The sequence below is a fragment of the Oncorhynchus nerka genome, linkage group LG28 (assembly GCF_034236695.1).
Source record: "Oncorhynchus nerka isolate Pitt River linkage group LG28, Oner_Uvic_2.0, whole genome shotgun sequence".
NCBI lineage: Eukaryota > Metazoa > Chordata > Actinopteri > Salmoniformes > Salmonidae > Oncorhynchus > Oncorhynchus nerka.
The window spans coordinates 83,905,480-84,034,315 of NC_088423.1; the positions used below are offsets into that span (position 1 = coordinate 83,905,480).

The 128,836-nt window shown below is 42.7% G+C and overlaps 1 protein-coding gene across 1 annotated transcript; it reads right to left on the reverse strand.

The window, feature by feature from the left end:
- Positions 1-23,663: 23,663 nt before the first annotated feature.
- Positions 23,664-92,856, reverse strand: LOC115126128 (sodium-dependent noradrenaline transporter-like). Its single transcript, XM_065013196.1, has 15 exons — positions 92,747-92,856; positions 91,777-92,195; positions 89,550-89,681; positions 86,419-86,656; positions 51,872-52,010; positions 50,032-50,166; positions 49,199-49,302; positions 39,225-39,349; positions 37,672-37,784; positions 36,688-36,816; positions 36,272-36,371; positions 34,168-34,268; positions 28,652-28,819; positions 26,377-26,451; positions 23,664-26,034 (listed from the first exon to the last, which is right to left on the reverse strand). Exons 2-15 carry the CDS (start codon positions 92,072-92,074, stop codon positions 26,011-26,013), a joined length of 1,881 nt encoding a protein of 626 aa, XP_064869268.1. The 5' UTR covers positions 92,075-92,195; positions 92,747-92,856; the 3' UTR covers positions 23,664-26,010.
- Positions 92,857-128,836: the final 35,980 nt, after the last annotated feature.

Here is a 128,836-nt window from a genome sequence, read left to right on the forward strand (position 1 = left end):
GTTAGATATAACTACTGTACTGTGTCAGTCATAACTACTGTACTGTGTCAGTCATAACTACTGTACTGTAGTCATGTACTGTGTTAGTCATAACTACTGTACTGTGTCAGTCATAACTACTGTACTGTGTTAGATATAACTACTGTACTGTGTTAGATATAACTACTGTACTGTGTCAGATATAACTACTGTACTGTGTTAGATATAACTACTGTACTGTGTTAGATATAACTACTGTACTGTGTATAACTACTGTACTGTGTTAGATATAACTACTACTGTACTGTGTCAGTAGTCATAACTACTGTACTACTAACTACTGTGTTAGATATAACTACTGTACTGTGTCAGTCATAACTACTGTACTGTATAGTCATAACTACTGTACTAAGTCTAACTACTGTACTGTGTCACTGTACTGTGTTAGATATAACTACTGTACTGTGTTAGATATAACTACTGTACTGTGTCAGTCATAACTACTGTACTGTGTTAGATATAACTACTGTACTGTGTCAGCCATAACTACTGTACTGTGTTAGATATAACTACTGTACTGTGTTAGATATAACTACTGTACTGTGTTAGATATAACTACTGTACATAGTATAACTACTGTACTGTGTTAGTATAACTAGTGTGTTATAAACTACTGTACTGTGTCAGTCATAACTACTGTACTGTGTTAGATATAACTACTGTACTGTGTTAGATATAACTACTGTACTGTGTTAGATATAACTACTGTACTGTGTCAGTCATAACTACTGTACTGTGTCAGTCATAACTACTGTAACTACTGTACTGTGTCAGTCATAACTACTGTACTGTGTCAGTCATAACTACTGTACTGTGTCAGTCATAACTACTGTACTGTGTTAGATATAACTACTGTACTGTGTTAGATATAACTACTGTACTGTGTCAGTCATAACTACTGTACTGTGTCAGTCATAACTACTGTACTGTGTCAGTCATAACTACTGTACTGTGTTAGATATAACTACTGTAATGTGTTAGATATAACTACTGTACTGTGTCAGTCATAACTACTGTACTGTGTTAGATATAACTACTGTACTGTGTTAGATATAACTACTGTACTGTGTTAGATATAACTACTGTACTGTGTTAGATATAACTACTGTACTGTGTCATATAACTACTGTACTGTGTCAGTATAACTACTGTACTGTGTGTGTTAGATATAACTACTGTACTGTACTGTGTTAGTCATAACTACTGTACTGTGTTAGTATAACTACTGTATATAACTACTGTACTGTGTTAGATATAACTACTGTAGTCATAACTACTGTACTGTGTCAGTCATAACTACTGTACTGTGTTAGATATAACTACTGTACTGTGTTAGATATAACTACTGTACTGTGTCAGTCATAACTACTGTACTGTGTCAGTCATAACTACTGTACTGTGTTAGTCATAACTACTGTACTGTGTCAGATATAACTACTGTACTGTGTTAGATATAACTACTGTACTGTGTTAGATATAACTACTGTACTGTTTCAGTCATAACTACTGTACTGTGTCAGTCATAACTACTGTACTGTGTCAGTCATAACTACTGTAATGTGTTAGATATAACTACTGTAATGTGTTAGATATAACTACTGTACTGTGTTAGATATAACTACTGTACTGTGTAGATATAACTACTGTACTGTGTTAAATATAACTACTGTACTGTGTCAGTCATAACTACTGTACTGTGTCAGTCATAACTACTGTACTGTGTTAGATATAACTACTGTACTGTGTTAGATATAACTACTGTACTGTGTCAGTCATAACTACTGTAATGTGTTAGATATAACTACTGTACTGTGTCAGTCATAACTACTGTACTGTGTTATGTACTGTACTGTTAGATATAACTACTGTACTGTGTCAGATATAACTACTGTACTGTGTGTCAGTCAGTATAACTACTGTACTGTGTCAGTCATAACTACTGTACTGTGTTAGTGTTAGATATAACTACTGTACTGTGTTAGATATAACACTGTACTGTGTCAGTCATAACTGTGTCAGTATAACTACTGTTGTACTGTGTAGATATAACTACTGTACTGTGTTAGATATAACTACTGTACTGTGTCAGTCATAACTACTGTACTGTGTCAGTCATAACTACTGTACTGTGTCAGTCATAACTACTGTACTGTGTTAGATATAACTACTGTACTGTGTTAGATATAACTACTGTACTGTGTTAGATATAACTACTGTACTGTGTCAGTCATAACTACTGTACTGTGTTAGATATAACTACTGTACTGTGTCAGCCATAACTACTGTACTGTGTTAGATATAACTACTGTACTGTGTTAGTCATAACTACTGTACTGTGTTAGTCATAACTACTGTACTGTGTCAGATATAATAACTACTGTACTGTGTCAGTGTGTGTTAGATATAACTACTGTACTGTGTTAGATATAACTACTGTACTGTGTTAGTATAACTACTGTACTGTGTCAGTCATAACTACTGTACTGTGTCAATTAACTACTGTAATATGTTAAATATAACTACTGTACTGTGTCAGTCATAACTACTGTACTGTGTAACAGTCATAACTACTGTACTGTGTATAACTACTGTATATAACTACTGTACTGTGTTAGTATAACTACTGTACTGTGTTAGATATAACTACTGTACTGTGTCAGTATAACTACTGTATGTGTTAGATATAACTACTGTACTGTGTTAGATATAACTACTGTACTGTGTTAGTCATAACTACTGTACTGTGTTAGATATAACTACTGTACTGTGTTACTACTGTACTGTGTTAGATATAACTACTGTACTGTGTTAGATATAACTACTGTACTGTGTTAGATATAACTACTGTACTGTGTTAGATATAACTACTGTACTGTGTTAGATATATAACTACTGTACTGTGTTAGTATAACTACTGTACTGTGTTAGATATAACTACTGTACTGTGTTAGATATAACTACTGTACTGTGTTAGATATAACTACTGTACTGTGTTAGATATAACTACTGTACTGTGTCAGTCATAACTACTGTACTGTGTCAGTCATAACTACTGTACTGTGTCAGTCATAACTACTGTACTGTGTCAGTCATAACTACTGTACTGTGTCAGTCATAACTACTGTACTGTGTCAGTCATAACTACTGTACTGTGTTAGATATAACTACTGTACTGTGTCAGTCATAACTACTGTACTGTGTTAGATATAACTACTGTACTGTGTTAGATATAACTACTGTACTGTTTCAGTCATAACTACTGTACTGTGTCAGTCATAACTACTGTACTGTGTCAGTCATAACTACTGTAATGTGTTAGATATAACTACTGTAATGTGTTAGATATAACTACTGTACTGTGTTAGATATAACTACTGTACTGTGTCTGTCATAACGACTGTACTGTGTCAATCATAACTACTGTACTGTGTTAGATATAACTACTGTACTGTGTCAGTCATAACTACTGTAATGTGTCAGTCATAACTACTGTACTGTGTCAGTCATAACTACTGTACTGTGTTAGATATAACTACTGTGTTAGATATAACTACTGTGTGTCAGTCATAACTACTGTAAACTGTGTCAGTCATAACTACTGTACTGTGTCAGTCATAACTACTGTACTGTGTTAGATATAACTACTGTACTGTGTTAGATATAACTACTGTACTGTGTTAGATATAACTACTGTACTGTGTTAGATATAACTACTGTACTGTGTTAGATGTACTGTGTCAGTATAACTACTGTACTGTGTCATAACTACTGTACTGTGTGTCAGATATAACTACTGTACTGTGTTAGATATAACTACTGTACTGTGTCAGTTATAACTACTGTACTGTGTCAGTCATAACTACTGTACTGTGTCAGTCATAACTACTGTACTGTGTCAGTCATAACTACTGTACTGTGTTAGATATAACTACTGTACTGTGTTAGATATAACTACTGTACTGTGTTAGATATAACTACTGTACTGTGTTAGATATAACTACTGTACTGTGTCAGTCATAACTACTGTAATGTGTTAGATATAACTACTGTACTGTGTCAGTCATAACTACTGTACTGTGTCAGTCATAACTACTGTACTGTGTTAGATATAACTACTGTACTGTGTTAGATATAACTACTGTACTGTGTCAGTCATAACTACTGTACTGTGTTAGATATAACTACTGTACTGTGTTAGATATAACTACTGTACTGTGTCAGTCATAACTACTGTACTGTGTCAGTCATAACTACTGTACTGTGTTAGATATAACTACTGTACTGTGTCAGTATAACTACTGTACTGTGTTAGTATAACTACTGTACTGTGTCAGATATAACTACTGTACTGTGTAGTATATAACTACTGTACTGTGTTAGATATAACTACTGTACTGTGTTATAACTACTGTACTGTGTTAGATATAACTACTGTACTGTGTTAGATATAACTACTGTACTGTGTCAGTCATAACTACTGTACTGTGTTAGATATAACTACTGTACTACTGTACTGTGTTAGATATAACTACTGTACTGTGTCTGTCATAACGACTGTACTGTGTCAATCATAACTACTGTAATGTGTTAAATATAACTACTGTACTGTGTCAGTCATAACTACTGTACTGTGTCAGTCATAACTACTGTAATGTGTTAGATATAACTACTGTACTGTGTTAGATATAACTACTGTGTTAGTAACTACTGTGTGTAGTCATAACTACTGTACTGTGTCAGTATAACTACTGTACTGTGTCAGTCATAACTACTGTACTGTGTCAGTCATAACTACTGTACTGTGTTAGATATAACTACTGTACTGTGTTAGATATAACTACTGTACTGTGTTAGATATAACTACTGTACTGTGTTAGATATAACTACTGTACTGTGTTAGATATAACTACTGTACTGTGTCAGTCATAACTACTGTACTGTGTTAGATATAACTACTGTACTGTGTCAGTCATAACTACTGTACTGTGTCAGTCATAACTACTGTACTGTGTCAGTAACTACTGTACTGTGTCAGTGTACTGTGTCAGTCATAACTACTGTAATGTGTTAGATATAACTACTGTAATGTGTTAGATATAACTACTGTACTGTGTTAGAAGTTAGTTAGATATAACTACTGTACTGTGTCAGTCATAACTACTGTACTGTGTCAATCATAACTACTGTACTGTGTGTAGATATAACTACTGTACTGTGTCAGTCATAACTACTGTACTGTGTCAGTATAACTACTGTACTGTGTCAGTATAACTACTGTAATGTGTTAGATATAACTACTGTACTGTGTTAGATATAACTACTGTACTGTGTCAGTCATAACTACTGTACTGTACTGTGTTAGTATAACTACTGTAAGATATAACTACTGTACTGTGTTAGATATAACTACTGTACTGTGTTAGATGTACTGTGTTAGTATAACTACTGTACTGTGTTAGATATAACTACTGTACTGTGTTAGATATAACTACTGTACTGTGTTAGATATAACTACTGTACTGTGTTAGATATAACTACTGTAACTTAGTACTGTGTTAGTATAACTACTGTAACTAACTGTAGTCATAACTGTACTGTGTTAGATATAACTACTGTACTGTGTCAGTCATAACTACTGTGCTGTGTTAGATATAACTGTGTTAGATATAACTACTGTACTGTGTTAGATATAACTACTGTACTGTGTCAGTCATAACTACTGTACTGTGTCAGTCATAACTACTGTACTGTGTTAGATATAACTACTGTACTGTGTCAGTCATAACTACTGTACTGTGTCAGTCATAACTACTGTACTGTGTTAGATATAACTACTGTACTGTGTCAGTCATAACTACTGTACTGTGTTAGATATAACTACTGTACTGTGTTAGATATAACTACTGTAGTCAGTATAACTACTGTACTGTGTCAGTCATAACTACTGTACTGTGTCAGTCATAACTACTGTAATGTGTTAGATATAACTACTGTAATGTGTTAGATATAACTACTGTACTGTGTTAGATATAACTACTGTACTGTGTCTGTCATAACGACTGTACTGTGTCAATCATAACTACTGTAATGTGTTAAATATAACTACTGTACTGTGTCAGTCATAACTACTGTACTGTGTCAGTCATAACTACTGTAATGTGTTAGATATAACTACTGTACTGTGTTAGATATAACTACTGTACTGTGTCAGTCATAACTACTGTAATGTGTCAGTCATAACTACTGTACTATGTCAGTCATAACTACTGTACTGTGTTAGATATAACTACTGTACTGTGTTAGATATAACTACTGTACTGTGTTAGATATAACTACTGTACTGTGTTAGATATAACTACTGTACTGTGTCAGTCATAACTACTGTACTGTGTTAGATATAACTACTGTACTGTGTCAGTCATAACTACTGTACTGTGTTAGATATAACTACTGTACTGTGTCAGTCATAACTACTGTACTGTGTTAGATATAACTACTGTACTGTGTTAGATATAACTACTGTACTGTGTCAGTCATAACTACTGTACTGTGTCAGTCATAACTACTGTACTGTGTCAGTCATAACTGTGTCAGTCATAACTACTGTACTGTGTCAGTCATAACTACTGTAATGTGTTAGATATAACTACTGTACTGTGTTAGATATAACTACTGTACTGTGTTAGATATAACTACTGTACTGTGTCAGTCATAACTACTGTACTGTGTCAGATATAACTACTGTACTGTGTCAGTCATAACTACTGTACTGTCAGTACTGTGTTAGATATAACTACTGTACTGTGTTAGTATAACTACTGTACTGTGTTAGATAACTACTGTACTGTGTTAGATATAACTACTGTACTGTGTTAGATATAACTACTGTACTGTGTGTTAGTATAACTACTGTACTGTGTCAGTATAACTACTGTACTGTGTCAGATATAACTACTGTACTGTGTTAGTATAACTACTGTACTGTGTCAGTATAACTACTGTACTGTGTTAGTATAACTACTGTACTGTGTTAGATATAACTACTGTACTGTGTTAGATATAACTACTGTACTGTTAGTATAACTACTGTACTGTGTTAGATATAACTACTGTACTGTTTCAGTCATAACTACTGTACTGTGTCAGTCATAACTACTGTACTGTGTCAGTCATAACTACTGTAATGTGTTAGATATAACTACTGTAATGTGTTAGATATAACTACTGTACTGTGTTAGATATAACTACTGTACTGTGTCTGTCATAACTACTGTACTGTGTCAGTCATAACTACTGTAATGTGTTAGATATAACTACTGTACTGTGTCAGTATAACTACTGTACTGTGTCAGTCATAACTACTGTACTGTGTTAGATATAACTACTGTACTGTGTCAGTCATAACTACTGTACTGTGTCAGTCATAACTACTGTACTGTGTCAGTCATAACTACTGTACTGTGTTAGATATAACTACTGTACTGTGTTAGATATAACTACTGTACTGTGTTAGATATAACTACTGTACTGTGTCAGTCATAACTACTGTACTGTGTTAGATATAACTATAACTACTACTGTACTGTGTTAGATATAACTACTGTACTGTGTTAGATATAACTACTGTACTGTGTCAGTCATAACTACTGTACTGTGTCAGTCATAACTACTGTACTGTGTCAGTCATAACTACTGTACTGTGTCAGTCATAACTACTGTAATGTGTTAGATATAACTACTGTACTGTGTTAGATATAACTACTGTACTGTGTTAGATATAACTACTGTACTGTGTCAGTCATAACTACTGTACTGTGTCAATATAACTACTGTACTGTGTCAGTCATAACTACTGTACTGTGTCAGTCATAACTACTGTACTGTGTCAGTCATAACTACTGTACTGTGTTAGTATAACTACTGTACTGTGTTAGATACTGTGTGTGTCAGTATAACTACTGTACTGTGTTAGATATAACTACTGTACTGTGTCAGTCATAACTACTGTACTGTGTTAGATATAACTACTGTACTGTGTTAGATATAACTACTGTACTGTGTTAGATATAACTACTGTACTGTGTCAGTCATAACTACTGTACTGTGTTAGATATAACTACTGTACTGTGTTAGATATAACTACTGTACTGTGTTAGATATAACTACTGTACTGTGTTAGATATAACTACTGTACTGTGTTAGATATAACTACTGTACTGTGTCAGTCATAACTACTGTACTGTGTTAGATATAACTACTGTACTGTGTCAGTCATAACTACTGTACTGTGTTAGATATAACTACTGTACTGTGTTAGATATAACTACTGTACTGTGTCAGTCATAACTACTGTACTGTGTCAGTCATAACTACTGTACTGTGTTAGATATAACTACTGTACTGTGTCAGTCATAACTACTGTACTGTGTCAGTCTGTACTAACTACTACTGTACTGTGTCAGATATAACTACTGTACTGTGTTAGATATAACTACTGTACTGTGTCAGTCATAACTACTGTACTGTGTTAGATATAACTACTGTACTGTGTCAGTCATAACTACTGTACTGTGTCAGTCATAACTACTGTAATGTGTTAGATATAACTACTGTAATGTGTTAGATATAACTACTGTACTGTGTTAGATATAACTACTGTACTGTGTCTGTCATAACGACTGTACTGTGTCAATCATAACTACTGTAATGTGTTAAATATAACTACTGTACTGTGTCAGTCATAACTACTGTACTGTCATAACTACTGTACTGTGTCAGTCATAACTACTGTACTGTGTTAGATATAACTACTGTACTGTGTTAGATATAACTACTGTACTGTGTCAGTCATAACTACTGTACTGTGTCAGTCATAACTACTGTACTGTGTCAGTCATAACTACTGTACTGTGTCAGTCATAACTACTGTACTGTGTTAGATAACTAACTACTGTACTGTGTTAGTATATAAACTACTGTACTAACTACTGTGTGTTAGATATAACTACTGTACTGTGTCAGATATAACTACTGTACTGTGTTAGATATAACTACTGTACTGTGTTAGATATAACTAACTGTAGATCATAACTACTGTACTGTGTCAGTCATAACTACTGTACTGTGTCAGTCATAACTACTGTACTGTGTCAGTCATAACTACTGTAATGTGTTAGATATAACTACTGTACTGTGTTAGATATAACTACTGTACTGTGTTAGATATAACTACTGTACTGTGTCAGTCATACTGTGTCACTGTACTTTGTCAGTCATAACTGTCAATATAACTACTGTACTGTGTTAAATATAACTACTGTACTGTGTCAGTCATAACTACTGTACTGTGTTAGATATAACTACTGTACTGTGTTAGATATAACTACTGTACTAACTACTGTACTGTGTTAGATATAACTACTGTACTGTGTGTCAGTCATAACTACTGTAATGTGTCAGTCATAACTATAACTACTGTACTGTGTCAGTCATAACTACTGTACTGTGTCAGTCATAACTACTGTACTGTGTTAGATATAACTACTGTACTGTGTTAGATATAACTACTGTACTGTGTCAGTCATAACTACTGTACTGTGTTAGATATAACTACTGTACTGTGTTAGATATAACTACTGTACTGTGTTAGATATAACTACTGTACTGTGTTAGATATAACTACTGTACTGTGTTAGATATAACTACTGTACTGTGTCAGTCATAACTACTGTACTGTGTCAGTCATAACTACTGTACTGTGTTAGATATAACTACTGTACTGTGTTAGATATAACTACTGTACTGTGTTAGATATAACTACTGTACTGTGTCAGTCATAACTACTGTACTGTGTTAGATATAACTACTGTACTGTGTCAGTCATAACTACTGTACTGTGTCAGTCATAACTACTGTACTGTGTCAGTCATAACTACTGTACTGTGTCAGTCATAACTACTGTACTGTGTTAGATATAACTACTGTACTGTGTCAGTCATAACTACTGTACTGTGTTAGATATAACTACTGTACTGTGTTAGATATAACTACTGTACTGTGTTAGATATAACTACTGTACTGTGTCAGTCATAACTACTGTACTGTGTTAGATATAACTACTGTACTGTGTCAGTCATAACTACTGTACTGTGTTAGATATAACTACTGTACTGTGTTAGATATAACTACTGTACTGTGTTAGATATAACTACTGTACTGTGTCAGTCATAACTACTGTACTAATAACTACTGTACTGTGTCAGTCATAACTACTGTAATGTGTTAGATATAACTACTGTACTGTGTTAGATATAACTACTGTACTGTGTTAGATATAACTACTGTACTGTGTCAGTCATAACTACTGTACTGTGTCAGTCATAACTACTGTACTGTGTTAGATATATAACTACTGTACTGTAGTCTGTGTCAGTGTGTCATAACTACTGTAATGTGTTAGATATAACTACTGTACTGTGTTAGTCATAACTAACTACTGTACTGTGTCAGTCATAACTACTGTACTGTGTGTTAGATATAACTACTGTACTGTGTTAGATATAACTACTGTACTGTGTTAGATATAACTACTGTACTGTGTCAGATATAACTACTGTACTGTGTTAGATATAACTACTGTACTGTGTAGATATAACTACTGTACTGTGTTAGATATAACTACTGTACTGTGTTAGATATAACTACTGTACTGTGTTAGATATAACTACTGTACTGTGTCAGTCATAACTACTGTACTGTGTTAGATATAACTACTGTACTGTGTCAGTCATAACTACTGTACTGTGTTAGATATAACTACTGTACTGTGTTAGATATAACTACTGTACTGTGTCAGTCATAACTACTGTACTGTGTCAGTCATAACTACTGTACTGTGTCAGTCATAACTACTGTACTGTGTCAGTCATAACTACTGTACTGTGTCAGTCATAACTACTGTACTGTGTTAGATATAACTACTGTACTGTGTTAGATATAACTACTGTACTGTGTTAGATATAACTACTGTACTGTGTTTAACTAGTCATATAACTACTGTACTGTGTCAGTCATAACTACTGTACTGTGTCAGTCATAACTGTGTCAGTCATAACTACTGTACTGTGTCAGTATAACTACTGTAATGTGTTAGATATAACTACTGTACTGTGTTAGATATAACTACTGTACTGTGTCAGTCATAACTACTGTACTGTGTCAGTCATAACTACTGTAATGTGTTAAATATAACTACTGTACTGTGTCAGTCATAACTACTGTACTGTGTCAGTCATAACTACTGTAATGTGTTAGATATAACTACTGTACTGTGTTAGATATAACTACTGTACTGTGTCAGTCATAACTACTGTAATGTGTCAGTCATAACTACTGTACTATGTCAGTCATAACTACTGTACTGTGTTAGATATAACTACTGTACTGTGTTAGATATAACTACTGTACTGTGTTAGATATAACTACTGTACTGTGTCAGTCATAACTACTGTACTGTGTTAGATATAACTACTGTACTGTGTTAGTATAACTACTGTACTGTGTCAGTCATAACTACTGTACTGTGTTAGATATAACTACTGTATAACTACTGTACTGTGTCAGTCATAACTACTGTACTGTGTCAGTATAACTACTGTACTGTGTCAGTCATAACTACTGTACTGTGTGTCATAACTACTGTACTGTGTTAGTATAACTACTGTACTGTGTTAGATATAACTACTGTACTGTGTCAGTCATAACTACTGTACTGTGTTAGATATAACTACTGTACTGTGTTAGATATAACTACTGTACTGTGTCAGTCATAACGACTGTAATGTGTTAAATATAACTACTGTACTGTGTCAGTCATAACTACTGTACTGTGTCAGTCATAACTACTGTACTGTGTCAGTCATAACTACTGTAATGTGTTAGATATAACTACTGTACTGTGTTAGATATAACTACTGTACTGTGTTAGATATAACTACTGTACTGTGTCAGTATAACTACTGTACTGTGTTAGATATAACTACTGTACTGTGTGTCAGATATAACTACTGTACTGTGTCAGTCATAACTACTGTACTGTGTGTTAGATATAACTACTGTACTGTGTCAGTAACTACTGTACTGTGTTAGATATAACTACTGTACTGTGTTAGATATAACTACTGTACTGTGTCAGTATAACTACTGTACTGTGTTAGATATAACTACTGTACTGTGTCAGTCTATAAGTCTAACTGTACTGTGTGTTAGATATAACTACTGTACTGTGTCAGTATAACTACTGTACTGTGTCAGTATAACTACTGTACTGTGTCAGTATAACTACTGTACTGTGTCAGTCATAACTACTGTACTGTGTTAGATATAACTACTGTACTGTGTTAGATATAACTACTGTACTGTGTCAGTCATAACTACTGTACTGTGTCAGTCATAACTACTGTACTGTGTTAGATATAACTACTGTACTGTGTTAGATATAACTACTGTACTGTGTCAGTCATAACTACTGTACTGTGTTAGATATAACTACTGTACTGTGTTAGATATAACTACTGTACTGTGTTAGATATAACTACTGTACTGTGTTAGATATAACTACTGTACTGTGTCAGTCATAACTACTGTACTGTGTTAGATATAACTACTGTACTGTGTTAGATATAACTACTGTCAGTATAACTGTGTACTGTGTCAGTCATAACTACTGTACTGTGTTAGATATAACTACTGTACTGTGTCAGTCATAACTACTGTACTGTGTTAGATATAACTACTGTACTGTGTTAGATATAACTACTGTACTGTGTTAGATATAACTACTGTACTGTGTTAGATCATAACTACTGTACTGTGTTAGATATAACTACTGTACTGTGTTAGATATAACTACTGTACTGTGTTAGATATAACTACTGTACTGTGTTAGATATAACTACTGTACTGTGTTAGAACTATAATAACTACTGTACTGTGTCAGTCATAACTACTGTACTGTGTTAGATATAACTACTGTACTGTGTTAGATATAACTACTGTACTGTGTTAGATATAACTACTGTACTGTGTCAGTCATAACTACTGTACTGTGTTAGATATAACTACTGTACTGTGTTAGATATAACTACTGTACTGTGTCAGTCATAACTACTGTACTGTGTTAGATATAACTACTGTACTGTGTTAGATATAACTACTGTACTGTGTCAGTCATAACTACTGTACTGTGTTAGATATAACTACTGTACTGTGTTAGATATAACTACTGTACTGTGTCAGTCATAACTACTGTACTGTGTTAGATATAACTACTGTACTGTGTCAGTCATAACTACTGTACTGTGTTAGATATAACTACTGTACTGTGTCAGTCATAACTACTGTACTGTGTCAGTCATAACTACTGTACTGTGTTAGATATAACTACTGTACTGTGTCAGATATAACTACTGTACTGTGTTAGTACTGTGTCATATAACTACTGTACTGTGTTAGATATAACTACTGTACTGTGTCAGTCATAACTACTGTACTGTGTCAGTATAACTACTGTACTGTGTTAGATATAACTACTGTACTAATAACTACTGTAATGTGTTAGATATAACTACTGTACTGTGTCAGTCATAACTACTGTACTGTGTTAGATATAACTACTGTACTGTGTTAGATAACTAACTACTGTACTGTGTACAGTCATATAACTACTGTAATGTGTTAGATATAACTATAACTACTGTACTGTGTCAGTCATAACTACTGTACTGTGTTAGATATAACTACTGTACTGTGTCATAGATATAACTACTGTACTGTGTTAGATATAACTACTGTACTGTGTTAGATATAACTACTGTACTGTGTCAGTCATAACTACTGTACTGTGTTAGATATAACTACTGTACTGTGTTAGATATAACTACTGTACTGTGTTAGATATAACTACTGTACTGTGTTAGATATAACTACTGTACTGTGTTAGATATAACTACTGTACTGTGTCAGTCATAACTACTGTACTGTGTTAGATATAACTACTGTACTGTGTTAGATATAACTACTGTACTGTGTTAGATATAACTACTGTACTGTGTCAGTCATAACTACTGTACTGTGTTAGATATAACTACTGTACTGTGTCAGTCATAACTACTGTACTGTGTTAGATATAACTACTGTACTGTGTTAGATATAACTGTACTGTGTCAGTCATAACTACTGTACTGTGTTAGTATAACTACTGTACTGTGTCAGTCATAACTACTGTACTGTGTTAGATATAACTACTGTACTGTGTCAGTCATAACTACTGTACTGTGTCAGTCATAACTACTGTACTGTGTTAGATATAACTACTGTACTGTGTCAGTCATAACTACTGTAATGTGTTAGATATAACTACTGTACTGTGTCATAACTACTGTACTGTGTTAGATAACTACTGTACTGTGTTAGATATAACTACTGTACTGTGTTAGATATAACTACTGTACTGTGTCAGTCATAACTACTGTACTGTGTTAGATATAACTACTGTACTGTGTCAGTCATAACTACTGTACTGTGTTAGATATAACTACTGTACTGTGTCAGTCATAACTACTGTACTGTGTTAGATATAACTACTGTACTGTGTTAGATATAACTACTGTACTGTGTTAGTATAACTACTGTACTGTGTCAGTCATAACTACTGTACTGTGTTAGATATAACTACTGTACTGTGTCAGATATAACTACTGTACTGTGTTAATATAACTACTGTACTGTGTTAGTCATAACTACTGTACTGTGTCAGTCATAACTACTGTACTGTGTTAGATATAACTACTGTACTGTGTTAGATATAAACTACTGTACTGTGTTAGATATAACTACTGTACTGTACTGTGTTAGATCATAACTACTGTACTGTGTTAGATATAACTATAACTAACTACTGTACTGTGTCAGTCATAACTACTGTACTGTGTTAGATATAACTACTGTACTGTGTCAGTCATAACTACTGTAATGTGTTAGATATAACTACTGTACTGTGTCAGTCATAACTACTGTACTGTGTTAGATATAACTACTGTACTGTGTTAGATATAACTACTGTACTGTGTCAGTCATAACTACTGTACTGTGTTAGATATAACTACTGTACTGTGTTAGATATAACTACTGTACTGTGTTAGATATAACTACTGTACTGTGTTAGATATAACTACTGTACTGTGTTAGATATAACTGTACTGTACTGTGTCAGTCATAACTACTGTACTGTGTTAGATATAACTACTGTACTGTGTTAGATATAACTACTGTACTGTGTTAGATATAACTACTGTACTGTGTTAGATATAACTACTGTACTGTGTCAGTCATAACTACTGTACTGTGTTAGATATAACTACTGTACTGTGTTAGCATATACACACCCATACATACGTACACCATTTTCCTCTCCCCCCGGTCTGTGCTTCTCTCACCCCATCACCATCATTGCGTCCCTCAATACATACATTTTAAACAAACTTACAAACAGAAATTAAACAAAAAGCTCAGTTTAAACCAAGAGGTTAGGTTCCACACATGGAACGTACAGTGTAGTTCTGAAATACATAGATCCCCGCCATTCTAAGAGAATCCTTGCAGCATAATAGCTGATACCTCAGGTTCTAGGTAATTTAGATAAGGTTCCCATACTTTGTAGAACTGGTCTGTTTTAGAATGCAATGTACATGTCAGATATTCCAGAGGCACCCATTCAAATAGTATCTTATGCCAGTCTTTAATAGAAGGAACCTTATCACTAATCCACTGTAAAAGGATGTTTTTCCTCGCTGCGAAGGTAAGGATGTTGTAAAGCCTTCTTTACAGACAGAAGTAACATGCCTACTAGGGAGACCTAACAGTAAAGAAACTGGGTCCAATTCTAGATCAACCCCTAGGATCTTTTCAATTTCTTGCAGGACACCAGACCAGTATCTTTGTATTTTGGTACATGACCATAAACAATGTGTTAGGGTGCCTGTATCAGTTTTGCATTTAAGACACTGAGGGGAAGAGGAAGTGGGGCTAAAAGCATGTCTGCGATTTGGGGATATATGCAATCTGTGTATTATTCTTAATTGGATTGCTCTAGTACGGTTACATATAGATATTGTTTTTGCATATCTCCAAATGTCCTCCCACATCTCTTCGTCAATAGTAACAGACAATTCTTTCTCCCACACTTGTTTCACCCTCTGTGTGTTGACAGCAGAAAAGGACCTTAAAGTGTCATAAAACAGACTTACAGACATTTTCCTTTGTGGGAAAAAAAGCATTCTTTCAATGACAGACATATCAGGGTTACCAATTAAGGTGGTGCTCTCCAGAATATTATGTCTTACTTGTAGGAAGCGGAAAAAGTCCTGCTTTGGGAGTCGATATTTCTCGACCATCTGCTCAAATGACAACAAAATCTTGTCAGCAAATAAGTCGTTTAGCCTGCGTATGCCCTTATTAAGCCATAAGTTAAAGCCAGCATCCAGCAATCCTGGACTGAAATCTGGGTTGTTAAGAATTGGGGTAAGAGCAGAGGTTAGTTTGGACCTTCCCAGGAAGCGTTGAACTGACCTCCATACTTTGAGTGTGTTAAGTGTAACTGGATTATTGCAGTGTTCTTCTACAGACTTGAAACTTCTGAAAATTAAAAGATCCTGTAAGGGGTATTTTGAAAGAGAAGTCTCAATGTCTAACCAAATAGAGGAGTCATCATTTGTGATCCAGTCAGAAATATAACAAAGGTGGGCACACCATTGATAGAACTTGATATTGGGCAGGTCCAAGCCGCCCATAGAACTTGGCAGCTGCAATATTGCCATCTTAAGTCTTGGCTTGCGTTTACTCCATATAAAGGAACTTAGCCATCCATTTACATCCTTTATTACCTTATTGGGGAGTAATACTGGGATCATTTGGATTGGGTAAAGTAGTCTAGGTAAAACGTTCATTTTCAGGAGGGATATTCTACCCAACCAAGAAATGGGGAGAGAGTTCCAGCGCTCCAGATCCTGTCTTATTGTATCAAACAAGGGAACAAAATTGGCTTTGTACATTAGCTGGAATTTAGGAGTTACAAATATACCCAGATACATGAAACCTGAGGGAGACCATTTAAAAGGGAAGGGGGGAGAAGTATTAGGTACAGAGTGTAGGCTACCAAGTGGCATAGCCTCTGACTTAGTTAGGTTAATCTTGTAGCCTGAGAATTCACTGAATAATTCAATTATATTAATAAGAGATGTAATTGAAGTCTCGGGACTAGAGATGAATATCAGGACATCATCAGCATACAAGCTTATTTTATGGTGAACATCACCAATGAGCAGCCCCTGTATAGCAGGCGTTACCCTGATGGCCTCGGCCAGTGGTTCCATAACGAGTGCAAAGAGGAGGGGGGATAAAGGACAGCCCTGTCTGGTACCTCTGTGTATAGAGAAGCTATTTGACCGTAGCCCATTAGTAAGGACAGCAGCCTGAGGATCATCATATAAAACGTTCACCCATTTTATAAAGTTGTCCCCCAGACCAAATTTATTTAGAGCAAATAATAGGTAAGACCACTCCACACGATCAAATGCTTTCAGCATCTAGGAGAGCACAAGACCATCTACAGCACTTTGTTGGTAGGCTTGAATTACATTAAGAAGCCGCCTGACGTTGTTGCATGACTTACGGCCCCTAATGAAGCCAGTTTGGTCTCCTTTCACAATTAGTGGCAATGAGTCCTCTAATCTTGTGGCTAGAATTTTAGAAAGCAATTTTCTATCCACATTCAGAAGGGAAATTGGTCTGTACGAGGAACAAGACTCTGGACATTTTCCCTTTTTGAGAATAAGTGAAATGTTGGCTTCTCTCAGCGTTTGAGGGAGTTGGTCATTTGAAAATGAGTGGTTAAACATATCACGCAATGGCTCAAGGATCAGGCCATGGAACTCTTTATAGAACTCACTACAAAACCCGTCTGGTCCTGGGGCCTTACCATTTTGCAGATTCTTAATTGCGAACATTATCTCTTCCTTGGTAATAGGGGCATTAAGGAGGGACCTCTGTTCTTCGGAGATAGTAGGAGCTCAATCTTACCAAAGAAGTTCTCCATTAATTTGGGTGCATCCTTTGGCAGTTCTGAGGCATAAAGGTTTGTATAAAATTTCTTAAATGAGTCACTTATCAATTTATTTTCATATAAATGATTACCATCAGAATCAGTAATAGTAGCAATTGACTGAGAGTCAGCCCTTTTAGCTAGGTATGCCAAGTACTTTCCTGGCTTATCGCCATGTTCATATAGCTTTTGCCTGACAAATCTCATTTTCTTTTCAGCGTCCTGTGTTAGGAGAGAGTCTAGCGTTGATCTAATGACTGATATTTCCTTTAATAGGGCAGGAGTGGGCATTTTAATGTAGTCCTTCTCTTTAGTTCCTAATTCACCCTCTAACATTTTTTGCTTTTCCCGCTTTTTCCGTCTCTTAGTAGCTGTGTATGACATAATCAGACCCCTGGCATACGCTTTACAGGTCTCCCAAAGGAGCGAGGGGTTATCTGTTGATTGAGAGTTAATAGAGAAAATGCTTTAAACTCTGTTATAAAGTATGATGTGAATGTATGGTCTTTAAGAATGGTTGTGTTCAACCTCCAATGTCTTGACCGATTGAATGCCCCGTTGAGTTTTATGTCCAGGATCACCTCAGCATGATCAGATATGACTATGCTTCCTATCCTAGCAGATAAAACAGACTGCAAAGACGTCTTGGGCATAAAAAAATAATCTATTCTAGTCTGACATCCATGAGGTGCAGAGAAAAAGTGAACTCTCTGTTGGAGGGATGGAAAGCTCTCCAGACATCCGCATACCCCAGATCATCACAAATAGCTTTAAGTGACTTAGCTTGAGGAGAGAGTGAAGCTATACCACTGGGAAACTTATCAATAAGGGGGTTCAACAAGCAGTTAAAATCTCCTCCAACCACTGCAGTGTCTGAGTTTAATTCTGAAAAGTCTAGAAATGCCTTAGTGAGGAAATCAGGGGGGTGAGCAGGGGGAAGTAAATGTTCATTATGGAAATGTTCTGCCCTTGTAAAGTACCATTAATTATAACAAAGCGACCAAATTTATCTTTCACACAATTCAAGACCTTAAGTGGTAAGTTCTTTTTCACCAGAATTGCTACACCTCTACTTCTGGATGTAAATGATGAGAAAACACTTGACCAAACCCTCCTTGTTGTAATTTCAGGTGCTCCTTATCATCCAAATGGGTTTCTTGCAACAGGGCAATATCAATATTTTCTTTTTTCAAAAAAGACAATACTTTCTTCCTCTTAATGGGGTTATGGCTCCCTCTAATGTTCCACGTACATACACGCAGTCTGTTATCTGCCATTGTATCTTGACCATTCAATATTCAGACTGGATCCTACTATAAAAGTGGGGTGGTACCTTTTTCCATGTGTTGAACTCTCCTCTATCTCACTGAGCATAAACAAAAAATATGAACCCTGAACTCGAACTATACTAAACCCAAAAATTAAACATGTAAAATTCCAAAAGGGGGTTTTCCCACTAGCTAACATGCAGGGGATTTCAACTCTCCAGTGTAGACTCTTAAGTCCGCATTGCCGCTCAATAGCCTCATCCTTTATATATATGGAAAAGAAAATCAATAGAAGAAGATTGAGGCTCTTCCACCTAAAACCAAGCCTGGGCACCAATATGGATTCACACATATCTCAACCTGAGCTATAGCGGCTATTACTTTAGCAAGAAAAATAATAAAGTTACGAATATTACTGAGCCGGAGTACGTGGGGACTCACACCACTGTTTCGTGATCAGATTCAACCACAAATAAGCAAAGTTATTCAATGCTGTGGAGGTGCAGCTTAAAGTTATTTACCCGAGAGAGTCAATAAACGCAGCAGCCTCTTCAGGTGTGTAGAGCTTTTTAGGTGATCCGTTGACCATAATCTTCAATGTGGCCGGGTACAACAGTGCGTAGTCCATCTTCATTCTCCTGAGTCGAGCCTTCGCCTCATCAAACGCTTTGCGTCTTCGTACAACCGCTGTGGAATAATCATTGAAGAATGAGACCTTTGGACCTTTATGTTGACTACCATCAGAGCCGATGTTTCTAGCCGCATCCATGACGCGCTGCTTGTCGGTGAAGTTGTGGAACTTTATAACCACCGGCCGTGGGCGTTGATTGGGGCCCGGTATCGGTGCTTGAGAGCGATGGGCTCTGTCCAGCTTCACACGACCAGCCTTAGTGTCCATTTGTAGGTAGCCAGGGATCCATTCCTCAAAGAATTTTACTGAACGTGTCCCTTCAGAATTTTCCGGGAGTCCCACAACACGAATATTGCATCTGCGTCCTCGATTATCCAAGTCGTCAATGTGCTCCGCCATTTCGCGCACCTGTTTCTCAGGTGCTTTTATCTTAGCTTCCATAGATGTAGTTGAAGTTTCCACTGCAGCAATTCTTCCTTCCGCCTCAACAACACGTTTCACAACGCTCTGTATTTCAGCTGAATGGCCTGCTATTGCTTCCAAGACCGTTCTTATCTTAGCATCGATCACTTTAGTAATGTTATCAGTCATCTTTTGAATCATCAGGTCCATTGTTCCCGGGTCCGCAATGGTGTTAGCTTCGCTAACGTTAGCTAGCTCCTCATGCACATCCACAGGGGTGGTGGTTTTGGTCGACTTCTTAGTAGTTCTATTGATTTTTGAGAAATAGTCGTCAAGACTCATTATATGGTAACTTATTTAGCCAATTCTACCACTTTTTCAAGCTAGGAGATTAATGTAAGAATATAAATTTACGAATGCCACGAGAGCTCGCTGAAACACCGTGTTCTCTCTACGGCGCCATTTTGTCCCCCCCCTACTGTACTGTGTTAGATATAACTACTGTAATGTGTTAGATATAACTACTGTACTGTGTTAGACAGAAGTACTCTACTGGCATGCAGATATACATTGAGCTTTGATGCAGAGGGAGACCCCCTAGGCTAAGACTCTAGATAGTGATATCTATGTAGCTACATATGGACTTGTTTTAACTTGGTCATAAGATGGACCATTTAGCTATTTAATTAGTAATTGTTGGACCCCTTTAGGTATACAAAACATTTTTACAAAAGGATTTGATGAAATATGGCTTTACTGCTATTAGCACATAGAAACACATTGAATAACACATTCATTCATGAAAAAATACATCCAAAAATGAATCAGGGACAGCTTTTGGGGATCCCTCCAGAAATGTGTTCATTAAAACCATAGATCAGTTTGGCAATAGGCATGCAGGAGAAACAGGCAGTGATTATGTACTGTTCTGGATCCCACACCTGCTGCTGATTAAAAACAATAGCAGCATAGCCGGCCACTCAGCCGACAGCAGAGCGAAGCTCAGGGACAGTGGCACAAAGCTTTGGTCATTGTGTGGTGTGGGGTATGACATGGGCACAGAGCAGCCGCACATGAAGAGGAAAGAGACACGACAGCAGAACACCACAGTTAGCTACAGTACTGCAATGAGAAATCCCCGCTCAGCAGAAACAGAGGAGAACACTGTCAAAATACTGTCAAAGAGCAGCATCAAACGTGTTGTTAAATTGCTATTTGGCTCACCACACACTAAGCATCTGTTGACTTCATATTATATGTGGAGAGTGCTAAAACTCTGTATCGTGTTAACTTCATATTATATGTGGAGAGTGCTAAAACTCTGTATCGTGTTGACTTCATATAATATGTGGAGAGTGCAAAACTCTGTATTGTGTTGACTTCATATTATATGTGGAGAGTGCTAAAACTCTATATCGTGTTAACTTCATATTATATGTGGAGAGTGCTAAAACTCTGTATCGTGTTAACTTCATATTATATGTGGAGAGTACTAAAACTCTGTATTGTGTTGACTTCATATTATATGTGGAGAGTGCTAAAACTCTGTATCGTGTTGACTTCATATTATATGTGGAGAGTACTAAAACTCTGTATCGTGTTGACTTCATATTATATGTGGAGAGTACTAAAACTCTGTATCGTGTTGACTTCATATTATATGTGGAGAGTGCTAAAACTCTGTATCGTGTTGACTTCATATTATATGTGGAGAGTACTAAAACTCTATATCGTGTTGACTTCATATTATATGTGGAGAGTACTAAAACTCTATATCGTGTTGACTTCATATTATATGTGGAGAGTACTAAAACTCTATATCGTGTTGACTTCATATTATATGTGGAGAGTACTAAAACTCTGTATCGTGTTGACTTCATATTATATGTGGAGAGTACTAAAACTCTATATCGTGTTGACTTCATATTATATGTGGAGAGTACTAAAACTCTGTATCGTGTTGACTTCATATTATATGTGGAGGGTACTAAAACTCTGTATCGTGTTGACTTCATATTATATGTGGAGAGTACTAAAACTCTATATCGTGTTGACTTCATATTATATGTGGAGAGTACTAAAACTCTGTATCGTGTTGACTTCATATTATATGTGGAGAGTACTAAAACTCTGTATCGTGTTGACTTCATATTATATGTGGAGGGTACTAAAACTCTGTATCGTGTCCAGTGATTCCGATGCCTTTGAATCATGGATACTAGATCTGATGGATGTGAGATGTGAGATTTGTTTGACTAACTCGTTATTGTTATTGTATTACTATTTTTCCTTTAGTTTATTTAGCAAATCTTTTTTTTTCAAAAATACTTTTTTTTTTTTTTTACTCCGCATTGTTGGTTAAGGTAAGCGCTTCACGGTATACAACACATTCGACGCATGTGACAAATAACATTTGATTTGATTTGCATCAGTCTGTGTTAGGTGAGAGAAATGAATAGGCTTTGTTGTTATAAATGATTCACCTCTGTATAAAGCTAGTGCCATTAGCTTCTCTTTGTACTGTATATCCTTCACTTGTTGCCGAGAATAAAATGGAAAAATACATTTCAGGAACCTGCATTCCTCTCTACTCTTGAGAATATACTATGTTCTTGCACCGGCAGAGACGCTTCGCTGTATCGGTGTCAGTCAACGCTGCAGAATATATATCCAGACGAAACATAAACAATACAATTCCCACACAGCTTTACTTCAAAGAAGAACTCTGAGAATAAACCCATGATGCAGGGAGCTGGAGCCTCCAGCAGTGAAAATGGAAGTTTATTTTTTTCCTTCTGTTGAAGTACAATAATGCAACACTTGCTGAATCAGTGGAGAAAGAGAGAGAGAGTGAGAGAGAGAGAGAGAGCGAGACAGAGGGAGAGAGCGAGAGACAGAGGGAGAGAGAGAGAGACAGAGGGAGAGAGAGTGAGATAGAGAAACTTATGTATCTGCTCCCTTCCAGAAAAATAATCCCCTTTCCCTCATCAGAGAGCTCCAAACATCCCCCTTTCTGGTTTCTCTATTATCTAAGCACCATGCATTCATCCTTTGGCTACTGTACAGTCTACCCTCTCTAACACAACACAATGGACCAGGAATTCAATTCCATTCACAGAAGCTTATTATCCCATTCCAACAATAAATCAATGCTTATACCCCCCTCTGTGTGTGTAGAATAACTCTTTATTATAATAGTGTGCATATTTTGACTTCTTCATAGATAGTTGTCACTCACGTTCAACAGGACTTTTGTATTGTACACAGTGTTCTGTAAACGTAGCTCAGGTAATGCCAGGGTTCTACATTCACGTTGCAAAGTTACCCCGGTTACACTGGAGAACACATCTGTAAATAGATTCATCTTACCTACATCAAACACAATGATATAACAGTAACAGTGGACAGTTACGTTTAAAATACTTTACATTCACGTTTCGTTTATAAACAATTTGATAAATACAAGATTAGATATATAACAAAAGAATATATTTATATATTTTTCCATGTCTTATACTCCACATACAATAATAATTGTTGTGTGTGGCTTGCTTCCTGCCATTAATGTTATTTCACAATAAGAAAAATTCAGTTACATTTCAACTCCATTTGAATAAATAAAGAAACAGAGAAGAGAAACAAAACGAAAGACAAAAACAGCAGACATCTCTAAAATAAAGGGGTGAACAGTTTGGCACTTCCTTGGTGGTGAATTTTCTTTAAGTCGAGTTTGACAAAAAATAGGCTTCAACAGATGACAAAGTAACATATAAAGACACCATAAACTATTTAACGTAACAATGAATGAGGCATTTCAAGCTTAAAATACACTAGCTATCCTTCCACATGCGCGGGCACACACACACACACACACACACACACACACACACACACACACACACACTCTTTGAAGGAGACGCTCCTGATTTCCCTCACCCATATGGACCACAAAACAATGCATTGGAAAGATGCAACATAACAAAGAGAACATTGTATAAAAAGTAAAGAAATCACTTGTTTTGTTGAGTCTACCTGTGTTAGTGCTGTAAGTCAGTTAAGCTTTTGATGAAACAGGGCATTTCTTGCATGCCTGAAAACGTTCCCTAAAACACTAAGAGTGCTTACCTCTCCATAGAAGACTGAAACAAGTACTTCTGTTAAAGACTTCTTTCAAGTGCTGGATTCAACTTCATTTAATCAAAGCCTCCCTTTACGTCTTCCCCACTGTTTAATACTACTGTTTATCCACCAGCACGGCGAAGGCAAATCATTGGATCAAGGGCACAAGCCTCTCTGAAGAGGATGCTAGTACTATGCAACACATTAAAGTTGGTACACACAGTACCATTAGTAACCATAGCAGGACAATGTAGACCTCTACTCTGTGTAAAGGCCACGTGTAAAGCATAAGGACGACCACTTGCAAGACAAAACACTTCTGAGTCTCAACATAAATTGTTCCCTTTTCTGTGAGACAGGTGACAAAAGCTTCAGATCTGTTTCAGGTAGGTTTCAAAAGATGGAGAAGGCAACTGGGAAAAACCTCTACTGCTGTAAGATGAATATCTAAAGGACATTGTCATTCAAACTGAATTAATAACGTATGTTGGTAACCATGAAGTGTATCTATCATCCACGAGCTCTGATCTGCAGGAGGATTCCTGAGTCGTCGGGCAAAACCTTTCTGTATGGACCAATGAAAACATTTACCTTTCTGTATGGACCAATGAAAACATTGACAGGTTGGGAAGTGTCTAGCTTGATAAGGCACTGACACAGTTGAGCTGCTGTTATCTAGAGTAGTGACTGGGGACCTACTCAGTCAGACATACAAAGAGGGCAATGAAACTAGATGTCTTCTCTTTCTCATTCACCTAAAAGCTTGAGGGGCCTCTTTGAAAAGAATCAAGAAGATAAAAAGCAATGTGAGTCATGTTTGTCTCCCCCTGCCTAGAGCATACATGATGACAGAAGTGGTCATTTGGTACTTTTTGACTTGGTTTAAGTGTCTAACCCATGTATAACTAATGAACACAGAACAGTCATCGTAAAAAAAAACAAATGATATGAAAAACAATAACTGTGTCCATGAACACAGAAAACAACTGTACATGCTCTGCATGGAAGGTCTCCATCTTATGAGTTGTATATACGTTTAAAAAATGACGACGATGACGATGTCACATGGTAAAAAGTTTTCAATAAAAAGATACTTCAAGCAAAAACATGGAGGATACTGAGTTGACTCTGTAGGCAGAGGTTGATGAGAGAATCTGTAGTCACTCGACAGAGAGAGAGAGGGAGATGAGGGGCCGAGTGGAAAAGAGGGGATGGCAGGTCGCAGGTTGGGTCAGAACCAACAGAACACAGAGAGGCAGAAAGGAGCATGGCGTTTTCCCTGTCCATCCTCCAGTAGCAGGAGGCTCAGCAGCAGGAACATCTGCCGTCGAAACACAATGACTCCAACACCCCGGAATTGTGAGTAGTGGGGAAGGTTGGGTGACATCAGGTTGTCAGATAGCCAACCAGTGCTTGAGCTGAAATAGAAAAGGTTGACTTTCACATCTGTTTCGGTAAGGTTTCAAAAGATGGAGAAGGCAACTGGAAAAAACCTCTACTGCTGTAAGATGAATATCTAAAGGACATTGTCATTCAAACTGAATTAATAACGTATGTTGGTAACCATAAAGTGTATCTATCATCCACGAGCAGAACCTTTAAAATGTCAGACTTAATATGCCATAATGAAAAATATATCAACCCCTACAAACATGTCCATTCATTATAATACACATAATAATTCAAATGTCCTGTTGCTGCAGGATTATTTTCCTGCTCTAGCACACTGGCTCAAATTAAGATCCAACATCTGTACTCACCGTGAACTGTCTGATGGTAGCTCCCTCCGCCACCAGATGATGTTCGTGTTCTGGTGTGATGCAGTAGGCGATCCTCTGAAAAATAAACCATTACAGTACATTATATTACATAACTTATACCTTACAATAAACATATAGTCTTACACTGAAAAAAACAGAATCCAAAGAGTTTAGATGCACATTGTCCCAAGCACAAGAGACATGATCTTGAAGCTTGTAATAAACTAGCGCTTTAATCTATGGTCACAGTCTATTCTATAGATACACCATTTCCTCTATAGATTAGGAACTTCGAGATAGCTCAAATATGTCAAACAGCATTCTGATTCTGATGTGATCAGGCTGGACTGGATGTACACTGTACATGTGTACTGCATGACCTCTGATGTCTCTTCCAGATTGCCCCCATCCTCATATCTGACTGAGTGCACTTGGTGTGATAACAGTATGATAGACTGTGATCTCAGCTGGAGGAAAAGCATGGCAGATAGTCATGGAAGGAGTCTAACCACTGCCAGGATATCAGAAGGAAATGCCACGAGGAGTGAGTAAGAAAACACAAGGTAACACTGTTTACTGCTCAGGAAGATAATCAAAGCTGTGGAATGTTGTTTTTATGATTGTACTGTACACTGTTCAGTCTTTGAACCCTCAAGATCTCTAACAAGCATCCCAAAAGTACTGACATCATCAACCATCAACCATTGAAAAGGAAAAACGTCTGTTTACTCCAAGCTAAATGCTTGCCATTGATCTAAGATTATCTTTGCATAAAATAAACACATACTAACCCAGGGGGGCAACCCTGGTTGAAATGACATGATAATCTGGTTATAAGGATGGCATTTAAACCAATATTGACGGCTGGGATACAGATAAGAGGTTGCTATTTACCACAGATTTCAAGCTACATGACTTCAAGCTACAGTACATACGGTACCTGCCAAAATTAACACTACATGTTAAAACCTCTTAAGGATTGGACTCTTTTTCACCTAAAATTACATACCCAAATCTAACTGCCTGTAGCTCAGAACCTGAAGCAAGGATATGCATATTCTTGATACCATTTTAATTTTTTTATTTTACCTTTATTTAACTGGGCAAGTCACTTAATTAAGAACAAATTTACAATAATGGCCTACCCCGGCCAAACCCAGACAATGCTGGGCCATTTGTGCACCGCCCTATGGGACTCCCAATCATGGCTGGCTGTGATATAGCCTGGAATCAAACCAGGGTATGTAGTGCTTTAGACCGCTGCGGAACTCGGGAGCCATTTGAAAGGAAACACTTTGAACTTTGTGGAAATGGGAAATTAATGTAGGAGAATATAACACATTAGATCTGGTAAAATATAATATAAACAAAAAACATGTGTTTTCTATTTATTTTTTGTTCCATAATCTAAATGCAAGAGAAAGGCCATACATTAAGATAGTAGCCTATGTGTAATTTAGATTGATTCCACAAGATGGCAGCAGTGTGTGTGCAAAGTTTCACAGGTCAACCCTTAAAGAGATTGGTGGGGCTACGGCTTAAGAGGGTGTGAACAATGTTGAATGGGTGTTGACAAAGAAGGGCTCTCCAATAGTAGTACCAAAACATTGAAAGATGGTTTTCTCAAAAGTCAGTTTACAAGTTGATCAACTTTCAAAGCACAATTACTTTTTCATTGTTTCCTCAAATGCAGTGTATGATATACCATTTTGTAGCTCTAAAGTCTCTACTTTTATCCCATGTAAAAAAAATCAAATGTTGCTACATAAGACAGAATCCAGATGGTGAGTCACATTTTGTCTCTGGGTCCTTCAGGGTGACAAATCAGAGCCAGATTACTGAATGTAAGTACATGATTTACCTTCAGAGGTGAATGTCTCAAACCAGTGTTGTTGTTGTTGTGCACTCTCCTCAAACAATAGAATGGTATTTTCTTCTGTAATAGCTACTGTAAATTGGACACTGCAGTTAGATTAACACGAATTGAAGCTTTCTGCCCATATAAGATGTGTCTATGGACCGGAAAGTTGCTGGTGTATACCACGTTTTCTAGTCACATTATCGCATACGAGCAACAGTGTTTTTTAAATGTATGTAAATTGTACAGTCGTTTGTCTGTCATGCCTTTTACGTTATATGTCGGACCCCAGTAAGACTAGCTGTCGCCATTGGGAATGGCTAATGGGCATCCTAATAAATCAAATCGATCTAAGGTTATCTTTACATTATATAAACAACAACTATGCAGATGAGAGGGATTTGTTTTTCCACTGACCTGTTTGAATGTCCCTGGCATACTGAGGAACTTGTAGATGGCGTAGATGGGCACAAACATCATGGAGGACAGAGCTACCCCCCAGCCAATCACATTGGACCATGAAGGAAAGACATAGTCATCATAACTCAGGCCCGTGGACGTCACGATGCTGGCTATCACCACGACCTGGTGAGAGGAGAGAAACAACAGAACAGATAGCTAGGTCACCATATAAACTGAGGACAGGTGAAACAACAGAACGGTTAGCTAGGTCACCATATAAACTGAGGACAGGTGAAACAACAGAACGGTTAGCTAGTTCACCATATAAACTGAGGACAGGTGAAACAACAGAACCGTTAGCTAGGTCACCATATAAACAGAGGACAGGTGAAACAACATCATGGTTAGCTAGGTCACCATATAAACTGAGGACAGGAGAAACAACATAATGGTTAGCTAGGTCACCATATAAACAGAGGACAGGAGAAACAACAGAACCGTTAACTAGGTCACAATATAAACTGAGGACAGGAGGAACAACAGAAGCGTTAGCTAGGTCACCATATAAACTGAGGACAGGAGGAACAACTGAACCGTTAGCTAGGTCACCATATAAACTGAGGACAGGTGAAACAACTGAACCGTTAGCTAGGTCACCATATAAACTGAGGACAGGTGAAACAACAGAACCGTTAGCTAGGTCACCATATAAACTGAGGACAGGAGGAACAACTGAACTGTTAGCTAGGTCACCATATAAACTGAGGACAGGAGAATCAACAGAACGGTTAGCTAGGTCACCATATAAACTGAGGACAGGAGAAACAACAGAACTGTTAGCTAGGTCACCATATAAACTGAGGACAGGTGAAACAACAGAACGGTTAGCTAGGTCACCATATAAACTGAGGACAGGTGAAACAACAGAACTGTTAGCTAGGTCACCATATAAACTGAGGACAGGTGAAACAACAGAACGATTAGCTAGGTCACCATATAAACTGAGGACAGGTGAAACAACAGAACTGTTAGCTAGGTCACCATATAAACTGAGGACAGGAGAATCAACAGAACTGTTAGCTAGGTCACCATATCAACAGAGGACAGGAGAAACAACAGAACGGTTAGCTAGGTCACCATATAAACTGAGGACAGGAGAAACAACAGAACGGTTAGCTAGGTCACCATATAAACTGAGGACAGGAGAAACAACAGAACGGTTAGCTAGGTCACCATATAAACAGAGGACAGGAGAATCAACAGAACCGTTAGCTAGGTCACCATATAAACTGAGGACAGGAGAATCAACAGAACGGTTAGCTAGGTCACCATATAAACTGAGGACAGGAGAAACAACAGAACTGTTAGCTAGGTCACCATATAAACTGAGGACAGGTGAAACAACAGAACGGTTAGCTAGGTCACCATATAAACTGAGGACAGGTGAAACAACAGAACTGTTAGCTAGGTCACCATATAAACTGAGGACAGGTGAAACAACAGAACGGTTAGCTAGGTCACCATATAAACAGAGGACAGGAGAAACAACATAATGGTTAGCTAGTTCACCATATAAACTGAGGACAGGTGAAACAACAGAACCATTAGCTAGGTCACCATATAAACTGAGGACAGGAGAAACAACAGAACGGTTAGCTAGGTCACCATATAAACTGAGGACAGGAGAAACAACAGAACGGTTAGCTAGGTCACCATATAAACAGAGGACAGGAGAATCAACAGAATGGTTAGCTAGGTCACCATATAAACTGAGGACAGGTGAAACAACAGAACTGTTAGCTAGGTCACCATATAAACTGAGGACAGGAGAATCAACAGAACTGTTAGCTAGGTCACCATATCAACAGAGGACAGGAGAAACAACAGAACGGTTAGCTAGGTCACCATATAAACTGAGGACAGGAGAAACAACAGAACGGTTAGCTAGGTCACCATATAAACAGAGGACAGGAGAATCAACAGAACCGTTAGCTAGGTCACCATATAAACAGAGGACAGGAGAATCAACAGAACCGTTAGCTAGGTCACCATATAAACTGAGGACAGGAGAAACAACATAATGGTTAGCTAGGTCACCATATAAACAGAGGACAGGAGAAACAACAGAATGGTTAGCTAGGTCACCATATAAACTGAGGACAGGAGAATCAACAGAACCGTTAGCTAGGTCACCATATAAACAGAGGACAGGAGAAACAACAGAATGGTTAGCTAGGTCACCATATAAACAGAGGACAGGAGAAACAACAGAATGGTTAGCTAGGTCACCATATAAACTGAGGACAGGAGAATCAACAGAACCGTTAGCTAGGTCACCATATAAACAGAGGACAGGAGAAACAACAGAATGGTTAGCTAGGTCACCATATCAACTGAGGACAGGAGAATCAACAGAACTGTTAGCTAGGTCACCATATAAACAGAGGACAGGAGAAACAACAGAATGGTTAGCTAGGTCACCATATCAACTGAGGACAGGAGAAACAACAGAACTGTTAGCTAGGTCACCATATAAACTGAGGACAGGAGAATTAACAGAACTGTTAGCTATGTCACCATATCAACAGAGGACAGGAGAAACAACAGAACTGTTAGCTATGTCACCATATCAACAGAGGACAGGAGAAACAACAGAACTGTTAGCTATGTCACCATATCAACAGAGCACAGGAGAAACAACAGATCCGCTAGGTCTTGATGCTGGCTATCACCACAAAGTATGAAGAGGAGAAAAAACAACAGGGTGGTTATAATATTCCCAACGAGACATCAAACAGAGCTTCTGTAGAAATAACGAATACTCCTCCTCCACTCCGCCACTGCTCATTTTGACATTGCAGAGATGAAATTGAGTTGAATAGAACAGACTAGGGCATGGTCGCTCCCTCTGGGGTTTGAACATACTGTAATAGACTTTCACTGTAGGTATTCTAGTTCACCAGGCTGCTGTAGACCAGAGACTGGAGGCCCATCACCACTGAACTGTAGCTCTGTAGCTTTGTAACTGTTGCCCCAGAGAGCAGCAAACATCACTAGTAGTTATAATACAACACTGGAAGGTCAGGGAAGTGTCTCTTCCTCGTCTCCAACTGAATATCAAAGGCCAACAACATTCTTCTATGTCCTTCTTCTACAAATGCCATCTATGCAACAGCCAAAGTTGCGTGCTATCTTCCTGATTTTTGCTGTTTCTGCCTTGCTTCTGGAGGTAAGGCTAGCAGAACCATGGTAGCATACACTACACATTAAAACTAAACAATGATTTCTCAGCTTTCCTCCTTAGGTTTAAAGATCATGGTGATATATTGGCTTACAATCTAATCTACCTCTTTTCCTGGCTTTCAATCTTCCTCTGCTCTTTTTATTTCCTATTTGCCATATAAAACATATACACTTCCCACATGGAAGGAAGAATATTGACTTATGACTGATCATAATCAATATAAAAGCATTAAGGGAATAACATAATTTCCCACCAAGACAGATAATGTGCTTTCGGTAATCCCTATCTATACAAACCCATACAGTATCTGTGCTTCAGTGACATAACATATTTCTAATATTATAAAATATAGAGAACAGAAAATAGTCGGTGGAGAATCCAGCTACGACCGGTCCATTTTGTTTAAAGTTTGTGACCTCATTGAGAGACAATACAGCTACATTACCATAACTCTGTTTATACAAGAGTCTCCGCTATGAGATTTGCATCTAATTATTGTATAAAATGAATGAGTAAAGATTAAACTATTTGTGAAATAATGTCATGCGATTTTAAACTGTTTAATGAAAGAGAATCAAACTCCCTTTAAAGTTAACTAAGTCATTGGCCCGCCCCATGAGCACAGACATTGATCTGGTGTCATTGGACAGCCTTTTTTGCTGATCCGAATAAAACCTCCACCTAGAGAAGCCCACTTTCGACCAAGCGTACCTCAATTACCGAGAGGGTTAAGGTTTGAGTGGAGACCATGCATTCCTCGGTTGCTGAATTCTGAGACTATCGATACCGACAGAATTAAGAGCAAATCTTCAATACTAATTACTAGTCTGCAGATAGGAATTATGTACCATTGAATGTGAAGACCGACAACCGCCGAAACATCTATCCTATAAGAACATTTCTGAATGTTACTCTGAAGTATCCATTCTAACCAGATTCCAGGGACGCAGAGAGAATCTCGGATAAACTTTCCAACAAAAAAGGACGATTCCAACAGAGATCACGACGACACACTGAGCGTAAATATATATATTGATTGCAATTATTCCCGAAAGAGTGAGCGTTGATGTGCAAAGGATGAACATTTCAAGTATTATAATTATCAACTGTGTAGTGTCTTTTGTCTTTCGCGCCCTTCTCAGTCCCTTTGTCTACCAAGCCGCCATACCGGTTTAGCCCACTAGGGCACATCCCCTGTCATTTCCGTGTAACCATATCTACTTTGTTTGTTATGCATTTCTGTGATTATTTAGTTAGTTAGTAAATAAATGATTAAGACAATTGATGTATGGATGATTCATAGCAAAGACTGGGTTTGTTTGGAATGAGACTAACGTGAGGTAAATAATAATTAATTAATTAAAAGACTAATTGATCAGATATTAAAATATCTGAAAAGTTATATTAGGAAAATTATAACTTTGTAATCTGAAGATTTTCCTTGGTGCCCTGACTTCCTAGTTTAATCATGTAATTATAATTACAATTACAATTACAATTATAATTACAGAGAATTGATTTGATAAAATAAGTCTTCACTTTAATGATGCCAAAGACACGACAACATCCCTAACTCACTCCTAGTTTACTAAACACTCTGTAAATCAATATGTTCAGTAAATTGTAGTTCAATCAATCAATCAAATGTATTTATAAAGCCCTTTTTACATCAGCCGATGTCACAAAGTGCTGTACAGAAACCCAGCCTAAAACCCCAAACAGCAAGCAATGCAGATGTAGAAGCACTGTGGCTAGAAAAAACTCCCTAGAAAGGCAGGAACCTAGGAAGAAACCTAGAGAGGAACCAGGTTCTGAGGGGGGGGCAGTCCTCTTCTGGCCGTGCAGGGTTGGCTGGGTATGACCAAGATGTTCAAACATAGTTATGTTGTAGTTTAATCCGTTTTCATGCAGAGTTCATGTGATGCTAATCTATTCTTGGAGATACAGCACTTCTAACATGGAGGCGAGCAACCTTTATAAAAACATAACAGGAAAACATATTTCCTGTGGCAAATTACGAAATGTTGGCACATAATAGGAGTTTAAAAAGACTATAGTACAGTATATAGCAGCCAGTAACAATTAAGAAACCTCTGTTGTGAATTTCCTCATTTCCTCCTTCAAGCACAATGACATACCATAGATCATGATTCCTACAATTTGTTTTATACCTTAGGCTTGTGTCAGGTACTTTGCCCTCCCATCCCTACTCTCAGCACCATGCCAAAGGCTTCCACCCCAACCCAGTCCCCCAACCAGCCCTTTCTTGCCCCCCCGGGGGTCTCACCAGTAGGAAGGTGGGGCTGACAAACTTCCAGCACAGCCTCCAGTAGAGACCTGGCTTGAAGCCCATCATGCGCTCGATATCCTCACTGAAGCGGTCTACGCCTGGAGAGGAAACACAGGGCAGAAGACCAGGGCTTGAACTCACGCACACAGAACCAGACCCATAAACCCACTGCAGACCTGGGTTCAAATAGTACTTGTTTCCTTACAAATACTGAAGCTGAGCTTGATTGAGCTTGCCCGGTGCAATACAACCAATAGTCCCGAAAGTATAAACCCTGCTCATCTGGCACTATGGGAAGGTTGAATCAAACACTCAACGTACTTTAAAGAAAACAAATACTATTTGCACCCACACTCAGCTTTGCTTCTGATGTCTCAAGTTCACAGGAGAACTAACACCCCCCATTATCAATTTCCATACATAACAGGTGGAGCTGGCTGAGAAAGAGCTTCATGGCACACAACTCCAATTTCTTGTATGATTATGAGTTCACACAGCAGTAAAAATGCAGCTCAATGATATCTGTTTCATAAAAGTCTCTGAGCCTTCCAAGTATGTTATATTATAATTTCACACAGGGTTAAGTCTGCCTATAAGGAGATGGACTGTGTCCCAAACTGCACTTTTGACCAAACGTAGTACACTATATAGGGAATGTGGTACACAACCATGATGTTTCTATAGCTTGGGCATAATGTTTCTTTATCAGGGCAGCTCAGGCCTAACCTAGAACAGCTCAGCATCTGGCGTGCTCTGTCTGTCTCACCTCCTCATGAGGTTCAGTTTCAACAGTTAATGCTGACTATAAATCATGGTGTACATTGATGGGCTGTAGTTTAAAGATAAAGCACAAGTCATCTTGTCGACGTACAGTATTATCTCTGTGCAATACATAAAACACTAAACAGACTGCATACGACTGTTCACACACCATATAATCATTAACTACTCTCTCTCACACAGAGGAGAGGAGTATTGGGAGAGATCTATTAGTGAAGAGAGGCAGTCTAGAAGATAAGAGGAGGGAGGGAGTGTATGGAGAAATGGAAAGAGGAGTATTGGGAGAGATGGAGATCTATTAGTGAGGAGAGGCAGTCTAGAAGATAAGAGGAGGGAGGGAGTGTATGGAGAAATGGAAAGAGGAGTATTGGGAGAGATGGAGACCTATTAGTGAAGAGAGGCAGTCTAGAAGATAAGAGGAGGGAGGGAGTGTATGGAGAAATGGAAAGAGGAGTATTGGGAGAGATGGAGATCTATTAGTGAAGAGAGGCAGTCTAGAAGATAAGAGGAGGGAGGGAGTGTATGGAGAAATGGAAAGAGGAGTACTGGGAGAGATGGAGATCTATTAGTGAAGAGAGGCAGTCTAGAAGATAAGAGGAGGGAGGGAGTGTATGGAGAAATGGAAAGAGGAGTATTGGGAGAGATGGAGATCTATTAGTGAAGAGAGGCAGTCTAGAAGATAAGAGGAGGGAGGGAGTGTATGGAGAAATGGAAAGAGGAGTACTGGGAGAGATGGAGATCTATTAGTGAAGAGAGGCAATCTAGAAGATTAGAGGAGGGAGGGAGTGTATGGAGAAATGGAAATAGGAGTATTGGGAGAGATGGAGATCTATGAGTGAAGAGAGGCAGTCTAGAAGATAAGAGGAGGGAGGGAGTGTATGGAGAAATGGAAAGAGGAGTATTGGGAGAGATGGAGAAATGGAAAGAGGAGTACTGGGAGAGATGGAGAAATGGAAAGAGGAGTACTGGGAGAGATGGAGAAAGGGGGTTAACAGTGGAGGTCTAAGGAAGGGAAGCACGGTGTCTCTACACTGCCAGTAAATGTCAGGTGTAGCTGCAGGGCCTGGGTAGTGAAGATGGCAGGGAGTTAGGGAGGTTGAGAAAGCCCAGCAGAGGAGAGGGCAGGCCAGGAGAGGGCAACTGTGGGCAGGGGGTGATGGAGGGTGGGGTGATGGAGGGATGGACAGAACAAAGGGCTGGGCTCTAATGAACAAGAGAAGAGGATGAGGAAAGGTACAGTAGATAAGCAGGTTCACCACAGTAAGAAGTCAGAATTAGTATGTGCCTCTGTACTAGGCTAAGGGGGACTGATTATACATACCATAGAACCAGGACACCCCAATGGCCTCAATCAGCACCCCAAACAAGATGGAGGTCCCCGCCGCGTAGTTATCCAACAAAGTCAGCACATATATACCTCCCTGACAGACAGAGAGAGAGAGACAGATACAGAGACACAATGACAAAAGCTTGTTGCAGATGTTACTGAGGGCAACCTGGCTGCAGTTAACTACTGTGAGCTGACAAGGATAAGCATGAAGCACAGAGCTTATCCAGTCAGTCAATAACAACACTTCACATGGTTGGACAGGGGTTTCCCTTTTCTGTCTTTCCTGTGACTGATCCACCTAAATCACAGAGGCACACTCTATCTTGTGTCTCTTTGGTTTGATTTATGCAATCATATGACAACTATGGAAATCATATGTGACTCAGAGGAACAGGAAGTGACCTCACATTAGTGATGCAGAAGAGCGCGACAAGGAAGGTTCCGAATGCCGTGGCGAAGGTGAACAGCTTCCTGTTCCTCTTCAGGATCTTGAAGTCGTCTGACAGTCCTGTGATGACTGCCTCCATACCGCCCATCTAGAAGACAGACAGACGGACACAGACAGACAGACAGACGGACACAGACAGACAGACAGACAGACAGACAGACAGACAGACAGACAGACAGACAGACAGACAGACAGACAGACAGACAGACAGACAGACAGACAGACAGACAGACAGACAGACAGACAGACAGACAGACAGACAGAGGATGATTCAGTGGCACAAACACATAAACCGTAGTGCCTACAGCAGCAATGTAACAGAATAACACAGTCTTCGCACCCAAACAGAATACCTTTGGCCTAGAATATAAATGATCAGACCTAGCTTTCTTAGTACAGTGCTACATTGGGCATGACTACTAAATGTAAAAGAAAATGTTCCCCTGCTGTGGAATTTCCTTTATCTCTTCATTTACAGTAAATTATCACCTTGTGTAACTGAGAAATTGAATGAGGAAAATTTTAAATCTCTGTGAACAAAGTTTTCCTGTGTTTCAGGTTGCGGTGCATGTGATTTTCCACCTCATGCTTCATGGTTAGTGGGTAACAGTCAAAACAACTGCTTTCCCACACTGCTGCTAGTCTAGACAATACCTAGAGCACTCACTGCAACCATGGGAAAGTAGAATAATGCAGAGAGAGACAGAGCGAGGGACAGCGAGGGGGACAGAGAGAGACAGAGAAAGAGAGAGAAGAGACAGAGAGACAGATATAGATAGAGTGGAGGAGATTATATAGTATTCTAATCTTCACATACTATAAATTCACTAGATAGATCAGATAAACCCACCATAAGATAGAACCAAAAGGTCAGTAGCCATATGTACCTTGTGGTGGGACATAGCATGCAGTCATTCAACCCTGAGGAGGGCCAGTAACTCACAGAGCTGTCGATGCCCAGAGTCAGCAGCATGATGAAGAATACTATGGCCCAGAAGGTAGATCCAGGCAGGGTGGAGATGGCCTCAGGATAGATGATGAACACCAGTCCTGCACCTGCACTCACACAGATAGAGACACTTGTGATAGGACATACCAGAGCCAACTGATTACCATCAGTCTATAAAACGGAGCCTTGTTTGGTGGGATGCTGAAATAAAACAGTATATTGTTGGGTGGGATGTTGATATATAACTTCCTTGTCCTGAGCTTGACCCTGTCCACAAGGTCGTTTTTAGAGGAAATAAGAGATGATTTAACAATGGTAAGGAAAGTGAAAGAAGGAGGAGCGGATGGAGAAAGACAGAAGTGAGGACACAAGATGACAAAGAAATGACAGACAGCTAGAGACAGTGGAAAGTAGAAAACAGAGCAAAGCAGATTTTTAACAGATTCCATTCTTTTTGTATGTCTGCCAACCCCTCTCCACAGCAGGCCAGTATTTATGTGACTTATTGGAAACTGTTTCCCTTAAAAAAAACACTTTGAAATGTTCTCTTGTATTTGAATTCCATCTGAACCCCATAGCCTCTCAGCTACTGTTGCAATCAATTATATTAAAAGCGTTTCACATTGCTGCTCATTCTTAAAAGGGATGATTCACCCATTTTGAATGTTATATCATTTTTGTGCATCACTGAGCGATGATCGATCGATTCCTGAGATCATTTCATGTTTTCATGTGTATCTGAGCTATTGCCGTACAAGCAGGCAGAAATACAGCCGGTATGGCGAGTTTTGCATCACTGGTCATACCGGCTGTATTTCTGCCTGCTTGAATGGCAGTAGCTCAGATATACATGAAAACATGAAATTGCTTATAGAGTAACAAAAACGGTATAACATTCAAAATGGGTGAATCTTTCCTTTAAGTTGTTTGATTTAGTGAGCAGTAACAGTAAGCTTGAGGAATGTTTAGTTCCATGATGAATTTATAGATGTTTTGACTGGGTTTGAAACTCTCTAAATGGTGTGTAGATGACTGACTGCAGAGTGTTGTCAAAATCCTGTCCTCCCTTAGAGCACTCCCCTCGCGAGGAGTGACTCCCCTCGCTCTACTCAGGGTCAGACAGGGACTGTTCATGTGTTGAGTCTATGCTAGCTGAATCATAGCCTGGGTGGATCCACCATACAAGCACAGCACTCTCTGTGGGCTGGCCAGGGAAAAGAGAATACTGTGGGTAGCCTGCAATATAGCCTCATACTGTATGTTTCCTAATAAGGCATGTCTATCTTCCTATCTTTTTCTTTGTGTTTTATGAGGTATCTATGCTGTGGACAGTTTGGTCATCAATCTGGGTCTAAATGAAGTTAGGTGTGTTGTTGGAGTGTGTGGGGTCTGGGTGTGTTATGTATGTCATCCTCCGCACCACTTACTGTGTGTGTGTTCTTGCCTGTGTGTGTGTGTGTGTGTGTGTGTGTGTGTGTGTGTGTGTGTGTGTGTGTGTGTGTGTGTGTGTGTGTGTGTGTGTGTATATCTAGTAGGGTTCCTTTCACCTTCGGTGGCCACGTCCTCTATCCTTACTCCGTGTTTGTAGGCCATATAGCCGAGCACAGAGAAGATGGCGAAACCTGAAAAGAAGCTGGTGACACAGTTCACTGTACTGGTCAGGATAGCATCCCTGTTGGGAAGAAAACACAGACACATAAAACATGTTTAGAAAAATAAAGCTACCATGATAGTACCAGGACAGGTTTTAGAACAATAATAACACTTTAACTATTGGACTTCCTGTTGTTTCCTTGAACCATAGTCAATCTAAACCAACATTTTTTATTGGAACCATATCTTGGGTCTTGTCTTGAGGGTCCTGTCAAGGTATTAGAAGACAGAAGAACGAAGGGGCCGTAACCCCCCACTCCACCACCAAGCCCTGGGTCCAACCTCACCACATCACAGCAAGCTTCTGCCAACATGGACCCAGCAGAGATCTCCCAGATCTGGAATGTGGTAGCCCACCAAGGAGCAGTGTTAGGACGGCAGCAAGAACAGCAGTCATGGACAATTACATCCGGGAGTTGCCGGAGGCAGGTTTCACTCGCCCCTCTACATCCCCAGCTGGTGGGGTGGAGGGGTGGAGACACTGGTTGGAGAGGGCACCTCATCCTTTCATGATCTGGACGGACCATAAGAACTTGGTCTCCATTCAAGAAGCCAAGAGGTTGAACACTACACCAGGCGGACTCTGTTTTTTAACATGTTTGATTTTACACTAGCCTATAGCCCGGGATCCAAGAATCAGAAGGCAGATGCCCTGTCGCTCCAACATGATGTCTCCAATGAGTTGAGGGATCCCGAGCCCATCATCCCTAGCTCACACATTGTGGCCCCTGTGATATGGAGTATTGAGACCACAGTCCGACAAGCCCAGACCCAAGAACCTGACCCCGGTAATCAGCCCGGGTCCCAAGTACTGCAATAGGGACTCTCCTCTAAATGAACTGGGCATCAAAGGGTTAATCGGACACTGGCGTTTCTGAGGCGGAAATTCTGGTGGCCCAACATAATGGAGGATGTGAGATCCTTTGTTGCGGCCTGTTCCATCTGTGCCCAAAGCAAGTCTTCACGTCAGCGACCGGCTGGGTTGCTCCAACCTCTACCCATCCCCAGCCGGCCCAAGTCTCATCTGTCTGTAGATTTTATCACAGGGTTAACTCCATCTCAAGGGCTTACCACTATCCTGGTGGTGGTCTATCGGTTCTCCAAGGCAGTCCATTTCATCGCCTTACCCAAGATGCCTTCAGTGAAGGAGACCGCTGATCTCGTGATTATCCATGTCTTTCGACTACACGGAGTTCCCCCGAACACTGTCTCAGATCATGGGCCTCAGTTTGTCGTATGTTATTGTAAGGCCTTCTGTTCCCCGTTGTAAGGCCTTCTGTTCCCCGAGTCTCTCATCGGGGTTCACCCTCAGTCGAATGGGCAAACTGAGCGGGCCAACCAGCAACTGGAGCAAGTTCCTCGTCTGGGAAGAGTATGCTCATAACACACTGCTGAACTCCATTTGAGTGTCAATTCGGGTTCGCTGTCCCCTATTTCCTGAACAAGAGGCCGAAGCGGAGGTGCCATCAGCGACGATGTCATCGCATCTGGATCAGAGCGCGATCCTCCTTGCTCCACTCCTCTGCCTGACACCAACATCAGGAAAACCGGCACTGAAGACCTCTTTGACTCCTCCGACCGGTATAACGGGTGTGGCTGTCCACCTGTGATCTTCCCTTAAAGTTGGAAGCTCGCTCCACGCTACATAGGACCATTCAATATCCTGAGGTCACATCAACCCAGTCACCTATCATCTCCAACTTCCCAGGTCCATGAGAGTCTGTCCGTCCTTTCATGTCTCCTGTCTCAAGCTGGTTAGGACCAGTCCATTGTCTCCCCCGACACCTGCTCCTCTGTACCCTCGACTTGTGGATGGCCGCCCGCCTTACACGGTCCGGCTTCCGTTGGAGGCTCGTTGAGTCCGAGGAACCCTGCAGCAGAGGTGTGGACTCGAGTTATATGACTTGGACTCGAGTCAGACTCGAGTCACAAATATGATGACTTGCAACTCAACTTTGACATTAACACTAATGTGACTTGACTTGGACTTGAGCCTTTAAAAAGAAAAATGTATTTGTTTTATTATATTATTTTTACCCCCTTTTCCTCCCCAATTTCATAGTATCCAATTGTTTAGTAGTTACTGTCTTGTCTCATCGCTACAACTCCCGTACGGGCTCGGGAGAGACGAAGGTCGAGAGCCATGCGTCCTCCGAAACACAACCCAACCAAGCCGCACTGCTTCTTAACACAACACGCATCCAACCCGGAAGCCAGCCGCACCAATGTGTCGGCGGAAACACAGTGCACCTAGCGACCTGGTCAGTGTGCACTGCGCCCGGCCCGCCACAGGAGTCGCTAGTGCGCGATAAGACAAGGATATCCCTGCCGGCCAAACCCTCCCTAACCCGGACGACGCTAGGCCAATTGTGCGTCGCCCCATGGACCTCCCGGTCGTGGCCGGCTGCGACAGAGCCTGGGCTCAAACCCAGAGTGTCTGGGGACACAGCTAGCACTGCGATGCAGTGCCTTAGACCACTGCGCCACCCAGGAGGCCGGGGACTTGAGCCTTTTGACTCGACCTGATTTGATATCCTCCCCAAGCCCAAATATAAAATATTATGCTATTAAAAGTGTGCAGCACTTTGCGCCAACTGAGAAAAGGTTGTGCGTGGCAGTGCAGAGGAACTTCAGCGGGTGAATTCAGATGGAGCCCTTGGAAAGATGATACTCAAAATTATTATTTTCGGATATAAAGACGACGCTGTATCAACAAAAAACGGATTGCAACTTGCAAAACATGCGGGAAGAAAATTACAGACGGAGGCACAACAATTTCCAACTTCGATTTTTGAAGCTGCAGAAAGAACGGTAAGTCATGGCTAATATAGCCGACAGCTATATAATTTAAAAGTTTACTAGTGTAGCATGTAGGCTAAAGTAACGTTAAATTAATGAGCCTCCACACAGTCAGTCGGTGCGGGAAAGTGATCATTTAAAATAAATAAATTATTCAACCTTTATTTAACCAGGAAGGGCTCATTGAGATTTAAAATCTCTTTTTCAAGAGCGTCCTCACCAAGATAGGCAGCACCAAGTCATTACAAAAATTACAGACAAATAACATGAAAAACTACAAGTAATCTAGTAAAAACCATAGAATTCACAAGAGTATAACAAAATCAAAAACAGCAAATTAAAAACATTGACAGGTCAGGGAATCAGTCTCAAGATCATTTATCAGTTATTTAAAAATACCAATCGGGACAAGTTCTTCCAGTTTAAAAGTATTTTGTAAGGCGTTCCAAGACGATGGCGCAGAGTACATAAAAGCCCTTTTACCAAATTCAGTTCAGACATTTGAAACAGTTAGCAGGATAAAGTCCAGCGAACGAAGAGAGTACCCACCACATTTCTGAACAATAAAAATGCCCAAATAAAAAGGTAGTAAACCCAAAATGGCTATGTAAATAAAAGTATACCAGTGCCTGAGCCTACCAGTGACTAGAGAAGGCCAGCCAACCCTGGTATACAAAGTGCAGTGGTGCGTAAGGGTTTTGCAGTTTAAAATAAATCTCAAAGTGCCATGGTAAAGGGTGTCAATTGATCTCAAACACTGAGCGGAAGCATTCATATATAAAATATCCCCATAGTCTAGTAAAGGAATAAATGTAGCTGATTACTAGCCTCCTTCTGGCTTCAAAAGAAAAACAGGCCTTATTCCTAAAATAAAATCCCAATTTCAGCTTCAATTTTTTTGTAAGTTGTTGAATATGCAATTCAAAAGAGTGGCCGTCATCAATTAAAATTCCAAGATATTGAGGTTAAAACCTCAATCTCCTTGCCCTGACAGGTAGTAATAGGTGAAAAGTTCAGAGGTCTATTTCTTGCTTTGGAAAACACCATTAGTTTAGTTTTGTCAGTAATGAGGATAAGCTTAATTGCACCCAAGATTGAGCTACAACTGGCTAGGCAGTTGATAGCCTAAATCTTGCCTGATGTTGCTGCTGTTCCTAAAAACCATTGACATACGTTAGCCTACTGTAACCACACAGAGAGAGTGTGTGTGTTTGTGTGTGTGTTAAGGTTGGGCAATTGTGTACAAGCCTACATCGCCTGCCCTCCAGGACACCTACACCACCCGATGTCACAGGAAGGCCATAAAGATCATCAAGGACAACAACCACCCGAGCCACTGCCGGTTCACCCTGCTTTCATCCAGAAGGCGAGGTCAGTACAGGTGCATCAAAGCTGGGACCGAGAGACTGAAAAACAGCTTCTATCTCAAGGCCATCAGACTGTTAAACAGCCACCACTAACATTGAGTGGCTGCTGCCAACACACTGACTCAACTCCAGCCACTTTAATAATGGGAATTGATGGGAAATTATGTCAAATATATCACTAGCCACTTTAAACAATGCTACCTAATATAATGTTTACATACCCTACATCATTCATCTCATATGTATACGTATATACTGTACTCTACATCATCTACTGCATCTTTATGTAATACATGTATCACTTGCCACTTTAACTATGCCACTTTGTTTACATACTCATCTCATATGTATATACTGTACTCGATACCATCTACTGTATCTTGCCTATGCCGCTCTGTACCATCACTCATTCATATATCGTTATGTACATATTCTTTATCCCCTTACACTTGTGTCTATAAGGTAGTAGTTTTGGAATTGTTAGCTAGATTACTTGTTGGTTATTACTGCATTGTCGGAACTAGAAGCACAAGCATTTCGCTCCACTCGCATTAACATCTGCTAACCATGTGTATGTGACAAATAAATTTGATTTGATTTGATTTTGATATGCCGTAAATGTAATATACTAACTATTACTCTTGTTAAACATATGAAATGGTATTACATTTGGTGAAGAGCACATTATGACTTGTTTAGGACTCGAAACTCAAAGTTTAGGACTTGACTTGATACTTGCCTGTCTTGACTTGGGACCTGACTTGCAACTTGAGTGCTAAGACTTGAGACTTACTTGTGACTTGTAAAATAATGACTTGGTCCCAACTCTGCCCTGTAGTACCTGGTGGACTGGGAGGGCTACGGTATCGAGGAGCGGGCGTTGGTGCCAGCCCGGGACATCCTGGATCCGGGTCTTGTTAGAGACTTCAAACAACTATGTGGTGGTCGTCATGGCTCCGCGGCTGGAGCCACTGCTAGAGGGAGGGTACTGTCATGGTTCCTCCTGGCACCAGAGGGCAGCAGAGACTGCTCTAGAGACTTTTATTGGACTCAGGTGTGTCTTATTATTTCATGATTGTGTCCCTATTAAAAGAGGTGTGTTTTCTGTGGTCCTTTGCAGAAGCTGGAATTGTTTACCGTGTGCGTTTGTTTCCTGAGTGAGTTTGAGACTTAGTGGCTGTTGGTTTTCTAGTGTACTGTGATCCTGCGGCTACTGTTTCTCAGTAAAGTATTTATGTTCATCCTTAACCCCTGATTCCTCGCCTGGTCTCTTCTCTGCACCTGGGTCCAACCTCACCACATCACAGAAACAATAACAAAGAGTCCCCCCCCCAACCCTGTTTTGGTAAGAAGCTGTGAGATGCGGCTGGAGAAATGTAACCTGTCTCAAATTCATAGACAGAGCTATGGATTCAAGGACTGACCATCCACAATATCAAATGTATAGTGTAAAACCATGCTTTGAGGCTATATAGTGTTCGTTTACATTTACTTTGTTTACAAACTTTGGAGCAAAACAAAGCTTATATCTTGGGTTCTGATGGGGTACGACAGTTGAACTAAGCTCATAAGGCATTTATAAGTTATATTCGTCAAGAATCAATGAGTGCATATCATTAATTAATATGTCCAAAAATGGATGCATCAACTGCTGATTGCCCCTTTTAAAGAGTTACATTTTGTATTGGTTTTAATGAATCTTTTTGATGCCTGAGGGACTGGATGTTGTTTGAGAGCCTTTGAGGCCCTCCCACCTGGAAATCAAACTAGGTGAAAGCCTGAAGACTGTTTGTGGACAGTAACCCTCGATCAGTCAGCAGACATCAACCCACGACAGTCAGCAGACATCAACCCACGTTCAGTCAGCAGACATCAACCCACGTTCAGTCAGCAGACATCAACCCACGATCAGTCAGCAGACATAAACCCACGTTCAGTCAGCAGACATAAACCCACGTTCAGTCAGCAGACATCAACCCTCGATCAGTCAGCAGACATCAACCCACGTTCAGTCAGCAGACATCAACCCACGATCAGTCAGCAGACATCAACCCACGATCAGTCAGCAGACATAAACCCACGATCAGTCAGCAGACATAAACCCACGTTCAGTCAGCAGACATCAACCCACGATCAGTCAGCAGACATAAACCCACGTTCAGTCAGCAGACATCAACCCACGTTCAGTCAGCAGACATCAACCCACGATCAGTCAGCAGACATAAACCCACGTTCAGTCAGCAGACATCAACCCTCGATCAGTCAGCAGACATCAACCCACGATCAGTCAGCAGACATCAACCCACGATCAGTCAGCAGACATCAACCCACGATCAGTCAGCAGACATCAACCCACGTTCAGTCAGCAGACATCAACCCTCGATCAGTCAGCAGACATCAACCCACGATCAGTCAGCAGACATCAACCCACGATCAGTCAGCAGACATCAACCCACGATCAGTCAGCAGACATAAACCCACGTTCAGTCAGCAGACATCAACCCACGATCAGTCAGCAGACATCAACCCACGTTCAGTCAGCAGACATCAACCCACGATCAGTCAGCAGACATAAACCCACGTTCAGTCAGCAGACATCAACCCTCGATCAGTCAGCAGACATCAACCCACGATCAGTCAGCAGACATCAACCCACGATCAGTCAGCAGACATCAACCCACGATCAGTCAGCAGACATCAACCCACGTTCAGTCAGCAGACATCAACCCTCGATCAGTCAGCAGATATCAACCCACGATCAGTCAGCAGACATCAACCCACGATCAGTCAGCAGACATCAACCCACGATCAGTCAGCAGACATAAACCCATGATCAGTCAGCAGACATAAACCCTCGATCAGTCAGCAGACATCAACCCACGATCAGTCAGCAGACATCATCCCAGGTTCAGTCAGCAAACATAAACCCTCGATCAGTCAGCAGACATCAACCCACGATCAGTCAGCAGACATCAACCCAGGTTCAGTCAGCAGACATCAACCCACGATCAGTCAGCAGACATCAACCCAGGTTCAGTCAGCAGACATAAACCCTCGATCAGTCAGCAGACATCAACCCATGTTCAGTCAGCAGACATCAACCCACGTTCAGTCAGCAGACATAAACCCTCGATCAGTCAGCAGACATCAACCCACGATCAGTCAGCAGACATCAACCCACGATCAGTCAGCAGACATCAAACCTCGATCAGTCAGCAGACATCAACCCTCGATCAGTCAGCAGACATAAACTCATGATCAGTCAGCAGACATCAACCCACGATCAGTCAGCAGACATCAACCCACGATCAGTCAGCAGACATCAACCCACGATCAGTCAGCAGACATAAACCCACGATCAGTCAGCAGACATAAACCCTCGATCAGTCGGCAGACATAAACCATCGATCAGTCAGCAGACATCAACCCACGATCAGTCAGCAGACATCAACCCAGGTTCAGTCAGCAGACATAAACCCTCGATCAGTCAGCAGACATCAACCCACGATCAGTCAGCAGACATCAACCCACGATCAGTCAGCAGACATCAACCCACGATCAGTCAGCAGACATCAACCCACGATCAGTCAGCAGACATAAACCCACGATCAGTCAGCAGACATAAACCCTCGATCAGTCAGCAGACATCAACCCACGATCAGTCAGCAGACATAAACCCTCGATCAGTCAGCAGACATCAACCCACGATCAGTCAGCAGACATCAACCCAGGTTCAGTCAACAGACCGACAGAGAGAACATGGACCACAGTCTGACCTCAACCGTCCCATCTGTGTACAATATGGAGAATAATACAACCAGCTGCTAGCCACTCAGATGTCCTTTGAGAATATCTACGGATGTAACAGCCAACTTTCACAAGTCCTCATTCAGCCTCTCAGCTCCCAAATATGGCCCAGCTGAACACACATGAGGCCTTCAGCTGTGTTGGGGGTGTTTAGATCAGAACAAGTAATCTATAAGAGTGGAAAATTCAATTGGCTGTACAGCGTCACACTACAATAACACTACCCAGTTAGCACATACTGTTCTGAGAACCATATGTTTCCTAGAGCTTGGTGAGAGCGTCGTAGTCCTATAGTAATTTTGCATACAACCTTCCACAATGTTCTGTGAATGATGCAGGACACCCAGTTAGCACATACTGTTCTGAGAACCATATGTTTCCTAGAGCTTGGTGAGAGCGTCGTAGTCCTATAGTAATTTTGCATACAACCTTCCACAATGTTCTGTGAATGATGCAGGACACCCAGTTAGCACATACTGTTCTGAGAACCATATGTTTCCTAGAGCTTGGTGAGAGCGTCGTAGTCCTATAGTAATTTTGCATACAACCTTCCACAATGTTCTGTGAATGATGCAGGACACCCAGTTTGCACATACTGTTCTGAGAACCATATGTTTTCCTAGAGCTTGGTGAGAGCGTCGTAGTCCTATAGTAATTTTGCATACAATCTTCCACAATGTTCTGTGAATGATGCAGGACACCCAGTTAGCACATACTGTTCTGAGAACCATATGTTTTCCTAGAGCTTGGTGAGAGCGTCGTAGTCCTATAGTAATTTTGCATACAACCTTCCACAATGTTCTGTGAATGATGCAGGACACCCAGTTAGCACATACTGTTCTGAGAACCATATGTTTTCCTAGAGCTTGGTGAGAGCGTCGTAGTCCTATAGTAATTTTGCATACAACCTTCCACAATGTTCTGTGAATGATGCAGGACACCCAGTTAGCACATACTGTTCTGAGAACCATATGTTTCTTAGGTGGGAAATTCAAAACGATTTGTAGCAGATAGCTATACACCTTGACAAACTTAGCAGTGAGTGAGTGATGACCATAAAAACACACATGACTGATGGCTATAGCTAATTAGCTGTGTTCAACAAGTATATTATTCTTCTCTTTATCTAGCTCTATTTGTGATATTTTACCTTGTCTTGCTGGCTTGCTAGTTTGCTAGGTAATCAATCCTCTGACGACATCTGGGATGTTGTAGATGATAACCATCTGAATACATGAGCTCCGTCTGAAGTTGGATGTGGTCATATTCACTTCAATGAAAACAAGCCCATTTTCTGGTGTGAACCTGCGCATGCAACTTTTCATGATGCGGCCAGGAAATTGGTCTACAGAATGGGTGGACAATGGTCCATGGACAAACATTACTGTACTGTTACCAATGCAGCCAGCGAGACACCTACTGACCTATACATACACAAACACAACTGGAATACAAAAGATATCTACACACATTTTTTTTTAAAGCAGAATGGGTCTGATAGCAGCACCCACCTCTCTACTTTCACAGGAACCTATTCGTGATGACAAGGATCAGCAGACCCCACAGTCTAATGTCTGTTTCTCTGTGAGGGGTTTAGAGGAAGACAGAATGGCAGGGAAGGTAACACTGCCTATGGCTATAGCCATCATCTGGCCTAGCATGGCCTGCACTTATCCTGTTAGCTCCCAGCCAGAAGGTCCACTGGCCTGATACACATCACCTTTCTGTCCAGTTAAAACAGGAAAGACAAACCTAAAGAGAACTAAACTAAGCACAGGATCTGTTCTATCTCGTTGCCTGGTTACAGGTTATAGAAGGTTATGTAAGCCTTGTAAGGTCATGATAGAGAAGCACTGAGGACAGTACGGTGATATCAACACAGTGATACGTCTTACCTGTAACAGTTGTTGTCAAATTTATTGTAGCTGGCAAATGCAATGAGCACTCCAAAGCCAGCTCCCAATGAGTAGAAGATCTGGGTAGCAGCATCAATCCACACCTACAGCAGGAGCATAGAAAGATATGTGTTTAATATGTGTTTATGTGTTGCTCTCAAAGATTTGTCCTCGTGGCCTGTGTGATCCAGAGGGGACAGCCTCTGACCCCGGCCCACTGGCCTTTGACTCACCCTTCCCCCCACCTTTCCAACACTTTACTATCTCTTCAATCAAGCGAAGAACTATTTGTCCTCAAAGAGCCCATGGCATTACAATACGATATAGAGAAGAGCACTACATTTGACAGAATCTCTCCTGAGTACTGACTATCTACTGACTATTGGCTCTAAATAATCTCGTCTCTGATATGAGTCCTTGGCCACGTTTTCAAAAAGAGCTCCTTACCATTACCATTCTATATTGAATATGGTATATTATGCAAAATCACGACCTCCCAGATTTTTTAATCCAATCTTTTTATCCCCAACTTTTTTTTACAAAAACAGCTAACACATGTTTTGGTTTCTAAATGAGTGAATTACATGTATTTCCATTTTGGACGTGACTATGGGAGCTCTAGCAGTAACACTGTCCTGCACTCTGAGGCTGTGTCTCTCAGTAAAATATATTTTCCAAAATTTCCAGGTTTTAAGAAATCTTGTTCGTTGGATCCCGAATTTCTAGTGAATTCTCTCTTGATTCCAGGAAACTGTGAATTTTTTAAGTAATTGGAAATATTGCATCCCTAATTTCAGTAACACACTGTATTGTACTCTAAAGACCTGTCTGACCTTGGGGTCGTTGAGTTGTTTAAAGTCGATGTGGAGGTAGGCCCGTATGCCGTCCATAGCCCCTGGCAGAGTGATGCCTCTGATCAGCAGGACGAACAGCACCACATAGGGCATGGTGGCCGTGATGTACACCACCTGGACACAACACAACACAACACAGAACATTAGATACATGACAAAGTAGTGTTCAATACACCACCTGGACACAACACAACACAGAACATTAGATACATGACAACAGTAGTGTTCAATACACCACCTGGACACAACACAACACAGAAGATTAGATACATGACTGCCTGCACCTGTCTTTTCCTACCATCACTGATTTTGCTGATAGCTACTTTACTGAGGGAAAATGTACAAGCTACGACTGTGATATGTGGTTGTCTCACCTAGCTATCTTAAGATGAAGGCACTAATTGTAAGCCACTCTGGATAAGAGCATAACATTACAGATGATTCATTATTGCTGTGAGATCATGTCCTATGACATGCAGACATCATGTGAATTGTTGTATTCTCCCTGGTCTGTCAGTTTTGGTCAATGTATAGATGTTCTTTTTCAGATGTGTGTAGACTCACGCACCAAGCCGTACTAAACAGGGCTTAGATCTGTCAACTCAGAGACGGGTTATTGTCACACTCAGGTTACTGTTTATAGATCTTATTTCTCAAGGTACTGTAGTGTAGCACAACCACAGGTCATTTTGTGTACAGTAGGAGTAAGTGCTATACTAGGGAAAGGGGACACCGAAATGTGTCTTCCGCATTTAACCCAACCCCTCTGAATCAGAGAGGTGCAGGGGGCTGCTTTAATCAATGTTGTCGGCGCCCAGGGAGCAGTTTTTGTTGGGGGTTAACTGCCTTGCTCAAGGGCAGAATGACAGATTTGTCCACCTCGTCGGCTCGGGATTCAAACCAGTGACCTTTCAGTTACTGGCCCAATGCTTTTAACCGCTCGCCTACCTGCCTACTACAGTAGGAGTGTGTGTTGCATTACAGTAGGAGTGTGTATTGTATTACAGTAGAAGTGTGTATTATATTACAGTAGCAGTGTGGTATTACAGTAGGAGTGTGTGTTGCATTACAGTAGGAGTGTGTATTGTATTACAGTAGAAGTGTGTATTATATTACAGTAGCAGTGTGGTATTACAGTAGGAGTGTGTGTTGTATTACAGTAGGAGTGTGTTGTATTACAGTAGGAGTGTGCATTGTATTACAGTAGAAGTGTGTATTATATTACAGTAGCAGTGTGGTATTACAGTAGGAGTGTGTGTTATATTACAGTAGGAGTGTGTGTTGTATTACAGTAGGAGTGTGCGTTGTATTACAGTAGGAGTGTGCATTGTATTACAGTAGGAGTGTGCATTGTATTACAGTAGCAGTGTGGTATTACAGTAGGAGTGTGTGTTATATTACAGTAGGAGTGTGTGTTGTATTACAGTAGGAGTGTGTGTTGTATTACAGTAGAAGTGTGTATTATATTACAGTAGCAGTGTGGTATTACAGTAGGAGTGTGTGTTATATTACAGTAGGAGTGTGTGTTGTATTACAGTAGGAGTGTGTGTTGTACTACAGTAGGAGTGTGTGTTGTACTACAGTAGGAGTGTGTATTGTATTACAGTAGAAGTGTGTATTATATTACAGTAGCAGTGTGGTATTACAGTAGGAGTGTGTGTTATATTACAGTAGGAGTGTGTGTTGTATTACAGTAGTTGTGTGTGTGTTGTATTACAGTAGGAGTGTGTGTTGTATTACAGTAGGAGTGTGTGTTGTATTACAGTAGGAGTGTGTGCTGTCCTATGTGGTACGGTACAGCACAGTTTGTCAACAGTACCTTGCCGGAGGACTTGACGCCCTTCCAGAGACTGAAGTAGAGAAGAAAGACCACAGCCACCAGACAGAGGACCAGCTCCCAGCGAGGCATGCCCAGGTCCTGGATCCCCCTGCTCTCATGGAGGTGGAGTACGCCACGCCTGGAGAACACACACACACTAAGGCTGAGTCCCGATTCTACAAGCTTCTACCATAGTGTCCTTTGCACACTTTCACAGGGCCAATGCTTACACCAACCCTATGCTTTTAAATCAATGACGGGAGTCTGAAAGTGTGTACTTCTGGAAAAGGGTGTAGAATCTGGAAGCATCCACATACTTAACAAGACAGTGGTGTGGAGGATGACATGTGTAACACACACAGACCACACACACTCCAACAACACACCCAACTTAATTTAGAACCAGATTTATGACCAAACTGTCCACAGCATAGATACCTCATAAAACACAAAGAAAAAGATAGGAAGATCGACATAACTTATTAGGAAACATACAGTTTGAGGCTATATTGCAGGCTGCCCACAGTATTCTCTTTTCCCTGGCCAGCCCACAGAGTGCTGTGTTTGTATGGTGCATCACCCAGGCTACGACTCAGCTAGGACAGACTCAACACATGAACAGTCCCTGTCTGACCCTGAGAAGAGTGAGGGGAGTCACTCTTCTCAGACAGGATTATGACAACACCCAGCAGTCAGTCATCTACACACCATTTACTCCAGTCTGAACTTAAACCACTTCAATCAGGTAGAAAGTGTGTAGAAATGATAATGAACTGAACTTTTTTAAATAATCTCAACAATTTTTCTTCAATCACAGTATTTTGGTTGATTTTGTGGTCTCGAGCCAGTGATATTATTAACATGAATTTGGGCAAAATTGAATTATTGACAATGAATGAGGTGGGAATGTTGTTCACTTGTCATATAATTGCCACATTTAATATCAATATAGCATTCAAAATATTTTTCCAGATTGTATTTTGGCGATTCTTTTTCACCATGTGAATATTGGGTCGCGACAGAGACAACCTGGTTCAATTTGGTTCCTGAGGCAAAACCAGTTGAGAACCACTGATTTAGAGGTGTTAAAACCCAGCCACGGCATCTATACATTCATCATTGAACTAACCATTCCACAAGCTTACTGTTACTGCTCACTAAATCAAACAACTTAAGAATGAGAAGCAAAGTTCAAAGCTTTTATCTCAACATATTATGATCCCCATTTGTTCTGTATCCATTCAATCACCTCGCTAACAGAATCCCCAGGGAAGAATGAAGGACTCAGGGTTTGAAGTACCTGAGAAAATATGTTCTACTCTTAACATGCACAAAAGCACGCACGCATGCATGCACACACACACACACACACACACACACTCTCACACTCCTTCAAAGACCTTGGCAGCTAGAGGTTTTAATAGCAGACTTTGTCAACCCTCTTGGGAGCCATTCCCCTCATAACACTCGCTCAAAGGTTCAAGTGCTTACCAGAACATATATAAAAGAGGGGAGATGGCAGGAAGACAAATGGTGTCTCGTCCTTCCCTACATAAATATTGTTTCCTGCTATCCATCTCCTCATTCCCAGATCATCCTCGGTTCTTCCCAGGACAGACATACTGAGCCACACCTGCTCTGAGTCCCACCGGACTGACCAGACTGACAGCGGATCTGGATCAACTTCCAGCTCAGCGATATTAGGGAGCATCCCGTTCCTGCTCTGTATCTCAAGTGGCACCCTATTCCCTTTATAGTGCACTACTTTTGTCCAGGGACCATAGGGATTTGGTCCAAAGCTGTGCACTATATAAAGGAATAGATTGTCATTTAAAGACACTGCCTTGTTCAAAGGGAAGCAGGGGTCAGAGGTCTTAGTGTTTAAATGATCAACGGTATTGACCAATATTGACCTCTAATGAGAACGGCCATGTGTTTTTTTCCCTCTTCTTCTAAACTGAGTAAGGAGGAAGGAGTAAACGTGAGTCATCACAAGTGGACAGTATTATGGGACATCTGATCTCATTCTAATCGCAGAGGGTGTCCTAAAACAATTTAAGTTTACATGGAGATGACAGATGGTTTGTTTCTGCTTTGAAAACACAGCGTTTAAAAACCAGGTAATCATAGCTCCCTGAGGAGCGGGTTGATGGCCGCTTGTTTCTTCATCTTCCAGTCTTAGAAACAGGCCTGAGGCTCAGTGTTACAGCCCAGCCGAGGGCTCACCACCATTGGGGAGAGAGATGTGGGACTCCGTAGGGCCGACAACAAAGAGCCAGGCCAGAATTATGCTCACCACGAAGCTCATATCCAAGACAACATGATCTTTAGGGTCTCCTCTGTCTCTCCAAGACCTGATGTTTTGTCTGCTGTCTCCTTCTGGAGCCCTCAAAGTTGTTGTCATGTGTTGCTGCCATGCTATGTTGTTGTCTTAGGTCTCTTCATGTAATGTTGTGGTGTCTCTCTTGTCGTGATGTGTGTTTTGTCCTATATTTGTATTTGTAATCCCAGCCCTGTCCCCGCAGGAGGCCTTCTGCCTTTTGGTAGGCCGCCATTGTAAATAAGAATTTGTTCTTAACTGACTAGGTATCCCCCTTTCCCTAATACTATGTTCACTTGCCTAGTTAAATAAAGGTCAAATAAAAATAAATAAAAATAACACCCATCCTATTCATCAGAGAAACAGCTGTCTAAGGGCTGCACATCAAAACAATCCATTCTTTAACTTCATTATCTGTTTCTGATTCCTCCTCTCTGTCTGTTTGACCGGTGGGCTAGCGAGGCGATTTCATCCGGCGGGCAGCCTCTCTCTGTGATTATGCTGATAAGTGTAGCTACGAAATTACATGTGGATCTGATGCCCCAGGATGGTTATACAACCCACCGCCTGGCAAGCCAGAAGAGAAGACACATAAACAAGCCAACTGTCTGTCCAGACTAGACATCAAGGACAAGGGGACTGTCAGATCAGACAGCCCAGTCCTAAATATGTCTAACCGACGTGATTTATATCCTGATGATAATACATTTAAAGCTGTTAGAACACACGTTTCAAAATCATTTTTCACTTCACCAGGTGAAGAGAGAACAAGAGATAGAGGAGAGGAGAGGAGAGGAGAGGAGAGGAGAGGAGAGGAGAGGAGAGAGAGGAGAGGAGAGGAGAGGAGAGGGGCTGTCTAAGAAGGACAGAACGGAACAAGAGATAGACACGTTGATATTTCTGACTAGTCATGTATAGGCAGGGGGTCTAGGGTTGTCGTGGTGCTTCCAGGCTGTCCAGTCCATCTGATATCACACTAACCATAAATGTTCTCAAACATCAATGCATGTTCTTTGGACCAGTTATTCTAAAAACAAACTCTTATCTGCTTTCCCTGAAATGGTCAACACATCAGTGATCTGAAGCTATTTGGCCAAAGTATATCAATCCCTAAGGCCTCTTTTACAAATTCTGGGCTAAAATGTTCTTTAAGAAGCATTTATACACAACAGAGACACACATTTAATATGGTAGTGATATGAACAATATTCCATTAAAAAAGAGAAGGAAAACAATGTCTTCCAGGAAAATGTCAAGCAATACTGTATGCTTTATCAAATATTATTGACTAGTATCCATCTCTTTGGGCCATTTCCCAGACATGTATAGCATGTTCTCCAGAATGAGGTAAACGTCTGACTTGACTTTGAGTAGACACACCAAGCAGGATCACTACTTACTACAAATACCCAGAACCATGCAAGTGGAACTGATGGAAAGTGAGATTGATTAAATAAAAGCTAATTATCTCGTATGTAATTGTTCAAGCAATTTCCTCAAAAAACTGTTCAATTGAGCACTTCATCAATCGAGTGACAGTGAAGTTAATCATCAAAAAATGCAAATAGGGCTATTTGGGCTATTTGACCCTATATGAGAACTCTTTTTGGTTCCAGGTAGAACCCTTCTTGGTTCCATGTAGAACCCTCTATAGAAAGGGTTCTACATGGAACCGAAAAGGGTTCTACCTGCAATTAAAAAGGGTTCTTCAAAGGGTAATCCTATGGGGACAGCCGAAGAAACCTTTAAGGTTCTAGATAGCACTTTTATTTCTAAGAGTGTATCAGGTTGCTGGATCAAATCCCTGAGCTGACATGGTAAAAAGCTGTCATTCTGCCCCTGAGCAAGGCAGTTAACCCACTGTTCCCCGGGCGCTGAAGAAGTGTATGTCGATAAAGGCAGCCCCCCGCACCTCTCTGATTCAGAGGGGTTGGGTTAAATGCGGAGGACACATTTCAGTTGAAGGCATTCAGTTGTACAACTGACTAGGTATCCACCTTATCCTTTCCTATCCCTTTCCATCAAGTCAAGCTATCCCTGACACTAAATCAAACGCAGCTATTTTAGCATGTAACAGAGGTAAAGAATCTATAGAAACCATCTGTTGTTGATGAAACGGTGTGATAATCTAACGTTCACACAGGATGTGTATAGCATGTCTGCTGATTTAAATACAGGTCATTGTTGAAATGACCAAGCAAGGACCACTGGGATATTCCTACTAAGACCAACGTCCAGCCTGAGGATATATCGGACTGTTGGACTAGATGTGCCAAGCTTCTATCACATACCTTTACCCTGGTCATACATCTACAAACATGACTGATTACTTCTCTCAGTGTCTAGGTAATTGGCCAATAGCTAGGTTAATGTGCTATATGGAGACATATTTGTGCTGGATTTAAGATTGAAGCATTTGACCTTGAGAACTATGGGCATCTCTGTGGTAGACAGGTCATAACCTAACAAGTGTTCATGTTGACCTGTGCCCTGACCACTGACTTGTAGGGATTAGCCTCTACCATGCAGAGCACCGAGTGAGCCACCCTGCCACGTGTTGAACTGCCATGGTTTACAAACACATGTTAACATAATACAACTAACTAGGTTATCTAACAAGAATAATACACACATAGCACTGTGTATCAAATACATGCTGTGTCAAGAGGAGTTTAAATCAATGGTCTATAAACAGTCTCCTCTGACCTTCCCAGAGAACATGATAATAAAATATTCCAATAAGGTTCAGCCAACCTCTGGTGGACTTGCAAAGGCTCTTGGATATATCCCACTGATATAGGGTGGGCTAGAGAGCCAGCTGGAGTCAAAGGGGGAGAAACATGTCTAAAGCAGGGAGACAGCTAGAGTCAGAGGGGGAGAAACATGTCTAAAGCAGGGAGACAGCTAGAGTCAAAGGGAGAGAAACATGTCTAAAGAAGGGAGACAGCTAGAGTCAGAGGGGGAGAAACATGTCTAAAGCAGGGAGACAGCTAGAGTCAGAGGGGGAGAAACATGTCTAAAGCAGGGAGACAGCTAGAGTCAGAGGGAGAGAAACATGTCTAAAGCAGGGAGACAGCTAGAGTCAGAGGGATAGAAACATGTCTAAAGCAGGGAGACAACTAGAGTCAGAGGGAGAGAAACATGTCTAAAGCAGGGAGACAGCTAGAGTCAGAGGGATAGAAACATGTCTAAAGCAGGGAGACAACTAGAGTCAGAGGGGGAGAAACATGTCTAAAGCAGGGAGACAGCTAGAGTCAGAGGGGGAGAAACATGTCTAAAGCAGGGAGACAGCTAGAGTCAGAGGGAGAGAAACATGTCTAAAGCAGGGAGACAGCTAGAGTCAGAGGGATAGAAACATGTCTAAAGCAGGGAGACAACTAGAGTCAGAGGGAGAGAAACATGTCTAAAGCAGGGAGACAGCTAGAGTCAGAGGGATAGAAACATGTCTAAAGCAGGGAGACAGATAGAGTCAGAGGGATAGAAACATGTCTAAAGCAGGGAGACAGCTAGAGTCAGAGGGATAGAAACATGTCTAAAGCAGGGAGACAGCTAGAGTCAGAGGGATAGAAACATGTCTAAAGCAGGGAGACAGCTAGAGTCAGAGGGATAGAAACATGTCTAAAGCAGGGAGACAACTAGAGTCAGAGGGATATAAACATGTCTAAAGAAGGGAGCCAGCTAGAGTCAGAGGGAGAGAAACATGTCTAAAGCAGGGAGACAGCTAGAGTCAGAGGGGGAGAAACATGTTTAAAGCAGGGAGACAGCTAGAGTCAGAGGGATAGAAACATGTCTAAAGCAGGGAGACAGCTAGAGTCAGAGGGATATAAACATGTCTAAAGCAGGGAGACAGCTAGAGTCAGAGGGATAGAAACATGTCTAAAGCAGGGAGACAGCTAGAGTCAGAGGGAGAGAAATATGTCTAAAGCAGGGAGACAGCTAGAGTCAGAGGGAGAGAAACATGTCTAAAGCAGGGAGACAGCTAGAGTCAGAGGGAGAGAAACATGTCTAAAGCAGGGAGACAGCTAGAGTCAGAGGGATAGAAACATGTCTAAAGCAGGGAGACAGCTAGAGTCAGAGGGAGAGAAACATGTCTAAAGCAGGGAGACAGCTAGAGTCAGAGGAGAGAAACATGTCTAAAGCAGGGAGACAGCTAGAGTCAGAGGGATATAAACATGTCTAAAGCAGGAGACAGCTAGAGTCAGAGGGAGAGAAACATGTCTAAAGCAGGGAGACAGCTAGAGTCAGAGGGAGAGAAACATGTCTAAAGCAGGGAGACAGCTAGAGTCAGAGGGAGAGAAACATGTCTAAAGCAGGGAGACAGCTAGAGTCAGAGGGGGAGAAACATGTTTAAAGCAGGGAGACAGCTAGAGTCAGAGGGATAGAAACATGTCTAAAGCAGGGAGACAGCTAGAGTCAGAGGGATATAAACATGTCTAAAGCAGGGAGACAGCTAGAGTCAGAGGGATAGAAACATGTCTAAAGCAGGGAGACAGCTAGAGTCAGAGGGAGAGAAATATGTCTAAAGCAGGGAGACAGCTAGAGTCAGAGGGAGAGAAACATGTCTAAAGCAGGGAGACAGCTAGAGTCAGAAGGAGAGAAACATGTCTAAAGCAGGGAGACAGCTAGAGTCAGAGGGATAGAAACATGTCTAAAGCAGGGAGACAGCTAGAGTCAGAGGGAGAGAAACATGTCTAAAGCAGGGAGACAGCTAGAGTCAGAGGGAGAGAAACATGTCTAAAGCAGGGAGACAGCTAGAGTCAGAGGGATATAAACATGTCTAAAGCAGGGAGACAGCTAGAGTCAGAGGGAGAGAAACATGTCTAAAGCAGGGAGACAGCTAGAGTCAGAGGGAGAGAAACATGTCTAAAGCAGGGAGACAGCTAGAGTCAGAGGGAGAGAAACATGTCTAAAGAAGGGAGACAGCTAGAGTCAGAGGGATAGAAACATGTCTAAAGAAGGGAGACAGCTAGAGTCAGAGGGAGAGAAACATGTCTAAAGCAGGGAGACAGCTAGAGTCAGAGGGATAGAAACATTTCTAAAGCAGGGAGACAACTAGAGTCAGAGGGATATAAACATGTCTAAAGAAGGGAGCCAGCTAGAGTCAGAGGGAGAGAAACATGTCTAAAGCAGGGAGACAGCTAGAGTCAGAGGGGGAGAAACATGTTTAAAGCAGGGAGACAGCTAGAGTCAGAGGGATAGAAACATGTCTAAAGCAGGGAGACAGCTAGAGTCAGAGGGAGAGAAACATGTCTAAAGCAGGGAGACAGCTAGAGTCAGAGGGATAGAAACATGTCTAAAGCAGGGAGACAGCTAGAGTCAGAGGGATATAAACATGTCTAAAGCAGGGAGACAGCTAGAGTCAGAGGGAGAGAAACATGTCTAAAGCAGGGAGACAGCTAGAGTCAGAGGGAGAGAAACATGTCTAAAGCAGGGAGACAGCTAGAGTCAGAGGGAGAGAAACATGTCTAAAGCAGGGAGACAGCTAGAGTCAGAGGGATAGAAACATGTCTAAAGAAGGGAGACAGCTAGAGTCAGAGGGAGAGAAACATGTCTAAAGCAGGGAGACAGCTAGAGTCAGAGGGATAGAAACATTTCTAAAGCAGGGAGACAACTAGAGTCAGAGGGATATAAACATGTCTAAAGAAGGGAGCCAGCTAGAGTCAGAGGGAGAGAAACATGTCTAAAGCAGGGAGACAGCTAGAGTCAGAGGGGAGAAACATGTTTAAAGCAGGGAGACAGCTAGAGTCAGAGGGATAGAAACATGTCTAAAGCAGGAGACAGCTAGAGTCAGAGGGAGAGAAACATGTCAAAGCAGGGAGTCAGCTAGAGTCAGAGGGAGATATAAACATGTCTAAAGCAGGGAGACAGCTAGAGTCAGAGGGATAGAAACATGTCTAAAGCAGGGAGACAGCTAGAGTCAGAGGGAGAGAAATATGTCTAAAGCAGGGAGACAGCTAGAGTCAGAGGGAGAGAAACATGTCTAAAGCAGGGAGACAGCTAGAGTCAGAGGGAGAGAAACATGTCTAAAGCAGGGAGACAGCTAGAGTCAGAGGGAGAGAAACATGTCTAAAGCAGGGAGACAGCTAGAGTCAGAGGGGGAGAAACATGTCTAAAGCAGGGAGACAGCTAGAGTCAGAGGGATAGAAACATGTCTAAAGCAGGGAGACAGCTAGAGTCAGAGGGGGAGAAACATGTCTAAAGAAGGGAGACAGCTAGAGTCAGAGGGATAGAAACATGTCTAAAGAAGGGAGACAGCTAGAGTCAGAGGGAGAGAAACATGTCTAAAGCAGGGAGACAGCTAGAGTCAGAGGAATAGAAACATGTCTAAAGAAGGGAGACAGCTAGATTCAGAGGGGGAGAAACATGTCTAAAGCAGGGAGACAGCTAGAGTCAGAGGGATAGAAACATGTCTAAAGCAGGGAGACAGCTAGAGTCAGAGGGAGAGAAACATGTCTAAAGAAGGGAGACAGCTAGAGTCAGAGGGATAGAAACATGTCTAAAGCAGGGAGACAGCTAGAGTCAGAGGGATAGAAACATGTCTAAAGAAGGGAGACAACTAGAGTCAGAGGGATAGAAACATGTCTAAAGCAGGGAGACAGCTAGAGTTAGAGGGGGAGAAACATGTCTAAAGCAGGGAGACAGCTAGAGTCAGAGGGATAGAAACATGTCCAAAGCAGGGAGACAGCTGGAGTCAGAGGGGGAGAAACATGTCTAAAGCAGGGAGACAACTAGAGTCAGAGGGGGAGAAACATGTCTAAAGCAGGGAGACAACTAGAGTCAGAGGGATATAAACATGTCTAAAGAAGGGAGCCAGCTAGAGTCAGAGGGAGAGAAACATGTCTAAAGCAGGGAGACAGCTAGAGTCAGAGGGGGAGAAACATGTTTAAAGCAGGGAGACAGCTAGAGTCAGAGGGATAGAAACATGTCTAAAGCAGGGAGACAGCTAGAGTCAGAGGGAGAGAAACATGTCTAAAGCAGGGAGTCAGCTAGAGTCAGAGGGATATAAACATGTCTAAAGCAGGGAGACAGCTAGAGTCAGAGGGATAGAAACATGTCTAAAGCAGGGAGACAGCTAGAGTCAGAGGGAGAGAAATATGTCTAAAGCAGGGAGACAGCTAGAGTCAGAGGGAGAGAAACATGTCTAAAGCAGGGAGACAGCTAGAGTCAGAGGGAGAGAAACATGTCTAAAGCAGGGAGACAGCTAGAGTCAGAGGGATAGAAACATGTCTAAAGCAGGGAGACAGCTAGAGTCAGAGGGATAGAAACATGTCTAAAGCAGGGAGACAGCTAGAGTCAGAGGGAGAGAAACATGTCTAAAGCAGGGAGTCAGCTAGAGTCAGAGGGATATAAACATGTCTAAAGCAGGGAGACAGCTAGAGTCAGAGGGAGAGAAACATGTCTAAAGCAGGGAGACAGCTAGAGTCAGAGGGAGAGAAACATGTCTAAAGCAGGGAGACAGCTAGAGTCAGAGGGAGAGAAACATGTCTAAAGCAGGAGACAGCTAGAGTCAGAGGGAGAGAAACATGTCTAAAGCAGGGAGACAGCTAGAGTCAGAGGAGAGAAACATGTCTAAAGCAGGGAGACAGCTAGAGTCAAGGGGATATAAACATGTCTAAAGCAGGGAGACAGCTAGAGTCAGAGGGAGAGAAACATGTCTAAAGCAGGGAGACAGCTAGAGTCAGAGGGAGAGAAACATGTCTAAAGCAGGGAGACAGCTAGAGTCAGAGGGAGAGAAACATGTCTAAAGCAGGGAGTCAGCTAGAGTCAGAGGGATATAAACATGTCTAAAGCAGGGAGACAACTAGAGTCAGAGGGAGAGAAACATGTCTAAAGCAGGGAGTCAGCTAGAGTCAGAGGGATATAAACATGTCTAAAGCAGGGAGACAGCTAGAGTCAGAGGGATAGAAACATGTCTAAAGCAGGGAGACAGCTAGAGTCAGAGGGAGAGAAACATGTCTAAAGCAGGGAGACAGCTAGAGTCAGAGGGAGAGAAACATGTCTAAAGCAGGGAGACAGCTAGAGTCAGAGGGAGAGAAACATGTCTAAAGCAGGGAGACAGCTAGAGTCAGAGGGATAGAAACATGTCTAAAGCAGGGAGACAGCTAGAGTCAGAGGGGGAGAAACATGTCTAAAGCAGGGAGACAGCTAGAGTCAGAGGGATATAAACATGTCTAAAGCAGGGAGACAGCTAGAGTCAGAGGGAGAGAAACATGTCTAAAGCAGGGAGTCAGCTAGAGTCAGAGGGAGAGAAACATGTCTAAAGCAGGGAGTCAGCTAGAGTCAGAGGGATATAAACATGTCTAAAGCAGGGAGCCAGCTAGAGTCAGAGGGATAGAAACATGTCTAAAGCAGGGAGACAGCTAGAGTCAGAGGGAGAGAAATATGTCTAAAGCAGGGAGACAGCTAGAGTCAGAGGGAGAGAAACATGTCTAAAGCAGGGAGACAGCTAGAGTCAGAGGGAGAGAAACATGTCTAAAGCAGGGAGACAGCTAGAGTCAGAGGGATAGAAACATGTCTAAAGCAGGGAGACAGCTAGAGTCAGAGGGAGAGAAACATGTCTAAAGCAGGGAGTCAGCTAGAGTCAGAGGGATATAAACATGTCTAAAGCAGGGAGACAGCTAGAGTCAGAGGGAGAGAAACATGTCTAAAGCAGGGAGACAGCTAGAGTCAGAGGGAGAGAAACATGTCTAAAGCAGGGAGACAGCTAGAGTCAGAGGGAGAGAAACATGTCTAAAGCAGGGAGACAGCTAGAGTCAGAGGGAGAGAAACATGTCTAAAGCAGGGAGACAGCTAGAGTCAGAGGGAGAGAAACATGTCTAAAGCAGGGAGTCAGCTAGAGTCAAAGGGATATAAACATGTCTAAAGCAGGGAGACAGCTAGAGTCAGAGGGAGAGAAACATGTCTAAAGCAGGGAGACAGCTAGAGTCAGAGGGAGAGAAACATGTCTAAAGCAGGGAGACAGCTAGAGTCAGAGGGAGAGAAACATGTCTAAAGCAGGGAGACAGCTAGAGTCAGAGGGATAGAAACATGTCTAAAGCAGGGAGACAGCTAGAGTCAGAGGGGGAGAAACATGTCTAAAGCAGGGAGACAGCTAGAGTCAGAGGGATAGAAACATGTCTAAAGCAGGGAGTCAGCTAGAGTCAGAGGGATATAAACATGTCTAAAGCAGGGAGACAGCTAGAGTCAGAGGGAGAGAAACATGTCTAAAGCAGGGAGTCAGCTAGAGTCAGAGGGATATAAACATGTCTAAAGCAGGGAGACAGCTAGAGTCAGAGGGATAGAAACATGTCTAAAGCAGGGAGACAGCTAGAGTCAGAGGGAGAGAAACATGTCTAAAGCAGGGAGACAGCTAGAGTCAGAGGGATAGAAACATGTCTAAAGCAGGGAGTCAGCTAGAGTCAGAGGGATATAAACATGTCTAAAGCAGGGAGACAGCTAGAGTCAGAGGGAGAGAAACATGTCTAAAGCAGGGAGTCAGCTAGAGTCAGAGGGATATAAACATGTCTAAAGCAGGGAGACAGCTAGAGTCAGAGGGATAGAAACATGTCTAAAGCAGGGAGACAGCTAGAGTCAGAGGGATAGAAACATGTCTAAAGCAGGGAGACAGCTAGAGTTAGAGGGGGAGAAACATGTCTAAAGCAGGGAGACAGCTAGAGTCAGAGGGATAGAAACATGTCCAAAGCAGGGAGACAGCTGGAGTCAGAGGGGGAGAAACATGTCTAAAGCAGGGAGACAACTAGAGTCAGAGGGGGAGAAACATGTCTAAAGCAGGGAGACAACTAGAGTCAGAGGGATATAAACATGTCTAAAGAAGGGAGCCAGCTAGAGTCAGAGGGAGAGAAACATGTCTAAAGCAGGGAGACAGCTAGAGTCAGAGGGGGAGAAACATGTTTAAAGCAGGGAGACAGCTAGAGTCAGAGGGATAGAAACATGTCTAAAGCAGGGAGACAGCTAGAGTCAGAGGGAGAGAAACATGTCTAAAGCAGGGAGACAGCTAGAGTCAGAGGGAGAGAAATATGTCTAAAGCAGGGAGACAGCTAGAGTCAGAGGGAGAGAAACATGTCTAAAGCAGGGAGACAGCTAGAGTCAGAGGGAGAGAAACATGTCTAAAGCAGGGAGACAGCTAGAGTCAGAGGGATAGAAACATGTCTAAAGCAGGGAGACAGCTAGAGTCAGAGGGAGAGAAACATGTCTAAAGCAGGGAGTCAGCTAGAGTCAGAGGGATATAAACATGTCTAAAGCAGGGAGACAGCTAGAGTCAGAGGGATAGAAACATGTCTAAAGCAGGAGACAGCTAGAGTCAGAGGGAGAGAAATATGTCTAAAGCAGGGAGACAGCTAGAGTCAGAGGGAGAGAAACATGTCTAAAGCAGGAGACAGCTAGAGGCAGAGGGAGAGAAACATGTCTAAAGCAGGGAATCAGCTAGAGTCAGAGGGATATAAACATGTCTAAAGCAGGGAGACAGCTAGAGTCAGAGGGAGAGAAACATGTCTAAAGCAGGGAGACAGCTAGAGTCAGAGGGAGAGAAACATGTCTAAAGCAGGGAGACAGCTAGAGTCAGAGGGAGAGAAACATGTCTAAAGCAGGGAGACAGCTAGAGTCAGAGGGAGAGAAACATGTCTAAAGCAGGGAGACAGCTAGAGTCAGAGGGAGAGAAACATGTCTAAAGCAGGGAGTCAGCTAGAGTCAGAGGGATATAAACATGTCTAAAGCAGGGAGACAGCTAGAGTCAGAGGGAGAGAAACATGTCTAAAGCAGGGAGACAGCTAGAGTCAGAGGGAGAGAAACATGTCTAAAGCAGGGAGACAGCTAGAGTCAGAGGGAGAGAAACATGTCTAAAGCAGGGAGTCAGCTAGAGTCAGAGGGATATAAACATGTCTAAAGCAGGGAGACAACTAGAGTCAGAGGGAGAGAAACATGTCTAAAGCAGGGAGTCAGCTAGAGTCAGAGGGATATAAACATGTCTAAAGCAGGGAGACAGCTAGAGTCAGAGGGATAGAAACATGTCTAAAGCAGGGAGACAGCTAGAGTCAGAGGGAGAGAAACATGTCTAAAGCAGGGAGACAGCTAGAGTCAGAGGGAGAGAAACATGTCTAAAGCAGGGAGACAGCTAGAGTCAGAGGGAGAGAAACATGTCTAAAGCAGGGAGACAGCTAGAGTCAGAGGGATAGAAACATGTCTAAAGCAGGGAGACAGCTAGAGTCAGAGGGGGAAACATGTCTAAAGCAGGGAGACAGCTAGAGTCAGAGGGATAGAAACATGTCTAAAGCAGGGAGACAGCTAGAGTCAGAGGGGGAGAAACATGTCTAAAGCAGGGAGACAGCTAGAGTCAGAGGGATAGAAACATGTCTAAAGCAGGGAGTCAGCTAGAGTCAGAGGGGGAGAAACATGTCTAAAGCAGGGAGACAGCTAGAGTCAGAGGGATAGAAACATGTCTAAAGCAGGGAGTCAGCTAGAGTCAGAGGGATATAAACATGTCTAAAGCAGGGAGACAGCTAGAGTCAGAGGGAGAGAAACATGTCTAAAGCAGGGAGTCAGCTAGAGTCAGAGGGATATAAACATGTCTAAAGCAGGAGACAGCTAGAGTCAGAGGGATAGAAACATGTCTAAAGCAGGGAGACAGCTAGAGTCAGAGGGAGAGAAACATGTCTAAAGCAGGGAGACAGCTAGAGTCAGAGGGATAGAAACATGTCTAAAGCAGGGAGTCAGCTAGAGTCAGAGGGATATAAACATGTCTAAAGCAGGAGACAGCTAGAGTCAGAGGGAGAGAAACATGTCTAAAGCAGGGAGTCAGCTAGAGTCAGAGGGATATAAACATGTCTAAAGCAGGGAGACAGCTAGAGTCAGAGGGATAGAAACATGTCTAAAGCAGGGAGACAGCTAGAGTCAGAGGGATAGAAACATGTCTAAAGCAGGGAGACAGCTAGAGTTAGAGGGGGAGAAACATGTCTAAAGCAGGGAGACAGCTAGAGTCAGAGGGATAGAAACATGTCCAAAGCAGGGAGACAGCTGGAGTCAGAGGGGAGAAACATGTCTAAAGCAGGGAGACAACTAGAGTCAGAGGGGGAGAAAACATGTCTAAAGCAGGGAGACAACTAGAGTCAGAGGGATATAAACATGTCTAAAGAAGGGAGCAGCTAGAGTCAGAGGGAGAGAAACATGTCTAAAGCAGGGAGACAGCTAGAGTCAGAGGGGGAGAAACATGTTTAAAGCAGGGAGACAGCTAGAGTCAGAGGGATAGAAACATGTCTAAAGCAGGGAGACAGCTAGAGTCAGAGGGAGAGAAACATGTCTAAAGCAGGGAGACAGCTAGAGTCAGAGGGAGAGAAACATGTCTAAAGCAGGGAGACAGCTAGAGTCAGAGGGAGAGAAACATGTCTAAAGCAGGGAGACAGCTAGAGTCAGAGGGAGAGAAACATGTCTAAAGCAGGGAGACAGCTAGAGTCAGAGGGATAGAAACATGTCTAAAGCAGGGAGACAGCTAGAGTCAGAGGGAGAGAAACATGTCTAAAGCAGGGAGACAGCTAGAGTCAGAGGGATATAAACATGTCTAAAGCAGGGAGACAGCTAGAGTCAGAGGGATAGAAACATGTCTAAAGCAGGGAGACAGCTAGAGTCAGAGGGAGAGAAACATGTCTAAAGCAGGAGACAGCTAGAGTCAGAGGGAGAGAAACATGTCTAAAGCAGGGAGACAGCTAGAGTCAGAGGGAGAGAAACATGTCTAAAGCAGGGAGACAGCTAGAGTCAGAGGGATATAAACATGTCTAAAGCAGGGAGACAGCTAGAGTCAGAGGGAGAGAAACATGTCTAAAGCAGGGAGACAGCTAGAGTCAGAGGGAGAGAAACATGTCTAAAGCAGGGAGACAGCTAGAGTCAGAGGGAGAGAAACATGTCTAAAGCAGGGAGACAGCTAGAGTCAGAGGGAGAGAAACATGTCTAAAGCAGGGAGACAGCTAGAGTCAGAGGGAGAGAAACATGTCTAAAGCAGGGAGTCAGCTAGAGTCAAAGGGATATAAACATGTCTAAAGCAGGGAGACAGCTAGAGTCAGAGGGAGAGAAACATGTCTAAAGCAGGGAGACAGCTAGAGTCAGAGGGAGAGAAACATGTCTAAAGCAGGGAGACAGCTAGAGTCAGAGGGAGAGAAACATGTCTAAAGCAGGGAGTCAGCTAGAGTCAGAGGGATATAAACATGTCTAAAGCAGGGAGACAACTAGAGTCAGAGGGAGAGAAACATGTCTAAAGCAGGGAGTCAGCTAGAGTCAGAGGGATATAAACATGTCTAAAGCAGGAGACAGCTAGAGTCAGAGGGATAGAAACATGTCTAAAGCAGGGAGACAGCTAGAGTCAGAGGGAGAGAAACATGTCTAAAGCAGGGAGACAGCTAGAGTCAGAGGGAGAGAAACATGTCTAAAGCAGGAGACAGCTAGAGTCAGAGGGAGAGAAACATGTCTAAAGCAGGGAGACAGCTAGAGTCAGAGGGATAGAAACATGTCTAAAGCAGGGAGACAGCTAGAGTCAGAGGGGAGAAAACATGTCTAAAGCAGGGAGACAGCTAGAGTCAGAGGGATAGAAACATGTCTAAAGCAGGGAGACAGCTAGAGTCAGAGGGATATAAACATGTCTAAAGCAGGGAGACAGCTAGAGTCAGAGGGAGAGAAACATGTCTAAAGCAGGGAGTCAGCTAGAGTCAGAGGGATATAAACATGTCTAAAGCAGGGAGACAGCTAGAGTCAGAGGGATAGAAACATGTCTAAAGCAGGAGACAGCTAGAGTCAGAGGGAGAGAAACATGTTTAAAGCAGGGAGACAGCTAGAGTCAGAGGGAGAGAAACATGTCTAAAGCAGGAGACAGCTAGAGTCAGAGGGAGAGAAACATGTCTAAAGCAGGAGACAGCTAGTCAGAGGGAGAGAAACATGTCTAAAGAGGGAGACAGCTAGAGTCAGAGGGGAAACATGTCTAAAGCAGGGAGACAGCTAGAGTCAGAGGGATAGAAACATGTCTAAAGCAGGGAGACAGCTAGAGTCAGAGGGATAGAAACATGTCTAAAGCAGGGAGACAGCTAGAGTCAGAGGGAGAGAAACATGTCTAAAGCAGGAGACAGCTAGAGTCAGAGGGAGAGAAACATGTCTAAAGCAGGGAGACAGCTAGAGTCAGAGGGATAGAAACATGTCTAAAGCAGGGAGACAGCTAGAGTCAGAGGGATATAAACATGTCAGAGGGATAAAGCAGGGAGACAGCTAGAGTCAGAGGGATAGAAACATGTCTAAAGCAGGGAGACAGCTAGAGTCAGAGGGAGAGAAACATGTCTAAAGCAGGGAGACAGCTAGAGTCAGAGGGAGAGAAACATGTCTAAAGCAGGGAGACAGCTAGAGTCAGAGGGAGAGAAACATGTCTAAAGCAGGAGACAGCTAGAGTCAGAGGGATAGAAACATGTCTAAAGCAGGGAGACAGCTAGAGTCAGAGGGGAGAAACATGTCTAAAGCAGGGAGACAGCTAGAGTCAGAGGGATAGAAACATGTCTAAAGCAGGGAGTCAGCTAGAGTCAGAGGGATATAAACATGTCTAAAGCAGGAGACAGCTAGAGTCAGAGGGAGAGAAACATGTCTAAAGCAGGGAGTCAGCTAGAGTCAGAGGGATATAAACATGTCTAAAGCAGGGAGTCAGCTAGAGTCAGAGGGATATAAACATGTCTAAAGCAGGGAGACAGCTAGAGTCAGAGGGAGAGAAACATGTCTAAAGCAGGGAGTCAGCTAGAGTCAGAGGGATATAAACATGTCTAAAGCAGGGAGACAGCTAGAGTCAGAGGGATAGAAACATGTCTAAAGCAGGAGACAGCTAGAGTCAGAGGGAGAGAAACATGTTTAAAGCAGGGAGACAGCTAGAGTCAGAGGGAGAAAACATGTCTAAAGCAGGGAGACAGCTAGAGTCAGAGGGAGAGAAACATGTCTAAAGCAGGGAGACAGCTAGAGTCAGAGGGATAGAAACATGTCTAAAGCAGGGAGACAGCTAGAGTCAGAGGGATAGAAACATGTCTAAAGCAGGAGACAGCTAGAGTCAGAGGGATAGAAACATGTCTAAAGCAGGGAGACAGCTAGAGTCAGAGGGGGAGAAACATGTCTAAAGAAGGAGACAGCTAGAGTCAGAGGGATAGAAACATGTCTAAAGAAGGGAGACAGCTAGAGTCAGAGGGAGAGAAACATGTCTAAAGCAGGGAGACAGCTAGAGTCAGAGGGATAGAAACATGTCTAAAGAAGGGAGACAGCTAGAGTCAGAGGGGGAGAAACATGTCTAAAGCAGGGAGACAGCTAGAGTCAGAGGGATAGAAACATGTCTAAAGCAGGGAGACAGCTAGAGTCAGAGGGAGAGAAACATGTCTAAAGAAGGGAGTCAGCTAGAGTCAGAGGGATAGAAACATGTCTAAAGCAGGGAGACAGCTAGAGTCAGAGGGATAGAAACATGTCTAAAGAAGGGAGACAACTAGAGTCAGAGGGATAGAAACATGTCTAAAGCAGGGAGACAGCTAGAGTCAGAGGGAGAGAAACATGTCTAAAGCAGGGAGACAGCTAGAGTCAGAGGGATAGAAACATGTCTAAAGCAGGGAGACAGCTAGAGTCAGAGGGATATAAACATGTCTAAAGCAGGGAGACAGCTAGAGTCAGAGGGAGAGAAACATGTCTAAAGAAGGGAGACAGCTAGATTCAGAGGGGGAGAAACATGTCTAAAGCAGGGAGACAGCTAGAGTCAGAGGGATAGAAACATGTCTAAAGCAGGGAGACAGCTAGAGTCAGAGGGATAGAAACATGTCTAAAGCAGGGAGACAGCTAGAGTCAGAGGGAGAGAAACATGTCTAAAGAAGGGAGACAGCTAGAGTCAGAGGGGGAGAAACATGTCTAAAGCAGGAGACAGCTAGAGTCAGAGGGATAGAAACATGTCTAAAGCAGGAGACAGCTAGAGTCAGAGGGAGAGAAACATGTCTAAAGAAGGGAGACAGCTAGAGTCAGAGGGATAGAAACATGTCTAAAGCAGGGAGTCAGAGGGATAGAAACATGTCTAAAGAGGGAGACAGAGAGTCAGAGGGATAAAACATGTCTAAAGCAGGGAGACAGCTAGAGTCAGAGGGGAGAAACATGTCTAAAGCAGGGAGACAGCTAGAGTCAGAGGGATAGAAACATGTCCAAAGCAGGGAGACAGCTGGAGTCAGAGGGGGAGAAACATGTCTAAAGCAGGGAGACAACTAGAGTCAGAGGGGGAGAAACATGTCTAAAGCAGGGAGTCAGCTAGAGTCAGAGGGATATAAACATGTCTAAAGCAGGGAGACAGCTAGAGTCAGAGGGATAGAAACATGTCTAAAGCAGGGAGACAGCTAGAGTCAGAGGGATAGAAACATGTCTAAAGCAGGGAGACAGCTAGAGTCAGAGGGAGAGAAACATGTCTAAAGCAGGGAGACAGCTAGAGTCAGAGGGAGAGAAACATGTCTAAAGCAGGGAGTCAGCTAGAGTCAGAGGGATATAAACATGTCTAAAGCAGGGAGACAGCTAGAGTCAGAGGGAGAGAAACATGTCTAAAGCAGGGAGACAGCTAGAGTCAGAGGGATAGAAACATGTCTAAAGCAGGGAGACAGCTAAAGTCAGAGGGGGAGAAACATGTCTAAAGAAGGGAGACAGCTAGAGTCAGAGGGATAGAAACATGTCTAAAGAAGGGAGACAGCTAGAGTCAGAGGGAGAGAAACATGTCTAAAGCAGGGAGACAGCTAGAGTCAGAGGGAGAGAAACATGTCTAAAGAAGGGAGACAGCTAGAGTCAGAGGGATAGAAACATGTCTAAAGCAGGGAGACAGCTAGAGTCAGAGGGATAGAAACATGTCTAAAGAAGGGAGACAACTAGAGTCAGAGGGATAGAAACATGTCTAAAGCAGGGAGACAGCTAGAGTTAGAGGGGGAGAAACATGTCTAAAGCAGGGAGACAGCTAGAGTCAGAGGGATAAAATGTCCAAAGCAGGGAGACAGTCTGGAGTCAGAGGGGGAGAAACATGTCTAAAGCAGGGAGACAACTAGAGTCAGAGGGGGAGAAACATGTCTAAAGCAGGGAGTCAGCTAGAGTCAGAGGGATATAAACATGTCTAAAGCAGGGAGACAGCTAGAGTCAGAGGGATAGAAACATGTCTAAAGCAGGGAGACAGCTAGAGTCAGAGGGATAGAAACATGTCTAAAGCAGGGAGACAGCTAGAGTCAGAGGGAGAGAAACATGTCTAAAGCAGGGAGACAGCTAGAGTCAGAGGGAGAGAAACATGTCTAAAGCAGGGAGTCAGCTAGAGTCAGAGGGATATAAACATGTCTAAAGCAGGGAGACAGCTAGAGTCAGAGGGAGAGAAACATGTCTAAAGCAGGGAGACAGCTAGAGTCAGAGGGATAGAAACATGTCTAAAGCAGGGAGACAGCTAAAGTCAGAGGGGGAGAAACATGTCTAAAGAAGGGAGACAGCTAGAGTCAGAGGGATAGAAACATGTCTAAAGAAGGGAGACAGCTAGAGTCAGAGGGAGAGAAACATGTCTAAAGCAGGGAGACAGCTAGAGTCAGAGGGATAGAAACATGTCTAAAGAAGGGAGACAGCTAGAGTCAGAGGGGGAGAAACATGTCTAAAGCAGGGAGACAGCTAGAGTCAGAGGGATAGAAACATGTCTAAAGCAGGAAGACAGCTAGAGTCAGAGGGAGAGAAACATGTCTAAAGAAGGGAGACAGCTAGAGTTAGAGGGGGAGAAACATGTCTAAAGCAGGGAGACAGCTAGAGTCAGAGGGAGAGAAACATGTCTAAAGAAGGGAGACAGCTAGAGTCAGAGGGGAGAAACATGTCTAAAGCAGGGAGACACCTAGAGTCAGAGGTGGAGAAACATGTCTAAAGCAGGGAGACTGCTAGAGTCAGAGGGATAGAAACATGTCCAAAGCAGGGAGACAGCTGGAGTCAGAGGGGGAGAAACATGTCTAAAGCAGGGAGACAACTAGAGTCAGAGGGGGAGAAACATGTCTAAAGCAGGGAGACAACTAGAGTCAGAGGGGGAGAAATATGTCCAAAGCAGGGAGACAGCTAGAGTCAGAGGGAGAGAAACATGTCTAAAGCAGGGAGACAGCTAGAGTCAGAGGGGGAGAAACATGTCTAAAGCAGGGAGTCAGCTGGAGTCAGAAGGGGAGAAACATGTCTAAAGCAGGGAGCCAACTAGAGTCAGAGGGATAGAAACATGTCTAAAGCAGGGAGACAGCTAGAGTCAGAGGTGGAGAAACATGTCTAAAGCAGGGAGACAGCTGGAGTCAGAAGAGGAGAAACATGTCTAAAGCAGGGAGCCAACTAGAGTCAGAGGGATAGAAACATGTCTAAAGCAGGGAGACAACTAGAGTCAGAGGGATATAAACATGTCTAAAGCAGGAGACAGCTATAGTCAGAGGGATAGAAACATGTCTAAAGCAGGGAGACAGCTAGAGTCAGAGGGGGAGAAACATGTCTAAAGCAGGGAGACAGCTAGAGTCAGAGGGATAGAAACATATCTAAAGCAGGGAGACAGCTAGAGTCAGAGGGATATAAACATGTCTAAAGCAGGGAGACAGCTAGAGTCAGAGGGATATAAACATGTCTAAAGCAGGGAGACAGCTAGAGTCAGAGGTAGAGAAACATGTCTAAAGCAGGGAGACAGCTAGAGTCAGAGGGATAGAAACATGTCCAAAGCAGGGAGACAGCTGGAGTCAGAGGGGGAGAAACATGTCTAAAGCAGGGAGACAACTAGAGTCAGAGGGGGAGAAACATGTCTAAAGCAGGGAGACAACTAGAGTCAGAGGGGGAGAAATATGTCCAAAGCAGGGAGACAGCTAGAGTCAGAGGGAGAGAAACATGTCTAAAGCAGGGAGACAGCTAGAGTCAGAGGTGGAGAAACATGTCTAAAGCAGGGAGACAGCTGGAGTCAGAAGGGGAGAAACATGTCTAAAGCAGGGAGCCAACTAGAGTCAGAGGGATAGAAACATGTCTAAAGCAGGGAGACAGCTAGAGTCAGAGGTGGAGAAACATGTCTAAAGCAGGGAGACAGCTGGAGTCAGAAGAGGAGAAACATGTCTAAAGCAGGGAGCCAACTAGAGTCAGAGGGATAGAAACATGTCTAAAGCAGGGAGACAACTAGAGTCAGAGGGATATAAACATGTCTAAAGCAGGGAGACAGCTATAGTCAGAGGGATAGAAACATGTCTAAAGCAGGGAGACAGCTAGAGTCAGAGGGGGAGAAACATGTCTAAAGCAGGGAGACAGCTAGAGTCAGAGGGATAGAAACATGTCTAAACCAGGGAGACAGCTAGAGTCAGAGGGAGAGAAACATGTCTAAAGAAGGGAGACAGCTAGAGTCAGAGGGATAGAAACATGTCTAAAGCAGGGAGACAGCTAGAGTCAGAGGGATAGAAACATGTCTAAAGAAGGGAGACAACTAGAGTCAGAGGGATAGAAACATGTCTAAAGCAGGGAGACAGCTAGAGTCAGAGGGAGAGAAACATGTCTAAAGCAGGGAGACAGCTAGAGTCAGAGGGATAGAAACATGTCTAAAGCAGGGAGACAGCTAGAGTCAGAGGGGGAGAAACATGTCTAAAGCAGGGAGACAGCTAGAGTCAGAGGGATAGAAACATGTCTAAAGCAGGGAGACAGCTAAAGTCAGAGGGGGAGAAACATGTCTAAAGAAGGGAGACAGCTAGAGTCAGAGGGATAGAAACATGTCTAAAGAAGGGAGACAGCTAGAGTCAGAGGGAGAGAAACATGTCTAAAGCAGGGAGACAGCTAGAGTCAGAGGGATAGAAACATGTCTAAAGCAGGGAGACAGCTAGAGTCAGAGGGGAGAAACATGTCTAAAGAAGGAGACAGCTAGAGTCAGAGGGATAGAAACATGTCTAAAGAGGGAGACAACTAGAGTCAGAGGGAGAGAAACATGTCTAAAGCAGGAGACAGCTAGAGTCAGAGGGATAGAAACATGTCTAAAGAAGGGAGACAGCTAGAGTCAGAGGGGGAGAAACATGTCTAAAGCAGGGAGACAGCTAGAGTCAGAGGGATAGAAACATGTCTAAAGCAGGGAGACAGCTAGAGTCAGAGGGAGAGAAACATGTCTAAAGCAGGGAGACAACTAGAGTCAGAGGGATATAAACATGTCTAAAGCAGGGAGTCAGCTATAGTCAGAGGGATAGAAACATGTCTAAAGCAGGGAGACAGCTAGAGTCAGAGGGATATAAACATGTCTAAAGCAGGGAGACAGCTATAGTCAGAGGGATAGAAACATGTCTAAAGCAGGGAGACAGCTAGAGTCAGAGGGGGAGAAACATGTCTAAAGCAGGGAGACAGCTAGAGTCAGAGGGATAGAAACATATCTAAAGCAGGGAGACAGCTAGTGTCAGAGGGATAGAAACATGTCTAAAGCAGGGAGACAGCTAGAGTCAGAGGTGGAGAAACATGTCTAAAGCAGGTAGACAACTAGAGTCAGAGGGGGAGAAACATGTCTAAAGCAGGGAGACAGCTGGAGTCAGAAGAGGAGAAACATGTCTAAAGCAGGGAGCCAACTAGAGTCAGAGGGATAGAAACATGTCTAAAGCAGGGAGACAACTAGAGTCAGAGGGATATAAACATGTCTAAAGCAGGGAGACAGCTATAGTCAGAGGGATAGAAACATGTCTAAAGCAGGGAGACAGCTAGAGTCAGAGGGGGAGAAACATGTCTAAAGCAGGGAGACAGCTAGAGTCAGAGGGATAGAAACATATCTAAAGCAGGGAGACAGCTAGAGTCAGAGGGATAGAAACATGTCTAAAGCAGGGAGACACCTAGAGTCAGAGGGATAGAAACATGTCTAAAGCAGGGAGACAGCTAGAGTCAGAGGTGGAGAAACATGTCTAAAGCAGGGAGACAGCTAGAGTCAGAGGGATAGAAACATGTCCAAAGCAGGGAGAAAGCTGGAGTCAGAGGGGGAGAAACATGTCTAAAGCAGGGAGACAGCTAGAGTCAGAGGGGGAGAAACATGTCTAAAGCAGGGAGACAACTAGAGTCAGAGGGGGAGAAATATGTCCAAAGCAGGGAGACAGCTAGAGTCAGAGGGAGAGAAACATGTCTAAAGCAGGGAGACAGCTAGAGTCAGAGGTGGAGAAACATGTCTAAAGCAGGGAGACAGCTGGAGTCAGAAGGGGAGAAACATGTCTAAAGCAGGGAGCCAACTAGAGTCAGAGGGATAGAAACATGTCTAAAGCAGGGAGACAGCTAGAGTCAGAGGTGGAGAAACATGTCTAAAGCAGGGAGACAGCTGGAGTCAGAAGAGGAGAAACATGTCTAAAGCAGGGAGCCAACTAGAGTCAGAGGGATAGAAACATGTCTAAAGCAGGGAGACAACTAGAGTCAGAGGGATATAAACATGTCTAAAGCAGGGAGACAGCTATAGTCAGAGGGATAGAAACATGTCTAAAGCAGGGAGACAGCTAGAGTCAGAGGGGGAGAAACATGTCTAAAGCAGGGAGACAGCTAGAGTCAGAGGGATAGAAACATATCTAAAGCAGGGAGACAGCTAGAGTCAGAGGGATAGAAACATGTCTAAAGCAGGGAGACACCTAGAGTCAGAGGGATAGAAACATGTCTAAAGCAGGGAGACAGCTAGAGTCAGAGGGATAGAAACATGTCTAAAGCAGGGAGACAACTAGAGTCAGAGGGATAGAAACATGTCTAAAGCATGGAGACTGCTAGAGTCAGAGGGATAGAAACATGTCTAAAGCAGGGAGACAACTAGAGTCAGAGGGATAGAAACATGTCTAAAGCAGGGAGACAACTAGTGTCAGAGGGATAGAAACATGTCTAAAGCAGGGAGACAGCTAGAGTCAGAGGGAGAGAAACATGTCTAAAGCAGGGAGACAGCTAGAGTCAGAGGGATAGAAACATGTCTAAAGCAGGGAGCCAACTAGAGTCAGAGGGAGAGAAACATGTCTAAAGCAGGGAGACAGCTAGAGTCAGAGGGATAGAAACATATCTAAAGCAGGGAGACAGCTAGAGTCAGAGGGATAGAAACATGTCTAAAGCAGGGAGACAACTAGAGTCAGAGGGAGAGAAACATGTCTAAAGCAGGGAGACAGCTAGAGTCAGAGGTGGAGAAACATGTCTAAAGCAGGTAGACAACTAGAGTCAGAGGGGGAGAAACATGTCTAAAGCAGGGAGACAGCTAGAGTCAGAGGGATAGAAACATGTCTAAAGCAGGGAGACAGCTAGAGTCAGAGGGAGAGAAACATGTCTAAAGCAGGGAGACAGCTAGAGTCAGAGGGATAGAAACATGTCTAAAGCAGGGAGACAACTAGAGTCAGAGGGATAGAAACATGTCTAAAGCAGGAGACAGCTAGAGTCAGAGGGATAGAAACATGTCTAAAGCAGGGAGACAGCTAGAGTCAGAGGTCATGTCTAAAGCAGGGACAACTAGAGTCAGAGGGGAGAAACATGTCTAAAGCAGGGAGACAGCTAGAGTCAGAGGGATAGAAACATGTCTAAAGCAGGGAGACAGCTAGAGTCAGAGGGATAGAAACATGTCTAAAGCAGGGAGACAGCTAGAGTCAGAGGTGGAGAAACATGTCTAAAGCAGGGAGACAACTAGAGTCAGAGGGGGAGAAACATGTCTAAAGCAGGGAGACAGCTAGAGTCAGAGGTGGAGAAACATGTCTAAAGCAGGTAGACAACTAGAGTCAGAGGGGGAGAAACATGTCTAAAGCAGGGAGACAGCTAGAGTCAGAGGGATAGAAACATGTCTAAAGCAGGGAGACAGCTAGAGTCAGAGGGAGAGAAACATGTCTAAAGCAGGGAGACAGCTAGAGTCAGAGGGATAGAAACATGTCTAAAGCAGGGAGACAACTAGAGTCAGAGGGATAGAAACATGTCTAAAGCAGGGAGACAGCTAGAGTCAGAGGGATAGAAACATGTCTAAAGCAGGGAGTCAGCTAGAGTCAGAGGGATAGAAACATGTCTAAAGCAGGGAGACAGCTAGAGTCAGAGGTGGAGAAACATGTCTAAAGCAGGGAGACAGCTAGAGTCAGAGGTGGAGAAACATGTCTAAAGCAGGTAGACAACTAGAGTCAGAGGGGGAGAAACATGTCTAAAGCAGGGAGACAGCTAGAGTCAGAGGGATAGAAACATGTCTAAAGCAGGGAGACAGCTAGAGTCAGAGGGATAGAAACATGTCTAAAGCAGGGAGACAACTAGAGTCAGAGGGATAGAAACATGTCTAAAGCAGGGAGACAGCTAGAGTCAGAGGGAGAGAAACATGTCTAAAGCAGGGAGACAGCTAGAGTCAGAGGGATAGAAACATGTCTAAAGCAGGGAGACAACTAGAGTCAGAGGGATAGAAACATGTCTAAAGCAGGGAGACAGCTAGAGTCAGAGGGATAGAAACATGTCTAAAGCAGGGAGACAGCTAGAGTCAGAGGGAGATAAACATGTCTAAAGCAGGGAGACAACTAGTGTCAGAGGGATAGAAACGTGTCTAAAGCAGGGAGACAGCTAGAGTCAGAGGTGGAGAAACATGTCTAAAGCAGGTAGACAACTAGAGTCAGAGGGGGAGAAACATGTCTAAAGCAGGGAGCCAGCTAGAGTCAGAGGGAGAGAAACATGTCTAAAGCAGGGAGACAGCTAGAGTCAGAGGGAGAGAAACATGTCTAAAGCAGGGAGACAACTAGAGTCAGAGGGATAGAAACATGTCTAAAGCAGGGAGACAGCTAGAGTCAGAGGGGGAGAAACATGTCTAAAGCAGGGAGACAGCTAGAGTCAGAGGGATAGAAACATGTCTAAAGCAGGGAGACAGCTAGAGTCAGAGGGGGAGAAACATGTCTAAAGAAAAGAAGGGAGACAGCTAGAGTCAGAGGGATAGAAACATGTCTAAAGAAGGGAGACAGCTAGAGTCAGAGGGGGAGAAACATGTCTAAAGAAGGGAGACAGCTAGAGTCAGAGGGATAGAAACATGTCTAAAGCAGGGAGACAGCTAGAGTCAGAGGGAGAGAAACATGTCTAAAGCAGGGAGACAGCTAGAGTCAGAGGGATAGAAACATGTCTAAAGCAGGGAGACAACTCGAGTCAGAGGGATAGAAACATGTCTAAAGCAGGGAGACAGCTAGAGTCAGAGGGATAGAAACATGTCTAAAGCAGGGAGTCAGCTAGAGTCAGAGGGATAGAAACATGTCTAAAGCAGGGAGACAGCTAGAGTCAGAGGTGGAGAAACATGTCTAAAGCAGGGAGACAGCTAGAGTCAGAGGTGGAGAAACATGTCTAAAGCAGGGAGACAGCTAGAGTCAGAGGGATAGAAACATGTCTAAAGCAGGGAGTCAGCTAGAGTCAGCGGGGAGACATGTCTAAAGCAGCAGTCTCCTGAGGAAGCTAGGCTTTTGGCCATCCTCTTACCACATCACTTTTTAGATCCCCATGTGTTCATAATTACTGACCCAGGTCAGCCCAGGTCCTTCAGCCTCTGCTCAATCACTCAATCACTCTCTTTCCCATCCAGTGGTCTACAGGCTCCCCTCATCCACATTATATTACATTCTAGAAATCACGCCCAACTTAACTCCATGTAACTGTGTGATTGATAACCTACCACAGATGTAGGAATAGATTTATGAGAGGATTCACACACACATGGAAAAATGATATCAAACGTTTTACCATTGCAACATTTGATAGGCTACAGTCACATTCAAAGCGGTTGTCTGAAGCTTGCTAGAGTTCACAGATGGTGATCCCTCATCGTGATTGGTCATTTGCAACCATCCCAATGAGCGGCCCGACACAAAGCCACTAACACTCTCAGTGAACAACGGGGTGTACAAAAACAAGGCAGAAAAACTTGGCACAGCACAGCAACGATGGGCTGAAAGCATTTCTAGTTTACACACATTCTCATTACTCAGTGAATGAGAAATCATTTGGAGGTATGGGGAAAGGGACAAATCAGGTTAGTGCTAATATGGGGTCAATGCTTCCTGGAACTGACAAAAGCAATATGTTAGGGGCAGAGGGGTAGAAAGTGTGTACAGTACGTTTGGAGAGAGTATTTGGTTGGGGAGGAGTATTTGGTTGGGGGGAGGATTTGGTTGATGCAGTATTTGGTGTGGGAGGATTATTTGGTTGGGGAGGAGTATTTGGTTGGGGAGGAGTATTTGTTTGAGGAGGAGTATTTGGTTGGGGGGAGTATTTGGTTGGGGGATTATTTGGATGAGGGAGAATTTGGTTGGGGGAGTATTTGGATGAGGGAGAATTTGGTTGGGGGAGTATTTGGATGAGGGAGAATTTGGTTGGGGGAGTATTTGGATGAGGGAGAATTTGGTTGGGGGAAGAATTTGGTTAGGGGAGTATTTGGATGAGGGAGAATTTGGTTGGGGGGAGAATTTGGTTGAGGGAAGTATTTGGTTGGATATTTGATTTAAAGTGATTTGAGTGAATGGCAATTCTGGTACTTTGATAAAGAGGACAACGATAAAGAAGTTAAAGATTTGATGTTTGATTCAAAATACATCTGTTTTCTTATTGTCTTGTGTATCATTAAAAAGGCATTTTATCCAAGGCCTTAGAAAGAGAAGTCTGAGAGGGTCATGATGTATGTTTCAGATCCCCTGTGAGTGTTCACAATGTCTAGACATGGAACACATGAGCTATTGACCTCCCAGCAGTGGACTTGTTCAATTAAGAGCGATAAAGGTTGTGTGAGACTTCCAACGGAGGTGTTCTGAGTTCTAACCTTTTGATCATCTAATAGCTATTTAATGGATCATCTGAGCTGCTAATGGAATAAAATGGCTCTCAATTTGTGTTGATTTAATTTGGACTGGATTTGCACTCGCCATTTAATTAAGCAATGCTTGCAATTATAAACACCTGTTTCAAACATCCAAATTCACTATCACTATTTCAAGGTAGAAAAATACAGATCATTTGTTGAGTAACAGATTAGTTTGTTATATTAATTAGAGAATGTCATCAATAATATTACGCAAAGTCAATGTATTGAAATATCTGAACATTTCGCAGTGTCCTCAAAATATTCGGATATTTCATTACATTGACTGCACATAATATTATTGATGGCATTCTCTAATTAATATAACAAACTGATCTGTACTCAAACTGTATAAACTTACATGACTGATTGACCTTTATTGATATTAGCTGAGACAACCCATCAGCACCATCAACACAGAAGGTATATATTTACCCAGCCTCTTGGTAGCTCAGCTTGGTTTCTGAGAATCCTAGTCTGTCATTAGGTGTTGATAGCTATGTTGAGCCCCTGTGATAGCATTGTAACTGACACCTGCTGTGTGTCCGCCCCTGGACGTTGCCATGACACTAATGACTATACTCCGGGGACCTTTGCACTGCAGCACCACAGATTGCAGGGCAGCCGTGATCAATGAAACCAATAATAAAGGCCTAATAGGAGAGGAAATGAGGGCCTAGCACATCCTCAGTCAGCTGAGGAGAGGACAGCAATACATCACACAGCAACACATCAACGTGGCCTGGTGTGAGAACCAGAGCAATGCAGCAGCAAAGGAAAAGTAAGCTGTGTGTGTGTGTGTGTGAGTGTGAGTGTGAGTGTGTGTGTGTGTGTGTGTGTGTGTGTGTGTGTGTGTGTGTGTGTGTGTGTGTGTGTGTGTGTGTGTGTGTGTGTGTGTTGTTGAATGTTACAGGTTAACCACATGCCCTCAAATCTCTAAAATCTCTTGAGAAAATGTATCCTCTGTCCCAGTCCATCTCTAGGGGATACAGGACGATCAAATCTCCATATCTAAGAACTAAGAACACCTGCAGCTCCTTGAGACTCTCAGAGATCACTGCTCATTACATAAGGAGGCAAACTGATGTTGGAAAGAAAGAGAAAGAATAGAGAGGGAAAAGATGAGGGGAAGAGATAGAGAGAGAGAAATTAAGAGAGAGAAAGAGAGAAAGTAAGAGAGAGAGAGAAAAAGAAAGAGAGAAAATGAGAGAAAGAGGTAGAGAAAGAGAGAATGTAAGAGAGAAAGAGAGAAGAAAAAAAGAGAAAGAGGGAGAAAAGGAGAGGGAGAAAATGAGGGAAAGAAGGAGAGAGAGAAATATGTCGACTCAGTCACTGTGATCTCTCCCAGAGTGTGCAGTGGCAGCATGCAGTGGTCTGATGATCTTGTTCCTGTTCTTGGAGCTCCGTGGGAGCAGGGGGTTTATGTCCCCCACACAAGACCTGACTGAAATATACAATGAGATTAGAAGTGTTCAGAGAAAAATCACTGTCTATTCTAGAGCTCCCACTGCCTGGGTCTCTGTGTTTTTCATTCAGCCTGTCTAGAATCAACTACATTTATACTGGGATATAGTGGCTCTCAGGGGAGTATGGACCTAAAGCTCTTTGATAGAGCCGTTGTCAATACACCAATGAGTATTCAAGGTCTGTGAAGATGGTAGAATACACAAAGAACAAAATGTTCTGGTAAATAAATGCAGGAAGATATGCTGTAAAAGGAACCAACATTGACTTCCTATAATTACCAAGAATTGAAGGTCTATGAATAATTTTTACAGTACGGTAGAAGCAGTGGTTAAGTGGAGGGTAAACGCACGTAAATATTGTTCACCTAACTTTATCCCCCCAACGGTTTACCCATGTTTTGCATAAAAAAGCATTGAAAGTATACGGAGAGTAACTTTATTCACCACAGACGGCGATCAGAGTTTACCCACCAATGTTTTTACCACTACATCACTGGGTCGAAAGAATGAGAGTGCGATTTTATGCTAGAAGAAACGGAAACTGACTGTATTCAAGTTTAGAGAGATTGATGAGAGAAAAACATTGGAGGAAATTCAGAGATGTTGATTACATAAACACACGAGACATCAATGCAGATCAGCATTCTGGTAGAGGGTCTTTCATCTGCTCTTATTGGCCGCCTGTCACGCACTCTTAGGCTGCATCCCAAATGGCTCACTATTCCTTATATAGTGCACTAGTAAAGTTTGGAATGCAAGCTTAGAATGTTTTGTTTGTGCCTCCCTGGCGCTCTACTCTGTACTGCACATCAGCTGCAGGATAAGGATGCTGCTGTATGTCCCAGTCATTTCAGACGACTTCCTTTGGGCTGCAGAAGTAATCTTCCCACAGAGCTCTGGAAAGGAATTCTTTGAAGTGCAAACGGATGGGGCTTTTCGTGTCAACTTCAAACGCAGCATCTAAGCTTTTTTTATATGCCTTTCTGTAGAGCAATCGGTATATGGGCGGATGGCTTCAGACATTTTGGGGATACGGCACAAAAGCTTTAATGACAGTGGCCCACTTCACAGTGGAATTGTTTGAGTATGAGTAGGGTTGCAAAATTCCCGAAACGTTCAATAAATTCTCTGGTTTTCCCGAAATTCTGGAAAGGCGGGTTCCTGGAATGAGGAGGGAATAAGCAGGAAATCTGTAATCCTGCAACCAGGATTTCTGGAAAACCGGGGAATTTATTGAAAGTTCCAAGAATTTTTCTAACCTAAAATGAAGAGTCATATACACTGGTACCATGCAGAGATGCAATAATAGTCAATAAAAACACTTTAAATTTAGATTCACTGCTTAGTAATGGCCTTTGTTGCCTGAACACGTTCTGCTCAGCATGTAAGCAGAATGAGCCACGTCATCAGAATCTACTGAATGGTAAGTCACTCTTCAATGAGACAAGGGCTCAGAAGCATAAAGACACACTGTAAGGCTGTGACTCTGCAGAAGTCCAAGGCTTATCTATTCCTCAAGCCACTCCAGGACTTTAGACTTCATACTGGTCAGTCTTGGTAAGATGTAGAGTGAGTAAGCAGGGGTTTCATGGCAGGTGATGAGAGTGAGTGTGTGCAGTTTGCTGTCCACTCACTGATGTATACTAACTAAATATTGATTTATGAAGACCTGCCATACTGTACACGCCATTAATAATACATATTTCTTGTTTATGAAATGATTAAGTGTACCATTTCCACAGTGGCCAGACTAAATAACCAAGCATCAAAAAGGTTAAGCCTACTTCTAACACATTTAGTCTCTCATGAAAATACTTGAATTTACACAGTTCATATTTGGCACTGTAGGTCAGCTCAGAGGAAGGTCAGACTCAAGACACACATCAGAGGCACAGGCCGGGGCAGCAGGGTAGCCTCGTGGTTAGAGCGTGTGACTAGTAACCGGAAGGTTGCGAGTTCAAACCCCCGAGCTGACAAGGTACAAATCTGTCGTTCTGACCCTGAACAGGCAGTTAACCCACTGTTCCTAGGCCGTCATTGAAAATAAGAATTTGTTCTTAACTGACTTGCCTGGTTAAATAAAGGTAAAATTTAAAATAAAATTTAAAATGTAAAAAAGAACAGGACAGGACCCACTGTACTCACTCATTGAACAGGAACATAATCCACTGTACTCACTCATAGAACAGGACAGAACCCACTGTACTCACTCATAGAACAGGAACATAATCCCCTGTACTCATTCATAGAACAGGAACATAATCCACTGTACTCACTCATAAACAGGAACAGGACAGAACCCACTGTACTCACTCATTAAACAGGAACATAATCCCCTGTACTCACTCATTATACAGGAACATAATCCCCTGTACTCACTCATAGAACAGGAACATAATCCACTGTACTCACTCATTGAACAGGGACATAACCCACTGTACTCACTCATAGAACAGGAACATAATCCACTGTACTCACTCATTGAACAGGGACAGAACACTCTGTACCCACTCATTGAACAGGAACAGAACATACTCCACTGTACTCACTCATTGAACAGGAACAGAACATAATCCACTGTACTCACTCATTGAACGGGAACATAATCCCCTGTACTCACTCATAGAACAGGGACATAATCCACTGTACTCACTTATAGAACAGGGACATAATCCACTGTACTCACTCATAGAACAGGACAGGACCCACTGTACTCACTCATAGATCAGGGACAGAACCCACTGTACTCACTCATAGAACAGGGACAGAACCCACTGTACTCACTCATTGAACAGGGACAGAACCCACTGTACTCACTCATAGAACAGGACAGGACCCACTGTACTCACTCATAGGACAGGGACAGAACCCACTGTACTCACTCATAGAACAGGACAGGACCCACTGTACTCACTCATAGAACAGGACAGGACCCACTGTACTCATTAATTGAACAGGGACAGAACCCACTGTACTCACTCATAGAACAGGGACAGAACCCATTGTATTCATTAATTGAACAGGGACATAATCCACTGTATTCACTCATAGAACAAGAACATAATCCACTGTACTCACTCATAGAACAGGACAGAACCCACTGTACTCACTCATAGAACAGGACAGAACCCCCTGTACTTACTCATAGAACAGGGACAGGACAGAACCCACTGTACTCACTCATAGAACAAGACAGAACCCACTGTACTCACTCATAGAACAGGACAGAACCCACTGTACTCACTCATAGAACAGGACAGAACCCACTGTACTCACTCATAGAACAGGACAGAACCCACTGTACTCACTCATAGAACAGGACATAACCCACTGTACTCACTCATAGAACAGGACAGAACCCACTGTACTCACTCATAGAACAGGACAGAACCCACTGTACTCACTCATAGAACAGGACAGAACCCACTTTACTCACTCATAGAACAGGACAGAACCCACTGTACTCACTCATAGAACAGGACAGGACCCACTGTACTCACTCATAGAACAGGACAGAACCCACTGTACTCACTCATAGAACAGGACAGGACCCACTGTACTCACTCATAGAACAGGACAGAACCCACTGTACTCACTCATAGAACAGGACAGAACCCACTGTACTCACTCATAGAACAGGACAGAACCCACTGTACTCACTCATAGAACAGGACAGAACCCACTGTACTCACTCATAGAACAGGACAGAACCCACTGTACTCACTCATAGAACAGGACAGAACCCACTGTACTCACTCATTGAACAGGGACAGAACACTCTGTACTCACTCATTGAACAGGGACAGAACATAATCCACTGTACTCACTCATAGAACAGGAACATAATCCACTGTACTCACTCATAGAACAGGGACATAACCCACTGTACTCACTCATATAACAGGAACAGGACAGAACCCACTGTACTCACTCATTGAACAGGGGCAGAACCCACTGTCCTCATTCATAGAACAGGGACAGGACCCACTGTGCTCACTCATAGAAAAGGGCAGGACCCACTGTACTGACTCATAGAACAGGAACAGAACCCACTGTACTCACTCATAGAACAGGCACATAATCCACTGTACTCACTCATAGAACAGGACAGAACCCACTGTACTCACTCATTGAACAGGGACAGAATGCACTGTACTTACTCATAAAACAGGGACAGGACAGAACCCACTGTAATCACACATAGAACAGGAACAGAACATAACCCACTGTACTCACTCATAGAACAGAACACAACCCACTGTACTCACTCATTGAACAGGAACATAATCCACTGTACTCACTCATTGAACAGGAACATAATCCACTGTACTTACTCATAAAACAGGGACAGGACAGAACCCACTGTAATCACACATAGAACAGGAACAGAACATAACCCACTGTACTCACTCATAGAACAGAACACAACCCACTGTACTCACTCATTGAACAGGAACATAATCCACTGTACTCACTCATTGAACAGGAACATAATCCACTGTACTTACTCATAAAACAGGGACAGGACAGAACCCACTGTAATCACACATAGAACAGGAACAGAACATAACCCACTGTACTCACTCATAGAACAGAACACAACCCACTGTACTCACTCATTGAACAGGAACATAATCCACTGTACTCACTCATAGAACAGGACAGAACCCACTGTACTCACTCATAGAACAGGACAGAACCCACTGTACTCACTCATAGAACAGGACAGGACCCACTGTACTCACTCATATAACAGGACAGAACCCACTGTACTCACTCATAGAACAGGACAGAACCCACTGTACTCACTCATAGAACAGGACAGGACCCACTGTACTCACTCATATAACAGGACAGAACCCACTGTACTCACTCATAGAACAGGACAGAACCCACTGTACTCACTAATAGAACAGGACAGGACCCACTGTACTCACTCATATAACAGGACAGAACCCACTGTACTCACTCATAGAACTCTGCAGCCGGCGTCATCTTGTACTTGGCATAAGACGTCCCATTGCCCAGGAAGGATCCGTTTAGTAGCTTGGGGTCTGTGCAGTTCGGACTGTTCCAGGCGTTGCCACAATGGAGCCAGGGCAGCTCACTGGTCATAGAGGAGAACAGGTAGTACAGGGACCAGGCTATGATGACGTTGTAGTAGAAACCCACATACAACGCTATGATGATCACAGTGTAGCCCACACCTGAGGGAGGGAGGGAGGGATATGGACGAGAGAAACAGAGAGAGAAACAGAGAGCAGAGAGAGATGGTTACATACTGTAGGTTACATAGGGTTACAGAGGGTGGAATCCTGCTACTCCTGTCTAATGCCAATCATAAATGTGTATGTGTGAGGGAACACAAATAACAAACAAAACTCTGCAGCGTGTATCCACAAGACCTTGGACAGCAGAGACAACTGAAAAAACGAGCACAGCAGTGGAATACCAGCTAGTATTATGTAAAAAAAAATAATAATAAAGAACTTGAGGAAATTTGAGAATTCAACCACTTGTTTCACCTGATTCAATGTATTATTTGAGCAGAATGTGATGTGCTATAACTCTACCATCAGAACAAGCAGCAGATGAACTTAACAATGTCAGTTTAATATGGTCTTTTTTACTTTTACCCCTTTTCTCCCCAATTTCGTGGTATTCAATTGGTAGTTACAGTCTTGTCTCTGCAACTCCCGTATGACACAGAGCCATGCATCCTCCGAAACACAACACAACCAATCCGCACTGCTTCTGGACACAATGCCCGCTTAACCTGGAAGCCAGCCGCACCACACTGGGCAGCACCTCTTACTGGAGAATGTATCTATCTACAGCTATCTCTTTGGTCTCCCAACCAGGGTTTTAAAAAACCACAGCCGTGCTTTATCACTGACACCATTGTGCTATCGTGAGAATGAGAGATCTCCACTTAAAAACGAAATAGATTCACTGTTGCTATTAAAGTCATTTCCAAAGGGTAGGTTTAAGTTTAACAGAGGTTTAACATATAGCATTAATGATACTATTTAGGCCTATATAGTCTTTGCATCACCAGCTATTGTTTCAATTCAACTTAAAAATACACAATAAATAGGCTTAGGGTTTCAAGTTTAGCTTGATTTCAAATTGAATCTACAAGTTAATAATGAATATGTTGGATTCAACGTCTCCATCTCAACCAAAAATCTAAGTTATAGAATAGGACAAAATGAAATACAACTTTATTTAAAGTGAATTTAAAGTTTAATTTGATTTGATTTTGTCCTATTCTATAACTTAGATTTTTGGTTGAGATGGAACCGTTGAACCCAACATATTCATTATTAACTTGTAGATTCAATTTGAAATTAAAGCCAGACTCAGTGGCACAGAGGAAACTTTCCAAGCAGAAGATCTCCTTCAAATGGTGACACTGTAACTATAAATGTCTTCTTATGTAATCATATAAAGCAGATGTGTTGAAGATCGCAGGTCTGTGGAGATCTTCACAATTTATATAATAATCTGCCCGGAATCTCCAACGGCATTGATCACTTGCATCATGTATAGTGGGGCAAAAAAGTATTTAGTCAGACACCAATTGTGCAAGTTCTCCCACTTAAAAAGATGAGAGAGGCCTGTAATTTTCATCATACGTACACTTCAACTATGACAGACAAAAAATTAGATTTTTTTGAATAAGAAACCTGGATAAGATGCCTGGGACAGGCTGATCTAAGACTGGATACTGTGGCATGTAAACATCCTATCCCGTTTACTGTTGTTTCTGTGGTCTGTGCTGTCAGGCTCAGTTTCACATATCAGGAGTGTTGTGTGATGATGTTTTCATCTGATTGTCAAACTAATCACTTCAAAAAGTTGGTTACCTGCTCAGTTCGATCCACAAAAATAATTCCATAATAATTTAGCCTACTATAAATAATTTACTACAATTTAAATTATGTTTCTGCTCATAACTTCCAACATTTGGGAGTCCAAATGATAATTTTCAGAATTTGCCATTTGTTTGTCTACTATAGATTGATACATGCAGCTTCTCTTCTGTCATAACTTCTGCCTAGTTACATCTTCTGCCTAGTTAAATAAATGTTAAATTAAAAAATCCCAAAATAACTTGTTGCCAGAGAAGACTAAATAAAGTAGTGCTCACCAGAATAGCGTATTCCATGGATAAAATGAATGCATTAGTAATCTCGGTAACACCGGTAAAGTTGTCTGTCCAAATGTCATCAGTTTGACCTGTTTTAAGGAGATTAAAAGCTGAGAAAACGACGAAATACATTTCAGAGAAGACTTTAGTTCGTCTTGGGTGCATATTTTATGTGGTTGAAATACTGTCTGCTTGCATAACAAGCATTTGCATTTTCTCAAGAGATGCTGAAAGAAAGAAATAATATTTCTTAATTAACTACTGTTCCCCAGACAAAATTAACATTTGTTGTATAATTTCACAGCAAGAAATGCATAATTCTGCAAGAGTTAATATGATATTACACTACATGTGAGAGGTTATAGTCCTACAGGCAATGTCCATAGTTCAGTTACTATTCCATTTAACCCAAATGAACTTCAATTAGAAGTATTCCTTTTATTCATGGATACAGGGATACTCATGAGTGGGATATATCATCTACATTACGGAAGTAATTTTTGCTGGACCCCAGGAAGAGTAGTTTCTGCCTTGGCAGCAGCTAATGGGGATCCATAATACTGACAAAATATGAAAGGTGCATGTAAACAGCTTATACCGAATAAGACCTGAAGCGGGATATGAGCTACCGTCCGGAATACTGTGCACCTTTAAACGTGGTCACTGATAACACATTGGTAATTCAACAAACTTTTGGCTGTCTTTTTGACTGGGTTGCAATATCATTCATCAACGTGTTGTCCACATTGAAATGATGTGGTGTGCCCACTGGGAAGGAACATTAAAAGAGCAGGGAAAGGACAAGAGGTGAGTGAAAAAAGAGAGAGATGTTCAAAGATAGAGAAGAAAAGAGAGGCCAGGAGCCTTGAGAAGGTGAGAGGTGGGAGATGAGGCAGAGGTCAGGGAAGAGATGGTATACAGAGATGGGAGAGAGAGAGAGAGCTCACCTTTAAAGACAGGGCAGATCTTCCAGACTGTAGCAGCTCCTTCCCTATTGTACTGTCCCAGGGCTAGTTCCATATAGAACAGAGGCATCCCAGCAATCACCAGGAACAGAATGTAGGGGATTAGAAAGGCACCTGAAATCACCACAAAACCCCACAAAACAACGTTTTTGAACGTGAACCTTTTGGCATTTGTGTTGCAGCCAAGACAACATATTTAGCCTTTTGTGGGTGTTTTCGCCCTGGCAATTTGTGTTGATAATGAGATCTCAAGGAAAATCACATGAAACAGACATCAACATGGACTCTCCAGGCACAGACAGTGAATTGTCCATGCTTGTAGCTTTTTATGTTCCATTGAATTCTGGGAAGAATACAATTCCCTTCATCTAGTATAATTAAAAATATATTGTATGCAACATTATAACAAAGAGCAGAGCATTGGGCTGCATTACAGCCTTTCAGAGAGCGCCAAATGAACATGACCCACAGCTGAAGAGTTGGCACCACAGGACACAACACTGCAACACTCAGTTCACCAGATAAAGATACACATGTCTATTTTCACCACGTGAAGTGTAATGCTGCCAAAGGGGACAGGAAATCTAGTAAACACTGTTATTACAACAAGCTACTGAAGGTCTGTGGTGGCAAACCCAAAATGTCACTTTGTAATTAACAACGACCTTTGGTTTGTTAACATTCACTCGGCTCGATTATAGATATATTCAGGTGCAGTTTTTATGTTTTATCTTGTTTTGGACACTTGTTTTGGATATTGTTGGCAGTCAATCATCTCTGTAGTTAGCCTTTGCTTTGTTGTTCATTCTTCAGATTTGTGATAACTCTGACTGGCACTTCTAACAGATGTTATCTAAAACTCTTCTTATCAAACAAATGCAGCACACATATTACAAGTGATTTGATTACTTGTTCCACCACCACTACTGAGCTACTGAAATATGCCTAAGCCATTATTATTCGCTCTCAACCTGGTCTCAGAGCATTTTGTATTATTCCGTACGTAAATCTGAAGCATTACATTTAGTATATGTTAAGAATCACAATTCCTATTATATGTTACAAATTAGCAAAACGTACAATATGTTACGAATTTGCAGAACTTATGATATTTTACAAATTCTAGCTAGGTGGCTAGGTGGCTAACGTCAGCTATCTGGCAAACGTTATCTAGGCTAGGGGTTAGGGTTAAGGTTAGGAGTTAGGTTAAAGGTTAGCTAAAAGGAATAAGGTTTGGGAAAGGTTAGCTAACATGCTAAGTATTTGCAAAGTAGCAAATAGTTGAAAAGTTGCAAATGAGCTAAAGTTGTCTGTCATGAGATTTGAACTAGCAACCTTTTGATTGCTAGAAGTTAGCATTACACCCCCCCCCCAACCATCTGTAACCATACCAAAAGTAACATGTCATACTAATTTGAGTGTTAGGGATACATTTTTACTATGTTAAGTCTAGATTATGAGACCAGGCTGTCACTCTTAATGGTCTAGATCACACAATGAGGCCTGCAGGCTGGATCTGGCCCATTCAAAATTCAAAATCCAATAGTTAAAGGACAATTGCTTAGCAGATTTTGACTGCGAGGAAATATAATACATTTTAAGTGTGGCCCCCCCAGACCCCGGTGAAGACCGAATGCAGCCCGCAGGAAAAATGGGTTAGACACCGCACACATTTAAATTAAGTTATTAATTATTAACATATTTGCATAGCAATCTGTTCAACTGTGAGTATTTAAATATTTCCTAACATGTGCCATCAGCAATAAAGCACTTATGAGCCAGCAACTGGTGTGAATGGGTTATGAGTCAACCCTTTACAGTAAGATACAGTAGCGCCCAGATACAGTGAATGTATTTGCAGTTGAGTCAACCACACTGACCTGAATGAATTTATGCAATGAGGTATTTCTGTTTCCCTCTTACCAGCAAAGCCTCTTGGCTCAAGAAAGCCTGCGCAAAGCTATTTGGGGATTTCAAAAACTCACTGACTAGTGACTGGTACGTATGGTAGCATACAAACTAACAGATTGGCACATGTTATCGTAAACTCATGAAGAATGTTATTTCACAACAGTAAAACAAACGTGATATTAGTCCCAAAGCAGTCTCGCGTTGCCATACCAAGCCTGGTTCTCTACGAGGATAGTTCCAAAGGAACCTGGGAAAGTCTTAACAGAAGTCTTTACAGAAGTTATAACAGTTCACTCACCACCTCCATTCTTGTAGCAGAGGTAAGGGAATCTCCAGACATTGGCCAAGTCCACTGCGAAGCCTATGACGGATAGGAGAAAGTCTATTTTCTTTCCCCATGTTTCCCTCTCCTCCAGCTCCTCAGCGGTGCAGGGGGTGCCGTGCGTGCTGGGGGTGGGCATGATGGTCGAACTGGTATACTGGACCCCATTTTGGTCCTTCACCAATATCAGTTCCACCTCCTTCTTCTCCACATTGCAGGGTTTCAGCGGGGCCACTGATGACAGCTTGTGGTCTGGCAGGACCTGGATGTTCATATTTTCTCCGGTGTCGGTGTGCAGCTCGCCGACGGCCTTGTGCTCTCACCTCACGGAGGAAGTATCCGTGGCGGAGGTGATGCTCGCGCTGCGATGGACCGTGATGACGATGGGAGTCCCGCTAGCGTGGAAAGGCAAACTCTGCATAAGTGACTATTTTTCAACGAACTACAGTGGACTCCACCGCATTCATCGGCTAGAGAGGTAAAAACAAATACACTCAGAAGTTTGCAGAGGTGGAATAGTTGTGAAAAGTTGTATAGCTACACTGGCGCACAGAGAGGAATAGCCAAAATATGGGCAAAAAGGATTTCCATGTTTCCGAAAGTCATATTTTACAAATACATTGTCTTACATTATATTAAATCATATAAACTACTAGTCATGCTATTGGATTTTTTTTTTCAAAATGTTCAGATAAACGTAAATAACAGGTGAACGTCGTAGAATAGGTTGAGGCTATTACTCCTGCGTATTTCTCATAATCCCCGTGCGCATTTGTTGAATGCAGCTAAGCAACATTGGTTAATTAATCAAAGTGATACAAACTGGCAGCAATACACAATAAAATATAAGTTAAGCGTGCAATAGTATAGTCAGTGATGTATAGTATCGTTATTAAAGCACATTAAAACCCGTATAAGTAGAAGAGGAGCCACGGTTGGTCCATACTTGTGAAGCTACGGACACCTCTCCATGACCCGTTGCTGCTGTCGTCCTGCTGCGTCTGAGGATAGACTGCCCATTCTGATGGAACTTTAAGACTCGCCTTCTCATGAGAGATAGACGACATACATTCAGAGCTTTTAAATCAGCTTGCTCGGTCTCTCTCCACGTGATTTTTTATAATTGTTTTTTTCTGCTCCTCCCTTTCTTACTTTATGTTGGATCTTTCTTGGCACGCCGTCGCCACTGTTGTGAAGTGCGCGCCAACATGCGCCCGTGGTCTCACCTCGACAAACCCACAGCACCAGACCTAAAGAAATATACACTACATGACCAAAAGTATGTGGACACCTGTTCAACAAACATCTCACTCCAAAATCATGGGCATTAATATGGAGTTGTTCCCCCCCCCCCTTTGCTGCTATGACAGCCTCCACTCTTCTGGGAATGCTTTCCACTAAATGTTGGGACATTGCTGCAGAGACTTGATTCCATTCAGCCACAAGAGCATTAGTAAGGCCAGGCACTGATATTGGCCGATTAGGCCTAGCTCGCAGTCTGCGTTCCAATTCATCCCAAAGGTGTTCGATGAGATTGAGTTTAGGTCTTCTGTGCAGGCCAGTCAAGTTCTTACACACCAATCTCGACAAACAATTTCTGTATGAACCTCACTTTGTGCACAGGGGCATTGTCATGCTGAAACAGGAAAGGGCCTTCCCCAAACTGTTTCCACAAAGTTGGAAGCACAGAACCATCTAGAAATTCATTGTATGCTGTAGTGTTAAGACTTCCCTTTAATGCAACTAAGGGGCCTACTACAAACCATGAAAAACATCCCCAGAATATTATTCCTTCCCCACCAAACTTTACAGATGGCACTACGCATTGGGGTAGGTAGCGTTCTCCTGGCATCTGCCAAACCCAGATTCAACCGTCGGACTGCCAGATGGTGAAGTGTGATTCATCACTCCAGAGAATGCGTTTCCACTGCTCCAGAGTCCAATGGCAGTGAGTTTTACACCACTCCAGGTGACGCTTGGCATTGCGCATGGTGATCTTAGGCTTGTGTGTGGCTGCTCGGCCATGGAAACCCATTTCATGAAGCTCCTGACGAACAGTTCTTGTGCTAATGTTGCTTCCAGAGGCAGTTTGGAACTCGGTAGTGAGTGCCCCAACCAAGGACAAACGCTGTTTATGTGCTACGCGCTTCAACACTCCGCAGTCCTGTTCTGTGAGCTTGTGTGGCCTACCACTTCACGGATGAGCCGTTGTTGCTCCTAGACATTTCGACTTCACAATAACAGCACTTACAGTTGACTAGGGCAGCCCTAGCAGGGCAGACATTTGACGAAGTGACTTGTTGGAAAGGTGGCATCCTATGACGGTGCCACGTTGAAAGTCACTGAGCTCTTCATTAAGGCCATTCTACTGCCAATGTTGGTCTATGGAAATTGCAAGACTGTGTGCTTGATTTTATACACCTGTCAGCAATGGGTGTGGCTAAAATAGCCGAATCCACTAATTTGAAGGGGTGTCAAACATACTTTTGTATATACAGTGCATTTGGAAAGTATTCAGACCCATTGACTTATTCCACCTTTTATTATATTATAGCCTTATTCTAAAATTGATTGAATCGTTTTCTTTCCTCGTCAAACTACACGCAATACCTCATAATGACAAAACAAAAACAGGATTATTGTTTTTTTTGCAAATGTAAAAAAAGAAACAGAAATATCACATTTGCATACGTATTCAGAGCCTTTACCCTTTTTGTTGAAACACCTTTGGCAGCAATTACAGCCTTGAGTCTGCTTGGGTATGACGCTACAAGCTTGACACACCTGTATTTGGGGAGCTTCTCCCATTCTTCTCTGCAGATCCTCTCATGCTCTGTCAGGTTGGATGGGGAGCGTCGCTGCACAGCTATTTTCAGGTCTCTCTCGAGATTTTTGATCGGGTTCAAGTCCGGGCTCTGGGTGGTCCACTCAAGGACATTCAGAGGCTTGTCCCGAGGCCACTCCTGCGGTGTCTAGCCTGTGTGCTTAGGGTCATTGTCCTGTTGGAAGGTGAACCATCGCCCCAGTCTGAGGTCCTGAGCGCTGTGGAGAAGGTTTTCATCAAGGATCTCTCAGTACTTTGTTCCGTTCATCTTTCCCTTGATCCTGACTAGTCTCTCAGTCTCTGCCGCTGAAAAACATCAACACATCATGATGCTGCCACCCCCACGCTTCACCATTGGGATGGTGCCAGGTTTCCTCCAAACGTAACGCTTGACATTCAGGCCAAAGTGTTCAATCTTGGTTTCATCTGACCAGAGAATCTTGTTTCTCATGGTCTGAGAGTCATTTAGGTGTCTTTTGGCAAACTCCAAGCGGGCTGTCATGTGCCTTTTACTGAGGAGTGGCTTCCGTCTGGCCGCTCTACCATAAAGGCCTGATTGGTGGAATGCTGAAGAGATGGTTGTTCTTCTGGAAGGTTCTCCCATCTCCACAGAGAAACTCTGGAGCTCTGTCAGAGTGACCATCGGGTTCTTGGTCATATCCCTGACCAAGGCCCTTCTCCTCTGATTGCTCAGTTTGGCTGGGCGTCCAGCTCTAGGAAGAGACTTGGTGGTTCCAAACTTCTTACACTGATGGAGGCCACTGTGTTCTTGGGGAACTTCAATTGTTTGCAGAATTGTTTTGGAACCCTTCCCCAGATCTGTGTCTCGACACAATCCTGTCTCGGAGCTCTACGGACAATACCTTTGACCTCATGGCTTGGTTTTTGCTCTAACATGCACTGTCAACTGTGGACCTTATATAGACAAGTGTGTACCTTTCCAAATCATGTCCAAACAATTTAATTTACCACAGGTGGATTCCAATCAAGTTGTAGAAACATCTCAAGGATGATCAATGGAAACAGAATGCACCTGAGCTCAATTTCGAGTATCATAGCAAAGGGTCTGAATACTTATGTAATTGAAGTATTTCAGTAATTATTTTTATTGTATTATATTTATTTATAACTTTTCAAAAAATCTGTTTTTGCTGTTTCATTATGGTGTATTGTGTGTAAATTGATGAAGGGAAAACATAATTGTATACATTTTAGAATAAGGGTGTAATGTAACAAAATGTGGAAAAAGGGAAGGGGTGTGAATACTTTCCGAATACACATGTATACATACACATTGAATTGAATCCGTGGTAAATGAAGCATAGGATACAGAGAATGCAATAGGCCTTCTTCTCACGCAAGTAGATTTGGATGACTTATTATAGGACATTTTCAATAGGATTTTTAGAAGTGTTGGCAGACTTAATTTTATGCATTTTGTAGCATATTGAAGCCATTACATTTTTTGAAAGTATGAACAGTTAAAAATGACATTTTCATATTTTTGTTCTATTTATATATTTTCTAAAATGTTTTTTTCTTTTACCGAAAGCAAGAAAATAAAAACTTATTTCAGAAATGTTTTAATTTGGACTTTATTTATCTGTTTCTTCTCTCAACTAAATATATTGAATTACAGTTTTCTAAGAAGCGGTAAAAGCACTGTGTTCCATACGTAATTAAATAACACACCAGCTTTTGCCATGGGCAATGATTTCTATTAGATATGGTTGATCAGTTCATCCCATTAAAGTCAATGAATGTCCCCTTAAAGCTCTCCAGTCCTTTCCAGGCTTCTCTTATAAAACCTTAAAAGGGCTGTTTGGGGGCGTTTTGTTTGTAAAGATGAAATAATTGAAGTGATAGAGAAGGAAAGAGCGAGGTGAGGCCTATATGGATGGGTTATATGTTATTAGTGGTGTTTTCCTCTGTGGCATCTTGGATTTATTTCCTCCCATTTAACAGAGTTGTGAAGGTAGGCTACATTTGAATAGATGAACCCAGGGCAAACAGATGGCAAACAATACCTACAAAATCTGTCTAAAGTTCATGTTTTGATTAATTTAAAGGCCTATGCATGTCAAAGAATAAATGGCAATAGAAAACATGCACTAACCAAGGACTGAATCTTAACGTACATAAAGTGAATTTCCATACACATCTTCCATTGATATCAATGTATTAAGACAAACTTGTGAAACATATCAGTTTGGTTTCCAGGCTAGTATTATGCAACAGTTGAAGTGTCAGGATAGATTTTCGGCCTTTGGTGACATATTACATCCTTACACTTCGATGGATAGGCTGTCCAGCGTTGTGCCTGGCTGTTGTCCTAGACGATGACCTGTGACTGGAGATGGATAGGCTGTCCAGCGTTGTGCCTGGCTGTCAGCCATGAAGATGACCTGTGACTGGAGATGGATAGGCTGTCCAGCATGGTGCCTGGCTGTCAGCCATGAAGATGACCTGTGACTGGAGATGGATAGGCTGTCCAGCGTTGTGCCTGGCTGTCGTCCTAGACGATGACCTGTGACTGGAGATGGATAGGCTGTCCAGCGTTGTGCCTGGCTGTCATCCTAGACGATGACCTGTGACTGGAGATGGATAGGCTGTCCAGCGTTGTGCCTGGCTGTCGTCCTAGACGATGACCTGTGACTGGAGATGGATAGGCTGTCCAGCGTTGTGCCTGGCTGTCGTCCTAGGCACAACGCTGGACAGCCTATCCATCTCCAGTCACAGGTCATCGTCTAGGGACAGCCAGCACGCTGGACAGCCTATCCATCTCCAGTCACAGGTCATCTTCATGGCTGACAGCCATGGAGATGGATAGGCTGTCCAGCGTTGTGCCTGGCTGTCGTCCTAGACGATGACCTGTGACTGGAGATGGATAGGCTGTCCAGCGTTGTGCCTGGCTGTCGTCCTAGACGATGACCTGTGACTGGAGATGGATAGGCTGTCCAGCGTGGTGCCTGGCTGTCAGCCATGAAGATGACCTGTGACTGGAGATGGATAGGCTGTCCAGCGTTGTGCCTGGCTGTCGTCCTAAACGATGACCTGTGACTGGAGATGGATAGGCTGTCCAGCGTTGTGCCTGGCTGTCGTCCTAGACGATGACCTGTGACTGGAGATGGATAGGCTGTCCAGCGTTGTGCCTGGCTGTCGTCCTAGACGATGACCTGTGACTGGAGATTGATAGGCTGTCCAGCGTTGTGCCTGGCTGTCGTCCTAGACGATGACCTGTGACTGGTGATGGATAGGCTGTCCAGCGTTGTGCCTGGCTGTCAGCCATGAAGATGACCTGTGACTGGAGATGGATAGGCTGTCCAGCGTTGTGCCTGGCTGTCGTCCTAGACGATGACCTGTGACTGGAGATGGATAGGCTGTCCAGCGTTGTGCCTGGCTGTCGTCCTAGACGATGACCTGTGACTGGAGATGGATAGGCTGTCCAGCGTTGTGCCTGGCTGTCAGCCATGAAGATGACCTGTGACTGGAGATGGATAGGCTGACCAGCGTTGTGCCTGGCTGTCGTCCTAGACGATGACCTGTGACTGGAGATGGATAGGCTGTCCAGCGTTGTGCCTGGCTGTCGTCCTAGACGATGACCTGTGACTGGAGATGGATAGGCTGTCCAGCGTTGTGCCTGGCTGTCAGCCCTGTGACTGGAGATGGAAGAGCCATGACCTGTGACTGGAGATGGATAGGCTGTCCAGCGTTGTGCCTGGCTGTCAGCCATGAAGATGACCTGTGACTGGAGATGGATAGGCTGTCCAGCGTTGTGCCTGGCTGTCAGCCATGAAGATGACCTGTGACTGGAGATGGATAGGCTGTCCAGCGTCGTGCCTGGCTGTCAGCCATGAAGATGACCTGTGACTGGAGATGGATAGGCTGTCCAGCGTCGTGCCTGGCTGTCAGCCATGAAGATGACCTGTGACTGGAGATGGATAGGCTGTCCAGCGTCGTGCCTGGCTGTCAGCCATGAAGATGACCTGTGACTGGAGATGGATAGGCTGTCCAGCGTCGTGCCTGGCTGTCAGCCATGAAGATGACCTGTGACTGGAGATGGATAGGCTGTACAGCGTTGTGCCTGGCTGTCAGCCATGAAGATGACCTGTGACTGGAGATGGATAGGCTGTCCAGCGTTGTGCCTGGCTGTCAGCCATGAAGATGACCTGTGACTGGAGATGGATAGGCTGTCCAGCGTTGTGCCTGGCTGTCGTCCTAGACGATGACCTGTGACTGGAGATGGATAGGCTGTCCAGCGTTGTGCCTGGCTGTCGTCCTAGACGATGACCTGTGACTGGAGATGGATAGGCTGTCCAGCGTTGTGCCTGGCTGTCGTCCTAGACGATGACCTGTGACTGGAGATGGATAGGCTGTCCAGCGTTGTGCCTGGCTGTCGTCCTAGACGATGACCTGTGACTGGAGATGGATAGGCTGTCCAGCGTTGTGCCTGGCTGTCGTCCTAGACGATGACCTGTGACTGGAGATGGATAGGCTGTCCAGCGTTGTGCCTGGCTGTCGTCCTAGACGATGACCTGTGACTGGAGATGGATAGGCTGTCCAGCGTTGTGCCTGGCTGTCGTCCTAGACGATGACCTGTGACTGGAGATGGATAGGCTGTCCAGCGTTGTGCCTGGCTGTCGTCCTAGACGATGACCTGTGACTGGAGATGGATAGGCTGTCCAGCGTTGTGCCTGGCTGTCGTCCTAGACGATGACCTGTGACTGGAGATGGATAGGCTGTCCAGCGTTGTGCCTGGCTGTCAGCCATGAAGATGACCTGTGACTGGTGATGGATAGGCTGTCCAGCGTTGTGCCTGGCTGTCGTCCTAGACGATGACCTGTGACTGGAGATGGATAGGCTGTCCAGCGTTGTGCCTGGCTGTCGTCCTAGACGATGACCTGTGACTGGAGATGGATAGGTTGTCCAGCGTTGTGCCTGGCTGTCGTCCTAGACGATGACCTGTGACTGGAGATGGATAGGCTGTCCAGCGTTGTGCCTGGCTGTCGTCCTAGACGATGACCTGTGACTGGAGATGGATAGGCTGTCCAGCGTTGTGCCTGGCTGTCGTCCTAGACGATGACCTGTGACTGGAGATGGATAGGCTGTCCAGCGTTGTGCCTGGCTGTCGTCCTAGACGATGACCTGTGACTGGAGATGGATAGGCTGTCCAGCGTTGTGCCTGGCTGTCGTCCTAGACGATGACCTGTGACTGGAGATGGATAGGCTGTCCAGCGTTGTGCCTGGCTGTCGTCCTAGACGATGACCTGTGACTGGAGATGGATAGGCTGTCCAGCGTTGTGCCTGGCTGTCGTCTTAGACGATGACCTGTGACTGGAGATGGATTGCAATGATGGCCTAGATCAGATCTACGGTGCTCTGGTTGTCTCGACAGGGCATATTTGTCCTCCAAAACCACAGCAGTTCTGATAACCTCTGACACCAACCCACATGACATGGAGCACCATCCTTCTGTCATAAGGAAGCGTCCCTTCCTTTTAGATGCAGATCCTAGTGACCTAGGTCTACCAACACCCAGGCCGGCATTTACTGCTGCCTTACCCTTATTTCTGAATCCCATTCTAACTGCTCACGGCAAAGCAATCTCTTCCCTCCCTTCTGGCCTCTATCAACCATCCCTTCCAGGCCCCTGCAGCCAGTCTGTCTTCCTCCATGCCTGTCTGCCTGCCTCCATGCCTGTTTTTCTGCATTTATGTCTGCCTGCCTAACTACCTACCTACCTACCTACCTACCTACCTATGTGTGTCTGTCTGTATGTGTTCCTGCCTGCCTTTCTGTCTCTGTGTACCAGCATCCGTCCATTCATCTGCCTACCCGCCTGCCTCCTTCCCTTCCTCTCCCTCTCTTCCTTCCCTCTGTCTTCTCTCTGCCCCGGGGCCTCTTCTCTCCATGGGCCAGCTAGATCCTGATCTCAGATCAGATGAGGTTGATATGAAGTGAAATGTCTCTCACAACAGTCCAGAAAGGCTGCAGCCTCCTCTAGGACCACAGCCAGTCAGGGACCCCTATGCTCTCTGTCCACACCGCTCTCCATCTTCCAGGCCTGCCCTGCCATCAGAGTACCACCCCATCTCTTAACCCAGAGGTCCACCTCTGCCTGGCCATTCAGGCTCAGTCCAGGTGACCAGAGAAATGTTGTTTGAGCTAGGATGAGTAGGTCACTTTTTTCAGTATGTTATTGAGATTAAATGAAATGAGCGGTTTCTTAAGTACCATGTTCTTATGTCTCATATTGTACTGAATGCATTTCCAAAGTTATATGACATTCAAGTTGATTTCCATGCACTTGTAATATGAACTTAGGCTACAGCACTTTATGTTTCTTTATAGATTTAGCCCACATTAAAAATACTAAAGTTTACTATGGAATACTACAGTACTTTATATAAAATTCTGTAGTAAACTGTAGTATAATGTAGAATACTATACTACACACTGTAATATCCCTCGATCATCTGAACAACTTAGTATAGAATTTTACAGTATACTGTAGAATACTATAGTAAATACTACAGTATTATCCCCAAAAAACATTGTAGTAAATACTACAGAAATATCCGCAAAAACACTATAGTCCGCAAAAACACATTTTTATTTACTAGAGTAAATACAGTATTTCATTTACCCTGCCCATTCCTCTCACCATATCCCAATTTGTGAGAAACGTACAAGCCAAGTACAGTTGAAGTTGGAAGTTTACATACACTTATGTTGGAGTCATTAAAACATTTTTTTCAGTTTTGGCAAGTCAGTTAGGACATTTACTTTGTGCATGACACAAGTAATGTTTACAGGCAGATTATTTAACTCATAATTCACTGTATCACAATTCCAGTGGGTCAGAAGTTTACATACACTAAGTTGACTGTGCCTTTAAACAGCTTGGAAAATTCCAGAAAATTATGTCATGGCTTTAGAAGCTTCTGATAGGCTAATTGACATAATTTGAGTCAATTGGAGGTGTACCTGTGGATGTATTTCAAGGCCTACCTTAAAACTCAGTGCCAAGACCTCAGGAAAATATTGTAGACCTCCACAAGTCTGGTTCATCCTTGGGAGCAATTTCCAAACGCCTGAAGGTACCACGTTCATCTGTACGAACAATAGCATGCAAGTATAAACACCATGGGACTACGCAGCCGTCATACCGCTCAGGAGGAGATGCATTCTGTCTCCTAGAGATGAACATACTTTGGTGCGAAAAGTGCAAATCAATCCTAGAACAACAGCAAAGGACCTTGTGAAGATGCTGGGGGAAACAGGTACAAAAGTATCTATATCCACAGTAAAACAAGTCCTATATCGACATAACCTGAAAGGCCGCTCAGCAAGGAAGAAGCCACTGCTCCAAAACCACCATAAAATTGACAGACTATGGTTTGCAACTGCACATGTGGACAAAGATCGTACTTTTTGGAGAAATGTCCTCTGGTCTGATGAAACAAAAATAGAACTGTTTGGCCATAATGACCATGGTTATGTTTGGAGGGAAAATGGGCAGGTTTGCAAGCCGAAGAACACCATCCTGACCGTGAAGCACAGGGGTGGCAGCATCATGTTGTGGGTTGCTTTGCTGCAGGAGGGACTGGTACACTTCACAAAATATATGGCATCATGAGGGAGGAAAATTATGTGGATATATTGAAGCAACATCTCAAGACATCAGTCAGGAAGTTAAAGCTTGGTCGCAAATGGGTCTTCCAAATGGACAATGACCCCAAGCATACTTTCAATGTTGTGGCAAAATGGCTTAAGGAAAACAAAGTCAAGGCATTGGAGTGGCCATCACAATGCCCTGTCCTCAATCCTATAGAACATTTGTGGGCAGAACTGAAAAGGCCTGTGCGAGCAAGGTTAAACAATGTAAAGGCAATGCCACCAAATACTAATTGAGTGTATGTAAACCTCTGACCCACTGGGAATGTGATGAAAGAAATAAAAGCTGAAATAAATCATGCACTACTATTAATCTGACATTTCACATTCTTAAAATAAAGTGATGATCCTAACTGACCTAAGACAGGGCATGATTAAATGTCAGGAATTGTGAAAACTGAGATAAAATGTATTTGGCTAAGGTGTATGTAAACTTCCGACTTCAACTGTATATTCCATATTCCATACAGGTTATAGAAAAGACCAGAAGCTCTGAACTCTCCGTTCAGAACCCAGTCCTGCCTACCTACAGGTTATAGAAAATTTGCTCTTTTAGTATCCAGTAGGTTTCCTCAAGGAGAAAGCACACTTCTATGTCCCCAAAAGCACTACAGTAAATACTACAGTATTACAAAATAAATACTACAAAAGCAATATCTCAAAAACACCACAGCGAATTCTACAGTAAAGTCTGCAAAAAACACTATAGTGATTTTTATAGTATTCCTAACATAGTATATAGTACACTATAGTATTTTTTCATGTGGGAGTGGGTGGGAAAGTAATAGTGGGTGGTTGGGTTGGGTTTGAACATCTTGTGTATAGAATTATAATTTCTAAAATGTTCTCATGCATAGATTTGATCATTGTGTGAAATTTTCGCCAATATTGTAATTTATTAACAGAACATTATGTGGAAAAGTGCATTTTCTTTTGATTTTTAATTAGATTTACAAATAAAATGTGTTATAATGTATTATTTTACACTACCGGGCAAGAGTTTTAGAACAGCTACTCATTCAAGGGTTTTTCTTCATTTACTATTTTCCACATTGTAGAATAATAGTGAAGACATCAAAACTATGAAATAACACATATGGAATAATGTAGTAACCAAAAAAGTGTTAAACAAATCCAAATATATTTTATATTCACACAGTCTCCTCTGAATGCCAAGAGTGTACAAAGCTGTCATCAAGGCAAACAGTGGCTATTTGAAGAATCTCAAATATAAAATATATTTTGATTTGTTTAATGCTTTTATTTTTTGCTACATTATTCCATGTGTTATTTCATAGTTTTGATGTCTTCACTATTATTCTGCAATGTAGAAAATAGTAAAAAAAGAATGAAAAGCCCTTGAATTAGCAGGTGTTCTAAAACTTTTGACCTGTAGTCTATGTGTGATTTATTTTATATAGATGCGTATCCACATGTTCTAAATTGTATGTCCTCACTTTGAAGAACTGACTGCATGCTGAGCATTTTGGTAATTTAGGCCCTGATCTATGGAAGTACACAGTGTGCTGGACGAGACCTAGTGCAAGCTGTCATTACCAGGTTTGAGCCCTGTTAGTGTCCCTGAACATCCCTTATGTAGGGCAGCACTTTACCATGTGCATCTATGTAGCCTGGCTGGGTAATCATCATACCAGGAGAATGTCAGGTCAAATTAGATTTCTGAGGGGCTCCTTGGGATGCGTGTGTTGGCTCTAAACACCCTGTCTCACACATCATACTCTACTATACACTTCAGCTTCTTTTAGAAATCCTATGGTTCGTATTTTGGTTAATTTCCTTTGTGCCTATAAGCCTCTCCGTGTGACCTGCAGATGTGAAGAGATTTAAGTACCCCAGCAATGTTAACTCTTACTGAGTCAGACCCCATCCACCCAGTGAGAAAAAAAACCTCCCTTCAACTGTCATTGGATGAATCGACAATTAATAATAGGACTTTTCATCCAGTTTCAGCTTCTTATAAGAGACATACAAATTAATCACCAATCAGAGATGCACAAAAGCTCTTTATAGTGGCAATAGGATCAGCTGTGTAACAAATTTGAAGCACGGTTTATTGGTTGGTGTGGAATGCTATTTGGCATCAGAGAAAGGATGGTTAGAGTGATTGAGGAAATGACCCATGCGTTGCAGTGTGTATATTCCAAAGTGGAAGTGACACATGAGTAGCAGACTTGTTTATGTGTTGCTGTGCTTTTTGTTGCCAACCTTACTTTGCTACCTGACAACTTTAAGGTTTTTACTTTTTAATTACCGTTTATATTTTTTAGTTTTTCTCTCACTCAACTTTTTTTCATTCAACTTTTTCACTCCGGACGCTTTATCTGGACATGGTTCGTCAGGACCTCCAACAGCCAACGAAGCTAAGTAGTTCCAACGAAGCTAAGTAATAACATTGACATGATGCCTTCTAATTGCAGTCGCTGTACTCATAATATACAGGAGAACGATTGCCTTATGGCGAGGATAGCTGTGCCGCAAGCCCAACTTCAGACGCAATCGTTAGGCAAGGGTCATTTCAATTTAAAGTTTTATGAAGTTTTCTTGTTTTTCAATCAACCAAAAAACACATTCCACATTCACAGATGTGACAGACTTTAAACAAATAGAAATACAAAATAATAATCATATATTTAAAAAAATTATAATAATAATTACAAATTAAAAATAAAATAATAATAATATATAATTATTAAAAAATAAAAAATAAATATATATATAAAACTTGCATCAGCACTATCAAGGTTCTTATTAGCTATTTCTAGCCTAAGCTGAGACGACGAGCAAATAATTCGTTTTTAGATTTTACAGCACCTTACACAGCATGTATCTGCTCATTTCCGTAATCACCCCATTCACTCTGTCCAATTTGAAATATAGTTGAGTAGTGGAGACCAGAGTCTATCAAACTTGGGCTGTCTTTTGCGGAGGTCATAAGTGAGCTTTTCAAGAGGGAGAAAGTCAACCATCTGGTCAATCCACATTTTAAATGTAGGAGGGGTATTAGAGGCCCACAATAGAAGAATACATTTCTTAGCAAAGTATGCAATAGTCATAAACAAATTTTCTCTGTCAGGATCAAGAACAAAGTCCTGCTGGGCATTAAGAAGATAGATACACGGGGTCATATCAAACTGTACATCTAGTATTTTCTGTGCAGCAGTATGTATAGATTGCCAAAATCTGGTAATCTCTCTACAGTTCCAAAATACATGCATTTTGTTTCCACTTTCAGAGGCACGTCTTTTACAGTTAGGAGAGATGTCCGTTTTCATTCTATGGAGTCTCAAAGGAGTGTAATAAAATTTGTACAAACATTTGTAATTAGATTCTTTCATTTTTACATTAGTAGAGGTGCAGTATACCCTGTTGCAAACCTCCGCCCATAACTCATCACTGATAGTCAGACCAAGGTCCTTTTCCCAAATGATTTAGTAAAGGAGGAGCCTCCTTTCTCAGAAAGGAGTCTATAGATGTAAGGTATTTTGCCTTTAATGGATTGTGCTGTGACAAGAAGGGTTTCAACTTTATGAGGAAATTACATGTCTAATTTGAAGATATATATTTTTAAAAATGGGATCTTGAATTCACTGCAGAGCTCTTGAAATGATTTCAGTGCAGTGGTTTTCTGATGAAATAGGTCTGAAAAGGTCCTGATTCCTAGAGTATGCCAAAGATTAAAGTTGGCATCCTTCAGGACTTTTGGCAAGTCTGGGTTGCCTACTATGGGTGAGTGAGAACATATTTGGGAGGAAATGCCCAGGTATTTCTTACAGTCCCTCCACGCTAGTAGAGTGCTGTAAATCACAAAGGCTTTGGCTATGTTGCCCACTTCACTAAAGTTATTAATGAATATAATTTAACTTAGTGGCAATGAACCACAGGATTGGGCTTCTATCTGAATCCACGTTGACTCTTGTCTGTTTGTGATCCATGTTAGCATGTTGTGAATTTGGGCAGAGGGAGGGAAGGGCAAGACCACCCTTAGATTCAGGTTTCGATAGAGTGGAGAACTTGATCCTAGGTTTTTTATTGCCCCATATAAATTTGGTGATGCTTTGGTTAGTTGTTTTGAAGAAGGAAACTGGGAGATAGCATGGGAGCATCTGAAATAAATAGTTCAGTCTAGGGAGGATGTTCATACAGATAACATTAATTCTTCTTACTAAGCTAATTGGGAGGGAGATCCAGGTTTGGAGATCGTTCTTGATTCGATCCAGGAGTGGAAGATAGTTTTCCTTGAAAAGGCTATTCAAATCTGGTGTTATGAAGATCCCAAGGTATTGAAACCCCTGTGTCTTCCATTGGAATGGACATAGTGTCTTCATAGAGCTGGTGAGTGTAAGATTGAGAGGGCAGACAGTGGATTTGTTCAAATTTATTTTATAACCTGAAAACTTGCCATACTGAGAAATTTTGTCTAAAATGGGAGGGATTTCTCAGGGTTGGATATGTAGAGCAAGACATCATCCGCGTAAAGCGAAATCTTGTGCTGCAGGCCACCTGCAGAAACACCCATAATACTTGGATTGCTCCTTATCAACTCTGCCAGCTGCTCCGCCCCCAACAAGTAGAGCAGGGGGGACAGCTAGCACTCTTGTCTTGTGCCCTGTCCCAAAGGGAATCTGTCAGAATTCAGTCCGTTAGTAGTCACCATGGCATTTGGATGAGAGTATAATAAAGTTTGGGCCCATATTGAACTTTTCTAAGACTGAGAACAGAAAGCTCCACTCCCTCCTATCGAACGCCTTCTCAGCATCCAGTGAAGCCAGCAGGACAGGGGTCTTCTGTGCGTTTACTTGATCAATAATATCAAAAAGTCGGCGAATGTTATCAGAAGAGTATCTGTCTCTAATAAATCCAGTTTGTTCCGCTTTTATTATTTTGGGAAGAAGAGTGGTTAGTCTTTTGGCGAGCAATTTGGTAATTATTTTGTAGTCGAAATCCAACAAGCTTATGGGCCGGAAGGACGAGCAGGATAGAGGGTCCTTGTCTTTTTTGAGCAACACTGTAATGCGAGCTGTGTGCATTGAGTCTGGGAGAACTCCGTTTTTGCAAAAATCATCCAGCATTGGCATGAAAATAGGGCTGAGCTGGAGCCAAAAAGCTTGGTAGCACTCTCTGGGGAATCCATCTGGGCCTGGGGACTTGTTAGGTGGCATGGAGGTAATTGCCTCCAGGATCTCCTCAGGAGTGAAGGGGGAGTTGAGATCTTCTTGGTCGGTCTCTGATAGTTTAGATAGCGAGATTCCCTCTAGGAAGGAGTGGAGTTCTGCCTCCGTGTGTTTTCTCTCAGAGGTATATAGTTTCCAGTAAAAATCATGAAAAGTTAAATGTATCTTTTTTGGGTCATATGTGACCTCGTCCTCTGCTATTCGGATAGCCATGATTGTACACTCTGACTGCTCTTTTTGAAATTGATAAGCAAGCAATCTACTGGGCCTATTGCTATACCCATGGTATTTCTGTTTAGTAAAGATTTTTTTTTTTTTTTTTTATCTCCTGAGTATAGTCCAAATTCAGTTTGGCTTTGGCTGCTTTAAGTTGACTCCAGGAGGTGCTGTCTGGGGATTGCTTATGTACTCTTTCACAGCATTCTAGCTCCCTCTCAAGATCTAGCCTGTGTGCTTTCATTGCTTTGTTCTTAGAGGAAGTGTATGCAATTAGATGACCTCTTAGTGTGGCTTTAGCAGCGTTCCACATTGTGGCCGGAGAAACAGGAGAATCTTTGTTGTCTTGTGTGTAGTTGTCTATCCATGTAGTTACCAATGTATGGAACGCTTCATTTGATAACATGGAGGTGTTGAATTTCCAGCTCTTTGACCTCGGAATGTTTTTGCAGAGGTCAAAGCGGAGGTGGACAAAGGTGTGATCTGAAAGTGCTATGGGTCCAATTGTATACGTGGCTGAACTTATGAAACTCTGTAACGTTCTGGGTGTAGTGGGTGAGAAGTCAAGCAGAGAGTTCAGGGTAGTGCTAATTTAATGCACAAAACGGCGAACATAAGCCAACCCCACGAAAACACAGGGCGTACAACAAAACAAACGCCCCAAACACGGGGACTTAAACTGTCCAGCAAAACCCACGAAATGGGAAACACGTAACCCACAGACGTGCACACAAGTTACACAAAACAATCCCGCACAAAGAGTAGGCGGGCCGGCTGGCTAATAAAGCCCAACTAATCAGCATATACACAACAGGTGTAACCAATAAACAGGCAAGGAGGGGGAGGAAAGAATCAGTGGCAGCTAGTAGGCCGGTGACGACGACCGCCGAGCGCCACCCGAACAGGAAGGGGAGCCACCTTCAGTGGCAGCTAGTAGGCCGGTGACGACGACCGCCGAGCGCCACCCGAACAGGAAGGGGAGCCACCTTCAGTGGCAGCTAGTAGGCCGGTGACGACGACCGCCGAGCACCACCCGAACGGGAAGGGGAGCCACCTTCAGTGGCAGCTAGTAGGCCGGTGACGACGGCCGCCGAGCCCCACCCGAACTGGAAGGGGAGCCACCTTCAGTGGCAGCTAGTAGGCCGGTGACGACGGCCGCCGAGCGCCACCCGAACAGGAAGGGGAGCCACCTTCAGTGGCAGCTAGTAGGCCGGTGACGACGACCGCCGAGCGCCACCCGAACAGGAAGGGGAGCTAGTAGACCGGTGACAACGACCGCCGAGCGCCACCCCAACAGGAAGGGGAGCCACCTTCAGTGGCAGCTAGTAGGTGACGACGACCGCCGAGCGCCACCCGAACAGGAAGGGGAGCCACCTTCGGTAGTAGTCGTGACAAACTCTTTGGGATAAAAATGTAATCTATACGGGAGTAGGTGTTATGGACATACGGAAGTAGGTGTTATAGAGTAGTATGTATAGTCCATATTAGTAGTATGTATAGTCTATTAGTCTCTCTCCAGATATCTATCAGTCCCATCTCTTTAGTAAGAGAGTTCAACATCTTTGCGGATCTAGGATTTGTGGTGGGGACTTGAGATGATTTGTCTAGGGTTGGGTTAAGGGTACAATTAAAATCTCCGGCCACCACACCAAAGGAAACACAATGCTCATTGAACAGGGTTATAATTTTTGACATGAAAGCAGGAGTATCTGTGTTAGGGGCGTATATGTTTAAGATAGTAATTGGTTGTCCATACAGTGACCCAGTTATCAAAATAAATCTCCCCTCTGGATCAGATATGTTTTTGTCAATTATGAATGGAACATTCTTATGGATAAGTATGGCTGTGCCTCTACTGTTTGATTTGAAAGATGAGAAATTACACCTGTCCCACCCAAGCTCTGCGGAGTTTGGCATGTTCGGCATCACAGAGGTGTGTCTCTTGTAATAGCGCGATGTCTGCTTTTTCCTTTTTTAGAGCACATAGTATCTTTTTCCGTTTTATTGCATGACCTAGACCATGGCAGTTCCATGTCAGTAGATTTAAGGTGCTAGTCATCGTCATCGAACAGTAATCAAACTTTAGTGCAAGTCATCTCTGGGTAAAGGTGGATAATAGTTACAGCTGCGTTCACATAAAAGGAAAATAAATGGTATACATAAAATAATAATCTCTGAACACCCCAGCCGAGTTCCCAAACAACTCGACATATCCTGTTGGATCTATTACCCCCCCGCTCAGTCTCAATTCTGTGTTCCGAAAAAAGAAGGAGAAAAACGGGAACAGTTAGCAACGCACAACGTCTCCCCCTCCCCACCAAAGAAATGCCTCATCCTCTCCGCCCCGTATTGAGTAAGTGACAACGTAGCCCCCGTCCGGACCACGTTGAAGGAGGGAGAAAATAAAATCAATAGCCCAGCCTACATATACCTCCCCCAAGGGACATAGGGAACCCCAAGTAATAATAGCAACGAAAGAAAAAAAAGTAAAATAAAAGTAAACGTTAGGCCGAGGTTAGGCTATAGAGCCTATCCCTCTCAGCTAAAGGAAAATAAATATAGATTAGACGGCTATAATGACATTTAGCGGGGCGGGTGGGTCTTTGGATATCTACTATATGTTGTCTTATCTCCTTTACTAATAACAGTAATCGTATTTAGTCATTGGTCTATTTCTCATTGACGAGGATTGTCTTTCAAAAAACGTTTTGCCTCTTCGGGAGTTTTGAAGTGTCGCAGGGCTCCTTGGTGAAGAATCCTGAGCTCGTTTGGGTATTTGAATCCCCTAAAGATGCCTCGGTCAATGGAGTATTTCTTTACCTTGTGAAACTCTCAGCGCTTTCGGCGTATTCCGGCTGACAGGTCCTGGTGTAAAGTGAGTTTGGCGTTTCCCACTGTGATGGTGTTGTTTTTCGCAGCCTGTAGGACTCGTTCCTTGTCGGTGAATCTCAGGAAATGTATGGTGATTGGGTGCGGTGGTTGTCTGGCTGCTGGTGGTGGCCTCAGTGCTCGGTGAGCTCTCTCGAGTTCTATGGGCCTGTCGGAGGACAGGTGGAGCCACTCGGGAAGTTTGTCTTGCAGGTAGCGGATCAGTGGCATGTTTCCCTCTTCTTTTTCGCCCAGATTGAATAGAACACAATTATTCCTTCGCCCCCTGTTTTCCAGGTCCTCTGTTTTCTCTTCCAGATGCTCTACTTTCTTTTTAGCATATGGTATTGTTTCCATGGCTTCTGTCAATAAGTTTCCATGGATAGGATTCACCCCTCTGCCTCGTCCAGGCGCCCCGCGTTTATGGTTATCTTGTTGTTGATGTTAGGCAAAGCATTTTCCAGGATTGTCACCTTGCCCCCTATCGCACTGAGCTGAGAGTTAATGGCATCTAATTTAATGTTGAGTTCTGTACGTTGGGATCTCAACTCAGAAAGGATGTCTTCGACAGAGTGTGGGGTTGGCATTCGTTGGGCCTCGGGGGGGAACGGGTCCTCTTTCTCCTGGCTAATGGCGCTAGCTTTTTCTGAAGTTAGCTGCTTCTTGGAGGCTTTTTCCGTCGCTAATACCATAGTCCGGGTAAAAATGTTACCTGTAATGTCGCCTTTTGTAGCCGCCATGACTTTTTGACTAAAGCTAAAGGAGTTTGAACTTGAAGTGGAGGTAAGATTAGGAATTGGAAACTACTTGTGCGGAGCTCTTAGTTAGAGCTCTTAGGGTCACGTGATCCCCGGCAAGGGTAATTTCAGTGTAGGAAAGTATGAAACAGCGTCTGTGCCACCAGTAAGTACATATAGTAACGTTAGTACAAATCCCCTCGCACGGTCCCCGCAGCCGGACAACTTTCTCATGACTTCTGGAGGGAAATTCCGTAGGAACGCTCAACCGGTGTCGATCATTCGCCGACAGAAACTTTCAACCAGTTTTCCCCATTAAGCAGTGAGTCGGAGTCTGAGGCCGCGCCTTCTCTGGTCTCTACTCCTCCCGTTACGGTGTCTGGGACGCCGAAGCTTTCCACCATTAGCTCTGACAAATTGAATACCCTAGTCATTGGCGACTCCATTACCCGCAGTATTAGACTTAAAACGAATCATCCAGCAATCATACACTGTTTACCAGGGGGCAGGGCTACCGACGTTAAGGCTAATCTGAAGATGGTGCTGGCTAAAGCTAAAACTGGCGAGTGTAGAGAGTATAGAGATATTGTTATCCACATCGGCACCAACGAAGTTAGATAGAAACAGTAAGAAGTCACCAAGCTCAACATAGCTTCAGCCTGTAAATCAGCTAGAAAGATGTGTCGGCATAGAGTAATTGTCTCTGGCCCCCTCCCAGTTAGGGGGAGTGATGAGCTCTACAGCAGAGTCTCACAACTTAATCGCTGGTTGAAAACTGTTTTCTGCCCCTCCCAAAAGATAGAATTTGTAGATAATTGGCCCTCTTTCTGGGACTCACCCACAAACAGGACCAAGCCTGGCCTGTTGAGGAGTGACGGACTCCATCCTAGCTGGAGGGGTGCTCTCATCTTATCTACCAACATAGTCAGGGCTCTAACTCCTCTAGCTCCACAATGAAATATGGTGCAGGCCAGGCAGCAAGCTGTTAGCCAGCCTGCCAGCATAGTGGAGTCTGCCACTAGCACAGTCAGTGTTAAATTTACTGTGTTAAATGAGGCCTCACCTCCTGGTTACATTAGTGACCATATCCCCCATGCATCCCGCAAAGGCGGAGGTGTTGCTAACATTTACGATAGCAAATTTCAATTTACAAAAAAAACAGACGTTTTCGTCTTTTGAGTTTCTAGTCATGAAATCTATGCAGCCTACCCAATCACTTTTTATAGCTACTGTTTACAGGCCTCCTGGGCCATATACAGCGTTCCTCACTGAGTTCCCTGAATTCCTATCGGACCTTGTAGTCATAGCAGATAATATTCAAATTTTTGGTGACTTTAATATTCACATGGAAAAGTCCACAGACCCACTCCAAAAGGATTTCGGAGCCATCATCATGGGTTTTGTCCAACATATCTCTGGACCTACTGACTGCCACAGTCATACACTGGACCTAGTTTTGTCCCATGGAATAAATATGGTGGATCTTAATGTTTTTTCTCATAATCCTGGACTATCGGACCACCAGTTTATTACATTTGCAATCGCAACAAATAATCTGCTCAGACCCCAACCAAGGAGCATCAAAAGTTGTGTTATATATTCTCAGACTCCCTCTGCCTACCCAAGGACGTCAGAGGACAAAAATCTGTTAACCACCTAACTGAGGAACTAAATTTAACCTTGCCCTAGATGCAGTTGCACCCCTAAAAACTAAAATACATTTGTCATAAGAAACTAGCTCCCTGGTATACAGAAAATACCCGAGCTCTGAAGCAAGCTTCCAGAAAATTGGAACGGAAATGGCGCCACACCAAACGGGAAGTGTTCTGACCAGCTTGGAAAGACAGTACTGTGCAGTATCGAAGAGCCCTCACTGCTGCTCGATCATCCTATTTTTCCAACTTAATAGAGGAAAATAAGAACAATCCCAAATTTATTTTTGATACTGTCGCAAAGCTAACTAAAAAACAGCATTCCCCAAGAGAGGATGGCTTTCACTTCAGCAGTAATAAATTCATGAACTTCTTTGAGGAAAAGATCATGATCATTAGAAATCTGCGTATTCCTTCAAAGCTCAGTTGTCCTGAGTCTGCACAACTCTGCCAGAACCTAGGATCAAGAGAGACACTCAAGTGTTTTAGTACTATATCTCTTGACACAATGATGAAAATAGTCATGGCCTCTAAACCTTCAAGCTGCATACTGGACCCTATTCCAACTAAACTGCTGAAAGAGCTGCTTCCTGTGCTTGGCCTTCCTATGTTGAACATAATAAATGGCTCTCTATCCACCGGATGTGTACCAAACTCACTAAAAGTGGCAGTAATAAAGCCTCTCTTGAAAAAGCCAAACCTTGACCCAGAAAATATTTGAAAAACTATAGAATCTTCCATTCCTCTCAAAAATGTTTGAAAAAGCTGTTGCACAGCAACTCACTGCCTTCCTGAAGACAAACAATGTATATGAAATGCTTCAGTCTGGTTTTAGACCCCATCATAACACTGAGACTGCACTTGTGAAGGTGGTAAATTACCTTTTGATGGCGTCAGACCGAGGCTCTGCATTTGTCCTCGTGCTCCGAGACCTTCGTGCTGCTTTTGATACCATCGATCACCACATTCTTTTGGAGAGATTGGAAACCCAAATTGGTTTATACGGACAAGTTCTGGCCTGGTTTAGATCTTATCTGTCGGAAAGATATCAGTTTGTCTCTGTGAATCTTTTGTCCTCTGACAAATCAACTGTACATTTCGATGTTCCGTTTTAGGACCACTATTGTCTTCACTATATATTTTACCTCTTGGGGATGTCATTCGAAAACATAATGTTAACTTTCACTGCTATGCGAATGACACACAGCTGTACATTTCAATGAAACATGGTGAAGGCCCAAAATTGCCCTTGCTAGAAGCCTGTGTTTCAGACATAAGGAAGTGGATGGCTGCAAACTTTCTACTTTTAAACTCGGACAAAACAGAGATGCTTGTTCTAGGTCCCAAGAAACAAAGAGATCTTACATTTACATTTACATTTAAGTCATTTAGCAGACGCTCTTATCCAGAGCGACTTACAAATCTTCTGTTGAATCTGACAATTAATCTTGATGGTTGTACAGTCGTCTCAAATAAAACTGTGAAGGACCTCAGCATTACTCTGGACCCTGATCTCTCTTTTGACGAACATATCAAGACTGTTTCAAAGACTGCATTTTTCCATCTATGTAACATTGCAAAAATCAGAAACTTTCTGTCCAAAAATTATGCAGAAAAATTTATCCTGGCTTTTGTTTTTGAAAGCAATGCTCTACTTTCCGGCTACCCGGATAAAGCACTAAATAAACTTCAGTTAGTGCTAAATACGGCTGCTAGAATCCTGACTAGAACCAAAAAGCTAGCGTCCCTACACTGGCTTCCTGTTAAGGCAAGGGCTGATTTCAAGGTTTTACTGCTAACCTACAAAGCATTACATGGGCTTGCTCCTACCTATCTTTCCGATTTGGTCCTGCCGTACATACCTACACGTACACAAGACGCAGGCCTCCTGATTGTCCCTAGAATTTCTAAGCAAACATCTGGAGGCAGGGCTTTCTCCCATAGAGCTCCATTTTTATGGAATGGTCTGCCTACCCATGTGAGAAGACTCAGACTCGGTCTCAACCTTTAAGTCTTTACTGAAGACTCATCTCTTCAGGAGGTCATATGATTGAGTGTAGTCTGGCCCAGGAGTGTGAAGGTGATCGGAAAGGCTCTGGAGCAACGAACCGCCCTTGCTGTCTCTGCCTGGCCGGTTCCCCTCTCTCCACTAGGATTCTCTTTCTCTAACCCTATTACAGGGGCTGAGTCACTGGTATACTGATGCTCTACCATGCCGTCCCTAGGAGGGTGCGTCACTTGAGTGGGTTGAGTCACTGACGTGATCTTCCTGTCTGGGTTGGCGCACCCCCTTGGGGTTTGCCGTGGCGGAGATCTTTGTGGGCTTTACTCTGTCTAGTCTCAGGATGGTAAGTTGGTGGTTGAAGATATCCCTCTAGTGGTATGGGGGCTGTGCTTTGGCAAAGTGGGTGGGGTTATATCCTGCCTGTTTGGCCCTGTCTGGGAGTATCATCGGATGGGGTCACAGTGTCTCCTGACCCCTCCTGTCTCAGCCTCCAGTATTTATGCTGCAGTAGTTTGACTAGGGTCATTCTGTTATATCTGGAGTACTTCTCCTGTCCTATCCGGTGTCCTGTGTGAATTTAAGTATGCTCTCTCTAATTCTCTCTTTCTCTCTCTCTGAGGATCTGAGCCCTAGGACCATGCCTCAGGACTACCTGGCCTGATGACTCCTTGCTGTCCCCAATCCACCTGGCCGTGCTGCTGCTCCAGTTTCAACTGTTCTGCCTGCGGCTATGGAACCCTGACCTGTTCACCGGACGTGCTACCTGTCCCAGACCTGCTGTTTTCAACTCTCTAGAGACAGCAGGAGCGGTAGAGATGCTCTTAATGATCGGCTATGAAAAGCCAACTGACATTTACTCCTGAGGTGCTGACTTGTTGCACCCTCGACAACTACTGTGATTATTATTTGACCATGCTGGTCATTTTTGAACATTTGAACATCTTGGCCATGTTCTGTTATAATCTCCACCCGGCACAGCCAGAAGAGGACTGGCCACCCCTCATAGCCTGGTTCCTCTCTAGGTTTCTTCCTAGATTTTGGCCTTTCTAGGGAGTTTTTCCTAGCCACCGTGCTTCTACACCTGCATTGCTTGCTGTTTGGGGTTTTAGGCTGGGTTTCTGTACAGCACTTTGAGATATCAGCTGATGTAAGAAGGGCTATATAAATACATTTGATTTGGTTTGATTGATAAATCAGTGTAAAGCCTAATTTACCACTTCCCAAAAAGTCAAAAGAAAAAATCTATACATTAATAATTCCCTATTAATCAAGCAAAATATCCTATAAATCAACTTAAATTTCCTATCAATCAAACAATAAGAATTATTGACAAGGGGACATGGGTTTGTGTTTACAGTGTGGGCGCCTTCCTCTGTCCAGACGTTGCTGACACATGCCAGATCTTAGAACGCCTGGATAGCTATTTTACGTGTCAGCTAACCACATCATATATTGCAGCAATCTGGTGCCCAACGTGTAATCAGTAATCAGCCAGAGTGCCTGCTTGGAGAGCCGTGAGGCTTCTGGTTGGTTTGGTGGGCAGGAGGCCTTTTGTTGGTTGTATAGTCTTTAGTTTGGGCTGTAGTTTCCCTTTTGTACATATTTATGTTTCCTCACCATTTGAACAAATAATCATCTGCTTTGACTGGCCAATCAAGAGGTCAAGATAGACAGAGCTGGCCCTGGACCAAGTTTAGGTTGCCATCTCCCTGGGCACATGTATCTTCAACACCTAGGCACATACGCTGATTTCTCACATAAATACACACATTCATTCAGGTTACAGACCATGTAAATAGGCCTAGGACCCCTACACAAAGCGAGTGCAACAATATCCGTAGGCTAGTTAATGGTTTCGTAGCAAACCAATAACTGGCCTACCTAACAGACCTTCCTCTCCCAGCTGTCTCCCACCTTCTCTGGCCACTTTCACCCCATTAAGGGTCCTCTTTTCCAACCAAAGAGCAATCTGACCCACACTTGTACTAGAGCTCAGGAAAAGTCTATCCCGCTCCAAACAGATGTCTGGAAACAAATCACACACACTCTATCCCAGGGTTGTGAAATTATACAATGAGTTGGAAAACAAACGTGCACAACCAAATATCGGTTGGTTGGCCATTGATGTTCAAAACCCTCTCCAAAAATATTTTTCTTTGCCCAGAACTTTGTTATTATTCTGGAAAAACGTCAAACAGGATTTTGTTTTTCTTTTTTGAGAAAATAATAGAATAGAGAAAATCAACAATATGTCATCTGCCAGTTTAAGCTAACTGGAGGAACTAGTAAGTGCCAAACAATGTGGTGTTGTGGCACTCCCTGAAACCCCCAGAGGGCTGAATGGTAAACTGGAGGAACTGTGTCAGAGTCAGCCATGCTACAGCCAAGGGTGACTGGGTGTCAGCTGGAAGAGCAAGAAGACCCTACAGATACAGTCAACTCCAAAATTATTTGGCAAAAAAAATACTGTCAGAAACTGTTGAGGGCCTCCCGAGTGGCGCAGTGGTCTAAGGCACTGCGTCGCAGTGCTAGCTGTGCCGCTAGAGATTTTGGGTGCGAGTCCAGGCTCTGTCGCAGCCGGCCACGACCGGGAGACCCATGGGGCGGCACACAATTGCCCAGCGTCGTCCAGGTTAGGGGAGGGTTTGGCCGGCAGGGATGTCCTTGTCCCATCGCGCACTAGCGACTCCTGTGGCGGGCCGGGCGCAGTGCATGCTGAAACAGTCGCCAGGTGTACGGTGTTTCCTCCGACACATTGGTGCGGCTGGCTTCTGGGTTAAGTGGGCATTGTGTCAAGAAGCAGTGCGGCTTGGTTGGGTTGTGTTTCAAGGATGCACGACTCTCGACCTTCGCCTCTCCCGAGTCCGTACGGGAGTTGCAGCGATGAGATAAGACTGTAACTACCAATTGGATATCATGAAATTGTGGATAAAAAGGGGTAAAAATAAAAAACGTAACTGTTGAGCATGAAAGACCCAGCAGTACTGCAGTTCTTCACACAAACCAGGGACCCTGGCTCCTACTACCATACCCTGTTCAAAGGTACATAATGGTTTTATCTTGTCCATTCACCCTCTGAATGGCACACATACACAATCCATGTCTCAATTGTCTCAAGGCTTACATTTTTTTAAACTTCTTTAACCTGTCTCTTTCCCTTCATCATCCCTTCAAGTTACATCAATAAGGGATCATAGCTTTCACCCTGGATTCACCTGGTCTGTCTGTCATGGAAACATCAGCTGTTCTTAATGTCTTAATGTTTTGTACACTCAGTGTATATTTCATGTTCCCCAAAATATTTTAGAGAAGTTTTTTATTATTTAGTTAAACAAAATATATTTCCTGAGCAGTTGTATTAGTAAACAATTATATAATTTTAAAATGTTTGTTGAGCATACAATATAGCTCAGTATTTGTATCATTTATTTTATACAGTCTTTTTTCCTCATCTTTATCAAGAGTGTCAATCATTTTTTAGATGACTCTATGTCATACCTCTATGTGCAATACCTGACTGGGGGGTGGTGGACTCTGTAGGGGGGCATAGATGTACAGCACCTCCTAGACTCCATCTTAAATATCAACACATGAATCAACACGTGTATACACTCAGATAGACACTAGGTCACTGTCCTTCACAATCAAGGGAGTGTCCTACTACTTACAGTGTATAGCACCCATCTAGATTGATTGAGAGACACTCGACACATATGTTCTTAGTGGGAACCTCCAGGCATGAAAAGGGTGAAACACACATAAGTTCATCTTTCAGTGTTTGTTGTCTGTATTATTAAGCCGTCAGCGTAAAGGAGAACACGCACCCATCTGACTCCTCCTACCTTCCTGGTGAGATAAATAAAAGCCATTCAATTGCAGCGTGTCAATTAGCCTGTTGTTGCTGTCAGGGATGACCTTTTCTTTATGGCTCTGGCCAGCACTGAGGCCTCTCATCTGTCTGACCGCTCGGTCCAGCCACAGCCCCAATGACCAGCCACATCTCTGCAGGAGAGGAGACCAAACCCGATTACAAACACTGATCGGCTGCAATCTAACCAGACAGGTTTACCCCCAGGTAGGGTTGGAATGGATACGGTAATATTGAGAGAGATGCAGAACAGACTGAGAGAGAGAGAGTAGGAGAAAAACAACACCAGACAAGACAACAACAATGTGATGTAATTGATTTGAATTGTGATTCAAATTAAATGGGCTCTGTAGATTTGAAAAGGTTAAATTCAATTGAAGGTAGAAATCACAGCTGGCAATCACGGTCTGTCTAACAGCAGGCTTTTAATGAAGCACCCTGGTCCCCGTCATTTATCTGGAGGTGTGTGCGTGTGTGTGAGAGAGAGAGATAGAGAAATTGCATCTGGGTAGTAGACACTTTTCATGCATCGTTCTAGGGCAACAGACATCATGTTAACAGTTATCAACTGACAAATCACAGCTATGATGTAGAGCTGTTACTTTTGTCATGACTTTCTCTTATGTATTGTATGTTGAAGTATAGGTTCCATTTCATTTAAGAAAACAATGAGAACCAATATGATGCAGTGACATTTAGACCTCTCCTAGATTCCCAATCCTTCATCTTTTGAATAATTATTTATCTATGTTATCAATAACTCTTTACTGAATGAAACATATTAATACCTGATAACACCATGATCTCCATCTATTGTTCATTGTCAGCTCCTGACTGCACTGCTCTGTAATGTCAACAAGGAGCATTAAGTTCATCTTAAAAGTCCCAGATTTACTAGTTCAATGAAATATTACTATCTAACTGCTATACATGTTGAGATGAGTCAAAGATACTCTGTGGTTGAGTGAGTAAACCCTTTCTTCTCTAACAGATGTGTGGTTTTAACATGATAAAGTGTATGTAAATGCCTCCATCTAGTGGTTCATTTAGAACTGCGCACCTGTTTATTGTTCTGGCAGTAGAATGTGGGAATATCTCAATTGCATACTCCTTGTGTCCTCTCTCCTCGTCTCCTTCTCAAAACCCATTGGCTGAGAGTGCCAGAGGTCCCTCCCCTATGACCTTCTCCTCCAATGGGTTTTGAGAAGGAGGCAAGGAGAGAGGACTTGAGGAGTATGCAATTGAAATCTTCCCTATGCCTGCCGGGACCATTGACCAATTAGGAGACGGGGGTGGAGAATAGCAAGAACAACAATGAACAACATTTTGGTCAATGGGTTAGTAACGCTCACATAACATTAAAGTGATGCTCCAGAACTTTTGTATAATTTCAGACAGTAGCTTTGAAAGTAATGCTAATGATGTAGAAGTCCTATTGTTGACCCCTAGGTTTACTGTTAATGATGTAGAAGTCCTATTGTTGACCTTTAGGCTTACTGTTAATGATGTAGAAGTCCTATTGTTGACCTCTAGGTTTACTGTTAATGATGTAGAAGTCCTATTGTTGACCTCTAGGTTTACTGTTAATGATGTAGAAGTCCTATTGTTGACCTCTAGGTTTACTGTTAATGATGTAGAAGTCTTATTGTTGACCTCTAGGTTTACTGTTAATGATGTAGAATAGAAACTATTACACTCAACGGAACGACTTGATTAGTGTAGTGTCAACAACGCAGCAAATGCCAGCTAGCCTACATAGTCAACAACGCAGCCTCTGCCAGCTAGCCTACTTCAGCAGTACTGTATCATTTTTAATCATTTTAGTCAATAAGATTCTTGCTACGTAAGCTTAACTTTCTGAACACTCGTGACGTGTAGTCCACTTGTCATTCCAATCTCCTTTGCATTAGCGTAGCCTCTTGTGTAGCCTGTCAACTATGTGTCTGTCTATCCCTGTTCTCTCCTCTCTGCACAGACCATACAAACGCTCCACACCGCGTGGCCGCGGCCACCCTAATCTGGTGGTCCCAGCGCGCACGACCCACGTGGAGTTCCAGGTCTCCGGTAGCCTCTGGAACTGCCGATCTGCTGCCAACAAGGCAGAGTTCATCTCCGCCTATGTCTCCCTCCAGTCCCTCGACTTCTTGGCACTGACGGAAACATGGATCACCACAGACAACACTGCTACTCCTACTGCTCTCTCTTCGTCTGCCCACGTGTTCTCGCACACCCGAGAGCTTCTGGTCAGCGGGGTGGTGGCACCGGGATCCTCATCTCTCCCAAGTGGTCATTCTCTCTTTCTCCCCTTACCCATCTGTCTATCGCCTCCTTTGAATTCCATGCTGTCACAGTTACCAGCCCTTTCAAGCTTAACATCCTTATCATTTATCGCCCTCCAGGTTCCCTCGGAGAGTTCATCAATGAGCTTGATGCCTTGATAAGCTCCTTTCCTGAGGACGGCTCACCTCTCACAGTTCTGGGCGACTTTAACCTCCCCCACGCCTACCTTTGACTCATTCCTCTCTGCCTCCTTCTTTCCACTCCTCTCCTCTTTTGACCTCACCCTCTCACCTTCCCCCTACTCACAAGGCAGGAAATACGCTCGACCTCATCTTTACTAGATGCTGTTCTTCCACTAACCTCGTTGCAACTCCCCTCCAAGTCTCCGACCACTACCTTGTATCCTTTTCCCTCTCGCTCTCATCCAACACTTCCCACACTGCCCCTACTCGGATGGTATCGCGCCGTCCCAACCTTCGCTCTCTCTCCCCCGCTACTCTCTCCTCTTCCATCCTATCATCTCTTCCCTCTGCTCAAACCTTCTCCAACCTATCTCCTGATTCTGCCTCCTCAACCCTCCTCTCCTCCCTTTCTGCATCCTTTGACTCTCTATGTCCCCTATCCTCCAGGCCGGCTCGGTCCTCCCCTCCCCGCTCCGTGGCTCGACGACTCATTGCGAGCTCACAGAACAGGGCTCCGGGCAGCCGAGCGGAAATGGAGGAAAACTCGCCTCCCTGCGGACCTGACATCCTTTCACTCCCTCCTCTCTACATTTTCCTCTTCTCTCTCTGCTGCTAAAGCCACTTTCTACCACTCTAAATTCAAAGCATCTGCCTCTAACCCTAGGAAGCTCTTTGCAACCTTCTCCTCCCTCCTGAATCCTCCTCCCCTCCCCCCTCCTCCCTCTCTGCAGATGACTTCGTCAACCATTTTGAAAAGAAGGTCGACGACATCCGATCCTCGTTTGCTAAGTCAAACGACACCGCTGGTTCTGCTCACACTGCCCTACCCTGTGCTCTGACCTCTTTCTCCCCTCTCTCTCCAGATGAAATCTCGCGTCTTGTGACGGCCGGCCGCCCAACAACCTGCCCGCTTGACCCTATCCCTCCTCTCTTCTCCAGACCATTTCCGGAGACCTTCTCCCTTACCTCACCTCGCTCATCAACTCATCCCTGACCGCTGGCTACGTCCCTTCCGTCTTCAAGAGAGCGAGAGTTGCACCCCTTCTGAAAAAACCTACACTCGATCCCTCCGATGTCAACAACTACAGACCAGTATCCCTTCTTTCTTTTCTCTCCAAAACTCTTGAACGTGCCGTCCTTGGCCAGCTCTCCCGCTATCTCTCTCAGAATGACCTTCTTGATCCAAATCAGTCAGGTTTCAAGACTAGTCATTCAACTGAGACTGCTCTTCTCTGTATCACGGAGCGCTCCGCACTGCTAAAGCTAACTCTCTCTCCTCTGCTCTCATCCTTCTAGACCTATCGGCTGCCTTCGATACTGTGAACCATCAGATCCTCCTCTCCACCCTCTCCGAGTTGGGCATCTCCCGGCGCGGCCCACGCTTGGATTGCGTCCTACCTGACAGGTCGCTCCTACCAGGTGGCGTGGCGAGAATCCGTCTCCACACCACGTGCTCTCACCACTGGTGTCCCCCAGGGCTCTGTTCTAGGCCCTCTCCTATTCTCGCTATACACCAAGTCACTTGGCTCTGTCATAACCTCACATGGTCTCTCCTATCATTGCTATGCAGACGACACACAATTAATCTTCTCCTTTCCCCCTTCTGATGACCAGGTGGCGAATCGCATCTCTGCATGTCTGGCAGACATATCCGTGTGGATGACGGATCACCACCTCAAGCTGAACCTCGGCAAGACGGAGCTGCTCTTCCTCCCGGGGAAGGACTGCCCGTTCCATGATCTCGCCATCACGGTTGACAACTCCATTGTGTCCTCCTCCCAGAGCGCTAAGAACCTTGGCGTGATCCTGGACAACACCCTGTCGTTCTCAACTAACATCAAGGCGGTGGCCCGTTCCTGTAGGTTCATGCTCTACAACATCCGCAGAGTACGACCCTGCCTCACACAGGAAGCGGCGCAGGTCCTAATCCAGGCACTTGTCATCTCCCGTCTGGATTACTGCAACTCGCTGTTGGCTGGGCTCCCTGCCTGTGCCATTAAACCCCTACAACTCATCCAGAACGCCGCAGCCCGTCTGGTGTTCAACCTTCCCAAGTTCTCTCCACGTCACCCCGCTCCTCCGCTCCCTCCACTGGCTTCCAGTTGAAGCTCGCATCCGCTACAAGACCATGGTGCTTGCCTACGGAGCTGTGAGGGAACGGCACCTCAGTACCTCCAGGCTCTGATCAGGCCCTACACCCAAACAAGGGCACTGCGTTCATCCACCTCTGGCCTGCTCGCCTCCCTACCACTGAGGAAGTACAGTTCCCGCTCAGCCCAGTCAAAACTGTTCGCTGCTCTGGCCCCCCAATGGTGGAACAAACTCCCTCACGACGCCAGGACAGCGGAGTCAATCACCACCTTCCGGAGACACCTGAAACCCCACCTCTTTAAGGAATACCTAGGATAGGATAAAGTAATCCCTCTCACCCCCTCCCCTGAAAAGATTTAGATGCACTACTGTTCCACTGGAGGTCATAAGGTGAATGCACCAATTTGTAAGTCGCTCTGGATAAGAGCGTCTGCTAAATGACTTAAATGTAATGTAAAATGTAAATTCCTATTGTTGACCTCTAGGTTTACTGTTAATGATGTAGAGGTGCTATTGTTGACCTCTAGGTTTACTGTTAATGATGTAGAAGTCCTATTGTTGACCTCTAGGTTTACTGTTAATGATGTAGAAGTCTTATTGTTGACCTCTAGGTTTACTGTTAATGATGTAGAATTCCTATTGTTGACCTCTAGGTTTACTGTTAATGATGTAGAAGTCTTATTGTTGACCTCTAGGTTTACTGTTAATGATGTAGAAGTCCTATTGTTGACCTCTAGGTTTACTGTTAATGATGTAGAAGTCCTATTGTTGACCTCTAGGTTTACTGTTAATGATGTAGAAGTCCTCTAGGTTTACTGTTAATGATGACCTCTAGGTTTTACTGTTAATGATGTAGAAGTCCTATTGTTGACCTCTAGGTTTACTGTTAATGATGTAGAAGTCCTATTGTTGACCTCTAGGTTTACTGTTAATGATGTAGAAGTCTTATTGTTGACCTCTAGGTTTACTGTTAATGATGTAGAATTCCTATTGTTGACCTCTAGGTTTACTGTTAATGATGTAGAGGTGCTATTGTTGACCTCTAGGCTTACTGTTAATGATGTATAAGTCCTATTGTTGACCTCTAGGTTTACTGTTAATGATGTAGAAGTCTTATTGTTGACCTCTAGGTGTACTGTTAATGATGTAGAAGTCCTATTGTTGAACTCTAGGCTTACTGTTAATGATGTAGAAGTCCTATTGTTGACCTCTAGGTTTACTGTTAATGATGTAGAAGTCCTATTGTTGACCTCTAGGTTTACTGTTAATGATGTAGAAGTCCTATTGGTGACCTTTAGGCTTACTGTTAATGATGTAGAAGTCCTATTGTTGACCTCTAGGCTTACTGTTAATGATGTAGAAGTCATATTGTTGACCTCTAGGTTTACTGTTAATGATGTAGAAGTCCTATTGTTGACCTCTAGGTTTACTGTTAATGATGTAGAAGTCATATTGTTGACCTCTAGGCTTACTGTTAATGATGTAGAAGTCCTATTGTTGACCTCTAGGCTTACTGTTAATGATGTAGAAGTCCTATTGTTGACCTCTAGGTTTACTGTTAATGATGTAGAAGTCCCATTGTTGACCCCTAAGTTTACTGTTAATGATGTAGAAGTCCTATTGTTGACCTCTAGGCTTACTGTTAATGATGTAGAAGTCCTATTGTTGACCTCTAGGTTTACTGTTAATGATGTAGAAGTCCTATTGTTGACCTCTAGGTTTACTGTTAATGATGTAGAAGTGCTATTGTTGACCTCTAGGCTTACTGTTAATGATGTAGAAGTGCTATTGTTGACCTCTAGGCTTACTGTTAATGATGTAGAAGTCTTATTGTTGACCTCTAGGTTTACTGTTAATGATGTAGAAGTGCTATTGTTGACGTCTAGGTTTACTGTTAATGATGTAGAAGTGCTATTGTTGACCTCTAGGCTTACTGTTAATGATGTAGAAGTGCTATTGTTGACCTCTAGGTTTACTGTTAATGATGTAGAAGTCCTATTGTTGACCTCTAGGTTTACTGTTAATGATGTAGAAGTCCTATTGTTGACCTCTAGGTTTACTGTTAATGATGTAGAAGTCTTATTGGGGGAAATGTTCTTGACAACTTTGAATAGATTTGCCCACTGGCTTGTAGACTTGTGTGTTCAGATCAGTTGCTTTATAGTCTCACCTCATGGTAAACGTTGCTTGAAGTTTACTTCTCAGTTGGTAGTGTCAGCTGTAGTGTCAGTTGGTAGTGTCAGCTGTAGTGTCAGTTGGTAGTGTCAGCTGTAGTGTCAGTTGGTGGTGTCAGCTGTAGTGTCAGTTGGTAGTGTCAGCTGTAGTGTCAGTTGGTAGTGTCAGCTGTAGTGTCAGTTGGTAGTGTCAGCTGTAGTGTCAGTTGGTAGTGTCAGCTGTAGTGTCAGTTGGTAGTGTCAGCTGTAGTGTCAGTTGTATGACATAATTCCCAGAGTTTGTTTAATCTTGTTAAAGATAAAATAAGCCTTTGTTGTCTAAAAGCAATAGTTTGTTTTAGTATGGGCCTTTCTTTAGACATATCTGTCAAGCACAGAATTCATTCATGATTGTCAAGGTACTGTACTTGTCAAGGTACTGTCCAAAAGAGGGCACTAGAAGATGACACAGACAACTAATCAAGAGCTTATCTCCCACACATGGCTTTGCTGCTTGTTCAAAGCTTCTGTTTGCACTCTAACCATAAGTTTACAGTGGCCTTGCTCTAACCCCTGGATCTGCACCACATCACACAGCACACGTTCATAGCTCTGCTCTACCCTGAGGAAATGCCACACTAGGTCGATACAAGACCTAGGACTCGATACAAGACCTATGTCCAGCAGCTACAAGTCACTTCCTGTTGTGAATGTCTGTACATAAGTGTCTAGTGTCTGCTGGTTTTTGTTTTTTCCTTTCAATTAAGACCTAGACAACCAGGTGAGGGGAGTTCCTTACTAATTAGTGACCTCATCAATCAAGTACAAGGAATGAGTTTGACATGTGCCGTACACAGTGAGCAGTGGGCTGAAGCTGGGGTTGTGCCTAGGAGCTGGGGCTGGAGCAGTGGCTGGAGCAGGGGCTGGGACTGTGGCTGGGGCTTGGCAGGCTGAGGCTGGGTAGTCCGGGCCAAAGCTTATATGGCCTTTCACTGGCATCCCGGTGGCAATTACACTCCAGGACAGGCATGGTAAATGCAACGTAGGCGAGTAGTTAGGAAAAACCTATCCTCTACTACGTCAAAGGCTTCTGTCAGTGAAGACGAGAGAGAGAGAGAGAGTCTGTGTGAAGAACTGGGAAATGTTTGATGGGGAGCTGGGGAGACACAGAGGTGCCAATTAGTTTAGAGGGCTGGGTAATACTACTGAATGAATGAACTGTGAGTAACTAACTTGTTACCATGCTGTTACCATGTAATCACTTCATTCCGGGCTGTAAAGTAAAGTGCTACCGAATGTTTGACAAAGGACCACCGCTTTCATTCGGGGTAAATTTTTGTCAATGTATATTTAGCAGACCAGGGTTCAAATACGTATTTGAGTATTTGAGTATCTGGTATTTAAAATATGTTCAAATACACAGCACAAAACAAGTACTTTTGTTGGAGCATTTTAAATGTTACTTGTAAAAACCAAAGGTCTGCCAAAATGTATATGACAGGATTCTCAAATACTTATTTCAAATACTATTTTCAAATACCTGTATGGGAGTGTATTTGAATCAGTGTATTTGAATATTTCAAATACTTTCCAAGGGTCTTTCCAAATACATAAACATTTTCAACTACTTGTCTTTTCAAATAAAATATATCTGAATACTTACTTCGAATGTATGTGAAAGTAATTGAGATATTTGAATTAGTATTTGGGCTCAGGTCTGATATTTGGACCCAAAAAGGTCTATTGAAACAGATTCTGTATTACTGAATTGAACTTAAAGACACAATGTACTGTATATTGAACTGTTCTGCTTATTATTGTTACTGTTACTAGGCAGGCCAAAGTACGATATGTGACATTGCCAGCATTGCCTGGATTATGCAAGAAAGTCAGACTTTCAAACACAGTCATTGAACTGTCATTGAACTGTGAACCATAAACGGAAAACTGTCAGTTTTGGCTGTTGTGCAATAAGATAGAAGAGGGTAAATATGTAAACCCATGACATCCACTACATAATATCATAATAATAGTATGTGCCATTTAGCAGATGTTTTTATCCAAAGTACCTTACAGTATTGAGTGAGCGCAAACATATCCGTACGGATGAGTCTTGAGTGACCCCAATGAGAATTGAACCCATAACCCTGGTATTGCAACTTGTAAGTGCCATGCTTTACCAACTGTGACAGCATTTTCTACAGAGGCCCCAGAAGTCCAAAGAGAGCAGAAGAGTAGAGCTCAAATGACTTAAAATAGGACGTTTAATGGGCCTCTGTAATTACAGGCCCTGTGATCTGTCTTCCTGGGGATTTCTGGCTCTCAGTGAAAGAGGGAAGGAAAGAGATGATGTTATTTAAGGTTAGTTCCCCTGATATCTTAAATATATGCCATGCAACGCACAACTAAAATGGCCTGTTCTGGATTATGGGTAAAAAATGTATTTGTAGGCTATTTATATTTACAGTAGGCCTACATTTTCTCGCCTATAATTTACATTGTTACTTTAATGTCACAGTACCCAACATTTCACTTTAAAATGATGTCAAACAAAAAACAATGATTACAAAGTTAAAGAAACCATACAACTCTATGCACAAGGACTACTTTGAACAATTTCCAAAGAAAATTTTACAAAAAAACATGTATTTGAAGAACAGTGCAGATGCAAAGTTAGGTAATCATCATTGTTTTTTGTTTGACACATTTTAAAGTGAAAAATTGGATTCTCAGCATCATTACCATGGAATTACCTGTAGGGTAAAGCTTACTACATGATAGCCTTTAGCCGTACCCTTATCCTAATCCTCTGTTCCTATTGTGATGTAGAGGTTAACCCAGGCCCTGTGTGTCCCCAGGCGCTCTCATCTGCTGACTTCTGCAACTATAAAAGCCTTGCGTTCATGCATGTTAACATCAGAAGCCTCCTCCTTAAGTTTTCTTTATTCACTGCTTTAGCACACTCTGCCAACCCTGATGTCCGAGCCGTGTCTGAATCCTGGCTTAGGAAGGCCATCAAAAATTCAGAAATTTCCATCCCCAGTTACAACATTTTCCGTCAAGATAGAACTGCTAAAGGGGGCGGAGTTGCAATCTACTGTAGAGATAGCCTGCAGAGTTCTGTCCTACTATCCAGGTCTATGGCCAAACAATTCGACCTACTACTTTTAAAAATCCAGAAATAAGTCTCTCACTGTTGCCGCTTGTTATAGACCCCCCTCAGCTCCCAGCTGTGCCCTGGAAACCATATGTGAATTGATTACCCCCCATCTATCGTCAGAGTTCGTACTG

Bases quoted from the DNA above. Each gene is read 5' to 3' on its own strand.
- LOC115126128 (XM_065013196.1), bottom strand. From the start codon at position 92,074: ATGAACATCCAGGTCCTGCCAGACCACAAGCTGTCATCAGTGGCCCCG. The intron at 86,657-89,549 runs GTGAGCTCTCTC...TCCCTCCCTCAG, and splicing joins GATCTGCCCTGTCTTTAAAG to GTGTGGGCTACACTGTGATC. The intron at 37,785-39,224 runs GTGAAAGGAACC...GTGTGAGTGCAG, and splicing joins AGAGGACGTGGCCACCGAAG to GTGCAGGACTGGTGTTCATC.